The following is a 140,785-nucleotide window of genomic DNA, read 5'->3' on the forward strand; positions in this document are numbered from 1 at the left end:
ATGTTGAACTTGCAGCACAAATACGGCAGGGTGAATTGCTGATCTCCGAATGTGATGTCTAGTCTACATTTGAGTTCTCCCAAGTATGTATGTGATGTCCTTAAATATATATATATATATGTACCTTGCTGTGCATGCATATGGCTCCCAGCCGAAGAAAGAAGCAGCTAAGAAATCGAGCAGAAAATAATATTTTTTTTCACGGAATAGAAATATTACCCAAGATCTTTAGCGTTTTTGTTAAAAGATTTTTATTACGTATTCTATTTGAGAAATTCCAACTCCCATGGCCCATTTTTGAGGCTAGGTTCCTTCGTGAAATAAGAGGATTTAAAACAAGATATTTATGTGCATTGGCTCAGTGTATCTGGCTGTTAACCAGAAGGTTGGTGGTTTGAGCCCACCCAGGGAAGGCTTGGGGCAGAATTTCTGAATTGCAGAGGGTTCGATTAGATGACCCTTAGGGTCCCTTCTGTTCCACTGGAAAGCATTATCCCCGCCCCCCTTAATCAAGAAGTACCATGCCTGAGATGAGTCATCTCGAGCCTTAACAACCTGTTGGCAACCTCTTGGTTGTTAGGAGGCAATTGTCTATGCTGATAGCATCACAGTGACACTGATTGTGTGGTCAGGAAGTAGTGAAAGTTGCTGGGGAGGCGACAGGGAAAGTGGTACAGCTGGGAATAGCGACCAGTGGCTTTTTCTCTTGCCTCGGACAAAACATGACTTGCGTCACACGGAGATGCCTACAAAGGCAAAAGGAGTTCATTCTCGATGGTGTGGCCGTAGACACTATAGCAAGCAGCTACACCAACCTCCTGCCCAGGCTGTGGTCTGCCTTGCCTCCTTATAATGCCCAGTTGGACATCCACGCGGCCAGCTACTTCTCATCCCCAGTGGTCAAATCTGTGCTGAAAAGGACAGAACAGGTGAGTGCATCTAAAGGATAATAAAACCAACTTGGCTGACAATCACACAGGTACTGCAGGATCTACTGACTCCTGATCCTGCCGGACAGTTTCCCGTAGAAACTTGCTCCTAGTTTGTGGTCCGCAAACTGCCCACTTGGAGCTTTCCGGCCAGGCCAGCTCCTCCATCCCATAATAGTTTGCTGCCATTGATTTCCTTGGCTGTGCAATGTGTCTGCATCTGCAGTGCTAGGGTGAGACGCCACGTGCTGCAATTTAATTCACATAATTGCTTAGCACAGCTCAGTAATACCTCTTACTGGTATGTTAGAGCTTTGCCCGAGAACGGAAAGCATTGTGCATCTTTTTGAAAGTGTATAGTAATCGAATCCATTGCTCTTGGAGTGGTGTGTGGGTTTGCCTGCCTTGGAGGTTGTTAATAAAAGGCTGGATCAGCATTTGACGTGCTTAGCCATACAGAGGTTACTTTTTTGCCCATTAGGCTAGTAAAATCCATTGTTGCTTTTTCAATTATTTTAAATCTAGGTTGCTTCTGGAGGCAGAAGAATTATGTCCCTGTCAACCTCTCTTAGTGTCCAGCCACGTTCCAATCCATTCAACACATTGAAAGTAAATGGGGAAAATATAATGAAGACCCAATCACCACCAGACTCCTGAATTGTGCCCTAAATAAAAAAAATAAATTGTGTCCTACTTAAAAGACCTTGGAATGTTTCCAAAAGATAGATAGGCTGTGCATCGTCTATAGGTGTTCAGAAGGAGCCTATAGCATGGCCTATGGGTATTCAGGAGGGGTGTGTGAAATCTTTAATATCTTCTATATTTGGACTTCCCTTTCTTGGAATGTTTCGGCTTTTGCTGCTTGATGTCACAGCTGCCTCTATGACCTCACTGTACGCACCACATGCCCCTATGACATCAGCCCCAATTACATTAGGAAAAAGGGAAGGAATGTGATGGGCAATGTGAAAAGTTGAAACCTTCCCCGCCCTGAAAATTTTATTGCTTCATCGTGCCCAAAAAATATCTTAACTAGAAGGAATTTTTTAAAAAATGAGTTCTGTACAGCCCCTAGCACATTGCTGGTACTAAATTGCTAAGCAGCATTAGTAATATATTTTTTAATTGCTTTTGCTTGTTACAGACCCGCGGAGGTACCTCGAGGGATGGCTGGATAGTAGATTATTTTCATATCTATGGGCCAGGACAGAGGTACCTGAACAGGAGAAATTGGGCAGGGGGAGGTGAGAGAAATACTATGACTTTTCTATGCCTGTGTTTTGTCGTTCCTCTCTCTCTCTCTCTCTCTCTCTCTCTCTCTCTCTCTCTCTCTCTCTTTTCTTGAAGCTGTTCCCCCCTATTTCATTGTGGGAATCAAAGGCTTTTGAAGCTGTTTGATGCTGCAGAAATGACTTAATTCAGGACACATCCATGTGATACATTTAAAGCAATATATACAGTGGTACCTCGGGTTACATACGCTTCAGGTTACAGACTCCGCTAACCCAGAAATAGTGCTTCAGGTTAAGAACTTTGCTTGAGGATGAGAACAGAAATTGTGCTCCGGCGGCGCGGCAGCAGCAGGAGGCCCCATTAGCTAAAGTGGTGCTTCAGGTTAAGAACAGTGTCAGGTTAAGAACGGACCTTCGGAACGAATTAAATACTTAACCTGAGGTACAGTGGTGCCCCGCAAGACGAATGCCTCGCAAGACGGAAAACCCGCAAGACGAAAGGGTTTTCCGTTTTCAGAGGTGCTTCGCAGGACGAATTTCTCTATGGGCTTGCTTCGCAAGACGAAAATGTCTTGCGATTTTTGAGTTTTTTTTCCGCTCCCCAACCCCTTTTTCTAAAGCGCTAAGCTGCTAATAGCCTTTTAGCAGCTAATCCGCTAATCCGTTAAGCCTTTAATAGCCATTAATAGCCCTTAAACTGCTAATAGCACTAATCCGCTAATGGGCTTGCTTCGCAAGACTAAAAAACCGCAAGACGAAAAGACTCGCGGAACGGATTCTTTTCGTCTTGCGAGGCACCACTGTACCACTGTACTGCCATAAACAAGCATGGCTTCCCCCATGGAATCATGGGAACTGTAGTTTGTTAAAACGTGCTTAACCCGCTCTATTTCCTTCATAGAACGACAATTCTCACAGTTCCCTGGCAATGTGGGAAAACCCCACCTAGGGTCCCTCACACAGACAAATCCTTTACTCACTAGCAACGACAAGAGACATCCAAGAAGTCTGCAAAAGCAAAGTTCTGTTTCTTGCTCTAGCAGGAAAGATTTGTACAGTGGTATCTCGGGTTATATACGCTTCAGGTTACATAGGCTTCAGGTTACACACTCCGCTAACCCAGAAATAGTGCTTCAGGTTAAGAACTTTGCTTCAGGATAAGTACAGAAATCGGGCTCTGGCGGCACGGCGGCAGCAGGAGGCCCCATTAGTTAAAGTGGTGCTTCAGGTTAAGAACAGTTTCAGGTTGAGAACGGACCTCCGGAATGAATTAAGTACTTAACCCGAGGTACCACTGTACTGAGGATGCTAGACAGATGGTAACTTAGACATTTTATTAATGACCTGGGTGGATGCAAGAAGGAGTGTTATAAGAATTCTAAGGTCTCAAATATAGAATAAATGTTCATAAATGTACAAGGCAAACACATACATAAGTATATAAACCACATGTCTGAAATAGGTCAGGAGAGCAATCCTGAAGCCATTTTGACCCTCCCAAATTGACCTCAAATATTTCTCTGAGAGGAGGGGGGAAATGGGAAAAGCTTTCCAATTGTCTTTGGACTGTAGGGGCTTACACCCTCCTGCAAACACAGTCTGGCAAGTACAGTGGAACCTCGGTTTTCGAACGTAATCCGTTCCAGAAGACCGTCCGACTTCTGAAATGTTTGAAAACCGAGGAGCAATGGGCAGTCTGCAAAATCCACTGAGAAAAAAGAAAAACGCAGCGGAAGCCGTTCAACTTCCGATGCGCGTTCGAAAACGGAAGCAATTACTTCCTGGTTTTCGGCATTTGGCTTCTGAGATGCTCAAAAACCGAGGTTTCACTGTATCTGTTAAGCTGAGCAAACTCAATTATGTGCAAGAGATTCAGGAACTAAAGTATTTACCATCGCCTGGGTAGCCAGGCTACCCAGAAAATGCAAGAGTTGTTTGCGACTGGCTTTAACTGTCAGGGGTCCTTTAACTTTACCAACAGGACGCGGGTGGCGCTGTGGTCTAAACCACAGAGCCTAGGGCTTGCTGATCGGAAGGTTGGCGGTTCGAATCCCTGCAACGGGATGAGCTCCCGTTGTTCGGTCCCAGCTCCTGCCAACCTAGCAGTTCGAAAGCACGTCAAAGTGCAAGTAGATAAATAGGTACCGCTCTGGCGGGAAGGTAAACGGCGTTTCTGTGCGCTGCTCTGGTTTCGCCAGAAGCGGCTTAGTCATGCTGGCCACATGACCTGGAAAAACTGTCTGCGGGCAAATGCCAGCTCCCTCGGCCAGTAAAGCGAGATGAGCGCCACAACCCCAGAGTCGTTCCCTACTGGACTTAACTGTCAGGGGTCCTTCACCTTTACCATAAGGCATTATCAGGTATCCTGGCAGACAGGAGAGAAACAATACTCTCAAATTTCTGCTAGAGGTGGCCTCTTCCTGTGATGTATGTATGATGTTTTGGGGGTGGTCTTGGGGTACAGGGTGGGCAACTTCAAAAGCCATTATGGGGTCTTGCGCACCATTGTTCAGGGTTCTCCTCTGTCCTGCGTGTGGTGACCCTGTTGCAACAGTTTATTTCCTTTTAAATGAAGAGCAGGCTTATTAGCCGCTTTGCTTTCAATATACAGTGGTAGCTTAGGTTAAGAACTTAATTTGTTCCAGAAGTCCGTTCTTAACCTGAAACTATTCTTAACCTGAGGTACCACTTTAACTAATGGGGCCTCCTGCTGCTGTGCCGCTGCCACACAATTTCTGTTCTCATCCTGAAGCAAAGTTCTTAGCCCGAGGTAATATTTCTGGGTTAGCAGAGTCTGTAACCTGAAGCGTCTGTAACCTGAAGCATCTGTAGGCCAAGGTACCACTGTACAATGGTACCTCCGGTTGTGAATGGGATCTGTTCCGGAGCTCCGGTCAGATGCTGAGGAATTCGCTACCGGAGGTGTCGCTTCTGCGCATGTACGCGGCGTGATTTAGTGCTTCTACACGTGGCGCAATTTAGTGCTTTTGCGCATGCAGCGAAACCTGGAAAAATAGTTCCGGGTTTGCCGCATTCGCATCCTGAAAGTACCTCAGGTTAAGGAACTTAATTCGTTCTGGAGGTCTGTTCTTAACCTGAAACTGTTCTTAACCTGAAGTGCCACTTTAGCTAATGGGGCCTCCTGCTGCCGCTGCGCGATTTCTGTTCTCATCCTGAAGCAAAGTTCTTAACCTGAGGTAATATTTCTGGGTTAGCAGAGTCTAACCTGAAGCGTATGTAACCTGAAGCGTATGTAACCTGAGGTGCCACTGTACTCTGGTTGGCCTCTGCTTTCTTCACGACCAGGGAGGGCTCTATACAGGCTCTGGAAACCCCATAAGGGAATTAAGAGGAATTATCTTACAGCAGGGGTAATAAATAAATAGTTTCTCCCCCTCTCCTCACCCCAGAGTGGCTGGGGAATCTCAGCCAGATGGGCGGGGTATAAAGAATAAATTATTATTATTATTATTACAGGTCATTCTCCGCAGCAAGTGGCTGGCCACTATTGGCACTTGATGGACGTAAAACCGGTGAAAGGGTACAATGGACGTTACGGCTACCGCCGCAACACCCCTGATCTCCGCACTCGTTCCTCTTGCTTTGGCGAAGTCACATGTTTCCCCATCCATTGAAGACTAGAATATGATTTCTTCACTGCCTTCCTCTTATCACACTCTCCATTTGTTGTCAATTATATTGATTTCTCCACAATAATAATAAAAATACTTTTAATTTATTTACATGAACTTTGTGTGTGTGCTTCTGTGTTGTGGGGTGAAAGAAAAATAATGTTACTGTGATAGGAATTTTGAGGTCTTAGATATATGGAAATGTTCATAAGCGTACCAACCAAGCACGTACATAGATCAGCACAGGAAGACCAACCTGGAACCATTTTGATTCCTAAACTGACCAAATGTTTTCTCTGCAAGGTCAAAGTGGGAAACCTCCCCATTGTCTCTTTCCTCACAAATCCTGTCTTAAGGGCACATTTAAGATATGAATAGGGTGTGAGCCTGTGACATGACCCAGGAACTAAGTATTTATCACTACAAAAGACTGGCCAGGCTCCCCAGGCAACCCAATCAAGTAACCTGCCAGACAGGAGATAAACAACGACAGGAGAAAAACAACATTCAAATTTCTGTTTTAGATCGCCTTTTCTGTGATTTAGGTATGATGTATCTGAGGGGTGGTCTTAGGTTACACCCCTTCTATGATGTATGTATGATGTTTCTGGGGGTGGTCTTGATATACAGGTGGCAATTTCAAAAGTCTTTATAAGGCCTTGCGTGCAATTTTTCTGGGTTCCTCCTCTCTCCTGCGGGTGAGGGGAGCACCCTGTTGCAACAGATCAATAAAGATCAAGCTTACTAGCTGCTTTGCTTCTCAATATTCTCTGGTTGGCCTCTGTTATTCTCTCCTACCAATAGGGATCCTATGTAAGGACTCTGTATGGGCTCTTGGATACCCCATAAGGGAAAAGGGCAATTTTTGTTTACAACATTACAAAGGTTGGTGCCTCCCCCTCTCTCTGCCTAGCGGTGGCAAGAACCTAGGGGGGTCCCAGGCACTCACCCAGGGCCTGTGTTCCTTTCGTTATGGAAATTACGGGGGGGGGGGGACATCTTTAAAGTTAAATGTTACAAATATTATGCCTGAATGTATCCTTTCAACTTGACAGCTCAGGGAAGTTAACTAGCTTTAAAAATAATATAAAATCAACTCCTTTGCCGGTTTCCTCCATTCCAAAGCTATTTCCCCCTTGAAAGGGACTCCAGGAAGTTCCCAGAGGTGACAATTGCTGAGCTGATCGTTGGCCAAGGAAAGCCTAATCACATCACTAAATTTGCCAAGGGGCCAGACATGCAAAGGAAGTTCAATTGTACTTTGGGTGGTGGGACTTCAGAGGTGTTTGCCTATGCTAATCTTATACAGTGGTGCCCCGCAAGACGAATGCCTCGCAAGACGGAAAACCCGCTAGACGAAAGGGTTTTCCGTTTTGGAGGTGCTTCGCAGGACGAATTTCTCTATGGGCTTGCTTCGCAAGACGAAAATGTCTTGCGATTCCTGGGGGGTTTTTTCCGCTCCCCACCCCCTTTTTCTAAGGCACTAAGCTGCTAATAGCCTTTTAGCAGCTAATCCGCTAATCCCTTAAACCTTTAATAGCCGCTAAACCGCTAATAGCGCTAATCCGCTAATGGGCTTGCTTCGCAAGACGAAAAAACCGCTAGACGAAGAGACTCACGGAACGGATTCTTTTCGTCTTGCGAGGCACCACTGTACCTGAGTCTTGCCCTGCCATGTCTGCTTATGCTAATCTTGTACCAAGGACTTGTCTGGACATGTTTGCCAAGGTTAAAAAGGTAAAGGGACCCCTGACCACTAGGTCCAGTAGTGGCCGACTCTGGGGTTGTGGCACTCATCTCGCTTTACTGGCCGAGGGAGCTGGGGTATACCTTCCGGGTCATGTGGCCAGCATGACTAAGCCACTTCTGGCGAACCAGAGCAGCGCACAGAAATGACGTTTACCTTCCCGCCGGAGCGGTACCTATTTATCTACTTGCACTCTGATGTGCTTTCGAACTGCTAGGTTGGCAGGAGCAGGGACCGAGCAACAGGAGCTCATCCCATTACGGGGATTTGAACCACCAACCTTCAACCTAGTGTAACCCCTGTCTACCCCTCCCCGTTTGTGACATGTCAGTGATGTAGCAATGATGCTGTACGAACTGTATTCTGGGATATGGTGGGAAAGTTTTAAAAGTCTTTGTCACCCCATCCTCGGGGTTCAAAATTCCAGTTGTGCAGTAAACTTTGGTCTACAGCTATTTGCTCCGGTTGGTGGCTGGACTCCTTCCTTTATTCTGCAGGGACCCGTGGGCTCTGCCCGACGAGCTGGGTGACTGAGCAGCCTCACACCTAGAGTTTTCCATAACACTTTGGAGAATTGAGATGCGGCAGAGACTGTTGTAGCTTTAAGAATTAGGGTTTATTCTCCTGTTTGCACCTTCAGTCTGCATGGAGGGAGTCCAGATCTTGCAGCATGGTCATTTCAAGAGGGTAGCAGTATGCCCTGCTTGTGTGGTTCCCCGCCACTGTTGGAAACTGGATGCTGGGACAGAAAAGCCTTCTTTCCTTATCAGGCCTGAGCTGACGCAAAGACTGGGGAAGGGGCTCAAAGCAGGACCCCCTCTAGCACACGCTTTTGGTACACACAGTGAGAAAGGCAACATAACAATAAAAGTAAAATTCCAATAAAAGTCCACGGACCAGAAATAATATGGGCAGATATTTATATTTATATTATATTTACTTTTTTCTTTAAAAAAAGTTTAGGGGTACTCTCATTTTGACTCAAGAAAACCACCATCTTATACTTCAAATGGGGGAAAATAAATACAGTAAATGAATAAAAGGGGGTAGCAACGGAACTGACGATTCACTGTGCTAGAGAAGAAACTAATTTTTATTTTTGTAGTTTCTGCTCTTGCTAGATTCACAAAATGTTTAGCGGTATGCGTCCCCCTGTGTCCCCCCCAGAAAAAAGCACCAATTATATCATATTATAATAATATCTACCCATATAATTTGACTTCGATTGTTATTATATTGTACTTTGGCATTTATTTATTTCATAAAGTTTATACACCACTTACTGCTTAAAAAAAGAGAAAAACCCTCCTTTTTGCTGCTGGCAATTTCAACTGCACAACCAGAAACGACAGTGAGGAAGAAAGCAAGAGAGAGGGAAACAGAAAGAGTTATGCGCCTAGAATTGATAGAATCAGAACGGTAGGGATCCCCGGGGTCATCTAGCCCAACCCTCAGAAATGCCTCTGTATAGGCGCGTGTGTCCTTTAGAGCCACCTTGCGGCCGAAAGCGCAGGTTCGATTTCCTGCAGGCGGGGTGGGCTGGGGGAAAGAGTTGTGCGACGTCATCACGCCGCGACGGCCGAAGAAGAGAACTGGAGGCGGGGTGGGCGGGGGGAAAGAGTTGTGCGACGTCATCACGCCGCGACGGCTGAAGAAGAGAACGGAAGGGGAAAGCGGCGAAGAAGCAATCGGACGGCGCGGCCTCCTCCGCAGTCGACATGGGGGGAGGCGACCTGGTAAGGACGGGGGTGGGGGGGAGAAGAGGGTGGGGGGAGGACACTGGGGGTAGTTCTTCCCCCCCAAAAAGCTGAGAGCTGTTGACAAGGGTGGTGTGGGAAGTTCGAGCCCCAGTGGAAGCACTGAAGTGTTGTGGGGTTTTGTGTTGGTTTTTCAGGGGCCAGACAGGATGACCCCCGGGTGTCCCTTCCGACTCTACAGTTCTGAGTCTATGATGCAAAGCACCTGCGAAGGTCCTGGCGGCCAACGCTCAGATACGGGGGGGACGGACGGGGGGGACGGGACGGACCCAGCTTTGAAAGGGAAGGAGGGTGTTATTGTAAGGCGCTAGGCGTTCACACTGGGTCACAGATCACCTGCTTTTGTCTTGTGTGTAATTATCTAAATCTTTTCATGTTGTAAGTTGCCTTTATTATTACAGTGGCACCTCGGGTTACAGACGCTTCAGGTTACAGACACTTCAGGTTACAGACTCCGCTAACCCAGAAATAGTACCTCGCGTTAAGAACTTTGCTTCAGGATGAGAACAGAAAACGTGCTCTGGCAGCGCGGCGGCAGCGGGAGGCCGCATTAGCTAAAGTGGTGCTTCAGGTTAAGAACAGTTTCAGGTTAAGAACGGACCTCCAGAACGAATTAAGTTCTTAACCCGAGGTACCACTGTACTTTAATGTATTTTATTTATGATTTTCAATTTTATACATTTCAATAATTTTATATGCATTTTAACATATCATAACTTGACTTGATGCCAGAGTGGTGCATGCTCTAGTTATCTCCCGCTTGGACTACTGCAATGCGCTCTACGTGGGGCTACCTTTGAAGGTGACCCAGAAACTGCAACTAATCCAGAACGCAGCAGCTGGACTGGTGGCTGGGAGTGGCCGCCGAGACATTATAACACTGGTCCTAAAAGACCTACATTGGCTCCCAGTACATTTCCGGGCACAATTCAAAGTGTTGGTGCTGACCTTTAAAGCCTTTAAAGGCCTTGGCCCAGCATACCTGAAGGAGCGTCTCCACCCCCATTGTTCAGCCCGGACACTGAGGTCTAGCTCCGAGGGCCTTCTGACAGTTCCCTCATTGCAAGAAGTGAGGTTACAGGGAACCAGGCAAAGGGCCTTCTCGGTAGTGGTGCCCACCCTGTGGAATGTCCTCCCATCAGATGTCAAGGAAATAAACAACTACTGTATCTGACTTTTAGAAGACATCTGAAGGCAGCCCTGTTTAGGGAAATGTTTAATGGTTGATGTTTTATCGTGTTTTTAATATTCTGTTGGGAGCCGCCCAGAGTGGCCGGGGAAACCCAGCTAGATGGGCGGCTTATAAATAATAAATTATTATTATTATTACATCCCCCTTTTTCTGCGGTTCCTTAAATTTATTTTTAATATCTTCTGCATATCCAAATTAACTCATTTACTCAAAAACTATATTTGCTCATTTATCCAAATTTACTCATCTGCTTTAAATATATACACATAAAACTGCAGGTTATTTGAATAATCCTGCCAATGTTCTTATCTGTTTACAGTTTATTTGTAAATATTCAACAAACCATTTCCATTCTTTTATAAAAAGTTTGTTATCTTGATTTCTTATTTTCCCGATAAGTTCTGCCATTTCTGCATATTCCTTAAGTTTTTGTTTCCATTCTTCTTTTGCTGGTACTTTTTCTTCTTTCCATTTTTGGGCAAGTAACGTTCTTGCTATTGTTTCTAACTATGGAAGGGTGGCATAAAAACAAAACGATGGTGGTGGTCTGCCTTGCTTTTAGAATTCCCCAGGTTAGAATAATAGGATCTTAGAATTGTAGAGTTGGAAGGTACCACGAGGGTCATCTAGTCCAACCCCGTGCAAGGCAGGAATCTTTTGCCCAATTCTGGCAATAACCCATGACCCTGAGGTGAAGAGTCTCCTGCTGTACCAACTGAGCTATGCCAGCTTACTTGTTGTTATTATATATTTATTAATACTGCGCCCCTGCTTTTTCCCTGACAGGAGTCAAAGCAACTTACAGATAAAAATAAGAAATGCTAAAAGAGACAGCAATCATTAAAGCACAATTGAATATTGATGGAATTAAAACTCTTGTTTTAATTGTATCAATATTCAGTTGCTTAAATTTGTGTGTGTGTGTGAAAGCTCTGGCAGCTCCAGCTGGGGCTGGGAATGCGTCCTGTCGGGAACCCTAGATACCAGCTGCCAGTCAGTGTAAATATTATTATTATTATTATTATTAATAATAATATTATTATTAATAATATTGCTGCTGCTGCTGCTTCTTTTTCTTCTTCTTCTTATTATTGCTACTTATTCCTCACCCATCTGGCCAAGCCTCCCCAGCAACTTTGAGCAGCTCCCAACAGAATATTAAAAACGATAGCAAGGGTCATTCCTGCCACTCATGAATTGGGAGAAACCTGCACGTCAATGTTTTCTTTCCCCTTACTGTTCCTGGCAGTGTTTGCTGTTTTGGTACACCATTTGCAAGGGAAAGCTTATCACCTGTTGTGCCAAGTTACAGGGAACCAGGCAGAGGGCCTTCTCGGTAGTGGCACCCGCCCTGTGGAATGCCCTCCCACCAGATGTCAAAGAGAACAACAACTACCAGACTTTTAGAAGACATCTGAAGGCAGCCCTCTTTAGGGAACCTTTTAATGTTTAACAGACTACTGTATTTTAATACAGTGGTACCTCGGGTTAAGTACTTAATTTGTTCTGGAGGTCCGTTCTTAACCTGAAACTGTTCTTAACCTGAAGCACCACTTTAGCTAATGGGGCCTCCTGCTGCCGCTGCACCGCCAGAGCACGATTTTTGTTCTCATCCTGAAGCAAAGTTCTTAACCCGAAGCACTTTTTCTGGGTTAGCGGAGTCTCTAACCTGAAGCGTCTGCAATCTGAAGCGTATGTAACCTGAGGTGCCACTGTACTTTGTTGGAAGCCGTCCAGAGTGGCTGGGGAAACCCAGCCAGATGGGCAGGGTATAAATAATATATTATTATTATTATTATGTACCTCAATTCAAGGGTCTCATTCCTGTTCGCAGAACCTCAAGAAAAGCTGGCACCCACAAACCCTGCGTAATGTGGAGAAAGTTTGGAAGGCAGAACAGAAGCATGAAGCCGAACGGAAGAAAATCGAGGAGCTGCAGCGGGAGTTACATGAAGAACGAGCGCGGGAGGAAATGCAGCGCTATGCGGAGGACGTGGGGGCCGTCAAGTATGTTGGGCAGGATTTCCTTGGTCAACAGGCATATTTAGGGCTTAAAATTGAGCAGATGCTTAGCATTTCTTCTCCAAGCAGCTACACTGGTAACCAAAACGCCACAGAAATATGAATCAGTTAGTAGAAACAGCCTCATAGGATGATGGTTTCTCAGGTTCTTTGGGGAAAACTTGGAGTGAAATTATACTTGTTCAGGGTCAGAAACTCAGATATATATATATATATACTGTATTTTTCACTCTATAAGACACACTTTTCCCCTCCTAAAAAGTAAGGGGAAATGTGTGTGCGTCTTATGGAGCGAATGCAGGTGGGAGGCTCTGCTCAGCGCTCCCTTTAAAGAGCTGCGTGGAGCGTGTGTGCGGCTCTTGGGCGCTTTTCCCCGAGGAGGGAGAAGGGCAGCCCATCAGTCCCGTCCTCCCTCCTTGGGGAAAAGCCCCCAAGAGCAGCAAACACGCTCCACGCACTCTTTAAAGGGAGCGTGGCTCTTGGGGGAGCCTTCCTCCCGCTGCCAGGCGATCCCACTTGCTGTCCTGGCTTCTGACTTAGCCACACGCAGCCTCTCCCGGGCAGGGGGAGCTTTCATCTCGCTGCTCTGAAGAGGCTTTGTGTGGCTATTCCAGAAGCCAGAACAGCAAGAGGCTATCCCAGAAGCCAGATTCCTCTTGCTGTTCTGGCTTTTGGGATTCAGAATATTTTTTTTCTTGTTTTCCTCCTCCAAAAACTAGGCGCGTCTTATGGTCTAGTGCGTCTTATAGAGCGAAAAATACGGTGAGCCAGGCACCTCCCCCCCCCCAAATGAGGCTTATTATTTCTATTCATTTCATTTCTATACTGCTTTATATTTTAAAGGAAAACATCTCAGAGTGCTTTACAACACATTGAAACGTCAATGCAGAATAAAACAAATTCAAGCCTCAAGGAAAATATTTCAGATCCCTGTCTAAGTGACGTTTTGCTTTCCCTATATCTATTTACCCACTTAACGTATATAGCAGCCCCATAACAGAAGTACTCGGGGAAGCCAGTGTGGTGTAATGGTTAGAGCGTTGGACCAGTAGACGAAGAAGAGTTTGGATTTGATATCCCGCTTTATTACTACCCTAAGGAGTCTCAAAGCGGCTAATAATCTCCTTTCCCTTCCTCCCCCACAACAAACACTCTGTGAGGTGAGTGGGGCTGAGAGACTTCAGAGAAGTGTGACTAGCCCAAGGTCACCCAGCAGCTGCATGTGGAGGAGCGGGGAAGCAAACCCAGTTCACCAGATTACGAGTCTACTGTTCTTAACCAGTACACTGGAATATTGGGGTTCAAATCCCTACTCAGTCATGAAGCTGACTGGGTGACCTTGGGCCAGTCCCAGCCTCTTAACCTACCTCAAAAGGTCGTTTTAGGGATTAACTGGGGGGGGGTGAACCCTGTACTTGGAGAAAAAGGTGGGATATAAATGCATTAAACAAGCTCTTCTGCATGCCTGTTAAGAAAACTGGAGGGGCCAGCCAGATGGAAATGTCAGTTATCAGTCTGGCATCCAGAGATCTCCCATGTGGTCGCAACAGTGCTATTTTTCTAGAAAAAGGGGTGCCAGAACTCACCAAGATTGCCATCCTCGTTCTCTTGGAATGGCAATGACGCCCACCTGAGAGGTGCCGGAACCGATTTCCGGTCAATCCCTGCTGAAAAAAATAGCAGTTGGACCAGTGCCAGTAGCAAAATGCACCTGGTGCCTGGCTAATTTCTAACACTAATCCGTACACAAACCCTTGTGTTGCAATATAGACAAGCTAAACAATAGAACACAACACGATGGCCAAGAACAATGGCACTAAACACTACTTATAGACTAATACAAATGATCAGAAATTACAACCAAAGTCTCTAAATCTTCCTCACCAGTCGCGGTAGAATAATTCAAAAGTTCGATATATACATAATCTGTCACCAAATATCACCGGAATGGAGTTTCCGGATAACCAATCTGTTTTGTTCAATGCTTCATCAGCCAATCTTGATCAATGCTTCATCAGCCAGACTTGTAAGAGTTAATATGAGAAGGATGCAGTTAAATTTCTTAACAAGCCAATCTTACATGTAAGCAAATTTAAACACTGTAAAAAATATGCTCTGGATCAGTGCTCATATGATACTGTAGTCACTGAATTTTTGAATTCCGGCGATATTTGGTGACAGATTATGTATAGATTGAACTTTTGAATTATTCTACCGTGACTGTTGAGGAAGATTTAGAGACTTTGGTTGTAATTTCTGATCATTTCTATTAGTTTATAAATAGTGTTTAGTGCCATTGTTATTTGCCATCGTGTTGTGTTATATTGTTCAGTAATATCTAACACTGACTTGTGTATATATGTTTGCCTGTGTCTTTATTTCTGTTTCTAACTTGCGCTATTTCTAAACAAAGCATAGGCACATAAACGTATTTTAGAAAGTTTAAAATTACCCCCAGATCTGTTTCACCTTCCGTCGGCTACTCAGTATAACAGTTTGAGAAATGCTTCTGTTGTAGAGGAGACATCTTTTGCTTTCTCTCAGCTCCCACCCACTTGGTCTGAAAAATATGTTTAATGTCCTTTTCTGCCAATGAATTAGGAAAAAAGATGAGAAGCTGGAGTGGATGTACCAAGGACCAGGAGGCATGGTGAACAGAGATGAATACCTTATGGGCCGCCCAGTTGACAAATACGTCTTTGAGACCATGGAGGACAAGGAAACAGGCTGCTCCTCTGAGACCGGCCTTCTGCCAGGCTCCATCTTTGCCCCTGCAGGTGCCAACTCTGCCTTGGATATGGCCAGCAAGATCCGAGAAGACCCGCTGTTCATGATAAGGTAGCAAAGATATTTAGCTTTATATGGAACCAGTTGGTGCTCTTAAGTTTTGTAAAGTACAGGGGAATCAAGGCCTTTTTAGTGTGACCATGCAGTGGGAGAACGACGACGTATTGTTTTCATTAGTGTCACCAGTTCCCCACTTTAATATGTACAGTGGTGCCTTGCAAGACGAAAAGAATCCGTTCCGCGAGTCTCTTCGTCTAGCGGTTTTTTCGTCTTGTGAAGCAACCCTATTAGCGCTATTAGCGGTTTAGCGGCTATTAGCGGCTATTAAAGGCTTAAGGGATTAGCCGATTAGATGCTAAAGGGCTATTAGCAGCTTAGCGCCTTAGAAAAAGGGGGTGGGGAGCGAAAAAACCCCTCAAGAATCGCAAGACATTTTCGTCTTGCGAAGCAAGCCCATAGAGAAATTCGTCCTGCGAAGCACCTCTGAAAACGGAAAACCCTTTCATCTAGCGGGTTTTCCGTCTTGCGAGGCATTCGTCTTGTGGGGCACCACTGTATTTATTTAAAGTGGGATTTTTTTTACCTTGCTAAAAATTCCCAAAAGTGGCTTTAAAAGGCCAGTAGTAGCTGTGGTCTAAACCACAGAGCCTAGGGCTTGCCGATCAGAAGGTCGGTGGTTCAAATCCCCGCAACGGGGTGAGCTCCCGTTGCTCTGTCCCTGCTCCTGCCAACCTATCAGTTCGAAAGCATGTCAAAGTGCAAGTAGATAAATGGGTACCATTCCTGCGGGAAGGTAAATGGCATTTCCAGGCGCTGCTCTGGTTCGCCAGAAGCGGCTTAGTCATGCTGGCCACGTGACCCGGAAAAACTGTACCCCGGCTCCCTTGGCCAGTAAAGTGAGATGAGTGCCGCAACCCCAGAGTCATCCACAACTGAACCCCAACGGTCAGGGGTCCCTTTACTTTTCTAGTAAGACAAAGGTGTAAGAAAAATGTAAAGCTGAGACATTACGTTACATCGCAGAAACTTGCAGTGACGCGAACCTTGCAGTTAGGTTTCATTGCAATGCTGGGATAACAGTGCTGTGCATGGGGAAATCTCATCATAACCTTGAAATCTCTCCCCACCCCCGGTTTTTAATGTTATTTAGGAAGAGGGAGGAAGAGAAGAAGCGTGAAGTTCTGAACAACCCTGTAAAAATGAAGAAGATCAAAGAACTGGTATGTTAAGGCTGCGATCCTATGTACCCTTAGCTAATATTCTATGGGACGTGCATAGAATTGTGCTATTGTCTGTAACAAATCCTTATAGCAAGGATTAACATGTACAATGTCCTCTTGCCTTTGGGGTGGGGGGAAATAGCATTTTAATTCCAAGGCTTGAAATGTTTAGGTGTGAAGGCCTGGAGTCTGGCATTACATTGGTGCTGATTTAATCGGCAATATATTGGTGCTGATATAAATGTATTGAGGATAAATGTAACCTTCATCTTTTAATTGTGTGCTCACAACCAAGGTGGTTTAACAGACATGGACAGGGAAGGGTGGCTTTCCACCCCGCCCCCTTTCCAATGCCTGATTACGGTTGGAGCAGCAATTCTCACCCGTATATTATCGGGAGGTAATTATTCCAACTTTATCTAATGCAGAATAGGACAAAGAGAGGTGGTGGGAAAAAGTCTTTGGGAAAAAGCCTTCACGGGGTAGAACTGCATTATAAATCACTACGTTCGTTTGATACGGAGCTGGCACCTTTCTCCTTCCCCCACCCCCAGTTGCAAAGCAGTTTGGAGAAGAAGAAGAAAAAGAAGAAGAAAGATAAGAAGAAGAAGCACAAGAAGCACAAGCACCACAGCCCCAGCAGCAGCGAAGACGAACAGGCAAAAGCCAAGTACGTTTAGCCAGTGTGGTGTAGTGGTTAAGAGCGGTAGACTCGTAATCTGGTGAACCTGGTTCGCTTCCCCGCTCCTCCACATGCAGCTGCTGGGTGACCTTGGGCCAGTCACACTTCTCTGAAGTCTCTCAGCCCCACTCACCTCACAGAGTGTTTGTTGTGGGGGAGGAAGGGAAAGGAGAATGTTAGCCGCTTTGAGACTCCTTCGGGTAGTGATAAAGCGGGATATCAAATCCAAACTCTTCTTCTTATACGCAGTGCGACCTTGTTCAACACTCATTTCCTGTTCTTAATTAGCAACGTATTTTCCACTCTTGGTTGAGTTGGTCTTGTGAGGTAGGGCTGTGTCACTCCTTTCAATGTCGATAAAGGAGGAAAGGAGAGAGTGATTTGCCCACAACTGCAGAGACAGGACTTGAACCTACTTTGCCCGTGAAGCAGCAGTGGATATTCAGTATCTGCTAAAGTGATGACAGGCAGAACAGTTTCCTTTCTCCCTTCAGAAATGTCCTTGTCGGGGGCAGAGGCGCCTCCTTTTCAAGCCTACGCACTTGTACATCTTTCTCCTGCCTCAGGCAATTTGTTGGATCCCCAGGGAGATTCCTGCTGCCAGGCTTGCCTTGTTTTCCTTCCCCTTGTCTATCTGTTAGCCTGGATTTCTTGACAAGGCTTGGTGTCTACAGGTTAGGCATTCAGAATTACCGTATTTTTCGCCCTATAGGATGCACCTTTTCCCCTCCAAAAATGAAGGGGAAATGTGTGTGTGTCCTATGGGGCGAATGCAGGCTTTTGCTGAAGCCTGGAGAGCGAGAGGGGTCGGTGCGCACCTGCAGCCTGAAACCTGGGGAGCGAGCAGGGGCACACCCCAGGCTTCGAGCAGCTCTCTGCAAGCCTTGGGAGCCCTTGCAGATAGCAGCCTGCATCCCGAAGCCTGGGGCGCATTGAGCAGCGGACTTCGGGCAGATATCCGCAAGCCTGGGGAGCCCGGCGGGAGTTCCCGCCAGGCTCCCAAGGCTTGCGGATAGCAGCCTGTTCTGGGGGCTGGGGTCGGGGGAAGTTCGGGCTTCCCCCGCACCAGCCCCGTGCCTGGGGGGGAAATATTTTTTCCCCCTTTATTTCCCCCCCCCAAAAAAAAACTAGGTGCGCCCTATGGGCCAGTGCACCCTATAGGGCGAAAAATGCGGTAGGTGCCATGTAAACCACAGAGCTCTGGGATGCGGGTGGCGCTGTGGGTTAAACCACAGAACCTAGGACTTGCCTATCAGAAGGTTGGTAGTTCGCATCCCCGCAACGAGGTTAGCTCCTGTTCCTCGGTTCCTTCTCCTGCCAAACTAGCAGTTCAAAAGCACGTCAAAGTGCAAGTAGATAAATAGGTACCGCTCCAGCGGGAAGGTAAACGCTGTTTCCGTGCGTTGCTCTGGTTCGCCAAAAGTGGCTTTGTCATGCTGGCCACGTGACCTGGAAGCTATATGCTGGCTCCCTTGGCCAATAAAGCGAGATGAGCACTGCAACCCTAGAGTTAGCCACAGCTAGACCTAATAGTCAGGGATCCCTTTACCTTAGCTCCCTAGGCTCCGTAGCTATCAGACCACCTGGAGAGGTTCAGTAATAACCAGGCTGACAAAGAGGCTGGCATAAATGTTGCTTTTGTCTTTTGCTTTAGGTCACGGGAGAAAACGGATCGCTTTTCCTCGGAGCCCCTTCACCCCAAAATACCCGGGTATGGCTTGCAGGTACGCCCAAGCTGTCTACCCTTAAGACTTCCCCCCTGGGGTAGCATTTACAGTGAGCAGAATGGAAGGGGTGAAGACCACGGCGGGCAAGCATGGTTACCTCCATCACCAGTCGCACCTTTCTCCCATTTCAGATCCAAAACGCCGGCCGCGAAAGCACATCTGGCCACAAGGTCCAACAGAGTTCTGGGTCGAAGAGCCATGGCCTGTCGCCAGAGAGGACGTCTGGCAAGAAGAACGCTTACGAGGCGGAGCTGAGCAGCCGCAGGAGGTCAAGGTCACCTAGGCACAATAAACAGTAAGCAAGGAGATGGGGGCAGCTGTTGCTGGGTGCCTATTGATAGTGCTATGGAAGCCAGGCTATTTCTTGCTTAAAATCATTTGCTTGTGGTGGAGTGTCATGAGAAAGCAGAATGGGCTCTGAGTGTACTTGAAGGGAGATAATCCCATCTCCAGCATATGTCTCACCCACACTGTGTTCATCACCTGAGACCCTTCTTTGTGTGTCTCCTCCGCGAGAGGTCCAGAGAGTGGCAGCAGAAGAAGGGGCCATTTTTGCCATGGCTCCCTGCTTGTGAAATGTTCTCCCCAGGGAGGCTTGCCAGGCGCCTTCACTACCGTATTTTTCGCTCCATAAGATGCACCTGGCAATAAGACACATCTAGTTTTTAGAGGAGGAAAACAAGAAAAAAGATATTCTGAACGAAACACTGGATGTATGATTTTTGTGGTTCATGCTGTGGCCACAGACATGATATGTGATTCGACGGTGAGTTTGGGGTAGCCCAATGCAAAAATCCTGAGGATCCTTGTGGATCCGTGCTTTGTAACCATGTGTTTGCACCATTGCAGCCCCACGAAACAGTGGATGCGTGTTTTTTTGGGTGCAGGCTGTAGCCATGGACATGCTGTGTGGTCTGATGGTGAATTTGCGGTGACCCAACACAAAAATCCTGAGGATCCATGGGCTTTTACCTCCCCCCTCCTAGGCAGCCTCCTTTATCGCTAGAGTCCCTTATCTCCCTCCTGATTGCTTGCTGATCAGCTGCTTCCTTTCAATACCCCCTTCCCTCTTGTTTGCCTTAATGTATTTTCCTTAGCTGGAGCAGTTTTTTGCTCCTCCTTTTCTTCTAATTTCTCTCCTCATTGCTTGTTTTTAGTATTCCTGTCTCCTCTCCTTGCAAGTTCCTTTCTTTACCTGGCAGGCTCCTTTACCAGCAGCCTTATCTCCCTCCCAATCGCTTGCCGATCAGCAGCTTTGTTTCAACACCCACTTCCCTCTTTCAAAAAAAGAAAAAAGCATGATCTGCTTTTCGCCCCTGGGCAGTTTTGCTCCAGGGACCACACATTCACTCCATAAGACGTACAGACATTTCCCCTTACTTTTTAGGAGGAAAAAAGTGTGTCTTATGGAGCGAAAAATATGGTATATATCTTTAGGTGCCAGGCAGAAAAAGTTTATTACCACGTCTCTGGCTGATTAACATTCTGTGGCCTTTTTGTGGGAGGAGGGTGTCAGGGAACTGACATCAGGTCAGAGGCGAGAGGGGGAAGGGCAGTTGTGTTATAGGGAACTTCCGAAGATCTTGTGAAGCAGCTCCTCCTCTGGCGAGGAGTAAAGCCCCACCTCCAGTGGGGAGGAGGTGGTGGGACCAGGGGATGCTAGGGAGAGCCTCAACGCCGAGACTGAGAAAGCCAGACAGGAGGGAAGTACCCCTTTGCCAGCGCCCAGTCTGCACAGTAGGTTTCGGCGCAAGGAGGGGAGGAGAAGGCTGGGGGTCACGCGACTGTTATGCTGGAGGAGGTACAAGGACCAACCCCTCCCAGATTCTGCTAGCGACTGAGCCAGACATGACCTTAACGACGCTCTTCACTGTAAATAGTTTGCACTAATAATAAAGCCTGGAAAAGACAGGTCAGAGTCTTGCCTGTTTGCTCTCGAGCAACCACACCACCACCTGACAGAGGGATATTGGTTTGTTCATTTTTTTATTATGTATTTTGTGTTCTCATTTTGTCTTTTTATCTTGTGACCTGCCCTGTAATCTTCGGATGAAGGGTGCTGTACAAATTCAATCAATAATAGTAATAGCACAAGATTGGGAAGGGGCAGGAGAACGGAATAGGTCCAAGACTCATTGGGACCAAATCATTATTTTCGTGGCGGATATAAAAAAAGGATTTTCCTGAATTGCAGCCACAACATCAAGGAACAGAAGGCAAAAACGGGAGGCAGGAGTCCTTCGCCGAAGCAAGAAGTCTATAGAAGACCACAGACCTCAAGGTATGTTTAAGTGGGTACAGCGCCAGGGGGTGCATTGTGAAGAAAGGGAAAGAGCTCTAGAAGGCTGCATCCTTCATGCAGGAGGTCTCAAAATGGATTGGCAAAGCAAGGCGATGATATTCAAAGTCCCGCACTTTGTGTTTAATTGAAGTCCGCCTTCCTGGATGCTGAAGACCAGAAAGCTGCTCTTATGTTCTTTTTTTAGGTTTTAGACTTCAGTTCTGTGCCCTGGGTGGTCCAATGTACTCAGTAGACCTGGTTAAAACCAGAAGAATCCTGATGTGGTTGTGAAATCTAGATCCCTTAATGCCCACGTGCCATGCTCTGCCCTGGCTTCCTTTTCATTTCCGGACACATTCAAGATTGCCTATGTGCTCTAAATGAGCTTGACACACTACAAGTAGCCAGAGGCAGTTTGCTGTAGCTAAGAGAAATCCATTTGCTTGGAGTTCCCCAGTTAAGCATGGATTTGATTTGAATTTGAATGGATTTGATTTCATTTACCCTATTTGTATGACCACCCATCAACCCATGTTCTCCTTGGCTCACCAAAAAAAAAGACCAAACCGTGTTCAGATCTGATAGCACGGATCAAAGTTACAACATTCTGCTGTAGCTCCAGTGCTGGAGGCTATTGGGACTGAAACTGCATTTGACCTGCTTTAGGAGAAAACTCTCTGCAGAAGAGCTGGAGAGAAAACGTCGAGAAATGATGGACAATGCCAAGTGGAGGGAAGAGGAGAGAGCGAAGAACGTGAACAGACACAGAAAAGAAGAGGAGCGAGAGCTCAAACGGGATAAACTTGATAACGGCAATGGGAAGTTCATACAGTGAGTTTCCTCCCTTCCTCTGAAACTTGGGGGGGGGTGAGCTATAGCTGCGCATGTGCTTTGGGTTCAGTCCCTGGCACCTCAAGTTAAAAGGATTGAGTGATGGGAGACCTTGGAGAACTACTGCCCAAAAGATTAGACGTCACTGGGCTACATGGATGCGGGTGGCGCTGTGGTCTAAACCACTGAGCCTCTTGGGCTTTCCGATCAGAAGGTCAGCGGTTCAAATCACCATGATGGGCTGAGCTCCTGTTGCTCTTTCCCAGCTCCTGCCAACCTAGCAGTTCGAAAGCACGCCAGTGCAAGTAGATACATAGGTATCGCTGTGGCGGGAAGGTAGATGGCGTTTCCGTGCGCTCTGGTTTCCGTCATGGTGTTCTGTTGTGCCAGAAACGGTTTAGTCGTGCTGGCCACATGACCTGGAAAGTTAAGGTAAAGGGACCCCTGACCATTAGGTCCAGTCGTGACCGACTCTGGGGTTGCGGCGCTCATCTCGCTTTATTGCCCGAGGGAGCCGGTGTACAGCTTCTGGATCATGTGGCCAGCATGACTAAGCCGCTTCTGGCGTACCAGAGCAGCGCACGGAAACGCCGTTTACCTTCCCGCTGGAGCGGTACCTATTTATCTACTTGCACTTTGACGTGCTTTCGAACTGTTAGGTTGGCAGGAGCAGGGACCGAGCAACAGAAGCTCACCCCATCACGGGGATTCAAACCGCTGACCTTCTGATCAGCAAGTCCTAGACTCTGTGGTTTAACCCACAGCGCCACCTGCGTCCCTTACCTGGAAAGTTAGCTATAGACAAACCCCGGCTCCTTTGGTCTGAAAGCAAGATGAGTGCTGAAACTCTATCATCACCTTTGACTTAACTGTCCAGGGGTCCTTTACCTTACCTTTTTTTCGTTTTTTCTTTTTTTACATGGACCAGTGGTCTGATTTAAACACCTTCACGCGTTCCTATAAAATTTCAGTTCCGAAACTAAAGTAAGGGTTGCACGTGGCTCAGGAAGTATACCATATGCAGTTGGTATGTGGTTTAAGAAGAGGCCTTGCCTCTTCTGAGCCCATTTCCACCTCTTTCCTTCCTGCCTAAAATTCCTTTTGGTGGAAAACACCCTTGGGGTACAAGGCAGGAGGCTGCTTCTTCCAACTCATCACGTTTCTTTCTCTCTCAATTTTCCCACAGCCACATAAAGCTTGAGAGTGCGTCAACCTCTTCCCTTGAAGACAGGGTCAAGAGGAACATTCACTCCATCCAAAGGACAGCGGCAGCCCTGGAAAAAAACTTCATGCAGAGATGAGACTTGCTTCTGTCTTCCTCCACCGGACCACTGGACCAGATAGGGAAACCTTCGTAAAAACTCCACAGCTCAGGCCAGCTGCCCTCTCACTGTGTGAGAGGGCTTATACCTGGGTATCATGAGGAAGACGTTATCTTTGATGCTTTGCTATAAGGGTCGTTTTTTCCAAACTAGGATGTCGTAAAGGCCTGGGGGGTGTCAACTTTTGGAAGAGTTTGATGTACTCCTGGCAAGGCTTTTGGATGGTAGGCCCTGCCTTGAAGCTCCATAGAGCTATAACATTTAGGCTAGAGGGTATCAGCTAGAGGAGATTTGAATCCACAGTGAATGGAACAGAAAGAAAGAAGAGGTGGTCCTTTCGCTTCTGATTATGCCATCGCTTCTTATAAGGAGCACAGCTGCCAAAACCACGTGTATTTTATTGGCTGATCATAATTCCTTTTCGGTTTCTTAAATAACTTGATATTATTGAGCATTGGACCCATCCAAAATGTAGTAACGCAAGTGGAGATTGCTGGGGATTATAGTTTCCCTTTGGCTTATGTTTCTGTTTTGTTGAGTTATTCTCCTCCACCCCCAAGACTGGTGTTCTATCCAGTCCATTTTTTAAACAACTTTTAAATAGGATTTTGTTGCCAGGTACCTAAAACCGTAGAGACAGGAGTGCCTTTCATGAAACGAGGCTTTATTTTACTTAAAGCGTTTTAGTGGAGAGAGATGCACTTTCCTAAGTGGTGAAGCTTAGCTTTCTGAAGAATAGACAAAAAGTAACACCTGACCAAATGGGGCAGCCGTCTTTGTGTAGTCTGTTATGTGTAAATGCTGATCTTTGTATAAAATCCAGCTGGAATAATAGATACAGTTTCTCTTAAGCAGCTGTTTTAACGTTTTTGTGGTGATTTATCTTGATAAGCCGTTCGCATTCGCAGGTCATTTGAAATTTTGTTGTGTTTCATGTGGAACGGCAGAAGAATGTGCGGTGATTGCAGGGCTGGGGAAGCACACAAATCCCCGTTTTGTAGCAACTGGCTTTGGAAACAGGCCCTTTTAGAGTGAAAAGAGGGTTGTCAAGTACTGTGGTGCCTCGCAAGACGAAAAGAATCCGTTCCGCCAGTCTCTTCGTCTTGTGGTTTTTTTCGTCTTGCGAAGCAAGGCCATTAGCGGATTAGCGGCTATTAGCGGCTATTAAAGGCTTAAGGGATTAGCGAATTAGCTGCTAAAAGGCTATTAGCGGCTATTAAAGGCTTATGGGATTAGCGGATTAGCTGCTAAAAGGCTATTAGCGGCTTAGATCAGCTGATAAGCGGCTTAGATCAGCTGTTAGGCGGCTTAGCCATCAGCTGTCAAGTGGCTTAGCTAACAGCTGTTAAGCGGCTTAGGGGCTTGGGGAAAAGGGGGGGAGGGGAAAAAAACCCGAGGAATCGCAAGACATTTTCGTCTTGCGAAGCAAGCCCATAGCAAATTCGTTTTGCGAAGCACCTCCAAAACGGAAAACCCTTTCGTCTAGCGGGTTTTCCGTCTTGCAAGGCATTCGTCTTGCGGGGCACCACTGTATGTTCCCAAAACACTCTGCTTACAAGGACAGTGACTATCCTCACCCACAAGGCATTTAAAACAATCCTGGGACAGGTACAAAGAGCTATATGAGGGGATGAAGGAGCAGCCTCTCTGTACCCTGCAGCCAGCACCTCAACTCAAGGCACAGTTTAGAAGAAAAACTACTCACTCTTCCTGGTTTTTTACCCTTTCACATTATTCTATATTTGTAAAGATGTGTGAACTGTTGTGCCAGGAAATTTCTACTAAATATGAGATTTATTTATTTTTTACTATCTACTTATCATTGCTTATGGCACAAAATTTTCCCTTCTAATTGAAGAGAGAGGGCAGAAACTAAAAAGGTAAAGGGACCCCTGACCATTAGGTCCAGTCGTGGCCGACTCTGGGGTGGCGGCACTCATCTCGCTTTATTGGCTGAGGGAGCTTCCAGGTCACGTGGCCAGCATGACTAAGCTGCTTCTGGCGAACCAGAGCAGCACACGGAAACGCCGTTTACCTTCCCGCAGGAGAGGTACCTATTTATCTACTTGCACTTTGATGTGCTTTTGAATTGCTAGGTTGGCAGGAGCAGGGACCAAGCAATGGGAGCTCACCCCGTCACGGGGATTCGAACCACCAACCTTCTGATCGGCAAGTCCTAGGCTCTGTGGTTTAACCCACAGCGCCACCTGCGTCCCTTGGAAGAAACTACTTGGCTGCTTTTGGCTGTGTACTTACATTTTTAATGTTGAAAAGGGGCCCCTTAAGAAAATCAACAGTACAATGATTGTATAATTCACAGGAGTGAAAGTTAGTGTTTTGGCAACTGTCTCTAAAGTTAACATGGCCACTTTATACCTGCCAGGAATCCCTCCTGGCCCATAGCCCTTTATGAGATTTCTCTGTTTCCTCTTCTTTCCTTAGCTTCTTGTTTCTGATCTTCAGACTCTCTCCTTCTCCTTTCCCTCAGGATCATGATTCTCAAGCATCTACATGTTTGCTTCCTTCTTCTTGGCTACCGCACCCTCTTTGAATAATTATTACCACTGTCCACTTCCACCTCAGCCCAAATATTTTTAGGCCTTTGTCCCATCCGAGCTGCTCTTTACTTTGTGAAACTAGAAATAAAAGTCGACTAGCTTATGAATATGATATGATAGTCATCTTCGGATATCTCAAGCACTGTCCCATGGAAGAGGGAACAAGCTTGTTTTTTCCTGCTCTGGAGGGTAGGACTCGAACCAGTGGCTTCAAGTTACAAGAAAGGAGATTCCGACTAAGCATCAGAAAGAACTTCCTGACAGTGAGAGCTGTTCGACAGTGGAACGGTTGTAGACTCTCCTTCATTGGAAGTTTTTAAGCAGAGGTTGGGTGGCCATCTGCCATGGATGCTTTAGCTAAGATTCCTGCATTGCATGGGGTTGGACTAGATTGATTGATTTCAGTTTTGTGTGTGGGCATGAGGTTTACCTGGGAGGAGTCACCCTTTTTCTTTAGGCTTCTTTAAGTGTTGATGCTGACCTTGAAAGCTCTAAATGGCCTCGGCCCAGTATACCTGAAAGTATGTCTCCGCCCTCATCGTTTAGCCCGGGACACTAAGGTCCAGCTCCAAGGGCTTCTGGCAGTTCCCTCATTGTGAGAAGTGAGATTACAGGGAACTAAGCAAAGGGCCTTCTCGGTAGTGGTGCCTGCCCTGTGGAACGCCCTCCCTTGAGATGTCAAGGAAATAAACAACTATCTGACTTTCAGAAGACATCTGAAGGTAGCCCTGTATTGGGAAATTTTTAATGTGAAATGTTTTACAGTTCTTTATGTGCTGTCAGCCACCCAGAATGGCTGGGGAAAACCAGCCAGATGGGTGGGATATAAATAATAAAATTGCTATTTTTATTATTATTTATGAATGATTCCCCACCAGCCCAAAATGGGTTGGAAGTTGGATAGTTGCGGCGGAGACCACGCTTGATGGAGGAGAAAAGAAACTAGGGCTCAAATTTACCTATACACTGGGCACTTTTTTCTCTTTGGGTTGGCAAATGGGTGGATGGGCTAACTGAAGGCATGACAGCTATGAGTGAAAAGGGAGACATGGCTCTACAATAACTGCGTGAGGTTCACTCCAGCCACAGGCGGCGCTGTCTGCAAAAACACCACGTCCCTGACGTACCATCGCAATTCCCCCATTCATAATTCCAGGCGCCTCTCCGCTGATTGGTCGTAAAACGGAGAGGCGTGGTCCCTCCCATCTGTACGTCACTTTCTCTTTACCGGAGCGTACTAATACTAAAAGAAAGGGATGTGGAGGAAATATTTCTGGTTCCGCTGCACGAATCTCCCTTTAACCTGCCTCACATTGATATTTTTTCTCCCCTCCACAAGGGGAACCCCCGCGTGCCTTGACTTTAACGATCCTCACAGCACTTTTCTCCCCCCAACTGAAGCGCAAATGGTACATCCCGCCCCGCCGCCCGCCCCCCTCCCTCCGGCCGACGCCATCTTGACGCCTCTGCGCAGGAGCCGAGCGCGCGGGGTGCTCGTTCCGCGGTGGAGCAAACCACCGAGGAGGAAGCGCGGGGGGGAGGGAGGGGTGGAAGGGAGGTGGGCAGGCGGGGCGGGGCGACGCGTTGTCCGCGGACGAAACTATTTTTGACGGCCGCGAAGGGGTGTCTCTGTGTGTGAGGCGGGGGGGGGGCAAGCGCCCGTATTCGGTTCGCTAGGGAGGCGGGCGGCGCTATTCGGCAGCTGACAGCGGGTGGGTGGGGCGCAGGCGCGACCATTATGCGGACGGCGGGGGTGGCAGCGCGGCGCCCGATTCTCTGAGCGGAACCATTCGGTGGCACGCAGCGGGGGGGGGAGAGGGTCTGCTGCGAGCCAGCGGCTCAGGTGATACAGGTGCGGCGGCGGGCGGTACCACTCTGAATTCTCTCGCGGGGGGGGGAGAGGGCAAGAGAGCGAGCGAGGGCGTGCTACTGACGGGCTTGGAATGGTAACAGCTCTGAGGAGGCGTGGCCGGGCGGTACCATTCGGGGGAGGCGGGCGGGGAGGCATGCCACAGACTTGACGTGTGCGTGTCTGCGAGGGGGGGAATGTTCCATTGCGCGTGGGTGAGGAAGGCTCCATGTGGTGCTTCTGGAGGGCCCCGTCGAGGGTGATACCACTGCATTCAGCAAGGGGGGGAGAAGGAGGCAGGAGGTACCACTTAGGGGACTGAGGGGGGCAACTTTTGGTTTTGGGGGTGCCTCTCTGGGGAATGCCAGGCAGTGCCAGCGCATGGGGCAAGTGGTGCCATTTTGAGCTGTGGTAGCGGAAGGGGTGTGCCTTTCACCCAAAGAGCATCAATAAGCGGGTATTGAAAGGGACCATGCCCAGGCCCCGCTGCTCTTAGGGGGCTGTGAGGGGTGCGCGGTGGTGGTGTTTTTTGGCAAGCCAGGAGCCCAGAGGACCCCCTTGCCGCCATGGCCTCCAACTGCACCGGAGGCACGGCCTCGGCGAACGTCGGCGCGGCCATCGGAGCGGCGCTGAGCGCTTCCAAGACCAAGACGAAGAAGAAGCATTTTGTGTGCCAGAAGGTGAAGCTCTTCCGAGCCTCGGAGCCGCTCCTCAGCGTCCTGATGTGGGGAGTCAACCACACGGTGAGCAAGAGAGGCATGCAAACGTAGGTAGATCCCTACTCCCACTTCCTTGAGTCACGCACAGGCGAGAGACGAAATGTGGCATTCATCCATCTCCATTAGGAGAGGTACACCTTCCCATGCCATGAGTCTTAGTGGCAGATCTTTCGCATCACCTGTTTGTTTGTTTTCAGTGACTAAGCTCGGAAGAACCAGTTCTTACAGGTCCTGTTGCCAGCATGGATTAGGATCCATATTCTGCAGGAGAACATGCTTTACGGAAAGAGAATTTAAAAGTTCCCATCTTTTGAAACGGGAGGCCTGTCAGGTTTCGTTGGACTGCAGTTTCCATCAGCCCAATGGTCAGGGTTGATGGGAGATATAGTCTAGCAAGATCTGAAGGGTCACCATTCCCCAACCTCTATTTTAAAATACCGTATTTTTTGCTCTATAGGACGCACCGACAATAGGATGCACCTTGTTTTAGAGGGGGGAGAACAAGAAAAAAAACTCTCCTCCTCTCTGCCCAGCGCCCCTTCAGCGAAGCGGCAGGAGGCGCTGCACAGAGAGGGGGAGAATTTCCCCCCTCTTGTTTTCCCCCTCTAAAACAAGGTGCCATTTAAGGTGCATTCAGTCGCCTTCAGGTGGCTACCTTGGAAGTCTGGAGAGCAAGAGGGGTCGATGCGCACCGACCCCTCTCACTCTCCAGGCTTCAGGTTCCTTTCGACCTGCTCTTTGGGGCTGGCGGGGGGAAGCCCACCACCAGCCCCAAAGAGCAGGTCGGGGAGCAGCGGAAAGGCACGCAGCGGAGAGGCTCCTGCCATAGCCGCGCGTTGCCTCTCCAGCAGGGAGAGGGTCACGGGGCTATGGCTTCTTCGCTCCATAGGACGCGCACACATTTCTCCTTCATTTTTGAAGGGGAAAAAGTGTGTCCTATAGAGCGAAAATACGGTAATCTAGTCGTTCGCGGAGCATGTTGTAATATTCGTAATACAACAGCTTGGGGTCATCCACTGCAGCTGACTATCGGAACATCCAAAAGGATGGACTTCACACAGCACATAGTTTAATTCTGGAAGAGGCCACCACAAAATGTGGTGGTGGCCACCATCTTGGATGATTTCAAAAGAAGATTAGGCAAATTCATGGAGGATAAGGCTATCAGTACCTACTAGTTATGATTATTATATACTACCTTAGTATTGGAGGCAGTAAGTCCCCAGTTGCTGGGGATCACAAGTGCGAGAAGGCTATTGTGCTCATGTTGTGCTTATGGGCTTCCCATTGGTCAGCCACTGTGAGAGCAGAGTGCTGGACTTGGTGGGCCTTTGGTCTGATCCAGCAGGGCTTCTACGTTCTTGTTAAATGCTGTGTGAAGGGGTAACAGCACTGTGTTTAATGAACTTGAAGGAGGGCCCTTCTACGTGGATGTCTTTCACATTGATTTCACACAGTGAGATAGGCAGGTACAAGTCCACCTCCCAGTTTACCTTATCTAGGGTGGCTTTCTCTGTTGACCCTTCTCTTCAGCTGTTATGGGAAGAAGAGACAAAAGGTTTTTCAGCCACTTCAGCAATTAACTCCACAAGTCCTACATGTTTCTGCTCAGAAGTAAGCCCAATTTCCTGCAGTAGGACTTACTCCCAGATAAGTGCAAGTAGGATTGCACCCTAAATCAGATCTAAGCAAGCAAGTTTCCACTTTTATATTGGCTTGGATGTGTCTGTTTGGAGTAAGCTGAACACTACAAACTTGCTTCTATAAATACATTATTTTGCTGTGATGAATTCTGATTTCTTGGGTTTAATAATTCACAGTTTAAAACATGCATGCATAGTTTTGGATGGTGGTTTGGCGCTTGATGAGGCTTGTAAAATATTCCAAATATTTCCCCAACTATTATTGGTGCTACGGTGACCAGGCGAATGCGATTCTGTCAGCCTTATTCAAAACCCCTCCTTTTACACCAGGTAACAGAAATGAGTGGTCACTTCCTCTCCTGAGGACAGAAGTGTTTTGCTGAATCTGGGTTCCAATCCCCATTCATCTTGAGCTTGCTCTGTTGCAATTTATTGCTACTCTATTGATCACCTGTGTCAAATGGGAAGAGTACCTTCCCGAGTTTCTGGGTGGAGAACGAGAGAAGATGGCAACATTTTCAATATGCAACAGTGTGCCAGATAAATGCTACACAAACATCTTATCAACTGTTGCAATTTAATAGGCATTTTGGTTGCAATCATTTGTACACCAGACACCCACGTGTTGTGGAACTCCAGTCCCCATGAGCCAAGGGGCATGGCCAGAGGGTTGATGGGCATTGTCCAACATCTGGAGGACTGCAAATTCCACGTTTCCCACCTGTGCCCTAAAGGTGTTTGCTAGCTGTGGTTGATAAAATGGCCCCAGATAACTGGTGGGGCATTTATTGAGTAGCACAGGCATAGGCAAATTTGGCCCTCCAGACGTTTTGGGACTACAACTCCCATCATCCCTAGCTAACAGGACCAATGGTCAGGGATGATGGGGAATGTAGTCTCAAAACATCTGGAGGGCCGAGTTTGCCTATGCCTGGCAGAGCCCACCTCCTGTGGACTGGGAACAATGCTGGCTGTTCAGGAATCTTAAAACAGAATTGTCTACAGTATATATGCATGTACTGGTCTGTGAGAGGGGGCTGGATTATTCAGTGGTGTGAATATTAGCGCCATGCATAACTTACATGAGCAAAGTGCCCCCTTCGCCAGGACTTTCACATTCCCTGTGATAAATATGGCAGTGTTGTCCTATGTGTCATCCATACACTCTGTGAAACCACACCTCACTCTCGGATTATTGGATATTCCTCTGCCTCTGCTAAGCATGAGACAAAATGCAGTAGCAAGTAGAGAGAATGTCAACTTTGGCAACGTGTCTTGCTCAGCAGGAAACTGGAGGGCACAGGAGACCTGGATTATTTTTGTGTGTGTGTGTAGGGCTTGATGAATTGAGTAAAGAAACTGGACGGCTTGAATTTACAAGCAGTGCTTTTACTTGCTGCAGCTGACCTGTAATTTTGTAATATTGATTTAATGGCGTATGTTGTTGCAACTGCATTATTCAATTTGTTTTAAGTTGCCTCAAGTAAAAGGAAAGTCGCCAGGCAAATGCAGTGAATAAAAAGGAATAGCTTTGACCAATCCTGCCAAATCGGTTGGGTAGGTTTGTGTTGAACAGAGGGGTCACATAGTTGTTAATCTGTGGGATTTCTTGTTGCCAGAGGTGATGCTGGCCACCAGCATAAAAGGCTTAAAGATAATTAGATGCATTTATGGGTGGCGCTGTGGGTTAAACCACAGAGCCTAGGACTTGCCGATCAGAAGGTCGGCGGTTCGAATCCCCGCGACGGGGTGAGCTCCCGTTGCTCGGTCCCTGCTCCTGCCAACCTAGCAGTTCGAAAGCACATCAAAGTGCAAGTAGATAAATAGGTACCGCTCCAGCGGGAAGGTAAACGGCATTTCCGTGCGCTGCTCTGGTTCGCCAGAAGCGGCTTAGTCATGCTGGCCACATGATCCGCAAGCTGTACGCCGGCTCCCTCGGCCAATAAAGCGAGATGAGCGCCGCAACCCCAGAGTCGGTCACGCCTGGACCTAATGGTCAGGGGTCCCTTTACCTTTACCTCTTTATGGGTATGCAACTATTAGTCCCAACAGCTCAATAGAGCCTCCACGTGGCAGGGGTAGGATACCTCAGATTGCTGGGGGGAAACCACAGTTCTTGCCACTCTGCCCTTCATGGAGGTTCCTGGCTATCCCCTGTCAGACATGGAAGAGCCTTGCTATTTGCCCCTTTAGTGTGGCTCAGAGTTGGCAGTTCACAGAAACGGTTTGACTTCTTAGTCATTTGGCTCTTCTCAGGAAACAAATTGTGTGGATTTCTTTATTGTGGTTATTATTATTGTTGTTGTTGCTATCATTATCATTATTATTACAGTGGTACCTCAGGTTAAGTACTTAATTCGTTCCGGAGGTCCGTACTTAACCTGAAACTGTTCTTAACCTGAAGCACGACTTTAGTTAATGGGGCCTCCTGCTGCCGCCGCGCCGCCGGAGCACGATTTCTGTTCTCATCCTGAAGCAAAGTTCTTAACCTGAAGCACTATTTCTGGGTTAGCGGAGTCTGTAACCTGAAGCGTATGTAACCTGAAGCGTATGTAACCTGAGGTACCACTGTAATTTGATTTATATACCACCTTTTTTCAAAAGATCCCAGGGCGGTGCACAACATGAAGAACATATTTTACGGTGCATAAAAATAAGAAGCATAATAGTAGACAGCAGACGAGAATGGTCTGCAGGACAAACTAGCAGCTGCTCTCCAGGGTCTCAGGCAAAGGGGTCTTTTCCAACTTTGGTAGCTGACCTGGTAATGCTGGGAAGTGAAAGTCTGCCTTTTCTGCATTCAAAGTCATTTTTATGTCACTGAGCGACATAATCTTCTCTTAATTTCGCAAGAATAAGCATGAAGTGTGCTGCCAATTTAATTTGTCTGAATTAATTTTAAGATGTATTTTAATTAATTGATGCCTGTTTTTATGTATACTGTGTTATTAAATGATGTTAGCTGCTCTGAGCCCAGCTCCGGCCAGAGAGGGCTGGGTACAAATAAAACTTATTATTATTATTATTATTATTATTTATTATTATACTGAGGGGCAGTTATGAAGCATGGGTAGGTCTTCAAAGGGCCTGTTGCCAATACAGTGGTACTTCGGGTTACAGACACTTCAGGTTACATACGCTTGAGGTTACAGACTCCGCTAATCCAGAAATATTACCTCAGGTTAAGAACTTTGCTTCAGGATGAGAACAGAAATCGTGCTCCGGCAGCGCGGCAGCAGCAGGAGGCCCCATTAGCTATAGTGGTGCTTCAGGTTAAGAACAGTTTCAGGTTAAGAATGGACCTCCGGAACGAATTAAGTACTTAATCTGAGAGCTGAAGGGCACTGCTGTCATTTGATGGTATACACAATGTTAGAAGATGAGCGATAAGTAGGCCTGAGATGGTGAATGAATGAATAAGTTTATTACGGTCATAGACCAGAAGAAAAGAAAAAAGCATAAAAACAACAGTAGTTTACGAGGGAATGATGGTGTCAATTAAAAGTTGTAAAATTATACATAAAAACAATACACATATGCACACACACCCACACACACGCACATATATACTCATATATGCGCTACAATATATGTGTAGACTTTAAAAAAGGGGGGGGGCTTGTCCAAGGGTCAGATCTTTTACTTTTTTACAACTAATGCCCTCCGCTTGATCGCGGCCGCAGAAAACTTGGCCACTTTCAGTGTTACTTCTGGGTTTTTATCTCCTAGTAGGATTTTCAGCCGCTGAGATTCAGATCGACCTGGGAATTTCTGAACGATAGGGGAGATAAACAGTGACCTGATATCCCCGTAGAGGTCGCAGTGTAACAACACATGTGAAGCCGTTTCCGCCTCCTTCAGACCACATGGGCAAACTCGTTCGGCATAGGGTGTGCCCTCGTATCTGCCCTTTAGTAAGGCAGATGGCAGTACATCAAATCTGGTAAGGGTAAACGCCCGCCTATATTTTGCGATTTGTAGATCCAGCAGATATGGGGTTAGATTAAACCCTTTTCCATAATCTTGGATAGCTGGATATTTATCTATCTTGCTCATATGGTCCTGAAGCTCTATATCTCCTATTCGCTGGCTCACCATCATTTTAGCCTTTTCAAAACCTGCGGCTATAAGTTCCTGTGGGGAAAGCCCCAGGCCCTTCAATTTTTCATAAAGCGACAATCTCCATTTAGACTGGAACGGGTCTAGTAAAGTCAATGGAGCCACTCCCACTGGGAAAAATATGAGTTTTAGCCAGAAGTGAATCTTCAGGATCCATATCCTGGCATTAATAGGGAGTTGACCTACCTCCAGCCTAATGGCAGTGTTGGAGACACAGGTAGGTAACCCTAGTAGGGAGCGGTAAAATTTAGTTTGTACAGATTCCAGGGACTTGAGTTTTTGGCAATTAAATATCTGGGTGCCATACATCAGTTGTGGAAGTATTTTTGCAACAAAGACCTGGGAGGCGGCAGGAACATATTGACCTCCTTTTCTGTAAAAGAATCTTATGATAGCTCTAAAAGATCTTTGCGCATTTACAATGGAATTCTTAATCTGATGGCACCAAGATCCCTTCTCATCAAAAATTATTCCAAGATATCTAAAAGATGTTACTTGCTCAATAGGTTGGTTATTAATTTTCCATTTATGTCGGAGTTTTCTCTTGGGGAACACCATAATTTTTGATTTAGTGTAATTTATTATTAGGTGTTCAGCTTCGCAGTACTCTGTAAGAACTCGTAAAAGTTTTCTTAGACCCACACAAGAGAAGGAAATAAGTGCCGCATCATCTGCGTACAAAAGGACTGGGATTGGTATATTGTTTAGGTTTGGGGAATGAGTACTTGCTTCCTCCATCTTTCCGACTAAGGAGTTTATATAGAAGTTGAATAGAATAGGGGCAAGAACACAGCCTTGCTTGACACCATGGAAACTTTGGATTTCCTTTGATAGGTTCCCATAACGGTCGCATCTAACACGGATCCGAGTATTTTCATGTAGTCTACGGATAAGAAGCAAAAGACGTCTATCGATGTTTGTGGCATTTAATTTTTCCCAAAGTCTGTGCCGGGGTATCGAATCGAAAGCTGATTTGAAATCTATAAAGGCTACATAGAGAGAGCCTCCTTTCTTTGAGGTGTATTTCTCCACTAGATGTTGCAATACCAGTCCTTGGTCTAGAGTTGATCTATGTGCCCTGAAACCAGCCTGGGCTTCCTTTAAGACGTGCTCCTGTTCCAGCCAGTCCGCAAACTTTTCACGTAAGTGAGTTGCATAAAGTTTGCTGATGATGCTTAAGAGACTGATTGGTCTGTAATTGGCTGGATCAAGTTTACAGCCTTTCTTAAATATGGGAACAATGATTGCCAATCCCCAGTCCTCTGGTATTATTGCTGTTTGATCTATGCTGGTGAAAAGGGTGGCAAGGACTGGGGCCCACCAGTCAATATTGGCTTTGAGAAGCTCAGGAGAGATATTATCTGCTCCCGGGGCTTTTCTATGTTTGAGTGCCTGAATAAGCCTCCTAATCTCCGCAACCGACACCGGGGGCCACTCATCACCTGCCGCACACTGTATTAGTGGCTGTGTCAAAGGCAGAGCTGGATATAAAGATTGGAAAAATGCCTCCCAAGTCCCTGCAGGTATAGTATACTCCACTTCTGAGGAAGTAGATCGCACTCCATTTGCTACCAGTCTCCAGAAGGTGGCCGAATCTCTCTCTCTGGATGCATCTATTAGGCATTTCCATTCTCTTTTCTGTGTCAGGAGTTTTTTGTTTTTAATCAGAATTTTATAGTTTCGTTTATCTTCAAACCAGCCCGTGGGGAGTTGGGGTAAATTGGCAGATCTATAATTCTTGTATTTTTTCAGTAAGTTTAGCTTCATGTCCTGACATTCTTGATCAAACCAGGGTTTGGAGTTTTTATATACTGAAGATTGCCTACTTGGCCTGTTCCTTTTTTCCTTCAGGGAATCTTGAAGGAGTGAAATTAACTCCTGAAATAAATTTATCTTTAGTTCATGGCTAGAGGAAGTTATGAGGTTTTCTCTCTTAGTGAGGAATTCCTTTGAGCATAGCCTACTTGAAATTTCCTTATGCAGTTCATCTGTCCATCTGATACGCGAATATCTGAGCTCCAAAGCTGTAGGGCTCGAATGCTCGATTTTCTCAGCGCAGGATAAATCCTTTCCCGCAGCTACGAGTGCACTTAATGGCAGATGGTCACTGTCTAAGCGCTCCTCCACTTTGCATTCCAGAACTTTGTTTTGAAGATCATACGACACGATTATATAGTCAATTGTGGAGGCGCCATTGTTAGATATAAATGTGAATTCTCCGACCTTCTCCCCCTCTGTACGGCCATTTAGTATAACCAAGTCCAACTTGTTGACCAAGTGTAGTAGGCATAAGCCGGCATAATTGCAGCCTTTATCCTTTGAGACTCTAGCTGGTATTGGGTGGGTTTCCTCTATAATGGGGACTGTTTCGTGGAAATGGGCATACAAAGCCTCATCAGATTGTCCAGTTCTGGCATTTAGGTCGCCTGCCACCACTACAGAGGCATCAGGAAATTGATTTGATAGTTTGTCAAGATACTGTTCTAACTGAGCCCAATTGTTTCTTATCAATCTTTTCTCTCTTTGTGGGGGTAGGTATACGTTAATCAGCAGCAAGCTGTGGGTTCTCCACTGTACTTGCACAGCTGTGGCCAGATGGTCTAGTGGGTCTAGTTTTTTAAATATGGCCCTTAGCCTTGTTGAGATTAGGGTAACTAACCCACCTTTAACTCGCCCCCCTCTAGTACTTAATAGACCTGGGAGGGAGAACGCAGAAAAACCATTTAGCTCCACTTCACTTGTGCTCCAGGTCTCCTGGAGAAACACAATGTCATGTCTCTGGATGTATTTAGCAAAGGATTGGTCAGAAACCCTCTTTTGCCAACCTGCAATATTCCAAGTTAGCAAGGCAAGGTTGCACGTTGTCTTGCCAAACATTGATCTTAGTCAATTTGCCTTTAAAAGATTTTTTGGGCCTATCTTTTTATCTGTTAGTTGGATTTCATTCATTTTGGCAATGTCCATAGATGTATTGTCGCCCAGGTACTCAATGGAGTCAATTGAAGGGTGCAGCGTGCTAACATTAGTGATCAGAACTCCTTTTTTTGGCGAATCTACCTTGAGGTGTTCTATTTGACTGATACCAAGTTCATCCTCATCCAGGTATCTCATGCTGGTCCAAGAGCGCGTTGTGGTTGTCATAGGGATGGTTTCCTTCTTAGATGGTAGATTGTTGCTGTCCCTTACGCACTGTGTTAGATCTGTTGCTGTCAGGTTTATCTCTGCAGCTGCAGAGGTATTATAAAGGTAGTCTTTCATGGTTGCCATAAGGATGGTTTCCTTCTTAGATGGTAGTTTGTCCCTTGCGCACTGTGTTAGATCTGTTGTTAACAGGTTTATCTCTGCAATTGCAGAGGTATTATAAGAGTAATCTTTCATGGGGTCTGTCTTGGCTTTTTCAGAGAGGTTCTCTTTCTTTAATTGGTCCGTTGCCGGTTCTTCCTCTCTTACTTTTTCCTGAGCATTCATCTCTGTTAGCTTATTTCTAAGGGTCTCCAATCTTCTCAAGATCTCAGATTGGGCAAGGGAAGGCAACAATCCAAACTGATTTATTAATGCCTTTTCTTCTGGATAGAAGTTATCCGTCCCCTCATTAGGCAGTCTCATCTCCTGTCTTAGTTTCAAGGACCCTTGCTCAGTATGTTCCAGTTTGTCTTTTGAGTGTCCTCTCTCCTCCTTTGGTTTACAAGAAAATCTTATCTCAGCTGTCGTAAACTCATCAGGGAACAATTTCAAACATGTGCTGTTTTCAAAGAATCTTGTTACCGTTATCCTTTTCTTTAACAGCAAATGTCTTGATCTATATATATATTTAGCCAAGATTTGATCTTTGAAGGAGGCAATCACTCGCAGGGAGTATCCATTGTAGAATATGAAATCTACTGAGGTAATGTCCTTTAATTTTATTTTCCCTGGCAGCATATCATCTAAAGTATTCACAAAATGCACCGAGCGTTCTTCCTGTGTAAGGAAGCCCTTTGGCTTCGGGTAGTTAAGAAATGCTAACTTCCTATCTGCCAACATCAGTTTCCATCCTTTATCCTGGGGCAAGTCTTGCCCTGCTACTGGCTCATCTTGAGATCTGCCATAATCAATGGTATGGGGTGAGTCTTCTTTAATATTTATGGATCCTTGGGGTTTCAGCATAGAGCACCCGGGTAGTGATTCCGTTTCCTCACTTGTTTTGTTAGGCAGCGATGATGTTTCTTTCAAAGACTTCAGCTGGATCTTTTTTCCTGGATCCACACTGTTGTTCTCTCTGCTGCCATGTATAGCAGGTTTGTTAGAGTTTGTTTTTGATTTTGTTGGGATCAGCTTATATAGTCTTTTCCAGCATACTTTACATGCACGCCGGTTTATAACAGATTTCCTTGCAATTTTTATGTTCTTACTTTTCTTTTTAATTTCAGCTTTCTTCTTATGGGATCTCTTACTGATGCCTCGCTTCTTTTGATTTACTTCAATAGGAAATTCAGTTTTAGGGACAGATACATACAACCCTATGTCCTTTCCTTGTTGTAAATGATTTTCCGCTGCTGATCCTTGTGTGCACTTGCTGGTCGCTGGTTGCTTTGTATATTCTGGCTCTTGAGGGGTGGTTGGTGGATTGACACCATGAAATTCTGAGCCTTTAGCTTGGAGGGGATAATTTTCCACTAATGTCAGAAGCAGCCCATTTGTTATTGTTAAGTATTTTTTCATAGCTGCCAGATCCAGATTTATAGAGAGCAGCCAGTCCTGAGGATAGCAGTCATTGTTTTCCGTCTGGGAGCCCATAGATGAAGTCTGGGATTTCTGGGAGTTTCGGGTTTCTTCCTGTAGCTCTGAAGATAATATCTCAGCCAAGACTATTTCATGGGCCAGGCTCATTGTATTTCTATTTTGGTTGTTATTCTCCGTGTCCTGTATTCCTCTAGAGAAGGTTGAGTGATCTTGAGCAGCAGAGGGAAAAGGAAGAGCCTCATCCTGCTTCAACTCAACCATCTCAGCCATCTTTTGCCCGTTTCCATTTCCATTCTCGTTGTCCCTTGTATGTAAAAGGTATTGCGTGATTTTACTCTGTTTCTCATAACACTCCTGGAACAATGGGCTTGTCGCTATCCCCAGGTCCCTACGTTTCTTTCTAGTAAGTACCATTTGTAAATCTTTGTTACCAATCAGGGTTATTCTTCCTATTTCAAAAACTATGCCTCTTAGGAAGTCGAAAGCTCCACCCAGCTATAGACTGAGGTCCAGATTGAGGCAAGATTTGGGATAGCTGTTTGTAGTTTGTAATTTGATAGCTTGTAGTTCGGAGCGTAACACGAACTCTGCAGCTAGTTCGGCGGCCATCCACTATGTGGTGATACTTCCGGACGGTGTTGGAAAACTGGGAATAAATCTCTTGAACACAGGGCGAACTCCCCTCTCCGGCAGCCTCCTTCGACTAGCTCTCCTTGTGGTTTCAGTAGAGGCCCCGTTGCTGGAGCTCAGGTTATGAGAGGAGAGCTGTGAGGGCGTGTATGAATCGTAGCTTCGCACTGACGAGCCGCCGGGGAGCATGCAGGAGTAAGACGACGTCTGGCTGGCCACGGGGGGCACGGCCTGCTGCCGCCAGGTGGGAGTCGCGCCTCCGTCCCCCGGGGAAGTTGGCCAAAGTTTGCCCGCGGCTGCTGGCTGGAGCGCCGGCCGGAGGTAGGTGGTGGTGGAGGAGGAGGAGTGGGGCGGGCGCCGGCCTGAGATGGTGTTCTCTGGGTGTATGTGGCAGCAAAGTTGGCATCTGGGTTTAATGGTTAGTCAGACTAGAACCTAGGAGATGAAGGTTCAAATCCCCACTCAGTCATGAAGCTGACTGGGTGACCTTAGGCCAGTCCCAGCCTCTTAACCTACTTCACAAGGTTGTTGTAGGGATTAACTGAGAATGTGGGGTGAACCATGTACTCCTTGGAGAAAAAGGTGGGATATAAACACATTCAATACGCCCTTCTTAAGCTTACCTGCTTAAGGAAGTCGGAGAGGTCGGCGAGATGGAGATGTCAGCTGCCAACCTGGCCACCAGGGATCTCCATGTGGTTGCAATTGGACCCACGACAGTCACAATTATTATTATTATTTATACCCCGCCCATCTGGCTGGGTTTCCCCAGCCACTCTGGGAGGCTGCCAACAGAATATTAAAATACAGTAACCTATTAAACATTAAAAGCTTCCCTAAACAGGGCTGCCTTCAGATGTCTTCTAAAAGTCTGGTACAGTGGTGCCTCGCAAGACGAAATTAATTCGTTCTGCGAGTCTTTTCGTCTTGCGAAGCACGGATATGCATTGACGGTTTCCCATAGGAATGCATTGACGGTTTTAAGAAAAAGGCGCAAGACGTTATCGTCTTGCGAAGCAAGCCCATAGGGAAATTCGTCTTGCGAAGCAACTCAAAAAACTAAAAACTCTTTCGTCTTGTGAGTTTTTCGTCTTGCGAGGCATTCGTCTTGCGAGGTACCACTGTAGTTGTTTATTTCCTTGACATCTGGTGGGAGGGCATTCCACAGGGCTGGTGCCGCTACTGAGAAGGCCCTCTGCCTGGTTCCCTGTGACCTCACTTCTCGCAGTGAGGGAACCACCAGAAGGCCCTCAGAGCTGGACCTCAGTGTCCTGGCAGAATGATGGGGGTGGAGACGCTCCTTCAGGTATACTGGACCGAGGCCATTTAGGGCTTTAAAAGTCAACACCAACACTTTGAATTGTGCCTGGCGCCTGGGGAGTTTCAAACACTGCTAAATGACTGGGCTACTCCTGCTTGAGGGGTCTTGTCATGGCTCTTGAAGTCTCCCAGGATTAACTTCTTGGGAATTCTCAACGCCAAGTAAGGTAAGGTGTTGGGTTGAAATAAAGCAATAAATTGCATCCCCGCCTGTCACGCGGGAGACCGGGGTCCATTGGATGAAGCAGCATAGCAAAATTAATATATATATTATGACAATAGCAGTAAGGAGACTATTCGGTAGTGGTGCGGATAGGGTGCTAAAAGAATCCCTAGTGTGCCCTGCGCCTCCAACACCAGGTGTGAACTCTCAAAAATGGGAAACCCTGTTGTACTAGAAAACTGGCATGGGAGATGGTATTCTGAGAGGGCAAAGTGACATTGCCTCCCTGACCATCGAGCTGGTCTGGTACTGCAATGAAAAATAATTATTCCCAGTTACCTCAGCGAGTCTTTTCTGTTCTATTTGTGTTTCCAGTTGAATCTCTCCTGGGTGTTTTGCAAATTCTCAAATGCCTGAAACTCCTTAACCTGCAGTATAGAGCTGGCAGTGGAATGTATTTTAGCATACTCTGCACTCAGTTCCTATACTATAAAAGGTGATATATATATATATATATATATATATGAGCAAGTTTTTCCACCCTTGTGGTTGAAAGTGGGTGGGTGATGCCTCCTATAATGTAAGGAACTGAAAAAGCTTTCCAGTAGTCAGGGCACGCCCTCAGTCCCTTCCTGTTATAGTCCCTTGAATATTAAATGAGAATAAATCCTACACAAAAGAGAGAGAAATAATTGCATTATAGTGGTACCTCAGGTTAAGTACTTTCTATGAAGGAAATAGGGCGGGTTAAGCACATTTAACAAACTACAGTTCCCATGATTCCATGGGGGAAGCCATGCTTGTTTATGGCGGTACAGTGGTACCTCAGGTTAAGTACTTAATTCGTTCCGGAGGTCCGTTCTTAACCTGAAACTGTTCTTAACCTGAAGCACCACTTTAGCTAAAGGGGCCTCCTGCTGCTGCCGTGCCTCTGGAGCACAATTTCTGTTCTCAACCTGAAGTAAAGTTCTTAACCTGAAGCACTATTTCTTGGTTAGCGGAGTCTGTAACCTGAAGCATATGTAGCCTGAAGCATATGTAACCCAAGGTACCACTGTACTTAGGTTATAGTATTCTGCTTTTCATGACACAGAATTTTGATTGACTGGCTACAGATAAGTTTATTTTTTCTAATGTGGACTGTTTATGTCCATGGAAGAGTGTCATGCAAATCCACAGTGAATGGGTTTTGCCTGTAAAACGGGACTGTCCCAAATTATCTTACAATGTGAGCCTATTCAAACTGGTTTAATATGTGCTGTGGCTAACCATAGTTTCCTGGTTTAGATGAAATGGGAAACTGTGGTTAATCAGAGGCTTCCTAGCTGAATCATGGGTTTAAAAAAGAATTAAAAGTTTATTGGCATAAACGCATACAGAATACAATAAAAATGATAGATACGGTGGGTAAAAATATATGTAAAAGTACAAAAATAAAACACAGATACATGGGTGGGGTAAAAAAACCAATAAACTGCTGAAAGTGCAATGTCATTTTCACTTGTTGCACGAACATAAAAAGATGGGTCAATTCAGTTCTCAAGAAAACCTCTCCACATATTTGTCTGTAAAGCAAGGGGTTTAGTGGGCTGCTCAGTTGAGTTAGCACAGGAGAAAAACGTATGCCATATTGAGTAGAAAGGATCCATTTTTGATGAACCGCTGAGGACTCTCTGGTTTTATGTCAGTTGTTCTGACATTGCAATGTTCCATTCTTTCACTAGCAACTCTTCCTGAGAAGGAAGTGATTTGGACTTCCAATGGGCAGCCACTGGCTGCTGCAAGAAGCATGGGCACAAGAGATTTATGCGTGATAGATGAGTTGGTCCCAAACTCCAAGGGTAGCAGTGCCCGGACACTGAGGTCCAGCGCCGAGGGCCTTCTGGTGGTTCCTTCACTGCAAGAAGCCAAGTTACAGGGAACCGGGCAGAGAGCCTTTTTGGTAGTGGCACCCGCCCTGTGGAATGCCCTCCCACCAGATGTCAAAGAGAAAAATAACTACCAAACTTTTAGAAGACATTCCTAAAAGTTTAAGGAAGCTTTTAATGTTTAATAGGTTATTGTATTTTAGTGTTTTGTTGGAAGCCGCCCAGAGTGGCTGGGGGGACCCAGCCAGATGGGCGGGGTATAAATTATTATTATTATTATTATTATTATTGGGTCTGAGAAAAGTACCTGTGAAGTAATTATGGAGATACAGTGGTACCTTGGTTCTCAAACGCCTTGGTACTCAAACAACTTGGAACCCAAACACTGCAAACCCGGAAGTCAGTGTTCTGGTTTGCGAACTTTTATCGGAAGCTGAACGTGCTCCGTTTTGAGTGTTATGCTGACAATTTGAGTGTTACGCTGACGATTTGAGTGCCAACACTTCCGTCTTGAGTGTTATGCTGAGGTCTGTCTGTTTTTGCTATTTATTTTGCGTTTTTGTTTTTGCGGCTCTTTTTTGTTTTGTTTTTGTGACTGTGTGGAACCCAGTTCAGCTACTGATTGATTGATTGATTGTGTGACTGCAGTACATGGTTCATTGCTTTGATTTTATGGAGCAATGGTCTCATTAGATAGTAAAATTCATGTTAAATGGCTGTTTTAGGGGTTGTTTTTAAAAGTCTGGAACGGATTAATCATTTTGCATTACTTTCTATGGGAAAGCGCGCCTTGGTTTTGGAACGCTTTGGTTTTGGAACGGACTTCCGGAACGGATCAAATTTGAGACCCAAGGTACCACTGTAGTGTCAAAAGTTTGGATCCAGAATCTCTGAACTATGCAGCAATCCTACCACATGTGAAGCAATGGTTCAGCGTGTCCACAACCCTGCCAGCATAAACTGAAGTAGCCTTTGCCAATTCTAACTGGGCGGAGTGGAGTCTGATGCCATCTTAGCAATGTTTTCAATGTGGCTTCCTGTATTCTTACAGAGATGGTTTTAAGTGAGGATCTAGACCGTATTGCTTCCCATACTTGATCCTTTCTCCGAAGGCCCAGATTACTCTCCCACACTGATCGTAGCCCCTGGGAAGAGCCCGATACTTTACTGAGTAGAATTTTGTAGCTATTGGAAGCCCTACCCTTATTATTTAAAGGTAAAGGGACCCCTGACCATTAGATCCAGTTGTGGCCGACTCTTGGGTTGCAGTGCTCATCTCGCTTTATTGGCCGAGGGAGCCAGTGTACAGCTTCCGGATCATGTGGCCAGCATCACTAAGCCACTTCTGGCGAACCAGAGCAGCGCACAGAAATGCCGTTTACCTTCCCGCCGGAGTGGTACCTATTTATCTACTTGCACTTTGACGTGCTTTCGAACTGCTAGGTTGGCAGGAGCAACGGGAGCTCACCCCGTCATGGGGATTCGAACTGCCGACCTTCTGATTGGCAAGTCCTAGGCTCTGTGGTTTAACCCACAGCGCCACCCGTGTCCCTCTCCCTTATTATTTAGGGTCTCATTAATATGAAGTAGTTCAAAGGGAGGAACCATGGCTTGCTGCAAAGGAGGAACAAAGAGGTTGTGTATGTGGACAACATGTTTGTTCACATCCCAGCTGTATATCCATCCAAGCTTGGCCAATGAGTTCATAAGACTGGATTCCAGTTCCCACAAATGCATGGCACGGGCAGCTGTAGCCTCAGGATTGTACCTGCTCAGTAAACGCAGCAGGGAATTCAGTGTAGCAATGCATTAAGCGTGTGGTTGAATATAAATCTGGTTTCTGTTCTGTACAATTCTGCAGGTCCTCACATAGCGCTGACTCTCCCAGTGAAAGTTTAATGGGGTTTATTGGCTCTGCGCTCACAAGTGCCAGCAGTAGAGATGGTTTTCTTTCCCCTCTCCCTTCACTGCCTATTTAGATTTTGTGTTTCTTTTTCAGATTAACGAATTGAGTAATGTCCCTGTCCCAGTTATGTTAATGCCTGATGACTTTAAGGCCTACAGCAAGATTAAGGTGGACAATCATCTTTTCAACAAGTGAGTAATGAACGTAACTTTTGATCTGATTCTTCCCTAGATAGGAACTTCAGTATATAAATAGCTGGTTTCTTTTTACTTGATGTACAATGATGTATCACCCATAATTTCACAGGAGTCACTTTGCAATGGAGGTGAGAGAAACGAGAAGCATAGACCGTAGAGGATCATGGTTTTATATACAATTTCCCACGTGTCTGTCTGTGTACTCTAAACCCTGTTGGTGTGTGGATATGGCTTGGAAGCTGCAGCTCATCTTTTGAAAAAGACAGACCATGGGAAACATTACAACTCCTATTCAGGCCCAGCTGCATATGGCTACTTATAAGTTTTTATGCTTTCAAGCCCAGGTTGATGTTCTGATAACATTTTCAGCCTATCATGGTTTGGGACTTGCATACCTTAAAAGGAGCACCTCCTTCCATAAGTTTATTTTCACTTAACAAAATTTATATATATCAGTTCTTTTTATAAGAAAAGCTCTCAAGTGGTTTGCAAAGATGTAAAATGTCACTTCTACAGGTCTGGATAGGCTCGCCCGCACAAAAGTGTTTTAAGCAGAAGCCGAAAAGAATATGACGAAACTGCCACAGGAAGCAATTGGCAAAACCCTAAAACTAATGATTTTTAATTTGTGGGGGAATGAATGGATTTTAACTGAACAGCACCCGAGGTGTATATGTGTGTTCTTGGGGTGTTTGTGAAGTTCATTGCATATAAATAAACACCCCATATGCTAATGCTATGGTTTTGTGTGTTTCAAATTCATTCCATCATTCAGCCGTTTAAACCTGTGTTAACAAGAGACACAGATGCATCTTGTATTGCATATGGAAAGAGCTCTTACCGCTTTAGCTCAAGATTAGCTTGCCCACAGTTTCCCCTCCCTGCCTCTGGACAGCTGTTATGAAACCAAGGAACACTTAGATTGTGCATTTTGTGGCTACACTGTTCATTAACCTTGCAATTTTTAGCGCTTAGTGCTTTTCAACCGCTTCTGTATATTTTGACCATGACGTTTTGGAATCTGATTTGAGGCCACCTCATTTTGCTTCAGGAGACTGATATATTCAGGGTAGCATCTACTGTACCTTGCAGAAGAAACCAAGAACAGAATAACTTCCCATAGAAGAAAGGACAATATTTGTTTCTGTCTAAATATAGGATTCGGGGTGCAGGAAATTCATTTGCCCAGCATAGGAGTGGGGAACAAACTAGCTGGGGTTAGTATCCTGGGAACACTTAGTTGGGAATTTGACCTGTTGAACACAGTGGGGATTCCAAGTAAAGAGGCGTAATACTGTGCTGCAAATTGGTACCTTGCCATAATATTTGTTCTAGGTGACCACTCCTTGTTGTGCTTATCTTGCAAAAATGTTTCATAGATGTTGATGAAAGGGAAGGAGAATTTCCACTGCCCCTTTTGAGAACTCTTCAAGGGGTTATGCCTTGGTCTTCTGCAGCAGCACACTAGCACTATATTAATTGTACAGTCGTATATTGGAAGTCAAATAGAATCCGTTCTGGAAGTCCGTTTGACTTCCAGAATGTTCGAAAACCAAAGTACGGCTTCTGATAGGCTGCAGGAAACAGGCATGTATGGATTTGCAACGTTTGGGAGCCAAAACGTTCAGGAACTAAGCTGTTCAACTTCCAAGGTATGACTGTACTCTTGTACTATTCCAGAGCAATGGAGCAACTATCTTCAGAAGTACTTTCAACATTTGTGCAAGGGGAGCATGTTGTTAGGATATAGTTCCGTTCCACCTTAAAAGGGAACAGGCATGACTGTTACGTGTCACATGCCTGTTTACTTCCAGCAAGTCTGCTGGGAACTTCCATTTGTATATTGCTTTTGCTTTTAGCTGTTTTGCTGGAGACGAAGGGAGGCAGACATGTTTTCCTTTGTTCCTGAACTATGCTGAATAAATGCCTGTAATTAATGCTTACATCTGCCTCTGTCCGCCACTTCTGCTGTGAGAAGATTTATTCACTCTGCTGATAGAGCTTGCACAAGTCTCTAAACGTATCTGAGGCTTGTGTCGCTGATTGATGCTGTTCCAAGGGAGACCGGTGATCGTCCGGCTGCTGGCTAGTGGCTGGAGCCAGCTAGGAGCCAGCCTGCTGCCCCCGTATCCCTGGCAGTATCCCAACACATGTAATGCACCCCAGTTCAGGTTTATGGGATGGGATCTGGTCAGACATGTGCTGGTATAGGTGCCATAACTTCTGCAGCACATTAAGATATCTGGCTGGCACATACCCACCAATGTGACTCTGCAGAGACACAAGGGGGAAAGGCCTTTACTTGGTACAGATGTAAATGGATCTGGTTGCTATATAAGATTAAGCCAGTGTCTTCTGAAAAGCTGAGGGTTATGTCTGCACAAACACTGCCAACTCCTCTAAGTTGCTGGGCAGAGTGAAAATGCAAGTCCTAACAAGAGTGTCACAGCACACATCAAGAGGAATCACCCGCTTGTCTTCCATTGGATTCGATTGGCAGGATTAAAAATCAGGGAGAGGCTGAACTTTTATCTATTGGTCACATCAGTTCTAGAGAGTATTGCTGTGGTGCAATAGTAAACATTGTCTGAGAAACTCTGCCAAGAAAGGAGGTGAACAGGAATGATGCAATGGCAATCGGGTAGTGATAAATGCAAGGTTATGGAAGGCTTTGACAAACTGCTATCTAGCCAAAGGCACAGTAATGGAAACCACATTAAAAGCTGGAGTTGCTATGTGGTTTCACACCGATCCAATTTAGTCCAGGGTTCTGGGCTCTCACGCTGGCCTGTGACTATTGCTCCATTATGAGCTGGCACCAATACTAACATAATTGGGTCACAAGTACAGTGGTGCCTCGCAAGACGAAAAGAATCCGTTCCGCGAGTCTCTTCGTCTTGCGGTTTTTTCCGTCTTGCAAAGCAAGCCAATTAGCGGCTTAGCGGATTAGCGCTATTAGCGGCTTAGCGGGTTTAGCGGATCAGCTGATAAGCGGCTTAGCGGATCAGCTGTTAAGCGGCTTAGCGGCTTGGGAAAAAGGGGGGGGAAGGAAAAAAAACCCGCAGGAACTCGCAAGACATTTTCATCTTGCGAAGCAAGCCCATAGCAAATTTGTTTTGCGAAGCACCTCCAAAACGGAAAAGCCTTTCGTCTAGCGGGTTTTCCGTCTTGCAAGGCATTCGTCTTGCGGGGCACCACTGTACTACAGTGACAATGTCAGCATTTAAAATGCAGCTCTGATTGAACCAGCTCTCTCTTTGATCCAGAAGAGATCTCCATCAACAGAATGGAGGGGAGGGCTCTTTTTGCAATCTTGAACATTGCCAAATGCACCAGTTACTGCCATGAATGGTTGTTCCGTTCTTTGGGTGATCCCTCAAGTGTCACAAGGTGTGATACAAGATGACATTGACTGATTTGTGGCATGCGTTATTAGGATAAAAGCTAAACGTGAACTAGTATGTCAAGCCACTAAGTGATAGAGCCTAATTATGCAGATCACACTTCCTCCTTGGAAGCCTGCACATGCCCAGGTCATAGAACTCGTTTGCTACCAGCTTTGGGTCGAGTTATGGCAAAAGAACAGTGACTGTCCACTACACAAAATTATATGAATTAAGAGGATTCCGTCCCATCCTGAAAGAGGTTGACATGAGTTTTTGCCATCTTGCGAAGGGGAGATCTCAGCACTGCTCATGAGGAGGCAGACGTAATGATTCCATTTTTTAAAAAAGGTTTAATATTAGAGAACAGTTTTCACTTGTGCTCCATAAAGCATGGAGACGGTGAATTGGTGTGTATATAAAACCAAACTACATCTTAATGCTGAAAGATTGGAAGACTCGTTTTGTCAGAAGTCTTTCTTATTTAAGTGTTTAATTAAGTATTAATTAGGAAGATTAAGGTTTTTTTATGTAGCTAAATTTGCTTTTTCTTCTTTCCTCTTTGTTTTTTCTATATTTTCTTTCCCCCCCCTTAATTGTTTTTTTCTTTAATTTTCTTTTTGTAGTATGAGATTGTAAATACTTTGTAAATTCTTTGTATAAGAGTGTAATTTAAATCAATAAAGATTATTTCTATAAACGGAAAAGAAAGACAGCTTCTCTGCATCTGCTTCCAGGGAGAACCTCCCAAGTCGCTTCAAATTCAAGGAGTACTGCCCACTGGTGTTCCGAAATCTCCGCGAAAGGTTTGCGATTGACGATCAAGATTATCAGGTACGGAGCATTCAAGCAAGCGGATGAGTCGAAACAAAAGGTTGCAATATGTTGGGAGTGGTTTCTGCAGAGGGTTTTGTTCAGGGGATTGGGGCTTGTTTGCAGGGTGAGGCCAGTGGGGAAGTCCTTGCAGGAGGAAGCTTGCTTCACTGGAAGCAAGACAGATCCAGCGCGAAGGATGCAGGATGAGCCAAGGGCCAAAGATACTAGTCCCTGGGGCCAAGGTGGGAAGTGGCAGGGTTACTTTTCATGGGGATGAGATCGGGAAGTGGGGAAGTTCAATGAGGAGGAGGAGGAAGATAGCAATAGCTGATCGTGCAAGCAATGGAAAGGAAAGCCTGCAACGCTGTGGCAAATTCAGAAGTGCTGAGCCCCTTTATCATAACCACAGCCACGCCTCTTCTGAGATTATACAACTTTCTAATATTGTACAATAATCATAAAGGGACCCCTGGCCATTAGGTCCAGTCGTGGCCGACTCTGGGGTTGCGGCGCTCATCTCGCTTTACTGGCCGAGGGAGCCGGCGTACAGCTTCCGGGTCATGTGGCCAGCATGACTAAGCCGCTTCTGGCGAACCAGAGCAGCACACAGAAATGCCGTTTACCTTCCCGCCAGAGCGGTACCTATTTATCTACTTGCACGTTGACATGCTTTCAAACTGCTAGGTTGGCAGGAGCAGGGACCGAGCAACGGGAGCTCACCCCGTCGCGGGGATTCAAACCGCCGACCTTCTGATCGGCAAGTCCTAGGCTCAGTGGTTTAGACCACAGCGCCATTGTGTCCCTTCACAATAATCTTACAATTATAGAATAATAGTAATTAAGGATGCTGTGCAATGATTGGTGCCCTTCTCCATGTGTTGCCTTTCAGCTAAATCTACTGTATTCTGTGCACGTACATGGGCAATTGATTTAGAGTACTTATTTTGGAGTAACTCTCTTGTCTGCAACAGAGCTCATACACCGCTCTCTTGAAATGGAAGCACCTTGTGTTTTTGGTGCCCCTAAATGCTTGGGCTTGGGGCATACAGGGGCTATAAATCACCCCTTTTGTGCTGTTCGGGTGGCTCTAAGACATTAGAGACAGGGGCCCAGCTGCAGAAATGCTAATAGGTCTTTGACCCCGGCCCCGTGACCCTGGACCACTACACCACTAGACACAGTGAAGATCTGTGGTGGATGTCAAAATGGTCAAAGGCCTGGAAACGATGCCTTATGAGGAACAGCTAAGGGAGCTGGGCATGTTTAGCCTGGAGAAGAGGAGGTTAAGGGGTGATATGATAGCCATGTTCAAATATATAAAAGGATGTCACATAGAGGAGGGAGAAAGGTTGTTTTCTGCTGCTCCAGAAAGCGGACATGGAGCAATGGATCCAAACTACAAGAAAGAAGATTCCACCTAAACATTAGGAAGAACTTCCTGACAGTAAGAGCTGTTTGACAGTGGAATTTGCTGCCAGGGAGTGTGGTGGAGTCTCCTTTGGAGGTCTTTAAGCAGAGGCTTGACAACCATATGTCAGGAGTACTCTGATGGTTGGCAGGGGGTTGGACTCGATGGCCCTTGTGGTCTCTTCCAACTCTATGATTCTATGTGCAGCACAGTCCAGAGTGCCAGCCTCTTCCCGGACAGGCTTGTGTTTGAGTGTGTTTTCAGGGGCAAAGGTCTGGTCTAGAAATCGATCGCTGCTCTGGAATGCAATCCTGGTATATAAGCTGTTATGCCAGCTTTGATCGGAAAACAGAAGAGGTTTCTACACCTACAGCTGTTTAAAGCAGCTTTGGAAATATACTGAATACCCAGAAGGGTGTGTGTGGGTGTGTGTGTGTGTTTATGCATGGTGAGTGAGCTTTCAGTGAACAAAGGGACATGGCGTTTGCAGTCTATGTGCTTCCCTCTGTTCCCCTTTGCACACTCCTCACCCCCAAACCTTAGCTCTGTCAGTCATCAGGGAATGGCTTCAAATGTGGAAAGAAAATAGGACTGCTAAAACTGAATCGAGGTAAAATTAGAGAACTGATTCCAATGAGTTAGCTACTTCGATATTTTATTGCTAGCCTTTCCCCTTGGCTGAGCAGTTAGAATATTCATAAACATTCCAGCCAGTGGTTAGTGGGGTTTCCTAAGGGTCAGCCATTTTTGGATGTTCAAATTGTGTTCCTCTGATTGGTTACATTTTATGGTCAGCAGCAACAAACAGACAGCAACTCTTGGTTTCAATTGCAAAAAAACAAGTTTAAAAATGGGGTGATTGCAATGTCAAGGATCTGAAAGATGAGGGACGTAGTGTTTTGTTCACAGTGCTCTATATTAAAGGGAGCGGGTGGCACTGAAGGTCAGCGGTTCGAATCCCCGCAATGGGGTGAGCTCCCGTTGCTCTTTCCCAGCTCCTGCCAACCTAGCAGTTCGAAAGCATGCCGGTGCAAGTAGATAAATAGGTACTGCTGCAGTGGGAAGGTAAACGGTGTTTTTGTGTGCTCTGGTTTCCATCATGGTGTTCCGTTGCGCCAGAAGCGGTTTAGTCCTGCTGGCCACATGACCTGGAAAGCTGTCTGTGGACAAACGCCAGCTTTCTTGGCCTGAAAGCAAGATGAGCTCCGCAACCCCATCGGCGCCTTTGATTGGACTTAACCATCCAGGGGTCCTTTGCGTTTACCTTTTACCTATATTAAAGTGCAGGCATGCCAACATAATGGAGTTCTGTTCACAAGGCCTGGCACCCTACTGGCATGGCACAATGTCCTTCCGATGCAGCGTTTAATGTCCTTCTTACTCCTGCATCAAGTGAAGTTGGTCCAACTTTCACAGGGCTGGTCTGAAGAGGCGGCCGGTGCATCTCCTCCTTGTTCTTTTGTTTTCCTCTTTGTAGAATTCCGTGACACGGAGCGCCCCAGTGTACAGTGACAGCCACGGCCGTTGCGGAGTCCGTTTCCTCACCACCTACGACCGGCGGTTTGTCATCAAGGCGGTGTCGAGTGAAGACGTCGCAGAGATGCACAACATCCTGAAGAAGTATCACCAAGTAAGAGAGGTGGAGAGAAAAAGGGCGTCTTAAGCCCTAACCTAGCATGACTGGGAAGTGCTATTTCTGGTGATGCCTGTATTCTGGGTCATTTCTCTGTGGGAGCTTCCTGCCCTCCCAGCACTGGACAAGAAAGCAGTTCTGATTATCTGCTTTGCTAGGTTCCCACAGTAGAGCCAGGTTGTCCTCCTCAGTCCCACTGCAGTCTAAATTGACATTTCTGGTACTGAATTGAACTAGTTCCTACTCTGGTTTTCCAATGCAGGGTATGCAAGGCTTTCACCATGGAGCCCCATAGGGTAAGGTTACCAGATTTTTTCCAAAGAATCCAGGGACACTTTAAAATAATAAAAAAGATACAGTATTTTAAAAAGTTATTAAAAAAAATTAAGAATATCTTCTCTCCTGTGGTCTCCTCTGTCACACGGCCTTCCTCTGGGCCCTGGCCTGCTCTCTTGGAGCACTAGCCGCCATGGAGTAGACTCAGGTCGGGCCTGGGCTCAGCTGCATGTCCTTGCCCTCCCGGTGCTCTCCTACCTCTCCTTCTGAGCTGCGGCAGTGGCGCAGCAAGGTCGGGGCTCCACTCTTTTTTCTCCTTCCTCTTTCTCTCTCTTCCTTCTCCTTCTCCTCTCCTCCTCCTCCCTGTGTTGGCTCCAGGGTTTTCATGGCCCCGGAGCACCGCTGGGCAGTTGGCCACTCACACCCGGCTCAATTTGGGTCGCAGGGGGAATGTCAGCGGTTACCCCAGTTGATGGGCCGGGCATCTCTGGTTCCCCCTTGGCGGCGGCGGCAGTCTCAGCAGCCCAGAGCCAGCCTGGTATTATTATTACATGTATTATTATTATTATTATTATTATTATTATTATTATTAGTTGAGTTTATATACTGCCCTATACCCAGGGGTCTCAGGACGGTTCACAGAATAAATTCAAGATATAAGACCACAAAATACATAATAAAAATAAAACAACTGCCCAATAGCCCCCCCAAACCCCACATTTTAAAAGGGCATAGGATGTCCTTTTTAGGTAAAGGTAAAGGGACCCCTGACCATTAGGTCCAGTTGTGGCCGACTCTGGGGTTGCGATGCTCATCTCGCTTTATTGGCCGAGGGAGCCGGCGTACAGCTTCCGGGTCATGTGGCCAGCATGACTAAGCCGCTTCTGGTGAACCAAAGCAGCGCACGGAAACGCCATTTACCTTCCCACTGGAGTGGTACCTATTTATCTACTTGCAATTTGACGTGCTTTCGAACTGCTAGGTTGGCAGGAGCAGGGACCAAGCAACAGGAGCTCACCCCGTCACGGGGATTCGAACCGCCGACCTTCTGATTGGCAAGTCCTAGGCTCTGTGGTTTAACCCACAGCGCCACCCGCATCCCCTTTTTTTTTTTAACCAAAGGCCTGGTTAAAAAGGAATTTTTTTGTCTGGCGCCTACAGGTGTATAATGACGGTGCCAGGTGTCCTTCCCTGGGCATTCCACATTGAACAGCAACTGGAGGGCCACAGTCTAGCCATCTCTGCCACAGGAAATCACAGCCAATAAAATACTACAGGTCTCACTCTCCCATAACTCCTTGCAAGCCTTTGCTCACTGCTCTCTAAACATATATTGGGAGCAGCCGCCACAGAAACCCAAATCTGTACTGGAGGATGTATACCTGAGTGTATGACAGTTCCAGGAGGAGAAATCATTAATAATAATAATAATCACTTATCTATAACAACAACAACTCCTCTGGGCAGCTTCCAACAAAACACTAAAATACAATAACCTATTAAACATTAAAAACTTCCCTAAACAGGGCTGCCTTCAGATGTCTTCTAAAAGTCAGATAGTTGTTTATTTCCTTGACATCTGATGGGAGGGCGTTCCACAGGGCGAGTGCCACTACCAAGAAGGCCCTCTGCTTAGTTCCCTGTAACCTCACTTCTCGCAGGGAGGGAACCGCCAGAAGGCCCTATGAGCTGGACCTCAGTGTCCGGGCTGCACAATGGGGGTAGAGATGCTCCTTCAGGTATACTGGGCCGAGGCCGTTTATGGCCTTAAATGTCAGCACCAACACTTTGAATTGTGCTCGGAAACGTCCTGGGAACCAATGTAGGTCTTTCAGGACCGGTGTTATATGGTCTCAGCGGCCACTCCCAGTCTGGCTGCCACATTCTGGATAATTGCAGTTTCCGGGTCACCTTCAAAGGTTTCTTTTATCTAAAAAGAAAGAATCCTTTTGGGTTCCAAACTCTTGTTGTGAAATGTTTACCTTTTTTGTATGTTTAAGTGTCTCAAATATACTTGCAAGATTTGAAGCCGTCCTGTCCCTTTTGATCAAGCTGTGCTGAAGATCTGTGGCCTGATTCTGACGAACTTCTTCTTCTTGTTTTCTCCTCGCCTCCTCTTTAGTTCATTGTGGAATGTCATGGGAATACACTTCTCCCCCAGTTCCTTGGCATGTACAGGCTCACTGTAGACGGCGTGGAAACATACATGGTGGTCACCAGGAACGTGTTCAGCCACCGGCTGACAGTGCATCGGAAATACGATCTCAAGGTGAGGGACGTTATAACATTCTTGCATGGAGCCACGTTCTGCGCATCTGACTGGCCATCGTGAAAACAGGATGTTTGGCCAAATGAGCCGCTGGCCTGATCCAGTATACTGTTACTACATTTTATTACATTCCAGCTTCTTTATTACAGTGGACAATCTGACAGTTTTCTTCCCGAGGAGATGGACATTGGTGATGTTATTTTACTGCATACCACGTGAAAGAGAGCATAGTTAGAAATGCTCAAATAAACAAACTGGATGGGGAAGAGGGGCAAAGATGCTTTCAGATATTTCACAGGTTACCCGCTTGCATGTGGATCCCGTCTCTCGTCATGGGAGTGTGGTATCCTGAGAATCTCAGCTTTCGAGGGTTTGGCTGTAGGGTAGAGGTAAAGGGACCCCTGACCAGTAGGTCCAGTCATGGCCGACTCTGGGATTGCAGTGCTCATCCGCTTTACTGGCCAAGGGAGCCGGCGTACAGCTTCCAGGTCATGTGGCCAGCATGACTAAGCCGCTTCTGGAGAACCAGAGCAGTGCACGGAAACACCGTTTACCTTCCCACCGGAGTGGTACCTATTTATCTACTTGCACTTTGACATGCTTTCAAACTGCTAGGTTGGCAGGAGCAGGGACTGAGCAGCGGGAGCTCACTCCGTAGCAGGGATTCGAACTGCCAGCCTTCTGATCGGCAAGCCCTAGGCTCTGTGGTTTAACCCACAGCGCCACCCGCGTCCTTTTTAGCTGTAGGGTGGTTTTGTACAATTGCATCTAGTGTGCCAGAAGTCCTTTTCAGACACCGCATGGTAGAGTTTAGGCTTGTGAGAGGTTATTGGAGACTGCTTGAGGGAACCGAACATTAACACTGCGGTGTTATTGTGCTCTGGCTTTCTTAGGGATTTCTACATTAGCCTTCTGCGGCCCCTCTGGGCCATGTGAGAGAGTCTGCTGACCGATGCATAGAATATCTGCCTGCATAGAATTGCTACATGCATTATGCACGTGGTAGCCAGAAGTTAAATATTTGTGTACTAAGTTCCTGCACTTGTGTGTCACGTGTGCAACCGTATTTCACATAGCCCCCCCCCCCCCAACTTTTAAGCAATCTTAAAATCTGAATTTTCATCCCACTGGTTGCATAAAATGAGTTTGCTTTTTTGTTGTTAATGCTGTGAATTTGGTTTTAAGTCTCTCTGTCTCTCACTGCTGGAAATCTTCAGAAAGGCTCTTAGGTATCTAAGGTTCAGCACTGGGGGCTATTTTTTCTTTAAATACTAAGTTTATTGGCTCTAAAATATGTCTCCGCCCCTTTTCTTTCCAGGGTTCAACGGTAGCAAGGGAAGCCAGCGACAAGGAAAAGGTAAGAGCAACTGTCGGAAAAGGCATTCTGAATAAATCTACAAATGTCGCTGCTGTGGCTATAATTCTGGTAGGCTTAGAGGAAAGGGGGTGCAGTTCCCTCTTAGCTTTAGAAGTATGTGCTGGGCGTTGGAGAGGTGGCTGAATAGCTATATAGCTGCATCTCCCCATTTAACTCATAACTTTTGATTGCCAATGTTAGAGAGAGCAGGGAGCAACAGCCTCTCTTGAAGTTTCATTCTCTTGATTTTAAATAAAAGAGTGAATCGGAGGGAGAGACAGAAATGGGTATAGCAGAGAGAGAAAGAAGGAGAAAAGGGGAAAGGGGTATAGCAGAGAGAAATGGATGAGAGGGAGGGACAGGATGCTCCCATCTTTGGCTGTGGTCCTACCCACTGCTAGCATGTGGTCCTTGCTGGATTGCTCCTAAGGGCATGCAGCCCTCAACTGGAAAAAAAAAGGTTGCTTACCCTTGCATTAATCACCAGACTAGCCAACTACAGTGGTACCTCGGGTTAAGTACTTAATTCGTTCCCGAGGTCCGTACTTAACCTGAAACTGTTCTTAACCTGAAGCACCACTTTAGCTAATGGGGCCTCCTGCTGCTGCCGCGCCGCCAGAGCCCGATTTCTGTTCTTATCCTGAAGCAAAGTTCTTAACCCGAAGCACTATTTCTGGCTTAGTGGAGTGTGTAACCTGAAGCGTATGTAACCTGAAGCGTATGTAACCCGAGGTACCACTGTAATATTTCAACTCGTTTAATAAGCGAGGACCCCTTTTGATGGGTGACAGAGAAAAGGGCACCCTAGTTTGGTTATTGAGGCTGTTCAGCATGGGTTTCCTGGTAATTGTGGTTGCTGGATATATGTGGGCTGTGCAGCTGGTACACTCCTAGAAAGTTGCTCCTCCCCAAACCAGAGGATCTGATCCAGTTTGGCTCGACTTGAGAAATTTGTTTGAGCCATAAGATTTGGGGTGGAGGATAATTGAGCAGTGGGTCAGGTGGAGGTCTCCAGGGGCTGGATAGTTCAGTGGGCAGCTGGTTGCCTACCCCGCCTGTCCAGGCCTTTCAAACTCTGTGTGTGTGTGTCTATCTCATCCAGGATTATTCTTCTTTGTAATTATAAGCAAACATAATTCCTATGGCTTCCCTTCCACCTCCCAAATTATGCTAGATATATGTTTGCCTCCAGTGAGCGGGTGTGTATGTGTCTTAAACAGTTTCCTTCATGTTAGAAACCAGAATCTTATCAAATGCCTGAAATGATTTCTTTTTTTAATGCAATGTTTTATTTTTCCATTTGGTTATTTTAAAAGTATTTTAATTTTCCTCCCTCATTCTGTCCTGTTTTTCGTACTAATCCGGAAAAGCCAGATGGCTTTTCTCCTATTTTAGGGATTGCCAGTTGATTAGATACTCAGATTACCGAATATTTTTAACCTGACGGGAGTATAAACCTTTCAGACTGTGCATCAGAGCCCTAAACAGTCGTACCAAAAATGTCTTTTGGGACCGGCCTTTTCTGCTGTAGGGGAATACTCACATCCGTCATATTGGTGGTACGTCCGAAAGAATGCTTAAGAATCGACAAGTTTTTTGGGGATTTCGATTCTCAGTTGGCTTTTGAAAATCAAACTTTTGTGATTGCAGGTTATTGAAAATGGCATTTAACCTTGCCCAATAAGCAGTTGCCCCAGAAGATCACGAGCAGCGCAGTGCAGAGAAGTCTTTTCACTCACACATAAGGAAGTTGCGGAAGGAATAAAATTGCCCATTTGGCTATAGTTGTTAGCATACATGCTGACTTTTGAAAAATGCAGAAGAGGAAGATCTAGGCTTCCACCCATGATCTTGAGGCCCTCGTCACCGCTAGTACTTGAGCCCACGGTAGATACAATATTCATGTTTGATGAATATTGGTGATGAAGATTGAGATGAAGAGATATATGTGAGTAAGAGAGTCAAATGGGTCATATTCCTAAATCTGTACTAAGAGCAGGTAAAGGTAAAGGGACCCCTGACCATTAGGTCCAGTCGTGAACGACTCTGGGATTGCGGCGCTCATCTCGCTTTATTGGCCGAGGGAGCCGGTGTACAGCTTCCGGGTCATGTGGCTAGCATGACTAAGCAGCTTCTGGCGAACCAGAGCAGCACACGGAAACGCCGTTTACCTTCCCACCGGAGTGGTACCTATTTATCTACTTGCACTTTGACGTGCTTTTGAACTGCTAGGTTGGCAGGAGCAGGGACCGAGCAATGGGAGCTCACCCCATAGCGGGGATTCGAACTGACGACCTTCTGATTGGCAAGTCCTAGGTTCTGTGGTTTAACCCACAGCGCCACCCGCGTTAAGAGCAGTTAAAATGCTACATATAAGGCTGTAGGATTTTGATATTCTGCTTTGTGCAGATTTTGACGTAAGAATTCTGAACACCTGAACCCTTTTAGGTGTTCCTAATATCTGATTGCCAGGCGTCTAGACAGATAACTCTGGGAAACTCCTAACCAGAATATCTTCCCTTTCTCCTTGTCTCCAGAATCGGCTGATCCAAGAACTTGTCCCTAAACAGGAAAGATTTATTTCTGGCTAGTGTTGTTGACAGCCAGCAATAAGAGTTTTGTAGACAGGCCGCTTTGACCCGTCCGCAAGGCTACACTGTCATTCTTGAGATGGGGAAGAGAGAACTTGCACCCAGGACTCGTGTACTAAGTGTGGCAGCACTGTGGCTTTTTATAGTCCCAACAAACCAGAGGAAACCAAAATTTCCCCAGGGTTGGAAAAGTCACCCTGCAGCCTCAGAAGACATTACAGCCCTTGGTGCCTTTCAGTCTGCTGCCAGAAGAGTTGTGCCATGTGTGTCAGAGAGAGTATTGTTCTGGGTGTTTGAGCTTTCGCCCCCAGTAGCTCCCGGGCCGATAATTCCCGTTGTATATTTCATCCCCTCCTTAAATGCTTCCAGCGTCGAATTTGCCTTTCCTATAACCTCAGAGAGCTGACATTTTTCGGTGAGCATCCTGTTATGACCAAGGCCTCTTTCCTGGATAGATGTGACCTCTTTGGATCTCATCCAGCCTCGACGTGAAATTGAGGGATTTATATATATTTTTTGCACTTATTCCAGTTCCATCTTCTCTCTAGGCCAAGGACCTGCCGACCTTCAAGGACAACGACTTTCTGAATGAAGGCCAAAAGCTCCACGTTGGAGAGGAAAGCAAAAAGAACTTTTTGGAGAAGTTGAAGCGAGACGTCGAGGTAGGATTTGCTGAGTGAAAATGCGAATGAGCGGAAAGCTTGTCCACAAACCTGGATAGGATAGATGGGGGACCTTTGCAGACTCATTTCACCCCTGTAAGTTAGAATGCTTATGGGCATGAATTGAAGTACTGTATATACTCGAGTGACACAGGTGGCGCTGTGGGTTAAACCACAGAGCCTAGGACTTGCCGATCAGAAGGTCGGCGGTTCGAATCCCCGCGATGGGGTGAGCTCCTGTTGTTCGGTCCCTGCTCCTGCCAACCTAGCAGTTCGAAAGCACGTCAAAAGTGCAAGTAGATAAATAGGTACCGCTTCAGCGGGAAGGTAAACGGCGTTTCCGTGCGCTGCTCTGGTTCGCCAGAAGCGGCTTAGTCATGCTGGCCACATGACTCGGAAGCTATACTCTGGCTCCCTCAGCCAATAAAGCGAGATGAGCGCCGCAACCCCAGAGTCGGCCACGACTGGACCCTTTACCTTTTTATATACTCAAGTATAAGCCGACTTTTTCAGCACATTTTTTATGCTGAAAAAGCCCCCCTCGGCTTATACTCAAGTGAGTCGGCGGCGGAGGGACGAGCGGCCAGAAAGGAGCCCCTTCAGGCTGCCCCTTCCTCCTCCGCCGCCTTTGCCGCTGTTGGAGGAGGAGGAGGAATGAGCAGCCCGAAAGCAGCCCTTTTGGGCTGTGTGTTCTTCCTCCGCCACTGCCGCCACCAGGTTTGTGGTGTGGTGAACCAGCTTCTACTCGATTCAATCAGTTTTCCCGCTTTTTGTGCTAAAATTAGGTGCCTCGGCTTATATTCGGGTCAGCTTATACTCGAGTATATACGGTATGTTTGAATTCGAGCTTTGAGTGAGGCCAGAGTGCCCACTCACCCAGGTTTTCATTCGCCCTGTCTTCCCAAGTGTTTGGTGCTCAGGCTCAGAGGTGGACAAGTGCCTTCGGCTGGTGATTAATTGTCTGACAGCAGGATGACGTGAAAGCCAATAGTCAGGAGCGCAGAAGGTAGATGCAGTGGTCTCCCTCAAGGACAAATTGCCTGGGCTGGACAAAGGCAGGAGTTTTGCATCAGCCAGTCAGTGGCACTGGATTGGTTATCTGGAGTCACCTGACTTCCCAGACATAAGAGGATTGTGGGCTGTTGTGCGACTGTTGCAGCCGGAACCGTGTGTGCAGTCCTGACCAAGTGGCAACAAGAACTCTGTTTTTGGTGCACCGGTTTGATCCTGGCAGCTCCCGAGGGCATGATTCTCTGCCTCTTTCCTGTCAGCCTCCTCTGGGTTCAAATAACTGCCCTTCCTCTGCGCTCCCGGTAGGATTGGGCCAACACAAAAATGCAGCACAATCGCCTGACTTCAAAGAGGTGAAGCCCAGCTTCTTCTCTGAGTTTGCCTCCTTCCAGTTTCCACCCTGGAAGTGTGTGTGTGTGTGTGTGTGTGTGGTGTGTGTATATACACCCACCCACCCACACCCAGGGTGGAAATTGCCTCCACACACCGCTTTTCTGTGTGAGTCACTGGCATGGGAATACTTAGGCCTGGGATATATATATATTCATATATATATATATATATATTCATTCATATATATTCTCATATATATGTGTGTGTATATGTATGTGTGTGTGTGTGTGTGTGTGTGTGTGTATATATATATATATATATATATGCTTTCGTAGATTTTCACGGGTACAGGAATGCAGGTTTTGGTGTCCTCGGGTGTCTTCCCGTGTAAAAGTTGGGGTGTCTAGGCGACGTTTCGACGAGGTCTCACTCGTCATCTTCAGGCTGGTGCTTTCGGCTTCTTGTTACTGGAACAGAGCAGGATCTCAGTGTTTGAGTTCCTATAAATACTGTTGAGGAGGTGTGGTGTATAGCCTCCAATGTTCTGGGCAGAGAGGAGGTTCCCAGGCTAGTGTGCCTTTTCTTCTTTTGTTCCTTAATTACTTGAGGGATATCTTGAGTGATTTCTTGAGTGATTTCCTGAATCACACTTAGGTGGGTCATTAGGTGTGGATTAGTTGCTAAAGCCTTCGTGTCTTGAACTCTTGAACTTTGTGAAGAGTTTTTCTGAGAAGATGGCTGTACTGCACTTGGTTGTGCTCTGGCTTGGCTTCGTGTATAGGGGCGAGCTGTGGTTTTGTGGCCTGTGCCAGCCAGATCTGTGTAGGGATTGCAGGGGGGTGCAGCATCCGGAGGTGCCACCCTGGTTTGGCTACTGGATGGTGTCTGTAATTTATCTGTGGAGAGGGTCTGGGTTTGGGTCTGGTGTGGTTGATTGGTGATGGCGTTCTGTGTGCCTCTGGATCTGGTGTCAGATTTTGTGGGGAGGGCTAATTTCCAGATGTCTGGCAAGCGGGATGTGTCGTCACGCTTGTTCATGTTGTGAGGGTGTTTCTCTATCTCGATGGCTTCCATGATTATTCTCTTGTGGTGATGTTCCATGTTAAAGAGCAATTTGGAATCTGCAAAATTAATTTCGTGTCCTGTTTCTTTCATGTGTTGGAAAAGAGAGGAAGTTTTTTCTTCTTTTTTGACGGCATTCTTGTGTTCTGCGATCCGTGCATTTATTCGTCTGTTTGTTTGTCCAATGTACGTGGCTGGGCAGACTTTGCAGGGTATTTCATAGACCCCTTGGTTTTCCAACTGAATTTTATCCTTGGGGTTTCTGAGGATATTGGCTATTTTTTGGTTGGTGCAAAAGGCTGTTTTGATATTGTGTTTATGGAGGATTTTGCTAATTTTATCTGTAGTGCCCTTGATATAAGGAAGGAGGGCTATGCCATTGTTTTCTTCTGTGTCTTGGTTTTTGGGGGGTGTTTCTTTTTGGATTAGCTTCGTAACCCTGTTTTGCTGGTATCCATTGGCAATTAACACATTTGAGAGATTCTGTAACTCAGTTGTCAAGTGGTCTTCGTCAGCCAGGCGTTTGGTTCTGGAGATGAGAGTCTTGGCTACGGAGTTTATTTGTGCAGGGTGGTGGTGTGATTGTGCATGTAAGTAGCGGTTGGTGTGTGTTTTTTTCCGGTAGATAGTGTGTCCTAGGGAGCCATCAGGTTTTTTGTAGATTAGGACGTCAAGGAAGGGAAGTTGGTTGTTGGCTTCTATTTCCATAGTGAATTGTATTTTGGGGTGTAGGCTGTTGAGATGTGTGAGGAAGCTATCCAGTTTTTCCTTCCCGTGTGGCCAAATTACAAAGGTGTCGTCAACATATCTGAGCCAAAGTTTGGGTTTGTGTTCTGACTTGTCTAAAGCATTGGTTTCAAAGTGTTCCATGTACAGGTTAGCGATGACCGGTGAGAGGGGTGATCCCATAGGTGCTCCTTCTATCTGTTTGTATCTTTGTCCATTGTGGATGAAGTACGTGTTGGTTAGGCAGTGGTTGGTCAGGTCCAAGATGTATTCGGGGGGATTGTATTTGTTTTGAATGGCTGTCAAGGCTTCATTAATGGGCACTTGTGTGAAGAGAGATACAACATCGAAGCTCACAAGTAGGTCATTGGGTTGTAGGTTTTGCTTCTTTATTGTTTCTATGAACTGGAAGGAGTTTGGAACGTGTGAAGAGATGGATTCTGCATAGGGCTGAAGTTGCTTGGCGAGAAATTTAGCGAGATTTTGTAGAGGTGAGCCTATGGAGCTGACTATTGGTCTGAGTGGTGTTCCTTCTTTGTGTATCTTGGGGAGGCCGTAGAGTTTGGGGCATCTGGATGATTTTTCTCTGGGGATGATTCTTAGCTGGATTTCTTCACTGATAGGAGAGGCTTTTATTTTGGATTTGGTGGTTTTTTCCAGATAGGTGGTGGGATCTGTTTTTATAGGTTGGTAGGTAGGGTCTTGGAGTAGATTTGATAGTTTTGTTTGGTAGTCTGATGTGTTCATCACAACAGTGGCATTACCTTTGTCTGCTGGGAGAATGATTATGTTGTTGTCTTTCCTCAGGTTGGTGAGTGCTTTCTGTTCTTCTTTGTGTAAATTGCTTCTGGGTGGTTTGCTGGAGCAGAGGATGTTGGTGACTTCAAGTCTGATTTTATTGGCTTCATCTGGATTGATTTTGGTTAGGCTAGCTTCGACTCCGCATATGATGTTTTCCGTGGGGATGCGTCTCGGGGCGACTGCAAAGTTGAAACCTTTGGAGAGTACTTTGGTTTCAGTTGAGGTGAGGATCCTGTCTGATATGTTATGTACTGTTTGTTTCATGGGTTGTTGTGGAGGGTGGCTGGGCTTCTGGCGTTTCTCTAGTTTGTGGAGTTTGTTGGTGTGTGTGTCTGTCTTGTGTGAGGTCTCCGTTTCAGCTCTCCAGACGGCTAGTTGTTTGCATTTGTCCCAGAGTGCAGGGTGGATTTTGTTACAGAGTTTGAGGTGAAGAGTGAGTAGATCTTTGTTGGTTTGGTTTAGTAGGTATCTTTTCTTGTGTAGTTCGTTTCTGATTAGAGATAGTTCAGTTCGTTTCAGGATCCTTTCGGTAGCTGGGGTTTTAGAGTGGAATTTAAGTTGGAAGCATGTGGGAATTAAGTTGTTGTCTCGGCAGTTGCGTAGGAACAAGAGATCACATAAGATGGTGGCTCTTCGGATTTCTAGTTTCTCGTAGGTTCTTGTCAGCTGGAAGGTTTCCTCCCCGTAGAGGTGAGATATTTGCTTTCGTAGATTTTCACGGGTACAGGAATGCAGGTTTTGGTGTCCTCGGGTGTCTTCCCGTGTAAAAGTTGGGGTGTCTAGGCGACGTTTCGACGAGGTCTCACTCGTCATCTTCAGGCTGGTGCTTTCGGCTTCTTGTTACTGGAACAGAGCAGGATCTCAGTGTTTGAGTTCCTATAAATATATATATATATAGGGAGCGCAGAGGAAGGGCAGTTATTTGAACCCAGAGGAGGCTAACAGAAAAGAGGCAGAGAATCATGCCCTCAGGAGCTGCCAGGATCAAACCGGTGCATCAAAAACAGAGTTCTTGTTGCCACCTGGTCAGGACTGCACACGGTTCTGGCTGGAACAGTCGCACAACAGCCCACAATCCATATATATATATATGGTGAATGAAGTGTTCCTCCAGTCTTAATTCCAGAATAAATTTTGCCTTTGTCATTTGCTGGTATGGAGAATGGGGGCTTTTGGAGCAAAAGGGTGAATTTGGTAGATAGGTTCTGAATTGATTCTAGAGAGCGAAAACAGGACAGAAGGAAGGATTAGGAAGAACGGAAATGTACAGGAGTATGCAGGAGTCCAGGGTGAGAGGACTAGAGTCTTGAAGCTGATGCGGGGAGTTTGAAAAGGATCAGAGCTTGAGATCAGAGCAGCTGGAGACAGAGAGAGAGAGAATTGTCTTTCTGTTGGCTTCCAGTTTCTCGCTCAGCTGAAGATCATGGATTACAGCTTGCTGGTGGGGATTCACGACGTGGACCGTGCTGAGCAAGAAGAGATGGAAGTTGAGGACCGGGCAGAAGACGAAGAATGCGAGAACGACGGCATTGGTGGGAACCCCATTGGCTCTTACGGGACCCCGCCTGACAGTCCCGGCAACCTTCTCAACTTCCCCCGGTTTTTTGGGCCTGGGGAGTTTGATCCCTCCGTGGATGTCTACGCTATGAAAAGCCATGAAAGTGAGTATTTGGGTTCAGTGTGGGTGAATAGGGTGGAAAGGAGGAGATGGGAAACCCAGTCTAAAGTCCTCTGGATGGAAGCCAGAGTGTTGTGTTGATAGGTTCTCGGACCACAGGCATTTTGCAACAAAATTATATCTGAAGTATATCTGAAGCAGCGTCTCCACCCCCATCGTTCTGCCCGGACACTGAGGTCCAGCACCGAGGGCCTTCTGGCGGTTCCCTCACTGCGAGAAGCCAAGTTACAGGGAACCAGGCAGAGGGCCTTCTTGGTGGTGGCGCCCTCCCTGTGGAACGCCCTCCCACCATATGTCAAAGAGAACAACAACTACCAGACTTTTAGAAGACATCTGAAGGCAGCCCTCTTTAGGGAAGCTTTTAATGTTTGATGTATTACAGTATTTTAATATTTTATTTTAATATGCATCAGAATATAGTATTTCTCAGAAATCTACAGGATAGATATGGATTGTGGCTAACACCATCATCATCATCTTCTTCATCATCGTTTATTATTTATACCCCTCCCACCTGGCTGGGTTTCCCCAGCCACTCTGGGCAGCTCCCAACAGAATATTAAAAACATGACAAAACATCGAACATTAAACACTTCCCTAAACAGGGCTGCCTTCAGATGCCTTCTAAAAGTCAGATTGTTGTTTATTTCCTTGACATCTGACGGGAAGGCGTTCCACAAGGCGGGAACCACTACCGAGGAAGCCCTGTGCCTGGTTCCCTGCAACCTCACTTCTTGCAATGAGGGAACTGTCATAAGGCCCTCGGAGCTGGACCTCAGTGTCCGGGCTGAACAATGGGGGTGGAGACGCTCCTTCAGGTATACTGGGCCGAGGCCGTTTATGGCTTTAAAGGTCAGCACCAGCACTTTGAATTGTTCTCGGAAACGTACTGAGAGCCAATGTAGGTCTTTTAGGACCAGTGTTATGTGGTCTTGGTGGCTGCTCCCAGTCACCAGTCTAGCTGCCGCATTCTGGATTAGTTGTAGTTTCAGAGTCACCTTCAAAGGTAGCCCCACGTAGAGCATGTTGCAGAAGTTCAAGCAGGAGATAACCAGAGCATGCACCACTCTGGCGAGACAGTGCGCAGACAGGTAAGGTCTCAGCCTGCGTATCATACTGTGTACATGTCTTCACAAAGCAGTGATGGGAATGCACTGGATAGGAAGCAAATTTTATGTGTGTGTATGTGTACACAGCCCTGACTTTCCCCAGCAATGTGCAACCACAGCGGGGATCATTGGGTCTGTTTTTGGGCACACTTGCTGTGCCCATGGATCAATCGTAAGGCCCAGCAGGTCTGGTCAGTATACCTGCATAAACCAGACTGTGGCCTAGACTGTATCCCAGAATCCTTTGAAATGCACACAGGTTTCTGTTTGTTACGGGTTCCCTAAAAATTGGAAAATCACTAATCTTAATAACATGATAATTCCATGGAGAGAACTCCTGTCTCTTAACAGCTGTTGGTCTCTGCTAGGTGTGTCTGAGCAGTACTTGCTTTTCATTTCCTTATTATTGTGGTCCTTTCTCTTGCTCCACCCCTCCAGTCAAAAGCCAGGGGGGCTGGTGCATTGGCAGTGGGAAGGCAGTGGGGGGCGGTGGGAATCAAATCAACTGCCAATCAAGCATCATGAAGCCAATTGGAGAGGCGCTCTGCAGATGCTCAGAGCAGCGGCTGACTTCTGGTCATGCTCCGCCACATTGAGATTGTCAGCAAGATACTACAGTCACCCCCCCCCATTTGCATCTGTTGGGCTGGAAAGGTGGCCTCAACTCACAGATCTAACCACAAAAACATTTGGTCATACTTGAACTGCGCTTGCTAGCCAAAGAGTAGGCAGCCTGCCCTAAATATGACTCTTTGCCTGGATTAACCAGTTTTTTTTCCTCTCTCTCTTCCTCTCTCATTGTAATCAGGTGCCCCTAAAAAGGAGGTCTATTTCATGGCGATTATAGATATCCTCACACCGTATGACACAAAGAAAAAAGCAGCGCACGCTGCCAAAACTGTGAAACACGGGGTAAGACAAATCCATTCCTTTTGCTCGTTCAGAACCTATTGCTGGAAAATTTCATGGATTGCAATTCTAGTGTTAAGGGGGGGGGGGGCATTTTTCGCTCGTCTTTATCAATTAAAGAAGTTGTGTCTGTCATTTACCGTATTTTTCGCTCTATAGGATGCACTTTTTCCCCTCCAAGAATGAAGGGGAAATGTGTGTGCGTCCTATGGAGCGAATGCAGGCTCCTTGGCTTCAGCGATAGCAATGCGAAGCCTCCGAAGTGCAGAGGGAGCGCTCCCTCCGCGCTCCGGAGGCTTTGCGTTGCTTTCGCTGAAGCCTGGAGAGCGAGAGGGGTCGGTGCGCACCAACCCCTCTCGCTCTCCAGGCTTCAGGGATAGCTGCCTGAAGCCTTCAGAGTGCAGCGAGAGTTCCTGCTGCGCTCCACAGGCTTCAGGTTCCTTTTGCTGAAGCCGGGAGAGCAAGACTTTCCTGGCTTCAGCAAAAGGAACCTGAAGCCTGCGGGAACTTGCGCTGCGCTCCAAAGGCTTCAGGGATCTTCCCCCCACCGCCAGCCCCACAAGCTCAGGGGGCAGCGGGAAGGCTGCGCGCAGCCTTTGCGCTGTTCCCCGACCTGCTCTTTGGGGCTGGTGATGGGGGAAAGCAACGCTTTCCCCCGCCAGCCCCAAAGAGCAGGTCTAAAGGAACCTGAAGCCTCCGGAGCCCAGCGGGAACTCCCGCCGTGCTCCAGAGGCTTTGGGTTGCCTTCATTGAAGCCTGGAGAGTGAGAGGGATCAGTGCGCACCGACCCCTCTTGCTCTCCAGGCTTCCAAGGTAGCTGCCTGAAACCTCTGGAGGCTTTGGGCGAATGCACCTTGAATGCACCTTGCTTTAGAGGGGGAGAACAAGAAAAAAAAATCTCCCCTTCTTTGTGCAGTGCCCCTTCAGCGAAGCAGCAGGAGAGATGGAAGGGGCTCCGTTTCTCCTGCCGCTTCGCTGAAGGGGCGCTGAGCAGAGAGGGGGAGATTATTTTTTTTCTTGTTCTCTCCCTCTAAAACAAGGTGCGTCCTATGGTCGTGTGCGTCCTATAGAGCGAAAAATACAGTGAATTCTATTCAATATTGATCTGGAGTAGATTCCAATGTATAGCTAGCAGAGTAACAACTTAAACACGTTGCAGGATTCCCAAAGAGACCAGAGGCATTTCATGCAGCAGAGCTTTACTGCTACTGAAGGCAAAGGAGCAGAATGGCCACAAATCCAATACATTCAGGATTGGCACTGTCCATAAGAAATCCAGTTGCAGCAGTCTTAACTTAAACTTAACAATAACTTGTAATAAGTCTAAACCAGGTGCTGGCAGCCCAAGGCCCATGGGCCAAAAACGGCCCACGGAGGCCATTTAACCAGCCTACGAGCTGCCCCCGAACTGACTGCTCAGTGAGTCCCCACGTGCTGTGCTAAACCGGTGCGGCACGGGGCCTTTCTTCCGCGGCTCTGGAAATCACTTTTGCGCATGCCCAGATGCCAGAAATTGCTTCTGCACAGGCGCAATTTTTGGCGTCTGGGCATGCATGCACAGAAGCAATTCCCAGTGTCATGCTGCACTGTCCGGCCCATGCCGGCCCCTGGTCTAAACCTGAACGCTGCATACAGAACACCACACCAAAAAGAAAGAGAAACAGAAAGAGAGAAACCCGGGCCTCAAAAATAAAAATGCAAAATAAATAGCAAAAAACCCAAAGCGCCAAATACTGTGGTACCTTGGTTCTCGAACTTAATCCATTCCGGAAGTCTGTTTGACTTCTGAATTGTTCAAAAACCAAGGCGCGGCTTCTGATTGGTGCAGGCGCCCCAGAAACAATAGCCGACAGCCACATCAGTTGTTCGGCTTCCGAAAAATGTTTGAAAACTGGAACACTTACTTCCAGGTTTTCAGTGTTTGGGAACCAAGGCGTTTCAGAACCAAGGTACCACTGTACCTAATTGCGACCTGCTTGCCTAGTCAGTCCTACTACTAGAGTTTGCCCTTTTCATGTTCAGTGAAGAAATCCCAAGAGTGCTTCCTTCCTTGCCTGGAATTGGCCCTTTTAATCAGGGTATGTGTGGCATTTGGATTTTTCAAACCACAGGGGTTGCAGAAACATAAGACTAAACGAGTGACACATTCAAGAAATGTTTGCTAGCTCTACCACTAACCTTCCTCATACTGTGGGAGCTGTTGTTCTGTCTTCTGAGCCCCACCCATATGTCAAGGCTAATCTCTGTAGAGCAGCGGTTCTCAACCTGTGGGTTCCTACATGTTGTTGAACTACAACTCCCATCACCCCTAGCTAGCAAGGCCAGAGCTCAGGGATGATGGGAGTTGTAGTCCAACAACATCTGGGGACCCACAGGTTGAGAAAGGCTGCCGTAGAGGAAGGGGTTGGCATACCAGGACCTTGTGGGCGGCGGCGGAGTAAGCCAATCGGGTGCCTGGGGCAGTGCGCATGCCCTGTGCCCAGGGGCGGGGCCAGCCGCCCTGGGGGGCGGGGCCAGCCAGGGCAGGACGCTCCGCAGGGCCTCCGAGGAGTCTGCCTGCCTCCTCCCATTCAGGCACCCTACAGCTGAGGGGGAGGGGGCGGGCGGGCTGTTTAGGGCAGAGCAGTGCCTGCGGGCACCTGAGCCACCACCCAAGAGAGACGTGTTGCTCAGGCGCACTGCAGGCCCCGTGGTGGGTGCCGCCCAGCAGTTTGTCACCCCCCTCTCAGTGGTGACACCCGGGGCGACCAGCCCCCACCGCCCCCCTCTTCCTCCACACCCTGCTTGTGGGCCTTTGTAGGTGTGCCTGTGAGACCATCTTGGTGACCCGCGGCCTGGGCCCCATCTTCCAGCTGAGCATTCATTCTTGCTGGTCTCCCATGGGTATTCCTGCCCAGAGCTCACAGAGGAGGTGATTAGATAGCTTGTCTGTAAGCGAACATGTTTGAGGAAGCAAAACTCCAGCTTCTTTCAGTGGGTGATTGATGTGGGTCAGTGGGGGGGATATTAGGGGTCAGGCGAAAACATTCCTCTTATATTGCTAATTATACAATTTACGGCCTTTAAATTGTGTATGTGCGGCAGGAGTTACTGTTTTCTTACTATGTTGTATATTTTTGTGTTTTTGTATTACAAGTCACCCTGCGATCCTCTGATAAAGGGCAGTATAGAAATTAGACAGACAAGCAAGCAAATTAATTGCTAGTCTTCCAGACTCTTTTAAAAATAATAATAATATTTTATCCCTTTTTTTCCAGATAGAAAGTTACATTTGTAGTAACAGTTACCGTATTTTTTGCTCTATAAGACTCACTTTTTCTTATGGAGCGAATGCAGGCTGCGCAGCTATCCCAGAAGCCAGAACAGCAAGAGGGACCGCTGCTTTTGCTGTGCAGCGGATGATCCCTCTTGCTGTTCTGGCTTCTGGGATTCAGAATATTTTTTTTTTCTTGTTTTCCTTCTCCAAAAACTAGGTGCGTCTTATGATCTGGTGCGTCTTATAGAGCGGAAAATGCGGTATATTCCAGTTCCACAAAACTGGTGACTTCCAGCTTCCAAACTCTCAAAGCGATGCACGTTTGGTGGCAATGTAGAATTTGCTTTAGCGCCAACCCTTGGTTTCATTGCTTTAATCTGTTTTGTTTTCCAGGCCGGAGCAGAGATTTCCACAGTCAATCCAGAGCAGTATTCAAAACGCTTCAACGAATTTATGTCCAATATCCTGACATAGTTGCCTTCCCATCCTTGGCAAAAAAAAAGCAGAGGGAGAAGACAAAGTGGGGGTGGGTGCAGGATGTGACTTCCAGAGCAACAGGAGCGCACCTCACTCTGCTGGGGTGTGATGTTCAGTGAATGTGCGATAACCGTGTGACCTAGCAGAAAACTAACTCATAGCTGTAGACCTCCAAATACTCTGCTTGACCTGGTGGAAAAGTGGAGGTTTCTCTCTCTCTTTCTCCCTCTCTCTCTTTTTCTCTCTCTCTTTCTTTGGTTGCGAAAAAATCCAAACATAAACCTGAGGAATTATCTTTGAAGAGTATCACTGTCTCCTGAAGGTCAGGCGCAAATGTGAACAAATAGCAGAAACTCCACAGACATTTGTCCCTTCGATTGGATCTGCTTTTCTTCACTACGAGCGAGAAAAAACAAACCGCTTGTTGCTTCTTTCTCTAAGAACTGGATGGGAATAACCGTTTGCCGTTTGGAGGGGAAACTGTTACAGCGATGTGCAAAAGCCATTTTAAGTGAATTGAAACAGAGAACTTTCCCCTTTGGGTTACATTTCCCCATTATTATTATTATTATTATTATTATTTTGCACCAACGTTCATTTCAAAAGAGATGGGGTGGAATACGATGGCAAGTTGGCTGCTTAAAAAACCACGCAAGTCAATGGGAGGAAAGGAGTTACAGAAGAATTCTTACACCTGTCATTCTGGAGCACGACGAAGGCCCTTGGCAAAGAGACTGACTCTGAAGGGGGTGTGGCAACATTAAATCATTCTCTGGACGAGTTGCAAAGACATTTCTTTTGGAGCACCTGGACTCCGTTGCCTCTGTAACATAACTGATGTTCTGGCAGTGTTAAGCTAATCATGGTTCAGCCAACTTTTTAACCCTGGATCTGGTTGCAAATCCCATAAGACGGTGCTTGCCACGAGAAGGCCGCCACTTTTTAAAGCAGCGTATTGTGTTGTGAATCAGTGTGTTGGAAATCTGTCTCCCTGGAGTTTTGGGAAGAACATGATCCTAGAACGTAGGGGGAAGAAACATTATAAATCGATGCATCTGACTGTTCCGTAACCACTAAGATAGACTGTCTGTGAGCTAGGACAGAACGTTGGAATAATTTGTGCTCAGTCGGTTTTCTTCAAGAAAGCAAACCGTTCTTACCCCATTTGAATTGCAACTTCTTTTCTCTTACGTCTGCAGACAGTAACGTTGGATTGAACAGCCACGCTTGTTGAAACTGCCGAAGATTTGGAATGCAACGCATTGATTCCATGTTTTAAATCTTATGTGGGGTGGGGAGGGGGGGTTGTTTGTGGGTTGGTTTCTTTTTTAAGATGGATATAACAGTTTTTGAGCCGTCACCTTGCAATCAAGACACTTTGCTTACTCTGCCTTGAAACTGTTTCTCACATAGGCCTTTCTTACCCTGAATGTGGTTGTTGGGGAGTTTGTGTCTTGTGCTGTGTAGTATAGTTCTTGATTTGTGGATTCTGTCTTGTTGAGAATGTGGTGAATGTTTTCTTTCCTTCTTTTCCCGTTCCCTTGTAGTATATGCCCCCTCTTCTCTGATGGGATCCCCCCGCCTCACCCGATTAAAAAGAAAATTGATTCCACAATTGTAAAGACATAGAAAGCTTTGCAAAACTTGAAAATCGTGGAGTATGCTGTAAATAGATTGAGGTTTCTTAAAAGCCTAAATGAAACCTTGCATTAGGAATAGGATAAGAAGGTCCCTCCTCTTCTCACTTGTGACTTTAATTTATCAGATCAGCTGCAACCGTCTGCTATGTTTTAAGCATCGTGGGGCAGATCTACACTTGTCATTTATAATGTTAAAAATGTGTTATTGAAATGTGACACCAGAGGGCACTGCAGAGCAGAACTCCACCGGCAATGGGAAACTGCCATTAAGAATTATAGATTGTTTTATTTATAGAAGATCAGTGTAGATCCAGCCCAGCTGACTACAACTGGTTGTGAATATGTGAGCGTACTTTTCAGAGTGGGAATGGGGATGTCGGCAGGTTGTAAATGCTTTGAAAGCTTTGAAAGGGCCCCTTTCTTCTCTAGAAGCATGCGCTCGAAACCCATTGTGAAATAAGAGCATACAGCCTGGGAAGATTCTCTACTCTTGGATCCATTTCTTGGGCGCTTGCATCTCGACTGTTAAAAGCCATTTCACCCTACTTTCCGCTAGGTTGTCATTAGAAATACGTAAGCATCCGCGCCAAACACTGGTGAAGATATTCCTACCAACGTCTGTCCTTTTCAGAGCTTGGCAGTACAGTTAGCCCTGTGGGGGGCGGTATGGGATACATTTCCTGGTCATGCTGGGACCCGATCCAAAGGCCCATCTAGCCCAGCTTCCTGTTTCTCACAGTTGCCAACCAAATGCTCCTGGGAAGCCTGGCAGGAGGACATGAGTCCTCTCTTGCTTGTGTGCCCCAGGAACAGGCACCTGGAGGCGTCCTGCCTCTGATAACCAGAGGCCATATCTAGGCCATCATGGCCTAAATATTCAGTCTATCAAACTCAATCGGTATATGGACAGGCTCCCACACGCATGGAATGACCGTCCTGGGAGCTCAAGGCACACTTCTTTTTTTTAAGTATCTGTGGCCCAACCTGTCTTTCTGCCCTTGTCTCTTCCCATTGCATTCCCATTGACCTCTCTTCTGCATCCCCCGAAAATCCCTTGATCTGACATCTTTGTCAGTTCTGTTCTCATCTAATTTGCTTGAAGCTCCCTCCTTCAACACAACCTTGCTAATAATAATAATAGTAATAATTTATTATTTATACCCCGTCCATCTGGCTGGGTTTCCCCAGCCACTCTGGGCGGCTTCCAACAGAACATTAAAATACAATAACCTATTAAACATTAAAAGCTTCCCTAAACAAGGCTGCCTTCAGATGTCTTCAAAAAGTCTGGTAGTTGTTTTTCTCTTTGACATCTGGTGGGAGGGTGTTCCACAGGGCGGGTGCCACTACCGAGAAGGCCCTCTGCCTGGTTCCCTGTAACAGTACCACCTCCCCCTTTGTCTTTCTCTTTCTCCCAGTCTCCCTTCAGAATTCTTCCCTGGTGCTTTTTGGCTTGATAAACCCCTTCGTTCTCTTGTAAGGGGAGGAATGTGATCCATGGATATGGGTTGTGTCTGCCCACCTCTCCACTGACAAAAAGCAAAAATCTTTCAGAGAATACACCCTCGGGGGCTGAGACAATCCCCTCCGGTTCATCCCTAGCCCATCTAAAGCCTGAGTAACATAGTCATTTCCATATCTTGCTAGCCTTACTTTCTCTCTACAGTCATCCTTTTGATTGTATGCCCTGGGGGGGGGGGCAAGCACTGACATTTCTTTTTCCTGTCAAAGCCCATGAGCATTTAAAATAAGCATGTTGCTCCCGTTAGGAGTGAGTTCAGGGAGCCAGTTACCCCTCTAACCATTCAACCAACCCCACTAGTATCTGGGGGCTCCTAAATGTCGCTCACCTGTAGGCAAAACTGCAAGCCGTTTATTGGATGCTATTTGGAGACCTAAATATGAGAAGTCTTAAGCCCGAAGAGCTCTCCAGGGGGAGGTATGAGCAGGTGCAAGGTGACTTATCCAAGTTTATCCACTCTGAACCTCTCACTAACGCCCTTTGTCCATCCTGCGCCAACCTCTTTGTTTAGACCATTTACCTTCGCTTCTCCTAAATGCATTTTCTGCTCCCTGGCTACGAGGCCCCTGTCCGTTTTTGGCTTCCTGCCAACCCCCAACGCTCTGCCTCTTCTCCCTAATGGCCCCCCACCAGCAAACTTTTCCTCCCGCTCTCGTAGCTGTAGCCTTCTGCTGTGTCCCTCACCCGGTCCCCTTTAATCTCCCCTTTTTGTCTCTTCTGCAAGTCCCATTTCAGCAAAGCTGCTCCCCATTCATTCTCGCCCCCCAACTACCAAACCCTACCCTAAGTATGGCGCCTCTCAGCTCTGCTCCCAACCACTGCATGTAGATGAGGATGCGGTCAGGTCTGCAAGACTTCTGCATATTGCACCAGATTAACTGTTGGCTGTTAATGTGGAGCCTTTGGGGATAATTCCTGGGCTCAACAGGACGGTTGTGTGGCTGGCTTTGTCTTCTCTCCTGCTAATGTTGGGTTTGGTTGACAGGTCCCTTAGATTTGCCTCCCCACAGATCTTCCCTCCAACTTAAGAGATAGAAATCTTGCAAACAGGTGAAACCAGGGCAGGAGACTTGAGAGCTCCATCGTGCTGGTCTGATTCTGGCCCACTGCCCATTGCCAATCTTCATCTTCTTCCGTGCCGGATTAGTATCAATCATTTCCAAATTCTTCTTCTGATGAATTTTGGAAGTATATGTTGTGAAATAAGCAGAAAAGTGCACAGTTAGTTCTAGAATGGCAGGGTATTTATTGTTCACGGCAGAATTTGAGTCACCATAGTACAGAACTAGATTCCCTCCCCACCTCCTATGGAACGTCAGACGAACCTGGCAATCCAGTAAACATGAATTATGTGTAAAGGATATTCTAATCAAGGGAGTTGCTTCTTCTGGTGCTGTGGAAGTGCCCCCTGCCATCGTGGCTATGATGTGCTGCTGAATTGCAGCTGAACAGTCTTAATTCCACCCCCTCAAGCTTCTCCCCCACCCCATCAAGAACCTTTTGCTTTCCCTCGGATTTTGGTGACCTCTGGGTTTCCTTTCCCTCCTGAGCACCGACATTAAAACTGTCTGCATCCATAACCATAAGGAGGCAGTGCCGTGGTGTATTTAAGTTTTGTTGTGTGGGCCAAGGTGACGGCACTGACGATACAACTTTGCATCCGCATCAAGGGTGCTTAACATTTTCTCTGGAGTCTATTCTGAAACTTTTGCACTTGCCCTGATGTCCTTTTCTAAGTGTGAGCTGTTTCCACGAAGGGCACAGCTTGTCTGCACAACCAGTGGGCTGCTGGCTTAACTCTTGAGCCTAACGGCCACCGGACACTTCCGTTGTCACTGAGCATTTGAACACCACCGGCAGATTTAGTAGTAGTGATTTATATGGTCATTCCCCCCCCCCAGATCCTTAAGACAGAGAGAAGTGTGGATAAGTGCAAGGTGGAGTGAAACAACATCTGCTTGCCTGGACAGAACGCCCTTTTCAAAAGCCAGCATCGGCCGTAATCGGTCCAGGCTAGGAATTGTAAACAGCCAGCACTTTCCCCCTGAGCAAGAGAGGTCAGCTGAGAGCCATCTTTTTAATCTCACACAAACATGCGCCACAGAAGCAAAGTATTTTCTGGCTCTTGGAGAACACCTTGGTGGTGCTTTCTCTAAAAAGAGAGCAAAAGGCAGCCTAATTGCAATTTCAGTTGGAAGGATCTGTGTGTGTGTCTGTTAGTTCTGCTCCTGTGAACAGTCTTGCTCTCAAGATGCACATTCTCAGCTGGATTGTGCCCAGCCAGAGTACATGCTGTTTCTGTCTGCTCTCTTGCCTTGGGTATATGCTCTCTGGTGATGCCAAAGCCTGAATCCTAAGGGGTTAGACATATTTGTTAAGGAATCTATCAGTGGCTACTAGCTACATGGTCCTCATAGTTTAAACCTGCATGCTTTGGTCATCACAAAGGAGAAGTACTCAGGAGAAGAAAATATTGATGAGAGTTGGTTTCTGTGCAGAGTGAGGGCTTATCCACGCTTAACTTCCTTCCTCTCTTTCCAGGCACAGTCCGCACCTTAAAGCTTTGTGTCCAAGCGTTTGTTTTTCTTCCAGAGCTTTCTCCATGAAAACCTGCTCTTTAAAGTTCAATCGGAGCAAACAGCAATCCACAGAAAACCAGAATTAACGTTTGCTCTGATTGAGCACTAAAGAGTGAGTTTTTGCGGTGAAGACTCCAGGGCAAAATTAAAAAAAGCAAAACGCTCAGACAAGGAACTTTAAACCATCTGGAAAGAGCGGGGACAAAAGGTAAATTGGATAAGCCTGGTGTTTGACAGCCATTATACACATCCATCCCATGCTAACTTTTAGTGATTTGATGGGAGGTGGGTTATATTCAGGCACTTAGCACTTGAAAAAGATACTGTTGTGGGATTTTTAAGGGGTGGTGGTGGCAACCAAGTTTGTTTAATCATGTCTGCCTCTTTCAAATGTAAAACGGGTTGGGGCAGATCTTAATTGATTATTGCAAAGGTCATGGGTACCACTTTGTGCTCAGTTGTTTCAGCCAGTTGTTTCCAGCACATCTGAGCCAGCCTGGGAACGGTTTATGTTCGTACCCCTTGTTCTTAGGCGCCTGTTGTTAAAAACGCACATTCACACATACACACACACACTTTGTATGCGAGCGAGACAACCAACAAGCTGCTATGCAGTCTCACTTGGCCCCGAGAATGAAAATCGTAGCGCAAGTCTGCACAGTGTCACCACAGGTAGTTTGTTTTTTTTTAATTGTACGAATTGTAAATGCAGCTCCTGTGTTCCTAGTCAGGGTGAAGGAATCATGAGCCAGTTCTGCTGAGCGACATTTTTTTAAAAAGCCTGTTTTTTTGTGCTGCATATGCAGTGGACTCAAAGGTGTTTTTAAAGATGTATCACAAAAGGTTCAAGTAGCTGGTGACAAAAAAGTAAACAAAAAACTATGAAAAAACGCACCCGTTTCAATTTTCACAACATTTTTTTTAAAATGGAGATTAAAAGTTCAATGTGCTTATCTGTTTGCTAGAAGAAGTATGAGACACTTAGTGTTTTGAAATGCATGCATGTTAACAAGGTGAAGTCTCCCAGGTGGGACAAACAAAATAAAATTAAAACTTTGTGTACAGTTCTTTTTTTAAAATGTATTTCTAAGGCAGGGGAAAACTGGGGAGGTGGGTCTCAAAAGGGAGGCACGGTGGGAAGAACTCACTTTCACGTTCATTCAGCATCACAGGCCGACAAATATTTGGCTGCAAGCTAGCAGTGGAGAACCTCCATCCTGTTTTCCCCAAGCTACACCCAGGAAAAGCCACAGTTTGATGTCACCCAGTGACTGACAGGTGCCCAGTCACACTCGCTGTCAAAATAGTTAGCAGGGGCTGGGAAGGGTCTCAGCCCAGTATACCTGAAGGAGCATCTCCACCCCCATCGTTCAGCCCGAACACAGGTCCAGCTCCAAGGGCCTTCTGGCAGCTCCCTCACTGCGAGAAGTGAGGTTATAGTAGAACCTCATGTTACGTACTGTCCTCCTTGCAAACGCTGCGGGTTAAGAGCTCCGCTAACCCGGACCCGGGTGGCGCTGTGGTCTTAAAAACCACTGAGCTTTGGGCTTGCCAATCAGAAGTTCAGCGGTTCAAATCCATGTGACAGGGTGAGCTCCCGTTGCTCTGTCCTAGTTCCTGCCAACCTAGCAGTTGGAACGCACGCCCAAACTGCAAGTAGATAAATAGGTACCGCTCCGGCGGGAAGGTAAACGGTGTTTCCGTGCGCTGCTCTGGTGTTGGTGTTCCGTTGCACCAGAAGCGGCTTAGTCATGCTGGCCACATGACCCTGAAAAACTCTGCAGAGCAGACAAACGCCGGCTCCCTTGGCCAATAAAGCGAGATGAGCACCGCAACCCCAGAGTCGTTCGCGACTGGACTTAACAGTCAGGGGTCCCTTTATCTAACCCGGAAGTAGATGCTCCTGTCTTAAGAGTATGTCTGTGTGTGAATAGAGTGAGCCTGTGACCTGGCTCAGGAACTAAGTATTTATCTTTACAAAAGACTGGCCAGGCTCCCCAGGTAATCCAATCAAGTGACCATTAAAAGGTAACCTGCCAGACAGGAGATAAACAACGCACTCAGATTTCTGGTGTAGACCACCTTTTCTGTGATGTATGTATGATGTTTCTGAGGGTGGTCTTGGACTCCAGGGCGGGCAATTTAAAATGTCTACATAAGGGCGGGCACACCTTGGTTCGGGGTCCTCCTCCTTTCCTGTGTGTGAGGGGAGCACCCTGTTGCAACAGTTCAAAAAAGATCAGGCTTACTTGCTGCTTTGCTTCTCAATATTCTCTGGTTGGCCTCTGTTATTTTCTCCGACCGATGGAGAACCTGCAAAGGACTCTAATAGGGCTCTGGTGTCCCCCATAAGGGCAGATTTTCGTTTATTACATCATCATCTAACTCCAGTCCTTCTGTAGTACTGGTGGGACTTGCAACATAATAAATAAGGAATATTCTGTATTTCCACTTGACAAAAAAGAGCCGTAATAAAAACTACCCTTATGTTTAAAAATGAAGACTATCTTACAAGAGACTTTGGGGGATTTTCAAAATTACCTCTTTCAGTGGTCTTGAAATATGTAAATATGATGAAATATAACCTATGAAAAGGTTGACAGCTGGGCTAGTGGAGGATCCAAGTTTCTTTAATGTTATCAACCCAATAATTTACCCAGAATACTGCTTTGTGCTGGAACTTGATAAACACAACAGTGGTACCTTGGTTCTCAAACGTAATCCGTTCCAGAATTCCATTCAACTTACAAAACGTTTGAAAACCAAGGTGTGGCTTCCGATTAGGCGCAGGCGCCCTGGAAGCAATAGCTGACAGCCGAACTGGACGTTCGGCTTCCAAAAAACCTTCAAAAACCGGAACACACAATTCTGGGTTTTCAGCATTTGGGAGCCAGAATGTTTGAGGCCCAAGGATCTACTGTACAGTGGTACCTCAGGTTAAGTACTTAATTCATTCTGGAGGTCCGTACCTGAAACTGTTCTTAAACTGAAGCACCACTTTAGCTAATGAGGCCTCCCGCTGCTGCCGCGCCTACCGGAGCCTGATTTCTGTTCTCATCCTGAAGCAAAGTTCTTAACTATTTCTGGGTTAGCGGAGTCTGTAACCTGAAGCGTATGTAACCTGAGGTACCACTGTAATCATCTTTGAATGGATTTTTCTTAACGACCATCTACCCTATTGCTTACTGTTTTCAGAAGTGATAAAGTTTGTGTATTATAAATGAAAAACCTAGTAGAATTCTTAGCGAAAACATTTATTCTGCCAACAATACATCTCATTTCCATCATATCTAATTTTGAGCTCCGACAACAAAATCGTATACGGTTTTCTTAACAGAAGAGCACTCCAGCCGTTAAGATAATGTCAAGTAAAATATTGAGCATCCCAAAACAACTGTGCCTTTCGCTTAGTCCATACGAGCTTTCAGTGTTCGGGTAGTTATCTTGTCTTTTTCACTGGTGAACAGAGAAAAGAGGAGAAGAAATGGAGGTGAAATCTCACACTGATGCCCAGCAGTGTAAATCATATTTTTACTGTATTTTTCACTCTATGGGATGCACTTTTTCCCCTCCAAAAATGAAGGGGAAATGTGTGTGCGTCCTATGGAGCGAATGCAGGCTTTCGCTGAAGACTGGAGAGTGAGAGGGGTCGGTGCGCACCCCGGGCTTCGGGCAGCTATCCGCAAGCCTTGGGAGCCCAGCAGGAGTTCCCGCCGGGCTCAGAAGGCTTGCGGATAGCAGCAAGCTCCGGGAGCGAAGGCAAGGTTGCGCCCTGCTCCCAGACCCGTTGTTTTCTTTATTTCCCCCCCAAAAAACTAGGTGCGCCCTATGGTCCGGTGAGCCCTATAGAGCGAAAAATACGGTACCTCTTGGGGAATTTCCATCAAGCATCGGCCACTCACTAGAAAAACAAGGAGCTTAGCTAGGTTAGTCCAGCTCCCTTGTTGCAGATGCCGATCATTTTCTCACTGGTGCAAGCAGGAATGCCTGCTGCTCCTTAAACCTACCCCCAACCAGGAGGGGAAACTAAATTAACTTCATCACTTCCATGGACTCATCTTTCTGGGTCAGCCTTGCTGCTGGTAAGTGGAGAGCTACTCTCCCTGCAGCTAAGCCATGAAGATCAATCAACCTCTTGGACATGTTTTGCAGCGTACTAAAAAAGAGAGACCCAACCACAACAATCCAAAAGCATACTTACATGACATGAACTATCACGCCCATGCCTGACACGGCATCTCTGTCCACCGCATTGAGCATGGCTTGGCCTATGGTTTCAAAGAGGTCGTCTGGTTCCTGCATTCAAGAGAGGAAGAGAGAAACCCTTGTCTTTTACTGTGGTACCTCTGGTTACAAACTTAATTTGTTCCGGAGGTCCGTTCTTAACCTTAAACCGGTCACACTGAGAGCCAGTGTGGTGTAGTGGTTAAGAGTGGTAGATTTGTAATCTGGTGAACCAGGTTCGCTTCCCTGCTCCTCCACATGCAGCTGCTGGGTGACCTTGGGCCAGTCACACTTCTTTGAAGTCTCTCAGCCCCACTCACCTCACAGAGTGTTTGTTGTGGGGGAGGAAGGGAAAAGGAGAATGTTAGCCGCTTTGAGACTCCTTTGGGTAGTGATAAAGCGGGATATCAAATCCAAACTCTTCTTCTTCTTCTTAACCTGACGTACCACTTTAGCTAATGGGGCCTCCTGCTGCTGCCACACAATTTCTGTTCTCATCCTGAGGTAAAGTTCTTAACCCAAGGTACTACTTCCGGGTTAGCGGAGTCTGTAACCCGAAGTGTTTGTAACCTGATGTGTTTGTAACCCGAGGTACCACTGTAATTCGTTCCGGAGGTCCGTTCTTAAACTGAAAGCTTTCTTATCTTGAGGCGCACTTTCCCTAATGGGGCCTCCTGCTGCATGCCTGCCTCTGGCGCACAATTTCCGTTCGCATCCTGGGGCAAAGTTCGCAACCAGGAGCAGCTACTTCCAGGTTAGTGGAGTTCGTAACCCGAAGCATTCGTAACCAGGAGCATTCGTAACCAGAGGTACCACTGTACTAGGAATTCCTTTAGGTGTGTTGTATCTAGAACGAGCTTTGCACAAGGAGGAATTAGATCACGTGGGATCTTTTAAAGGCCCTTAAGTTTGTAATCTGACAACACGTGAGGTGGGGTGGATTACAACATCATCATCATCATCATTATTATTATTATTATTAAAATTTGTATGCTGGCCTTCATCCAAAGATCACAGGGTGGTTCACAACATAAAAATACTAAATGACAGCACAAAATACACAACGAAACAAAAACAAACCAATCACACCCCCCCCCCACAAACACACCCCTAAGGCCATAAAATGTTTAATCAGCCAAAGGCCCGGTAACATAATAATAATAATAATAATAATAATAATAATAATAATAATAATAATAATAATTTTATTTGTACCCCGCCCACTCTGGGCGGCTTCCAACAAGGATTAAAAATACATCAAAATGTCACACATTAAAAACTTCCCTGAACAGGGCTGCCTTCAGATGTCTTCTAAATGTCAGGTAGTTTTTATCTCTTTGACATCTGGTGGGAGGGTGTTCCACAGGGCAGGTGCCACTACCGAGAAGGCCCTCTGCCTGGTTCCCTGCAGCTTTGCTTCTTGCAGTGAGGGAACCGCCAGAAGGCCCTCGGCACCGTTAAGAGGCAGTGTGCATTAGCGAGAGGAGCCGTTTTTAGAGGCAGCCCCACAAAATCTTTCCCTTGCCAAGGTAATGAAAGCAGAAACACTCATGCCCATACTTATTGTGTGCTCCTGGCTAAGACTGCATCCCTCTTACCATGTCTGGCTCCCACAGGGACTCGCACATGCCGTACATCTGCTCTGCGCAAGTCCCGCTGACCACAAAGTCCTCCGTTGTCATTGGGCAGCCGATCAGGTCTAAGGAGCAGATAAAGGGCTCATACGTGACTGGGTCCAAGCCAGCTATCACAGGCTCCGTGTAGTAAGGTCCAAACCTGAAAAGAGCAGCGAAAGGCGTGTTAGCTATCCATTCAGTATACTCGTCCCAAACACCATCTAAACATGACAAAGCTATGCTAAAAAAAAGCTATTACAAACAACAACTTCGAGAAAAGGGGAAGCAGCAGGAAAATACATCCAATCACATTTCCGTTGGGATGCCTAAGCAGAGAAGTTTAGGTTATGCTTAGAATTGGCTAGATCTTCAAATATCTGGAGAGAAGGGCAGAACTCCCCAGCCCCAACAGTTCAGATGTAGCTTGCTAGAGCTACCCAGGGCACTTTTTGCGGTACACCAGCTTTTGGCCTGACATATGTATTGATTTGTGCCAGGTTTGCAGAGTCCTCCCCTCCCTTCGGTAACTTCACAGACAATAATTAATGGGAAGTTTATATTTTATGTTGCTGTTGTTGTTTAGTCATTTAGTTGTGTCCAACTCTTCGTGACCCCATGGACCAGATCACGCCAGGCACTCCTGTCTTCCACTTCCTCCCGCAGTTTGGTCAAACTCATGCTGGTAGCTCTGAGAACACTGTCCAACCATCCCGTCCTCTGTCGTCCCCTTCTCCTTGTGCCCTCCATCTTTCCCAACATCAGGGTCTTTTCCAGGGAGTCTTCTCTTCTCACGAGGTGGCCAAAGTATTGGAGCCTCAGCTTCACGATCTGTCCTTCCCGTGAGCACTCAGGGCTGACTTCCTGCAGAATGGATAGGGTTGATCTTCTTGCAGTCCATGGGACTCTCAAGAGTCTCCTTCAGCACCATAATTCAAAAGCATCAATTCTTCAGGGATCAGTCTTCTTTATGGTCCAGCTCTCACTTCCATACATCACTACTGGGAAAACCATAGCTTTTACTATACGGACCTTTGTTAGCAAGGTGATGTCTCTGCTTTTTAAGATGCTGTCTAGGTTTGTCATTGCTTTTCTCCCAAGAAGCAGGCGTCTTTTAATTTCGTGGCTGCTGTCACCATCTGCAGTGATCATAGAGCCCAAGAAAGTAAAATCTCTCACTGCCTCCATTTCTTCCCCTTCTATTTGCCAGGAGGTGATGGGACCAGTGACCATGATCTTCGTTTTTTTGATGTTGAGCTTCAGACCATATTTTGCGCTCTCCTCTTTCACCCTCATTAAAATGTTCTCTAATTCCTCCTCACTTTCTGCCATCAAGGTTGTGTCATCTGCATATCTGAGGTTGTTGATATTTCTTACTGCAATCTTAATTCCGGCTAGGGATTCATCCAGCCCATTTTATAGTCCTTTTTATTTTATAGTTCTTTTTAATTCAGTCATCTGAATTGGCTGCATGCAAAAATCCACATCTCTCCACGTGGAGAGCAGTTGGCTACTCTAAATTTCTCCCGCTTCCATCCCCAGAAACATCCTGGACGCCAGTGGAAAAGTTCCTCTTCCTCCTCTCTCCATTCTTTGTTCTCTAATACAGACGGACCTCCTAGTTCTTGGAGAGGGAGGGTCCCCCACACTCTCTAATGCCGCCTTTCTCAACCTGTGGGTCCCCAGATGTTGCTGAACTACAACTCCCATCACCCCTAGCTAGCAAGGCCAGAGCTCAAGGATGATGGGAGTTGTAGTCCAACAAAATCTAGGGACTCACTGTTGAAAACCGCTGCTCTAATGACATCTCTGCTGGCTGTTGCCTCCCTCCTGTTTCTCTTTCCATTATCTCATAACTAGACAATTCCTGTCAAAGCTGCTCCATGTCTGTGTCTCTCTCTGCTACTGAAACCGCTGAAACAAGGGAGGCGAAATTTCCCCCTCCTTTTCTTCAGAGACAAGCTGATCTGCCTGAGAATGCATTCCCCCATCCTCTGATTCAGACCATTCCCTGACAATTTGAGGGGGTTGGCAGATGGATGATCCCATCTTTGAAGAAGAAGAGAAGAGTTTGGATTTGATATCCCGCCTTTCACTCCCTTTAAGGAGTCTCAAAGCGGCTAACATTCTCCTTTCCCTTCCTCCCCCACAACAAACACTCTGTGAGGTGAGTGGGGCTGAGAGACTTCAGAGAAGTGTGACTGGCCCAAGGTCACCCAGCAGCCGCATGTGGAGGAGCAGGGAAGCAAACCTGGTTCACCAGATTACGAGTCCATCGCTCTTAACCACTACACCACACTGGCTCTGAGCAGGAGGGGTGGGCCACAGAACCTCCTTGTCTCTTCAAAATCAAACTGGTGCTTCAAGAGAACCCACCAGCCAGCAGAGATTCCAGGAGTTCAGTTGCAGCTAGGGCTTCAATCTGTTCTAGGATTGATCTTCAGTTCAATCCCATGCATTCACCCCCCCCCCCCCGTTACTGAACTTCTTAGCTGTAATGCAATTCTTTTAAATCCTTTACCGTCTCTCATACAGCAGGTTAGACACCATGCTCATCAGGGTCTGCGGTTTGATTTGCCTCCCTTCTTTCAGCTCATAAAGATTCAGCCGGAACTTGAGCCTTTGAGCGCTGTTAGGAGACAAAAACTGGTGTTTATTCCATTTCAAGGCCCTAAATCCATTTTCCACTTGGTGGCTGAGGAAGCACAATGTACATATCTCAGGACATTCTGCAACTGCTCCCCGTGGCATGGCGGATAGTTGTTTATTGGAGAATTTTGGACTAATTTGAGTAATCTCCAGTTTCCTTTATGCTTGCTTGCTTGATTTTTTTTATAAGACCAAGATCATAGGCTTAGTTGTTGCAGGATACAACACAGATCTATGCAAGTACTTTGCAAAACCTACACCAGCTGGAAGCCCAGACTTCTCTACTACTCACAATTTGATAACTTCAGCTTAAAATTTAGAACTTCGAACCTATTGTCTCTATGAATTGGGGTGGGGGAGATTATTTAATGCCAATATGTTATTGCTCTTAAACACACACCCTGTGAAAAAAATTAGGCAATGTCATTTAATAAGCCATTCCTAAAACATGTTGTGTTTGATCTGATTTGAGTTTCAATTCAAAATTGCATTGTTCTAAGACAAAGATATTGCTGGACTACAAGCCCCATTATCCTTGACCATGGGCCATGCTGGCTGGGGATAATGGGAATTGGGAGTCCAAAAACATCTAGAGTTCACAGGTTTCCCATCTCTGTTTTAAGAGGGAAAAATGTAACTCATTCTTCTAGGAAGTTGGCTTCTATGTTCTAAAAAAGCAAAACAAAAACAAACCGTCAAGGTACTGAATATTTTAACCTTCAGTTCACAGGATGCGTGTGTGTTGGTGATCTATAACATGCTCAGCTGCAGGGAATTTTTGCCTCTGAAAAAAACTGTCCCTGTGCAACAGCTCAGGTGATGAGAAAAACTACAAAACATTATCTGTATTTTCTGATATTCCAAAACATTTTCTGATATTCGCAACTTCAAAGCAACCTTGCCAAGAGAGCCACTCTTCCCATTTTGGAAGAGTTGGGGATACCAAGACCGAAAGAGCAGCAATTCACAAAAATCTAGCCACGAACCTCCCAAAAACAGTTCCCAAGGCCCCTAGCACTGGACAACACCAATTTTCTTGCTTTGAGCAAGAACAAATACTTACACTGTCTGAACATCAGTGGCGAGTCCAGCCAAACCGATGAATAATCTGTCTCCCATTGGGAAAATCTTCTGGAAATCCGTAGTCACCATCTGAGCTTGAATACCAAACCTCCGGTCAGCAGCGATGGCAACACAGTTTTTCCCTTTCATGGCCATTACGGCCCCACCGTTATAGGACATAATAGACTGGGAAAGGAGGGAGAAGGCAGGCTGGTTAGTCAACATTATTAAGAAACCAATTCGGCAACACTTTTTCACTGGGATGGAGATTTTCCAAATCAGACCACTATGTGTGAGCCTCTTCGGTGCGAAGGCCAACTACACACATGTAAGGAAAGTGTGTTGCAGATCTGACACGATTCCCACTTTCTTCCAAATGTTGTTAGCAATAGAGTGTGCCTCTGGGGGCGAAGTCAAAATGCTGTGCTAGCAACACCAAAGTGACCTCCCTGGGGAACAAGACTGTGCAGTGCCTATGGAGGTCCTGGGTTGCCCAGACGACAAGACCCCCCCCCCCCGCTGATGCAGTCCAGAGGAAAGCAGAGCAGCTTGGCTGCAGTTGTTGTTAGAAAGAAGAAGAGGAGGAGTTTGGATTTGATATCCCGCTTTATCACTACCCGAAGGAGTCTCAAAGCGGCTAACATTCTCCTTTCCCTTCCTCCCCCACAACAAACACTCTGTGAGGTGAGTGGGGCTGAGAGACTTCAGAGAAGTGTGACTAGCCCAAGGTCACCCAGCAGCTGCATGTGGAGGAGCGGGGAATCGAACCTGGTTCCCCAGATTACGAGTCCACCGCTCTTAACCACTACACCACACTGGCTTACAAAAAGCACACAAGGCACCGCCTGTGTTAGGGACCCCACTCCAGATTTGTGCACTCCTTAGCCTTTTCTTCTCTCAAAGATATCCCCGCAAGGCAGCAGACGCTCAGGATCAGAATCTTCCTTCTTTCTCAAATGTGGGCCTCCAGCTGTTTTTGGACTACAACTCCTATCATCCCTAGCTATAAGAACTCCTGGATGGTTAAGTCCAGTCAAAGGCGACTCTGGGGTTGTGGCGCTCATCTTGCTTTCAGCCCAAGGCAGCCAGCGTTTGTCCACGGACAGCTTTCTGCGTCATGTGGCTAGCATGACCAAACCACTTCTGGTGTAACGGGACATTGTGACAGAAATCAGAGCGCACAGAAACGCCGTTTACCTTCCTGCCAGGGCGGCATCTATTTATCTACTTGCACTGGTGTGCTTTCGAACTGCTACGTAGGCAGGAGCTGGGACAGAGCAACAGGAGCTCACCCCGTCACGGGGATTCAAACCTCCAACCTTCTGACTGGCAAGTCCAAGAGGCTCAGTGGTTTAGACCACAGCGCCACCAACATCCCTAGCTACAGCAGGACCAGTGGTCAGGCATGATGGGAACTGTAGTCCAAAACACACACACCAGCTGCAAGCCCAAGTTTGGGGAAAACTCTGTCCCAGATGCACTACTTTCCTAGATGGATGAGCCCCATGTGCCCCTATGTCAGCTTTTCTCAACCTGTGGGTCCCCAGATGTTGTTGAACCACAATTCCCATCACCCCTAGCTAGCAAGGCCAGAGCTCAGGGATGATGGGAGTTGTAGTCCAACAACATCTGAGGACCCACAGGTTGAGAACCACTGCCCTATGTGGACAATAAAGAAAGCCTCTATTCCCCCAACCCCGGCAGGCGCCTGAAACCACTTGATGGGGGCCAACTTTCGCTATCGCTTCTACCAGAGCCCGGGGACTCTCCCGGGCTGGATCAGGCCAGAGCCCAGCGCAGCCCACCCTCCTCTTTCCCACGGGATCTGCGGGAAGGGAGCCGCCTTTCCCCGGCCTCTCCCTCCCTCGTCCCCAGGCGATTCGCACCCAGAGCCCGGCCGAGGGCTCCCATCTTGGCAGAGGCGGGATTCAGCCAGGAGCAGCCGATCAGCGCCTCGACCACCTGGTCCAGTGGCACCCCGTTCCGCTGGTCAATTTTTGCCCCCCCCCCCCATCGCAGCTCCCCTTTAGAACCCACCATGATGGACGCTGATAAGAAAAAGAGCCCTTATCCCCGCGCTCGCTTTCGCTTCCTGTCGCTCGCTGCCGCTAAGCCCCGCCTCCGCCTCCCTGCCACTGGCTTGCGTCGCCACTCGTGCCGCTTCCCATTGGGTAGCTGGGAGCCGTCAGTCAAGGCTCGGCCTCTACCCTCGGGGCGGCCGGCAGAAGGATGTGAAGAGTCATGGTTCCTCCTCCCGCGCAGTACACTCGCACGTAGAGATAAAAAAATAGACAGAGACCCATCTTCTCTCGTGGAGAGATAGCTTCCGGGTTCGCAATGGATTTTTTTCATTTTTTTTCAATTTATATTTTACAAGTGCAGAGTGATAACAATACAAAATACATACCCATATTTAGAGATTTCTCCGAATCTCTAGACTGCCCACATTCCCTTCCCATGGGTCCTGTTATAAACCTTTTCAACTGCATATTATTTCGTCGTCCAAGTTTTATGTCTCTCTCCATTTTATCCATAATATCATCTGCATTACAAGTGTTATTGCAATCCTGGTAATGTTTTTATCTGGAATGGGTGTCGATTTTAGTCCCCAGCCCCAGGGGGAGATTCAGGATCACATTCTGCGCTTCGTCTGGAAAAATATATATATATATCAACCTCAGATATGCAGATGACACAACCCACAACCTTGATGGCAGAAAGTGAGGAGGAATTAAAGAATCTTTTAATGAGGGTGAAAGAGGAGAGCACAAAATATGGTCTGAAGCTCAACATCAAAAAAATGAAGATCATGGCCACTGGGCCCATCACCTCCTGGCAAATAGAAGGGGAAGAAATGGAGGCAGTGAGAGATTTTACTTTCTTGGGCTCCATGATCACTGCAGATAGTGACAGCAGCCACGAAATTAAGAGACGCCTGCTTCTTGGGAGAAAAGCGATGACAAACCTAGACAGCATCTTAAAAAGCAGAGACATCACCTTGCCGACAAAGGTCCGTATAGTTAAAGCCATGGTTCCATACGTAGCGATGTATGGAAGTGAGAGCTGGACCATAAAGAAGGCTGATCGCCGAAGAATGGATGCTTTTGAATTATGGTGCTGGAGGAGACTCTTGAGAGTCCCATGGACTGCAAGAAGATCAAACCTATCCATTCTGAAGGAAATCAGCCCTGAGTGCTCACTGGAAGGACAGATCCTGAAGCTGAGGCTCCAAGACTTTGGCCACCTGGTGAGAAGAGAAGACTCCCTGGAAAAGACCCTGATGTTGGGAAAGATGGAGGGCACAAGGAGAAGGGGATGACAGAGGACGAGATGGTTGGACAATGTTCTCGAAGCAACCAGCATGAGTTTGACCAAACTGCGGGAGGCAGTGGAAGACTGGAGTGCCTGGCGTGCTCTGGTCCATGGGGTCACGAAGAGTCGGACATGACTAAACAACAACAACAACAATATATATAATATTGCCTGTATTTCAGCTGCCTATGATATTATGCCCATGTTGCCTTGTATTCCATTCTCTGGCATACACCCACAATGTGTTTTTACGTCTAAAAGAACTCAGGTATAAACTGTGCTGAGCTAAGAAAGAGAAGAAACATGCGTTGCCATCTAATTGCACGCTAAAATTATGGATTTCTGCAAACAAATACCTAACAGGAAAAAACGCTTTTTTAAAAAGTGGCAGAAAGGAGGCTTAATAATATTTCAAATAAATAAGGAATCGGGATTCGGAAATGATGCACAACTCTTCTATTACCTTTGATTCCTATCTCTATGAACAGCAACCGGAAGTGGCCTAAGATCCAATTGTAAGCCTGAATGCTTCCCCCCCCCCCAACTAAGTACCCACAGAGATAATAAATGAGAGAGATGTCTCATGGTTGGTTGGCTAAATGGCAGCAGATCAGAAGGGTTTTTGACTCTCGACTGATTAAAAAAGGCTAATTTGTTGTCTTTCTTGTATTTTGACGGCCGAAAAGCCTTCCTTCTACAAGGCTTGTAAATCGAGAACAATTTGCATCTGCACTGCAATTGCTTTTTAAATATATATTAAAGACTTTTCTGTATTTTATCTCTGTGGCTTAGTACCCGGGGCTCCTTTGGGAGGAAGGGTGATATAGAATTTAATAAATTAAATAAATTAAAAAGCACCCCTCCCCCCCAAAAAAAGTTACTAAAAAAGACCAGGGAGGGGGAAAACAGAAACATACCCTCCAACATTTCTCCAATAAAAATAGGGATGTCCCATTTTATAATTATAATGTTACTATTTACACCTCACCCATCTGACTGGGTTGCCTCAGCCACTCTGGGCAGCTTCCAACATATAAAAAACATTTTAAAAAATTAAACATTTTTTTAAAAAACCTTCCCTATACAGGATTGCCTTTAGACGGCTCTGGAGGTTGGATAACTCCATACCATCCAACATTTCTCCAATGAAAATAGGGACATCCTAAGGAAAAGTGGGACATTCCGGGATCAAATCAGAAACTGAGGCTTCTCTAAATCAGGAATGTCCCTGTGTTAAAAGAATTTAAGGTCTCAAATATATAAATTTAATGTTTATAAATTTACAAGGCAAACACATACATAAATATATAAACCACATGTCTGAAACAGTACAGGAAGACACTGGAAGACAGTCCTGAAACCATTTTGGCTCTCCCAAACTGACCAAAAATTTCTCTGCAAGGAGGGAGAAAATGAAAAAAAAACACCTCCCCATTGTCTCTTTGCTTACAAATCCTGCCTTAAGGGCACATTAAAAATATGAATAGGGTGAGCCTGTGACTTGGACTCAGGAATTAAGTATTTACCATCACAAAAGGATGGCCAGGCTGACCATGTAAACCCATTAACAGCCAGGTAAACCCAGTAGTGATGTATGGAAGTGAGAGCTGGACCATAAAGAAGGCTGATCGCAGAAGAATTGATGCTTTTGAATTATGGTGCTGAAGGAGACTCTTGAGAGTCCCATGGACTGCAAGAAGATCAAACCCATCCATTCTTAAGGAAATCAGTCCTGAGTGCTCACTGGAAGGACAGATCCTGAAGCTGAGGCTCCAATACTTTGGCCACCTCATGAGAAGAGAAGACTCTCTGGAAAAGACCCTTATGCTGGGAAAGATGGAGGGCACAAGGAGAAGGGGGCAACAGAGGACGAGATGGTTGGACTGTTATGTACTGAAGTTCTCACCCTGGGCCAGCAGGGGGATACCGTAGATAGTTTTCAAGTCCACATATGCAAATAAGGGATTGAAAGTGACGTTCAGTTACAGAAAGTTGTTACAGTTGCGTTGTACTGGAACTATATATAAGCAGGCTGGCTGAACCCTTCAGTTCAGTTCTGTTCTGGCCTGTGAATAAACAAGAGCTGTTTGAAGTATCGCTGTGTCGTCTGATATGTTCACCCAGAAATTAACATGGACAGTGTTCTCGAAGCTACCAACATGAGTTTGACCAAACTGCGGGAGGCAGTGTAAGACAGGAGTGCCTGGCGTGCTCTGGTCCACGGGGTCACGAAGAGTCGGACACGACTAAACGACTAAACAACAACAAAACCCATCAACAGGTTTCCTGCCAGACAGGATTCTGCTGTAGCCCGCCCCTTCTGTGATGTACGTATGACATATTGGGGGGTGGTCTTGGGCTCCAGGGTGGGCAATTTCAGAAGTCTATACAAGGGCTTGTGCACCATTGTTCTGGGTTCCTCCTCCCTCCTGCATGTGGTGACTGAGGACCCTGCTGCAACAGTCAATAAAGATCAGGCTTACTAGCTGCTTTGCTTCTCAATATTCTCTGGTTGGCCTCTGTTATTTTCTCCTACCAATAGGGAACCTACATAAGGACTCTATACAGGGTCTTGGATACCCCATAAGGGAAAAAGGGCAGAATTTGTTTACAGCACCTGGAAAATAGGGACACTTGGAGGATCTGCAGAAGCAAATTTTAGTGTGAAAAGACTTGTGAACTTTGTTCTGGTTGTTGACATCTGTCTGTCTTGGGAGACAAAGAAGAGTCCGAAAGCTAAGAAGTGTGCATGCACATGAAAGCTCATACCAATAACAAACTTAGTTGGTCTCTAAGGTGCTACTGGAAGGAATTTTTTTATTTTGTTTTGACTATGGCAGACCAACACGGCTGCCTACCTGTAACTAGAACTATGGAAGGCATACCCCAAGTAGTTCCTGCAATCCTGAAGTCTGCCCACCATTCCTTCAAACAAAGGGTAGGAATTCAACAAGTAAAGCCTCTTATCATTACATCTCTGATGTCATGAGGCATTTTAAAACACTGGGATCCAATTGGGAAAGAAACAACAACATCTTTGTCTAGGATTGGGTTTATTTGTTGTGTTTTGGCAGGTTATTTTATTATTGCAAATCAGTTAAATGAAAGGAAGCATTTAAACCTCCCTGGCGAATTATACTTTTCAGATTATTTCTGCAGCTTCCATCCTCTTGTGCAGTAAAGGGAAGAAAATTCTACCTGCTCCATTCAGGAAAGTAGGGATTGCTAAAAGGAATGCCAGAAAAGGCCAATTGGGGCAGGATGAAACCTTGCAAGGCTTCGAATAAAAGGAAATGAAAACTCATTTTCATTAAATAAGAGATGATGCAGCTAAGGGAAGAAACAATCTGTCATATGGTTGCAACAGAAGCGGGAAACCTGATTTTAAGAAATTGTATTCAATTAAAGCAATTTGGTTTGATTTGTAATAATTTGGGAAATTAATAAAAATGATTTGGACCCCCACCTACAGTGTCTGAATACCTGCATCTGGTTTGGAAGAATGGCAGATGAAGATGATGGATTTTTCGGAGCTAGCCGACCTAACCGGAAGAGTCCACAACCAGAAGGAGGAGGAGTATCAGGAATGGATAAAATTTAATGATTACTTAGTTAAATATGTTAAGTTAAATTAACTGAAAACAGCTTGCAGATACTTAATTGGCTTAGGATTTTATTTATGTTAAGTGACGAATTAATATGTTTAATTTCATCACATGAAGATCTAAGGATGTTAATGTCTAAGTTAAATTTTATAAGAACTGCGATTTGGAAAACCGTTAAAAGGATCATGCCATGAAATTCAACCAAGGGGAAGTGAGGAAGTCACTTAACAATGTTAATAAGAGTAATTTTCAATAAGGCTATGATTTATGTTTGTCTTATGTGTTTGTTTGTTTGTTTGTTTGTTTATAATGTTGTTAAAACCAATTAAAAAAAATTGGAAAAAAGAAAGAAAAAGAAAACCTGCCTCTGGAGAATGGAAAGTTGCAGGTTATTCTTTGTGGCCTCTACCACCTTTTGTGCCAAATTGAGCAGAAATAACTAAAAATGCACGAATCCTAGAGAAGCGGCAGGACTTGCCCTGGGATCAAGGGGGGAGCTGCGTTTATGGGGGCGGCCCTCGTTTTGCGGACCGATGGGAAGCCAGTTGAGAAACAAAAGACACCGTCGTCCCTGGGTGGGCTCGAACCACCAACCTTTCGGTTAACAGCCGAACGCGCTAACCGATTGCGCCACAGAGACCGGCTTGCGGCGGGGAAGCGCTTGCCCTGCATTGCTAACTCCGAAGCCTAGTTTAAAAAAAAATAGACAACGGTTCTGGATTCGACCGCTGGAGGCGGAATGAGTTTGGAAAGGTTTGGAAGAAAAGCCAGCCCGCAACACGATCTTCAGGTTGTAGCTGGTAGTGCAATGGATACAAGGCAGACTGCAGAAATAAAATGCATGCAAAAAAATTGGTATACCATGTTCTCTTCTATTCTCCTTTTTCTGAATATTTTTTTTGGGCGGGGTACATGGCTGTCTTTTTTAAAGCAATCTTCGCATGCAAGAGCTGGCATTGCTGCAGATTGCAAAATCCGCTTCCTCTTCTACCGCTGCCATTCACGCGCCACGCACTGCGCTGGCATCGCTCTTGCAGAGATAAAGGCGCTCTCTCCACGCAAGATCCTGCTCCGCGCGTGTCTTGTTGTGTCATGTGCATGGTGGGCCAGCAGAGGGCGCGCCTCCTTCCTGCTCTTTGAACAGCATCCCCAGAGCTGGCGCAATAGCAGGTCCCTATCAGGTCTTGCTTAGCAGCGAGGAAAAACTCCCCCGCGAAGCTCAGCGTGCAAAGCCTGTTTTATAAAACCCTCTTCCATTGCTCTTTGTTCCCCAACCTTTTCTTTTCAGTTTTTCCCTGTTATTTTATTTTCATTTCCCTTATTCCTCCTTCACCACCTTTATTTTCTTAATACAGAAAATAATTTAAACAAAAAACTGTTTAAATTAGCATTTGTTGGGGATTTTCTTGTGTTGCTTTATTATCCTTGGGGGATTCTCAAAGTGTGCTCGCTCTCAGAGCGACAATATTCAGAAACAAGAAAAGTTGGGGTAGCTCAGTCGGTAGAGCATGAGATGCTTAATCTGAGGTTCGTGGGTTCGAGCCCCACTCTGGGCAAAAAGTTTTCTTGCGTTACAGGTGGGTTGGACTAGATGATTCTTGTTGTTCCTTCCAACTCTACCATTCTGTGTTCCTGAGTATCTGCTGACTTAGGTTATTTTCCTGTGTGCTTGCTGTTCCTCTGGCTATTATTTATTATCATTACTATTACTATTGCATTGTGCCTTTTCGACAGCCCCCCTCCAATGTTTGTTTGTTTATCCTTTGCCAGGTGTGCTGTTGAACTTCTTGTTCCAGGTAGATAAATGTAGGTGGAGTCGGTTTTTGTTTGGTTGGGGGTATGGGAACGTGTAGCGGTGAGTTCCGGATGGTGTTAAGACTCCATCAGCCCCCAGAACGGTGGGAACCGTAGTTCCCTAACCCGGGTTGGTATGCAAGCTTTTGTGTTACACAGAATTCTTGGTCAGGCAGAAGAGCAAAGACGGTGGAGAGGCTGTCCCTAAACTGTCAGTCTCTGCACCAGTTGAGGGTGCAGAATTAGAGCCATCTCCATCAGCCCCCAGTAGCGTGGGAACTGTAGTTTCCTAACCCGGGTTGGTATGCAAGCTTTTGTGTTACACGGAATTCTTGGTCAGGCAGAAGAGCAAAGACGGTGGAGAGGCTGTCCCTAAACTGTCAGTCTCTGCACCAGTTGAGGGTGCAGAATTAGAGCCATGAAGAGTCCTTCTGAGCTGTGCCACAGACCTGGATAAAACGACTTCACTTCTCCACGCCATTATTCGAAAGCGACCTGCCTAGCCAAAGAATTTCGACAATGATCTCAATTCATAAAATGGAGCGCCCAGTCTTGGGAGGGGGATAACCAACAACCTCAACCGGTTAGAGTCCATTGCGGGGTGTGGACATCAGCTACACCCTTTGCTTTCACTTGTCAGGCGACAGGCAAAATTCAACGGGTGCAGCTTTTCCCGTTGCGGCGTGGCAAAAGGTGGCGCTTGTCCCCCAGGGAGCAGAGCTTCTGGATCGAGACAATGCTTAAAAATAAGATTGCGGATTTAGGGGATGAAAACTTCACCCTGGTGTGGCCTGCCTTGGATTAATTCAGACCCTCTCCGACTTCTACATCGATTCTCAACTGTTCTGCTCCTGTCGTTTTCTTACTGCACATAAAAGAGTATCACAATAACCACAATTCCAGCCTTTCAAGGTACCGTCGTTCCCCATAATCGCCTAGGAGTTATGCTTTTGTCACACTCCCTCATATTCAAAACGTCAAAAAATATCTCTCCCCTTGGTGGTTGCACGGAGAGTCTGCAACTTCAGAATCGTGTGCATTCTGACGTTCAAAGCCACACCGAGATTACTGTGATCTTTCATCGATCAGCTCACCCAGGAACTCTTTAAAAATGCTGGTATTCTTGCGCTTGCGCTTGCGTGTGGTTGTTATTGACAAGACCGAGGACAAGAGGAGAGAAAACTGGAGACTCATTGCTGAGCTTCAGAAAATGAAGTTATTGAAACTTTGCTAGGACTCTACCTGTTGTCTTTGTCCATGGAGTTTTCTTGGCAGGGATACTGGAGTGGCTTGCCGGTTCCTGCTCCAGGTGGATCACCTTTGGTCAAAACTCTCCATTATGACCTGTGCATCTTGGGTGGCCCTGCACGGCAGAGCTCATAGCTTCTCTGAGTTATTCAAGCCCCTTCGCCACGGCAAGGCAGTGATAAAGCAGAGACATCACCTTGCCAACAAAGGTCCGTCTAGTTAAAGCTATGGTTTCCCCAGTAGTGATGTATGGAAGTGAGAGCTGGACCATCAAGAAGGCTGATCGCCGAAGAATGGATGCTTTTGAATTATGGTGCTGGAGGAGACTCTTGAGAGTCCCATGGACTGCAAGAAGATCAAACCTCTCCATTCTGAAGGAAATCAGCCCTGAGTGCTCACTGGAAGGACAGATCCTGAAGCTGAGGCTCCAATACTTGGGCCACCTCATGAGAAGAGAAGACTCCCTGGAAAAGACCCTGATGTTGGGAAAGATGGAGGGCACAAGGAGAAGGGGATGACAGAGGACGAGATGGTTGGACAGTGTTCTCGAAGCTACCAGCATGAGTTTGACCAAACTGCGGGAGGCAGTGGAAGACAGAAGTGCCTGGCGTGCTCTGGTCCATGGGGTCACGAAGAGTCGGACACGACTAAACGACTAAACAACCTCTACCACTTCGTGCTGCCGGTGTGCAGAGAAATCGCCTGTTTTTAAGGGTCCGTCTGCCATCATAGGACACCCCCCCCCGAAAAAAAAAAAAACACTCTCAGAGTGAAAGGTCCCCTTCTCCCTGGAATGCAATATTTTTCTCTGTTCCGGGAGCTGGTTTTGCAGGCAAGCATTTTATGTTTTAAAAAATGCGATACCTCTCACCAGTAAGTGGAAGTTGTACGCGTGATTCTGCTGAACGCGTGAATCGGCCAGGTTGAGAGTTGAGATACCGCCCGTGGGTGTATATTATTTGAAATATGGGGCTGGGTCGAAGACACGGGGCAGAGACCTTTTCAAAAGTCTGGCTGGCAGCCCTGCTTCCATGCACATCTGGCCAGTCAGAAGTTTCTCCAATGCATATTTGCTCAGAAAATAAAAAAGTCTACTCAAAGTTTGATAAAATAATTGACTCATTAAGGATTATGGGGTGGATGAGATGGGTGGAATCCAGCCCTCAGAAGAGCAGAAGGCTCTCTTTTCCCATAATACCATGTAATTCACCTTAAAGTAGTCATATTTGAGGTTTTGCGCTATCGCTGATGGACTGAATCGCGCCAAAGGGTGTGCTAACTGACTTACCAATGCCAGAATGCCTGTGGTATCAACAGCTGTTTTGCGAATCCCCACTGCTCAGTAGGTAATTCTGTACTTCGCACATTTTTTACTTTTGGGTCTCTCACCTAGCTTCTTACAGACCCCACCCCGACCAACGTGCATTCTGTGCCTCGGGGGGAAAAAAACACCTTAATGCATCTGGTTATATCCTGAGGTCCACGAAAGTTCATGGTATAATAAATCGCTCCGTCTTCAAGGTGCGCCAATTCTCCTTGTCGCTTTTCCCTCCGAGAGGAAATCAGGTTTTATAGCCGTTCTCAATCAGAACGGCTTGCACGAGTCTTCCCTTCCCCGCATCTTGAGGGTCGTGGGAATGGTATCCAAAATATTACTCCTCTTCAAAGAACTGCGCGTCTTTGCCAAGAGAGAATTATCGCTAGCCAAGGATGTGATTGTCATGATCACGCATTTCCTCCCACAGTCTTAAAAAAAAACCCCGAAAGGAACGCTTTGTTAAAATGGTCCCCATCCTAAATCTGCGTCCCCATTTGCGTGTGGTCGTTATCAAACCCCCAAGGAGCGTCCAGACCAACTTTTATTGAGCGAAGCTGAATTTGTACCTAAAAGAGACGAGGGAGGAGATCAGGTGGTCTTCTGTGGGAGGCGGGTTGTTGTTGATACAAAAGCTTAAGAAATTGCATCTAGAGACATTTGTTGTTTCGTCGTTTAGTCGTGTCCGACTCTTCGTGACCCCATGGGCCAGAGCACGCCAGGCACTCCTGTCTTCCACTGCCTCCCGCAGTTTGGTCAAACTCATGCTGGTAGCTTCGAGAACACCGTCCAACCATCTCGTCCTCTGTCATCCCCTTCTCCTTGGGCCCTCCATCTTTCCCAACATCAGGGTCTTTTCCAGGGAGTCTTCTCTTCTCATGAGGTGGCCAAAGTATTGGAGCCTCAGCTTCACAATCTGTCCTTCCAGTGAGCACTCAGGGCTGATTTCCTTAAGGATGGAGAGGTTTGATCTTCTTGCAGTCCATGGGACTCCCAAGAGTCTCCTCCAGCGCCATAATTCAAAAGCATAAATTCTTCGGCGATCAGCCTTCTTTATGGTCCAGCTCTCACTTCCATACATCACTACTGGGGAAACCATAGCTTTAACTATACGGACCTTTGTCGGCAAGGTGATGTCTCTACTTTTTAAGATGCTGTCTAGGTTTGTCCCCCCAAGGAGATGCTGCTAATACAAATTGCAGCGACTTCTCTCCCGAAGGCGCGCTCCATTGTCTCTCCAATACCGTGGGGAAGGACTGGTCCCCATCTCCTCCGGATCCTGAACAGGCAGCTAGATGTGGTTCTGCAGTTTTCGGGGATGCAGACTGTACCAGAGACCCCCACCCCAACTGCAAACTAGTGTCTCACCCCTGTCTTGTTTACTGGACTCCGGTGCTTGCAGTTAATCTAGGCGCTTCGCATATTCTTCCCCTCCAAAGACTTCGCTTCTGTTGCGCCCTCCCAATCATTTCACCACCTTATTTCCCCCCACTGTTGCTGCCCCTGGCACCTGCCCGATGGGCCATCGCACCCCCTCGCAGACACCCCCCTTCCTTCAGTCGCCATCCCAAAAACGCTCTGAGGACGCGAGGTCAAGTTGACGCGGCGATTCGTTAATTCGACGCTCGATCCGGATTAGGCGCGCGCTGGTGTCACTCTGGACTGCCACGAGTTTAGGCTCTCCAAAGGATCCGGCGACGTTGGCGACGACCTTGTGGCTTCGGATCCTCACCTCTGTGGATGGGAAGCTGGAACGCGCCACTTAATCCGTGGTTCACCGCTTGCTAAAAATCTGGATCGATAAATTTATCGCGTGTCATCTTCCTCCACTGCCGGTTCCTGTGCCCTGTACCGATTTACAAGCCTGCCTGAATCAGGATTAACTCATTCCGCAGTAACCACCCCCTCCTGCTGGTTCTGGTGGCAGCATAGACGCGAGAGCGACCCAGAGCGTTCACACGTGACGCCACCACGCCATCGCGATTCCTAGGGATTCTCATCGTCTGTCCGCACAGAAATGTGCTTGCAAAAAAAGATGGGAGATATGCGATCGGGCTTTTTAGTTACTTGCGCTTAAGAGCTGCGCTCTGGCCGCGAGGAAGTGGCTTTTGTAGGCAATCTGGAGCGGCCACTTTTTATGCCCCTGTCCCCAGCCAGAGAGCTTAAGCTTTCGTGAACACGGGTGCCACAAAAAAATCGCTTGGTCTATAACTGGTGGGAGAAAACTCGTGGATGACAATGCTGCAGATTATGCCCACTGCTACCTCTCCGGAATGGACCTTGTAGGTCATGGATATATTAGCTGAGATCCCTGCATTGCGGGGGGGGGGGTGGACTAGATGACTCGAGGGTTCCCTTCCCATTCTACGATTCTGTGACTTTAAACCGGTGGCGCCACTGAAGAACACGCCCTTCTCCAGCAAAGTCCCACTCCCCGGGGGGGGGGGGGACCACCTAAGAGGTAAAGTACATGTGAAAAAGGAAAAGTGTCATCTCAGAAAGATCTAACATTGCGAAGCAAATCAGGGCTTCGAATCTCCCTCCATAGAAACAGTTAAAGTATTTTAGAAACAATCGACACCCCACCGGCTCATCCCCTCCCCAAAAATATTTCCTTGGTGCAAATCCCACCTTGGGCATGGGCGACGTCTCCGAGAGAAACGTGTTCTCGTGCTTGAAAACACGCGGGGGGAGCAGGCAGCTTCTATATGGAGTCCAGTTGTCTTGTTTAGTCACGAAACGTTTGGTAGTTAAAGTTTACTAGTTGCAATGCACCCTTCTGCTTTAGGTGTTTTTGTTTTAATCTTAGTTTTGACGCCCTGCGTTTTAATTTACACGCTCTCTGTAAAAAAGTGGGTCATTCCTCGCTGTAAAACAGAAACAAAAAGCTGTAATCTTTTTTTTAAAACAACAACAAAGCTCCTTTTCCATTATCCTTTGCACGCGTCTTTAATTGGTTCTTTGAGATTCGTTATACAGATTACAAACTTTTAGAGAACTCTTTATTCTGCGGGGAAGGGAGGACGTTAGCCCCTCCTTGGTGTCCGAAATAAAGTGCCTGGTACAAGTCACGGTTATAAAGTAACACACACACACACAAATACACCTGGGAGAAGAAATATAATTCTCGTTTTCAGATTGTCCATAGTCTCTCTCTCTCTCCCCCTTTCCCAAGTTCTGAATTTTAAGGGCTGCATCGAACTGCGTCGTGGATTTGAAGCCGACTCCTGTTTAGAATTCGAATTCTTTTATACACGTGACAATTCCGCAAGCCTCCAACCAATGCATGCCTTCTTCTTGGAAGGATCACCGATTTACGCATCTCCCTGCGTAGCTCATGGAAGAGCAGAAAATCGGAGAACTGCAGTACGGTCCTTTTGTATATTCCAGAGATTAAAATACCAGGGTTGTTTTTTTTTAATTAAACTTTTTTTTTTTTGGGAGGGTGTGTGCGCGTGTCTGTCCTTTTGCCTGCACCCGGGTGCCTTTTCCACTTTCCCTCCTGCGCGTCTTTCCTCCCAGCAAAAAAAGACTCCGGGCCGCCCGTGTGTGTTTCTGGGTGTGTGTGTGTTGTGTGTGTGTTTGTGTCAAACGGTCCCCCAAGCCGTCGCTTTTGTTCCCCGCGCGATCGCAGGCTTTTCTCTTCCAAATCTTGGCTTTACAGTACTTCGATCGACGCGGTTTTTTTTGTGTGCTTTCCTTTTTCCTTTGGGCGGGTGGCAAGGTTGTTTTTGTATTGTCTGGATGCGAAGTCTGTCTGTCTGGAGACAGAGGCGGAAGGGAAACCCGCACATTTTTCTTCCCACCCCCCCTCTCTGCCCCCCCCCATCCCCAGATCCCGAGTCTCTCCACCTCCTCCTCATTTATTTATTTCCAGGGACTTCGCTCTTTTGCAAACACCCCTGAAGGAACGAAATCACGTGAGGCTCCCAAAAGGGGGCGGGGCTTTTTGTCCGGAGGAAAAGAGGTGGGGGGGAGGAGGGGGAGGAAGAGGAGGAGGGGGAAGGGCCATTTTGTAGATTTCTCCCTCCCTCCCTCTTTCTGTAGCCCGGCAGAAAGAGAGAGAGAGAGAGAGAGAGAGGAGAGAGAGAGACACGGCTGCCCAGAGAATCTCTCTGCCTCTGGAGAGAGAGATTTATCTATACTGTATATATTTATATGTATATATTTAAACATTCCAGTCTGATCAGTGTAAGTGGGGCGAAAAGGGGGGCGGCGTCGGTTCCTCCCCCCTTTGCTTCTCCTCTCTCTTTTCTCTCTCCCCATCCGGTCTTTCGCTGCCTCCGTGCGCCCCTCTAGAAAGGATCCGGGGATCAGGTAGGGCTGCTATACTTTCCCCCTCCGAAATCTATGTGTGTGTGTGTGTGTCCCTTTTTTAAAAATTAGCATTATTTGCTCCCGGGAACTCCCCCCCCCCTTGCGTTCCCCTGGCGCCTTTTCCCTCCTTTCCCTTTGTCACTCCTTCTCTCTCTTTCTCCCTCTCCTCTTTTCCTTCTCTTTCCCCCCCCTCCTCACCCTGCCTGGCTTTCAAGATGGCCGATCTTTTCTCTCTCTCTTTCTCTCTCTCTTTCTCTCTCTCTCTCTCTCGAAATTTTGCCAGCCCTCTCCGGCTCCGAGGAGCCCGCCTTTGTTGTTGTTGTTGTGGCCGCGGGTCGCTTTTCCCGTTCCCCAAATCGCGAAAGGGGGGGTACCTCGGGAGGCTCTCCAAAAAGGTCTCCTCGGGTTTCCCCCTTTGGAAAGCTCAGCTCCGCCCCCCGGGACCCCCTTTCTCTTGTGTGTGTGAGTGTGTGTTTGCGCGTCTGCGTCCCCCCCATCGCAACTCAGGAAGCCGGCGGCCAGCGTGGCTCCCTTCCCCGGCCCAGGGCTGCCTCTCCTCGGCTGCTGCAGCCACCAGCTCCGGCTTCCCCGGAGAGGCCTTTACCGCTTCGCTTGCGCGTCTGGGGCGTGTGGGTATGGTTTTTTGGTGTGTGTGTTTGTGTGTGTGTGTGCGCAAACGGCGATCGCGGTTTTGACAGCCAGCATCTTGCAGGCCGCGGTGGAAAAAAAGACTCTCCTCTGGCGTGGAGCTCGAGAGATCCACTCCTTTGGATCTGGAGAGATCCAAATGTCAGGCGATCCAGGGAGACCCAAAGAGAAAGGCGCACGCGATGGCTCCTTCGGGCGCGCAGCAGCAGCAGCAGGCCCGGGTGATTTGGAGAGGATTGGGATTTATATTGTATATATATCATTTAAAAAAAAGGGGGGGGGGCAAGAACCACAACATGGCGCGCAGGATGTTGTGGAGAGCGTTGTTGGTCTGGTGTGTGTGTGTATGTGTGGATAGGGGGAAAGGGACATATTTCTTCTGCCTTGTGTTTCAACCCGCAAGGTGAGGACGGTGATGGTGCTTCTTTTTTGCCCCAGACCGGAGGGGGTTTAAAAGTCTGATCTGGGGAACTCTAGAGCCAGAAAAGGGGTGTGTGTATTTCTGTCATTCCCCCGAATCACATGGGAATATTTTTTTTTGCGGTCTGTGTGTGTGTGTGGGGGGGGGGGGTGAGGTTCGACAACATAGTTGTTTCCAAATGCTGGGAGGGGGTGGGAAAGCTAATCGGGCTGGGGCAGTTTGAGGCTGGAGATGCCGAAGCAACATTTGCTGGTATTATTATTATTATTATTATTATTATTATTATTAGCTGTCGCGATGTTTGGCGAATGGACGAAATAAAGGAAGTAGGTGGGGATTGTGTGTGTGTGTGTTTGTGTGTGTGTGTGTAAAATATGAATGAGAGAACAGCTGTAGTGGAAAAGCCATATCACTACATATTTTTCACTGTGTGGCTACATAAATAAGAGCAGAATCCTATGGATGCCTTCTAGGAACACTGCAGGGTTTAATGGGGCGCTACGTGTGTTTAGAACAACACCCTAAACTTCCTCCATGAACCCCCCCCATTACTGCCTTAATTTTCTTTTTTAAAAGACACCTGGTGGTAATTTAATTAGCCAATTGCTCTTGACGCCCTTGCAAAAATAGGATGCAATGTCAGAACAGACATGAGGGTGGACTTTCAGAAAAGTACCTTTTACTCTCAGTTTGTGATGGTTCATTCATTTCTGCCCCACTAAGGGTGTGGGGAGGAACCTCTCCTTGGTCACCGGATCAAAATCGTATTTCCCTCCACAATTCTGATTTCTTCTTTGTAAGCCCCTTCAAAGAAACTTCTGGGCTGTAGCTCCAGAATTCGAGGAAGGAAGGCGTCTCATTGTCTTCTCTAGAGTATAATAAAAGCAGACACCGTGTCGGTATTTTCTAGAGTGCAGGGAAGGAGCCCCTTTCTGGACTTTGCATTCCGTATTAGCTTCTAGAATGCAAGGAGGAAAGGATTGCCACCACCTCTATATTTTACCGTTTTCAATGTGGGCCTTTAGACGGAAGAAGTGACCTTCCTTCCAAGTATTTGCCTCTTAAATTCTGGGAATCCGGAACGGGAATTTAAAAAACGGGAGGTTCTAGGATGCAAGGAAGGAGAGGGGGGTCATCCTACTTGCAGAAATGTCCGGGGAAAATTAAGGGTTGGATTTCCATATGTCTATTTTGCTGGAGGTTTCATGTTCCAAGCCTTTATATAGAACATTCCCCTCTAGAATTCCAAGATAAGTTTCTGGAGAACTCGAGATAGGAGTAAGATAGGGCTCAATCCAGATAAAGTTCAGCACCGCTCATTGTCTGTTAAAAATGCTTAATTTATTGCTCGGAACTTTTTTTTAAAAAAGAGATGCTTCTGCCTTCAGAGTCTTCAGAGACCCGCTTTCAACCCTCCTCGTGCCTTGTCTCATTTTTCTACCTTTAAATGTCGGAAATTATTGGCTTTAAAAAAATAATTAATAATTCCCCACCTTCAGATTGCTTTAAAGTCCTTCACGAAAGTGGTGGCAAGGGGAATAGGAGGAGAGGCTGTTTTATTCCTCCTTTATTATCTTCCTTTCTTCTGATCTGGGACAAGGTCCTTCTCTCAATGTCTCCTGACACCTGCGCGTCCTTCTTAACCCTAACCTTGCAGTGTAGGCCACACAAGCAGAGAGAGAAAGGCTGGTGTTCTTGCGTTTAGGCGGAGCAAAGCTTGTGCGTTTTTCTACGTTTTGCCGTTGTGTTAGCGCGACGAGGATGGAGCGTCCTCTCAAGTCCAGATCTTAGATTATAGACGGGGCTTTGTCGTTGAAAAGAGGATTCCTGCATTGCAGGGGGTTGGACTAGATGACCCGGGGGACCCAAAGCTGCAATTCTGTGAGAAGGATGGAGTGAACGATCAGTTCGAAACGCTGTCCTGGAAGCGGAGCTTCTTCGTCTCTCTGCCGGTGGGTTTCACCCTCCAAGCGTCCCCCACGCCTGCGCATCTCAGCTCCCAGAAGTTGCCCAGTGGTAGGGTGCCGGTAGCCCGGGGTACCCGCCTCGCTTTCTGCGCTTCCCAAGAGGTATCTGGTTCGGCTGGGCTGGATGGCGGGCCTTCTTTGGTCGGATCCAACAGAGGTCTGCTCAAGTTGCCTTCCTTATGAAGGTGCTTAAGATTGCGCACCGTCGGCTGATGGCGAAAGGGTCGCCGTTTCCCCTGCGCAGAGGCCGGGTGAATCCTAAGCGCCTTCCTGCCCTGGCCTTGGGCCGCGCAAGAGCGTTTCCCGCAGGATCGCGCGCTCTTATTCCATGTGGTGCAGGCTGGAGCGCCCGTGGCAGCGCAATCCTATGCACAGCCTTACGCGGAAGTAAGTACAAATGGGCTTACTCCCAGGCCAGGGTGACATAAAGGATTCCAGCCCAGGGCTCCGCTCCTTCCTCCACCCATTGACCTGGGAGCAAGTCGCGCTGCGCACAGGGAGATTTACTCATGAGGAAACTGGCCAGGATCGCGCTGAAAGCAGCCACCCCCCCCCCTGCCCAGGAGAGAAGCGAGGGTCGGAGCTGATTTTGGCTTGGCTCTTTTCCTGTTCTTTGGACTGGCGTGTATTTAAATCGGCGCCGAGACCCAGTCCTGCTGGCGATGGGGGTGGGTGGGTGGTGGGGGTTTGTTGTGTCTCGCTGGCGGTTTGTTGAGTCTTGCTTGGGGGTTTTGTTGCGTCTTGCTGGCGGTTTGTTGTGTCTGCTTTGGAGAGCGAGTTGCCTTTTGAACCCACGTGGAATCGAGAGAGCTGGTGCCTGCAAGGGAATCCCCTTGGGCTCGAGGGAGATCGCTTCTGAGAGCGCGTGCAGGGGGGCTGGGGTGGCGCGCGTCCCCGCTGCAGCAAGGCTAGGATTTTAGGATCTCTTTCTCTTGCCTTCAGAAGGGAAGCATCCGACGCAGGTATTTGCCCTGCTCCCTGGAAGTCAAGGCCATGGATTCAATACAGGCTTAACTCCCAAGTAAATCTCTTTCCGGATTGCAATTTTTTATAGTCTCAAATCCCACCCCATCCTTTGAAAACATTATTCCACTTTGACTTGGTTTTTTTCGGGAGGTGTCTCCAAGATCTAGCCAAAGTTAGGCGTTTTAAAACACCCCAATGACTTCAGTGGGAGCGTATTCCTTATTTTTGTTTTGAAGATTTATATGCCGCCTTTCGATGGAGTGATGGCAGGTTGTAATGCGAAGAAACGCGAGTGGCTGGGGCTGCGCAGGCTGGTGTACATGTTCGTGGCTAAGGCATCAACAGGGAATATCCCAATAGCTCTGATTCAGGGCTAAAGGGCATGGGTTTTGCGGATAGGTATTCTGTTCTAGGTTGTCAATTGGCCTTCAGCTTGGACAACAAATCCCAGTGCTCCAGAAAACCGGGAGGGCTTGACTGGAGAGCGCAAGCTTAGCAGTGGATCTGGAGATGTAACGAACACCCGGATCTGTTTCCTTCGCCGAATTCTAGAAGCTAATAAAAGGAAGGGACTGTCCTTGAATTTCTGTGTGGTGCACAGAAAGCCCGGCCTCTTCCCAACGCAGAAATCAATAAGAAGATCTCGAGAAATAGATGGATGCACAGGGATAGGGGCTGCGTCGTGCAGAGATCCGTAGAATCTGGAATGGACGGGTTCTAGACTGGATTACTGGATGCTAAGGAAACATTTGGGGGGGGGGCGTGCAGTGTTTGCCACACTGGCCTGGTGCACTCTCCCGGGGAACCTCGGAACTTGTTTCAAAGGGCCCTTCTCGGGTCCCTGAGCATATGAAGCAATGAAGAGTGGCTCTGAGCACATGCAGAGTGCCCGTTAACTATTGAGTAACAGCTGTCCGAATACATCTCAGAGGAAAATGTCAGGCAGTCTGAAACCCTGGCCAGTTTAAAAAAAAAAACACCAGCAACAACTAGGCAATGATCAGGAGGCATTAAATAAACCATCTAAAAGATTCTTTCGCTCCACCCGTTTGTTTTCTCGTTTATTTAGGGATCTAAGTATTCTATATTTCGCAAACGGCTTGGTGTGCGAGATGGTGATCCTCAAATTTCTGGAGGCTTGCCTTGGAGTTTGGGGGCTGCGGGTGAGAGTGACAGTAGGCGTTGCCCTAAATTTACAGATATGAATCTAAGCTCGGTATAGTTCCTTAGCTTGCCCCTCCAGACTCACTTTTCCAGGAGTCCCGGCCCGGATGATGGGAACTGTAGTCCAAACCACCTGGAAGAGGCACTAGGTTGGTGCAAAAATAGTAGTAACCTTGACCCGGATTAGGGAGAAGAGTTTCCGGGCTTCGGGGAAGTCGGAGCCCCGGGGGAAAATTTAAAATAAAAGAAGGATTAACGAAATGTGAATGCTACTGGAGAAGAGGCTAATGTATTTAGGATGCAATTCGGTGCATGGGTAGGACATATTGGAGCCGCTAATGCGCAGCGCAATCCTATGCCTCTCTACTCAGAGGTAAGCCGGAATGAGTTCAGGCCCTCTTTGCATAGGATGGGAGCGCAACAACCCGGATTGCAGCCAGGGCTGGTTGCAGTCACTTGCACACTTACATGCGGGGAAGCCCCATTGCTGTGGCTTTGAAATAGACCTTCGTAGGATCTGCTCCGCCTCCAGCGCTGCGCTGCGCTGTTTTTCTGAAGATCCCTCCGTTTCCTCACTTCCTGGTTGGTTGCATCGAGCAAAACAGGCTTCCCAAAGTTTGCAGGCTTAGAGAAGGAGGCTGCCTCCCGCCCATTCACCCGGGAGAAATCCTTGCTATTTATTTTATCCGAAGGTTGCCTTTCAGAGCAAAACCCCACTTTCTTTAAACTCAGGGGCACGTGCTTCGGAGCGGGGGTGCCAACCTGAATAAAATATTGCGGGCGCCCAGGTAAGCCCCGCACCGCATAATGGATCACATGATGCAATGCACACACACCGTTTGAATGGGGATGCCCATCAACTTTGTGGGAGCTCGGCCCCCTCAGATATTTTATTGTGGGGGTTGAAGTCGGCTCCTGTGCTTCGGGATCCACAGCTGCGCGCTGTCTGCCAGCGTTTTCCGACCGATCCTGTCCTTTTTTAAGCAAATAAATAAATGCCCCAATGGAGCCCCTTTTAAGGGTCTTGCTCCTTTTAACAATTGCAGGAAGGCACGATCTGTCTGCAGCTTCTAGATTCTGCAAATGTATTCGTTGAATGTATAGCTTGGCTGTGGAGCTGACCGGACCCAGATCTGTTCAGCTTCTGCAATGTTACAAGATGACAATCTTCCTAGATGATGTTGGATTGCAAACATCATCCTTGCCCATTGGCCGCGCTTGGTTGGGGATGCTGAGAGCTTGGGATCCAATATCTGGCGGGGTGGGGGCAGACGTTTCCAGTCCCTAGCGGTGCAATGACAAAGGGAACTATCTTAAAGTAGTTCCCTTATCACATGAGTTTTCGATTCATTGGGGGGGGGGGGGGAGGCAAGGGGATGCAAGGACGCCCCCCCCCCACCACTCCAATTAGGAGACATCCAGGTTTTGAGTGACCCCAGCATTAACTGGAAATTTAAAATATGAAGCATGGTTTATTTGTATGTAAACGCCGTCATCATAAACAGGACCTCCTTCTCCCCAATGAGGTGTAGAATGGGAACATCAGTAGCTCGAAGGGGCCTAGAGAAACTCCCTCTGCCCGTCTTGGCGCACCCCCCCCCATCCCCAGCACCCACTATTTTGTCTGGCGGCGCCGCTGGATATTTTCTCGAAGCGCTGAGTTTCGTTTTCATAGGGAGTGGTTTTAGTAGAGTAGAGAGTGCGTCTGAGCACGTGCAGAAGGCCTTCCCTTCCAGGGCCCGTGTAACCAGACCTTCCTTGATCGCAGCGGATCAAGAATTAGGATTGGACCCAAAACGGACGATCCTACTTTGGGGAATCTTGAGCACTTTTGAGGGCGGAAGGGGGTGAGGAGGGAAGCCGTTTTTTAAACGAAAATTGACCACTGGTGACCCCAAAGGGAGGGTTCACCTTATTTCCACACCTCCATTCCTCCTGTCCTCTGGGGAGAATAAAATCTGCGATGGTGGCCTGTTGGCAAAAATGTATTGGTTTTCCCAGACACACGCACCGATTTCATTTTTTATTTTATTTTTTTGCCTGTGTAGGATTTTGGTCTTCTTGGTTTCTAATCCTGAGCCGTTTGCCTGTTTCAGGAGCTAAATAATGTAATGCAAAATAGGTGAACGGGGCTGCCCAGCGATATTTCACGTTGAAAAGTCCCTTTGATTTCAAAGGAGAGACCTCGATCTTCTGTAAATCGGAAGAAAACCCAAGTCTGTTGAATGGGTCGTTAAGCGGAAACCTAAGCATGCTTGCTCAGAAGTAAGCCCCACTGAGTTCAATAGGAGTTGCTTTGCAGGCTTCCTTTGGGGGTAACAAATCTGCAGCAAAAGCCCCTACCTGGAGGTGCGGGGAAGCCAGTGTGGTGTAGCGGTTAGTGCGCTAGCCTAGGAGCCAGGAGATCCGGGTTTCGATCCCCATTCGCCCATGAAGCTCGCTGCGTGACCTTGGAGCTGCCACAATCTTTCAGTTTAACCAGATTTACAAAGTTGCTGTGCGGATAAAATGGGGAGGGGCAGAACCAAGCGCCTTGCAAGAAAAGCCGCGTATAAATGTAAATAAATGTAATAATAATAATAATAATGGCAAGCATATACTTTTCGCATTGGAACACGAGGAATTCCTAGAGCAGTTGTGTGCATGTCTATTTAAAAATGAAGGCAGCGAGTTCAAGCGGTTACGTATACCCTGTTAAGCCTGTACAGTACAGGATTGCATTTCTTAAAAGTGCATAACTCTGGCTGAGCTGTCAGGGAAGTCCCGGCCCAGGCGAGGTTTGTGAGAAGGAGCGCCAGCTTTCAGGCTCTGCAGAGCTCTTCTTCAGGCAGTCTGTACCTGTTTCTCTCCCTTGCTGATGCTCCTGCGCTTTCAGCAGTACTTGCGCAGGAGACAGGAGCACATCAGGTGGAAAGAAGCTTTCTTCATTTCCTACTCGTCCTGACAAAATTCCTTCCCTCTAAACTGCATTTGGGGAGCGGAAGTAAATGAACAACACGCGCTCCCTCAAATAAGGGCGCACAACTAAGGGTTTACCACCATGCAGTGTAACTCCTAAACCAAGGAAACGCAGGGGTGCATCCACCCACCCAAACGTGTACAAGGGACCATTTAAAGGAGCCCGATTTATTAAATAAATATCCTATGCACATAATTACAGTAGAACCTCTGTACTCCGGAGCCCAGTTGTGGCCAGTAGGTCATTTTAAGCGTGCGTAAAATTGCGTTGTTAGGATCCGTTTTGCTGAGCGAGTGAGATCCTGTTGAGATCCACCCTGTTCAGGGGTAGCAGCCGAGATCTCTCTGCCCATTTTATTGGGAACCAAATCCCATTGCCTCCTCTCCGATGGGACTTTTCTCCCTGCCCGGGAAAGTGGGCGTGAGATGGTGTGCAAACTGGAGTGGGTCGCGTCCGTCTCCATCGTCCGTGAAAGGCTGGCTTGGTGACTTGAGGTCGCCTGATTCTTAGCTAGCCAAAAGTGAAAAAAGAAAAGGCCATTTTGATCACCGAAGAGAGAGAGAGAGAGAGACAGAGAAAAGTCGATTGATTTTAAGCCGCTCCACAGCCCATTCAACAAAAGAATCTTGCCAGAAAATAAGATGGGGACGCGTTCTCAGGTTTACGCGTAAAAGGATAGTTTAAGCCTGAAAAGACGCTTGTTTGTTGCTCGTCTGGCTTTCTAAATGTTAAAGCAAGTTACAAGTTTCTTAAGAGACCATTCTGCTCAGCTTCCCATCCAACTCTTTCTCTTGCTCTCCCCCCACACTCCCTCCCGAAGTCCGGGTCGTAAAACAGCCTTGTTACTTGGATTTCCTTTCTTTCCAAAGGGGAAAAAATGCTTCTGAGATCCCTTCTCAACAAATTGTCCCCAAGATACTGAAATGCGATTAGGCTGTAAATTTCAAGGTTCCTTTGGATACAGGTTCCCAGCCTGATGAGCTTGTAGTTAGAAGCAAACCCCTTTAAGTTCAACGGGGTTTGCCTCCAGGTAAGTATGCAGATAGGATTTCAGCCTTTAAGCGAAAGCACCGCTGGGAGATGTGCAAAAGCCTAAGCAATAATTTGGGAGGTTTTGGCTACACATCTGTGCAAATATTTTCCCTGGTTCCTAAGCAAGTTGGGCGAGGGGAGGGGAACCTGATGCTCTCAGTGACCTAAGAGTGAAACAGCAGGTTGGGGAGAAAAAGAGCAGCAATGGATGGATGCCTCCCAGCCCAGGCGTGTTGATTCACGGGTCATTGATATGTCTAGCCAAAGGCTGTTTGATCTATCCATCTCCATGCTGGAAGGTCCTGTGGGCTGAAGCACATCTGAAAACTATACAAAACGGGAAGGCTGAGGAAATGGAGAAGGTGGTTCATTTTATTTTATTTTATTTTATAATTTGCGCACGCAGAATGGGTGGGGAGGACGCTCTGGGCTTTTCACCTGCACTTTTGTAAAATATATTCCTATCTCAAATTGTCTGTGCAATCAGTTCTCTGGAATTATCCACTCATCCCTCAATCTGATAAATTTATTTTTTTATGTCTGTCTCTTTTCCACAGTCCCATTTTCCACAGATTTTTTTCTGTGTGCAAAGGATCTGTTTGATTAAAATGGGAGGATCACTTGTAGTTTATAACCGTGTGTGTGTGTCTGAAGAAACAAATTAACTTCACATCCCAATAATAGACTGGGTGGGAAATCAGCCAAGCTCCTTCTTTTTCCTCTTTTGTCTGGAATGAGATTAGCCCTTCCTTAAATATTGCCTATATAGTCTCATCCTTGGTCCAGGATATGCAGTCTTCAGCCCTGCAGATGTTGCTGGACTCCAATTCCCATCAGCTCCAGCCAGCATGGGATGATGGGAGTTGTAGTCCAGCAACATCTGTGTGGAATAACAGCGGAGACATGTCTTAAATGCATTACAGTAAGCCTGCAATTTATGCAGGGGGTTACGTTCCAGGGATTGCCCCTAAAGCAAACATTGCGTATAGTCAAAACACATTGGGTTCAGAGGCGGGTGGGATTGCCCAAGTCACTTTTTCAGGAATCCCACTCCTTTTAAAAAAAATTATTTTGCCACACGTGTGAGTTAAATGCACATAAATTGTGGGCTTACTGTAATTGCCTGAATGCAGGAGGAAGGTATCCCTCTGTAGAGAGGAATGGGGAGGTTGAGAAATGCTCAGGTTTTTTTTGTGTCAGGTAGGATCAGGTTGGTTCCATGGTTGCGTTCCGTTAATAAAGCTATTTCCACTTAGCCTAGAATTGGCTGGTGCAATGCAGGCAGCGGTGGCGGCCAACTAGGGTGAGGATATCAGCCATTCCTCTTTCTTCTGTTCCAGGGGTAGGCAACCTAAGGCCCGTGGGCCGGATGCGGCCTATTTGCCTTCTCAATGTGGCCCACAGACGGTCCGGGAATCAGCGTGTTTTTACATGAGTAGAAAGTGTCCTTTTATTTAAAAGGCATCTCTGGGTTATTTGTGGGGCCTGCCTGGTGTTTTTACATGAGTATAATGTGTGCTTTTATTTAAAATGCATCTCTGAGTTCTTTGTGGGGCATAGGAATTCGTTCATTCCCCCCCCAAAAAAAATATAGTCCAGCCCACCACATAGTTTGAGGGACGGTGGACCGGCCCACAGCTGAAAAAGTTTGCTGACCCCTGCTGTATTCCCTTGGCCCATCTTCCTTAACTCAGTTAGTTGCACTGTTAGGTAATGCTAGACTTCTGGATTTAAAGGTCTTGTGGGCCACAGCTCGTCTTTACTAATTTCACTTCCTGCAAAATGTGATAAGCCAGCCCTGCTGCGTTGTTTGGTTTTCTTTGGTGGGGAGGTCCTGCTTCTCTTTCCTCTGAGTGGGGCCTTGCACCTCTGTCACAAAGTCTTATCTTGATTGGCACAGTTGAGCCTAACTTCTCCAGCTCAGGAGATAGTTAAATGTAAAGGTAAAGGGACCCCTGACCATTAGGTCCAGTCGTGACCGACTCTGGGGTTGCGGCGCTCATTTTGCTTTATTGGCCGAGGGAGCCGGCGTACAGCTTCCGGGTCATGTGGCCAGCATGACTAAGCCGCATCTGGCGAACCAGAGCAGCGCACAGAAACACAGTTTACCTTCCCGCTGGAGTGGTACCTATTGATCTACTTGCACTGGTGTGCTTTCAAACTGCTAGGTTGGCAGGAGCAGGGACCGAGCAACAGGAGCTCACCCCGTCGTGGGGATTCGAACTGCTGACCTTCTGATTGGCAAGTCCTAGGCTATGTGGTTTAACCCACAGCGCCACCCACCTCCCCAGGAGATAGTAAGTAGCTCAAATTAAAATATTCAACTGAAGCAGGCCAGGTTGGTGAAGTATGCAAGTCTCCTGGTTTCTCAGTGCTCCTTAAGTGGTTCTTTATGGTACAGTTTTGAAGGGGAGAGTCTTGGATTAGGGGTTGTGAGACCACTTCCATGCTCAATCGTGAAGGTCACAGGGTGACCTTGGCTCCCCCTCTATCTCATCTAATCTATTGTGAGGATAATATGCGTGGAGGGAGACACCATGTCCATTGGCCCTTAGCTCATTAGTTTTATATAGTTTTTATTTTATTTTACAGATATAAACTTATAGCAAAATCAATTAAAGGTAAAAGGACCCCTGACCATTAGGTCCAGTCGTGGCCGACTCTGGGGTTGTGGCGCTCATCTCGCTTTATTGGCCGAGGAAGCCGGCGTACAGCTTCCGGGTCATGTGGCAAGCTAAGCTGCTTCTGGTGAACCAGAGCAGCGAACGGAAATGCCGTTTACCTTCCCGCCAGAGCGGTACCTATTTATCTACTTGCATTTTGATGTGCTTTCGAACTGCTACAAATCTATATAAAGAGATTACTCCTGAATCTCACAACTTCCCCCCATGGGTCCTAATGTCAACATTTACAATTGCATATCAATTCATTATCCACATTTTCTTAACCATCTGAAGTATCCATAGTCGTCGTTACCTTACAAGTGAGGTTAAAATCCTGCCAATGTTTTCATCTGCTTACAATGGTCTCCTAAATAAATTATAATTTTTCCCATTCTTTTTTTAAAGTTCTTGTCCTTTTGGTTCCTGAGCCTTCCAGTTAATTTTGCCATTTCGGCATAGTCCGTCAACTTGGTTTTCCATTGGTTGGAAGGGTTCCTTCTTTCCATCTCTGGGCTAGTAACATCCGTGCGACTGTTGTCAAATGCATAAATATTCTTTTCTGAACCTTTGGAATCTCGGTACCTATAATTAAAAAAAAAAAGCTTCTGGTTTTTTAACAAACATTATTTTAAACTCCCCCCCCCCATATTTCATTATATATCATCTTCCATAAAGTTTTTATTATCTTATACGACCACCACATATGATAAAAGGTACCTTCTTTTTCTTTACATTTTCAGCAGGTATTTGCGCTCGTTCTATACATTTTTGCTGACTTACTAGGTGTCAAATACCACCGGTACATCATTTTCATATAATTTTCTTTCACCGTACAACGTGCTATAAATTTCTGTAACTTCTCCCAATCTGCCAAAAAATTAATAAATAAATTAAACCGATACATTAACTGAAAGATATATAATGCTAGCTGGATTGTAAAAGACTGGGGTGAGGAGATCCCATTGGTGGAAACGGGCTATTTTGCAGAGCTGCCATCAAATGGGAGATAGCTAATAGAAGGGCCATACAAAGAGAAAACGTTTGTGAAAAGAAAAGACCAGATGGGTGTCACTGGAGTAGAGTTGAAAGACTTCTCTTCCAAAACCCACTAGTATCTGCTAATTAATTATCTTTCAAAGAGGCTTTCACAGAAATTAATTTCTTTTACAGGATTAATCTGTAAAAAGGGCTGTTGGTTGATTAAAAGATTTTCAGTTGACTTATCTCCTGGCTTCCCATTAATTCATTTAAAGGAAGAAGCATATTGCAAAAGTCTTGATAGGTTTCTTCCTGAGGAGACCTGTGGTGTTTCTCTGAAGTGCGAGAGGGATTGATAATGCTGTAAATAAGCTACTATTTATTGCTAGATGGAAAGACCGTATTTAATATTTTCAAAAGAAGCTAAAGGGTTTGAACAATTTCCCTCCCCTTCAGAATATTTTTACTGATTTTTCTCATTTATCTAAAATCTGAACGATTTGAATCTCCGCAAATAAACTTGTAATTGCTTTGTTCTGCCAGTTAAAGTTTGCAGCGCTACAGAGAGAGGTACTGGGACACTAGACTTTGTGGAAATCCAATTCCTCTTGCTAAAGAAGTTGTGTTCTTTAATTCCAGATATGTGAGCTGTCACACCAGTGATGAATAGTGTACGGAATTCATTCTGCTTATGTTAAAAGTTTGTCTATCAAATTGTATTTGAAATGTTGGCACGGGGAACAAATTCTAGGAGAAACCTCAGCTCAAACTGATTCTGATTCAACATATGGGGGCAATGCTATGGCAAGATCCGGACTTAGCCAGGCTCAACCAGGGTTACCGTAAGTCTCCAACCTTTGAACACCCAAAGATACAGTGCCATTGCTGGCTGATTTAAATCTCAAAAAGGGTGGTGGTGGAGACAGGGACTAGAGAGGGAGAATTTAGGCTGGATCCTAAACCCATTCATCTTGGTTGCATGATCTGGCCACACAAACCCGTTTTAAAGTCTTGTTTTCCCTCTGCCAGGGTTTAGCAGAACAGCAGCCTGACTGCTGAAGTTTGGATCTGGCTTAACTTTAGACTGGCTTAACTTCCACGGTCTTTCTTTACACTAGCTTCTTGTACATAGGATTGTACTGTAGATGTACCTAACAAAAAAGGCGTTGGGGCTTCAAACCGAAAGGAAACATTATTTGAAGAGTTTTGTTTTGATTTGATTTTTCTGCGGGGAGCAGAAACTGATGTAATTTTTACTAGGGTGAAAAAGCTGATTGAGGGAGTTAATTAGTGTAGGGACTAGACTAGAAGTTACGCCATGTATGTATCATGCAGGTTTGTAGCATATATGTATGTATATGTGACGCGTAATTAACGTTACTTGTTGGGTGTCCTTAGAGAGAGAAACCGAGCTTTCCATGTAGCCCGAATGAGGTCTTGATTTCTAGCATGAGGATTTTATTAAAACTAGCTTGCACTGGCAGGCTGGCTGGCTGGCTTCTTTCCAGCGTTTAATTTCCATTTAAGAAATAAAAGAGCGGTGCTCAGGCAACATGCTCTTAAGCCCCGACCCCTAAATCCAGATGTGTGAGGGCTGAGAAAAAACAGTCTTCACACGCAAACCTCCTTCTCCCATGTATTGGGAGAAAGAGCCCCCCCCAACAATAAAAGGACTCGAGAGACAATGGAGTGTGCCTCAGGGGGTGAAGTCAAACCACTGCAAAGTGACCTCCACAGGGCACAAGCCTGGGCAGTGTGTATGGAGGTCCTGGGTTGCCCAGACGACAAGACCCCCCCCCTTCTCGTCTTCGCATGCAGGGCAAGTCTAACTCACCAAGGGTTTTTGGACCCATTGGCTACCCTCACCTGGTTTAGCCGGCCAGTCGAAGCCATTCCCTGGGTGCGGCTGCTGTTGCATGCTAAACAACAACAACAACAACAACAACAACAACAATAAATAATAATAATTTATTATTTATACCCCGCCCATCTGGCTGGGTTTCCCCAGCTGCTCTGGGTGGCTTCCAACAAAATATTAAAATACAATTGTCTATTAAACATTAAAAGCTTCCCTAAACAGGGCTGCCTTCAGATGTCTTCTAAAAGTCTGATAGAGTGGTACCTCGGGTTACAGATGCTTTAGGTTACAGACGCTTCAGGTTACAGACTCCACTAACCCAGAAGTAGTACCTCGGGTTAAGAACTTTGCTTCAGGATGAGAACAGAAATGGTGCTCCAGCGGCGCGGCGGCAGCAGGATGCCCCATTAGCTAAAGTGGTGCTTCAGGTTAAGAACAGTTTCAGGTTAGGAACGGACCTCCAGAATGAATTCTGAATGAATGAGTTCTTAACCTGAGGTATCACTGTAGTTGTTTTTCTCTTTGACATCTGATGGGAGGGCGTTGCACAGGGCGGGTGCCACTACCGAGAAGGCCCTCTGCCTGGTTCCCTGTAACTTGGCTTCTCGCAACGAGGGAACCACCAGAAGGCCCTTGGAGCTGGACCTCAGTGTCCGGGCAGAACGATGGGGATGGAGAAGCTCCTTCAGGTATACTGGACCGAGGCCGTGTAGGGTTTTAAAGGTCAGCACCAACACTTTGAATTGTGCTCGGAAATGTACTGACGGCTCCCAGGAGCCAGAGGTGAGAGAGGGTGGGGACCAAAGGTGGACAAACTACCCCCAGAGGAGCACAACGTGTCCTCCACTATACTATCCCTCACGTAACACTTCATATATCCCCATAGAAGTTCTGAGCCTAGTAAGCGGGATAGCTCAGTTGGTTAGAGCAGGGGTCAGCAAACTTTTTCAGCAGGGGGCCGGTCCACTGTCCCTCAGAGCTCGTGGGGGGGTGGGCAATATTTTTTTTTTGGGGGGAAATGAACAAATTCCTATGCCCCACAAATAACTCAGAGGTGCATTTTAAATAAAAGCGCACATTCTACTCATGTACAAACATGCTGATTTCCAGACTGTCCGCGGGCCGGATTTAGAAGGCAATTGGGCCTGATCTGGCCCCAGGCCTTAGTTTCCCTACTCGTTAGAGCATGGTGCTGATAATGCCAAGGTTGCAGGTTTGATCCCCATAAGGGACAGCTGCATTTTCCTTCATTGCAGGGGGTGATTCTCAGGGTCCCTTACAACAATGGAATTCTATGTTCAGGGCTCACTTTAAAGCCCATTTCCCCTGAATTTGAGATAATGGGGAGCTAGTTATGATAGTCAAGAGTGGCATTCTGCACATGTTCAGGTACATTTTTTCTTTTAAGTGCATCGGTTGCAATTGCATGTTCTTTGTTGCAATTCCAGCGTGTCAACTGTTCCGAGAACTGATGGGCTTTTACTAAAACTCTTTGCAGTAAACCGGACCGCCCCTTCTCAGTTTTCCTTGCCTGCTACCTTTGACAGCTTTTGCAGATGGAAGGAGCGGATTTCTTGCCGTGAAGGAGGAGAGGAGGGGGGGCAGCCAGGAAGAGAATAGATTGCAAAAGCAGACCTCTCCCAGAAAATAAAAATGAAGGGGAAAGACACACAATCTGGAGAATAGGGGAGCTCCCAAGGGTACCAGATAGGGGAATTGCGTTTCAGGACCACAAAGATGCAATGTAATCGGCTGGATTTTTCTCCGGTGCTGGCATCCTGCCATCTGGAGCAGCCATGTAACTATAGAAACTGGCTCGCTGCCTTACACCAATCAGGAAATGTAACATCACCTGAGAATGCAATGGAGAGAGCCACTTTGTTGATGCTGTGAAGGGAGGGAGCCAGCCCGCCATTCCTTCTTTGCTGTTCCTATTAAGTGAAATTAGGGGAAAGCTGGGGGGGGGGGTGGTAGGGAGAAAATTGTGAAGCGGGGAGGGGAAGAGCTCACGGGCGAGGTGGGGTGTCTATGTCCCCCAAGGAAATTGCGGAATGGAAAATGTGTGTGTGGCAAATAACATTTAGGGGGGTTAGAAGCAGGAGAAGCAGTAGAGTTGGAAGGGAACCCGAGGGTCATCTAGTCCAACCCTCTGCAATGCAGAAATCTTCTGCCCCATGTGGGGCTCGAACCCATGACCTTGAGATTAGGAGTCTGCCCACTGAGCTATTGCAGCTTCCGGTCTTCGGGACCTGTATGTTCATGGCTGATAGGTTCCCATGAAACGATGGGTGGTATTCAACTATGTTTCCATCAGAGTAAAGGTAAAGGTAAAGGTAAAGGGACCCCTGACCATTAGGTCCAGTCGTGGCCAACTCTGGGGTCGCGGTGCTCATCTCGCTTTATTGGCCGAGGGAGCCGGCCTACAGCTTCCGGGTAATGTGGCCAGCATGACTAAGCCACTTCTGGTGAACCAGAGCAGCGCACGGAAATGCTGTTTACCTTCCCGCCAGAGCGGTACCTATTTATCTACTTGCACTTCGATGTGCTTTCAAACTGCTAGGTTGGAAGGAGCAGGGATCGAGCAACGGGAGCTCACCCCATCGTGGGGATTCGAACCGCCGACCTTCTGATTGGCAAGTCCTAGGCTCAGTGGTTTAACCCACAGCGCCACCCGTGTCCCATTCCATCAGAGTAGACCCATTGAAATTAATGGACAAAATGAATTCGTGTGGAACTACTCTGAGTAAAACTTAAGTCTGAATACCACCCTCTGAAAGGAAGATGGGTTTGTGATTTATTATTATTATTATTTAAAATCATTGGCTGTGTGTCTCTCGTTCTTTGTTTCCCCTCCAACCCTTCAAGTTAAGCTATTTTTTTGTGCTTGTTAATTTTTTTTAAAAAATAATAATTTTAAAGCTATACATTGGAGGGAAAAGAGGGATGAAAGCATGTGTGCTTGTAGCATAGGGCAGAGGGCCTTCTTGGTAGTGGCGCCCACCTTGTTTAATGCCCTCCCATCAAATGTCAAGGAGATAAACAACTATATGACTTTTAGAATATATCTGAAGGCAGCCCTGTTTAGGGAAGTTTTTAATGCTTGATGTTTTATCGTGTTTTTTAATATTCTGTGGGGAGCCGCCCAGAGTGGCTGGGGAAATCCAGCCAGATAGGCATGGTAAAATAATAAATTATTATTATTATTACTCCTTTTAAACCAGTGGCAGTGGTGGAAATAAGTGTGCCTATATTGTGTTTTGCAGACTTGTCACAAAACCCCTCACTCCCTGCTTTTGGGCAGTTCTTATATTATAGGGAGGGTACGGAGGGGGACTCTCTGCCCTTTATGGCCCCTTAATTTCTTTTTTTTTAAAGTTACATGGGAACTGTAGTTTAGATAAACTATGGGGTAGGAGTCAGAAAGTGGGGTCTGTGGGTTTCTGTAAGGGACCCCTACCTCTCCCTTTACAATTCAAGCACCAGGTTTACTTTCGCCCATGGTTTGCTGCTTGTTTTTGGTAATCGTTTTTATGTTTTTGACCATTCATGAGAGCCCAGTATGGGGATTTAACTTCAGTTGATCTGAAATTTGTTACCAAGAACACTTTTTTTAAAGAAAAACAACACACACACAAACACACACACACACACACAGAGAGAGAGAGCTCCTTTGCCCTCTCTTTGTCATGAAAGTTAAAGTCTCTTTATAAACTCTATTTCCAATGGTTGTGGGATTTTGCTAATTCCTGTCCACCCCCCAACCTATGGTTTACTCTGAAGAAGACAACAGCAGCTTTCTTAACATGGCTCTTATTTTCCCAAGGCAGGCAAAGTTCATTTTGGGGGCCCAATCCGGCCCGCCGGTTGGTTGGTTTATTTCTTGGGGTAAAATCCTAAAAAAACCTCAACAACTTCGATTCTAAAAGAAGGTTAACAACTCTTTGGTTGGCCCTTAGGTCGGCCCTCACGGCCCTTCACTTCATCAAATCTGGCCCTCTTTGTAAAAAGTTTTGTAGCCTTTTTAATCCATGGGTAGGAATAATTGTTGCACCCGAGCAGAGACAAAAGGAGCCAAACGACACCAAGGGGTTAATCCAGAGAAAGAGCGTTTTATTCTGCCATCCGGAGGGGCAGAGGCACCTGTGTGATTCAGTTCACAAAAGACAGGCCGCACCGAAAACATTTTACAAGCAGGTTTTATCCTTTTTTTCAAACCCCTTTTCCCTCTCCCCCTTCACACATTCTTACATAGAATGTTGCTTCTTTCGTTCCCTGGTTCTGTTCCCGGAAGTATGTTGCAAATCAATGTACCAGGACAAGGTTGCTTAGATCTGGGAACCGAAAGGTTTTCTGTTCTCAGCTCTAGGTTTGTTACAGCGTTTTTGTTACAAAGAGGACTGCTTAGCTTGTGCTTTTTGTCTTAGAGGAAATTGCAGTTTTTAAAATGCGTACGCCGAGGCCTGGCTGGGGGGGGGAATTCACAAACAGTTTTTAGGGCTTTCTGGGGTAACCCTAACTGTACCCCTTCATTCCATACCTCTCAATTTTGGACAGCCTTTTTCTCAAAAAGGCTCGTCCCAGGAAGGCACAGGCTGATATTCTCGGGTCAGAGCTATAATCTGGGGGCGAAGCATGCGAGAAATCATATTGCGTGTCATTGTATGCAAGCATTGCAGCAAGCAAGGTACAGAAAAGCAAAAAAATTAGCAAAATGAAAAGTGGGTCAAGCAGCAGCAAAAACAGGCCTTTTACCCATCCTAGTTTTGGCAACCAGTCAAGCCATGACATGTCCCATCCCTCCCAAGTTTGGGTAGGAATATGGGCCACTGTTTCAAGTCCTGCTGCCAAATTGCGAATGGCCTCACCATGATCAGAGATGTTAAAGCAACAGGCCCCACCTGTGAGATTTAAGGCTGCACAAAAGCCGCCATGTTGCGCCAGGAGAAAGTCCAACGCTAATCGGACTGAGAGAAACGCATTGCGTGTCTCATCCAATTGCGTGGCAATTAGCCTAAGGGCCGTGGCTGTTGTGTTAGCAACAATCTCTACCACTGCCTGGAGTCTGATTATGCGGTTCAAGTTATAGATTGGCCCCCTTGCCCCAGAGATTTTCTCTCCCCGATTCCAAGAGGCTGGAGCATAATGGGCCAGTATCCTTTCCGGAGGCCACTGATTTTGGCCCCAATTCTGGGAGCTGCCACCTGCAAGTGTTGCCAGGTCAGCTGAACGTCTCCTTCTAGGGGTTGCAGTGGATATCTGGTCAGGAATCCACATGGGGGGTATTAAGTAGGCTGGAAAACAGACCCCATACCATCCTCTTGGGAGGGCATGATAGGCCTTTCTGCCACACACCCAGTAAACGTCCTGACCATGGGCAGATATGGTGCCTGTCAGCAAGCGGGCCAGGCATGCAGTCAATTTGGAACCAGAAAAAGTTCCTGTCTTGGATTCAGGCATGTCAGTTGGGGCTGGGAAGGTACGATCACAGTGGGAAGTGCCCACATAGGTCTGAGCGTCACTGGCGTCATTTGATTTGTTGACACAAAGGCAGCCAGTGATCCTGTGAACCTGGAAAGGGACGGAATGATTCCATAAAGAAGAATGGTTGCCCAGAGGCTGGAAGGCAACCAGTGGAGTTGTAACCAAGGATTCATTCCAAGGCACAGGGAGGAGTGGCATTCCTCCCAGAGCATCTACAGGGGCCAGAGTGCAAACGGCACAATTGGTCCGATTCGCAGAGAACGCAACCATCTCAGCAACCTGAATCCATTTATTATATGTGTGGTGGGCCCCCCATGATTGCAGCAGTTGTCTGGTCACTGTGAGTGGTATTGACATATCAAAGGTCAAAGGCAGCAGAAATACCAGCACGGGGACCCACAGTTGTATTTGAGCCATTGTATGCATGTGGAGGGGCTTAGGTAAGTGCTAGAGAGTGGGCTGGGGTGTAATTATGCTGAAAGAAAAAGACTCACTAGACACTTTCTTCTGCAGGGGTGGCGTAAAGCAAACCAGGCCCAGGTACCTTCAATAAAATTCAGTTATGCAAAAGGAAAGAAAAGAAAATGTCCCCTTTCAATCCACGCTGGTTTCTTGAGCCGTGCAAAACGTCAGCTTCCAGAGTGACGTGAGCAGGGCTGTAGTGTGGTGGGCGTTCAGTCGTCTGGTGGGCGTTGGACGTCTTGGGTCTCTTCCAACAAGGCTGGAGCGATGTCTGGACGTCTGGGGTGAGTCGAAGGGGCCAGTGCAGATCAGGTGTCACAGATGCTGGTGACTTTAACAGCTGTAGAGAAACAGGACAGCCTCTGGCCGGTTTACCTGTCAAGAGAAGAGAAAAAGAAACACACGGCAGAACGACTGTACATTGACAGATAGCATTTGCACCTAAGGTATAGGCCTAGCAAACATTAATTCAAAAGGGTATGCTTGGCAGGAAACTTCGCAAGGGGTTAACAGTTCTGTTCCTTGGGTTTAGTTTTTGCCAGCTGAGATTTTTTTTTTAAAGTCTCATTCGTGTGCTCTAAGTTTCAGAGCTCTCGTGGCCTGTAAGCCATGTTGCAAATTTCAGTTTTCATCTGCCTAGTTTGCTAGTGTCCAATGTGTTCCCTTGCTTCTGGCAAAGTATCAAAGTTTCAAAATTCCTATGTTATGCTGCAGCTCCTTTTTCAGAGTAAAATTGCACCTTAAAAAGAAAAACTTGACAAAGTTTCACAGAAAGCATTCACTTGCTTTTAAGAAAGTCACTTTCCTCAAGTTAGTGCTTGAGGCAAGGGGGGTGGGTAACCCTTGGCCTTCTGGGTTTTTTGTGGCTGAACCGTAAATCCAGACAGTGTGGGGTTCAGGGTAGCTGGTTGGTGAGAATGCAGCATTTTCCTCTTGGGATAGCAGCCAAGAGATAACGCTCTGAAGCTACCTCCAAGCGCCTGGCACAAGGGCAAAAAAAAAAAAGCTGATGTCCTGTTACTTGCAGGAATGAGAAACAGTTAGTTCACTCGCTTCTAGCTGCAACAGTCTTTTAGCAAGAATAGAGATGAGAAGAAATCATTTTTGAGAAATCTTATTGTTCCCAGCCTGTGGGGGTGGGGTGTGTCGGGCGTGGGGCCTATGGGCATTCCATCTTCCAATGACCCTCTTGCCTGCAGATGGTGCACTGGTTTCTTCCCTAGGCGTCTTCTTTCCCTCCCGTGGACACCCTCTTGCATTTTTGGCTTTCTGGCTGCTTGAAGACAAACCCCTAATTATTTTGGCTGGGTCCTCTTCGAAAGAAGGATTCTGATTTAGGGTGCTTGAAGGTCTGTGGTCCTGTACATTGGATGACTCCAGGGGGTCGTACAGTCAGTGGGTGGGCCATCAAAGTGGAGTTTTAGCTGCCTCAATTGCAACATCAGTATTGTCCGCTGCCCTGAGGGCATGTATCTTGCGGATTTCCTCAATGGTCAGTATTGTAATCCTGGGGCTTTTTCAATCCCTTGGGTTTAATTGTCTCTCTTTTTTAACAGTTCTGTCCTATGCGGCTCTCAAAGCCTTCTGCTCTGTTTCTTTCTGTCTGCCAATTCACATCCTTGCATTGTGCTGCTTCTAGAACCAAGAAGCCACATCCAGTTCTGTTTTAAACGGTTCTACATACTGGAACACTCTGTCAGACTGCTTACTAGTCCATCTTATCTCTTTATCTAGAGTTTTTCTGAAGTCATCATTATCACAATCATCATCACCTTCCTCTTCACTTTCCTTGCTTGCATCAAAAGGGGGTTGGGTAAGGGGAACCTCATTTAGCCCTGGTGCAGTTGCTGCATATGGTGGTGGTGGGGTAATTATCTCCTCTTCCAGGACTGGCAAAACTGGTGGCTTTTTAACTTGTAATTGTACTGAACACAGTTTGACTTGGGCAGTCACAATTCTATTTTTCCGAAGCCATGAGGGATTTTGATCCACATTGGCTTTCCAGATAGAAATATAGGGAATCTGATCTGTGTGGGCCTTGAAAATGTTACTCCATAAAATGTTGACCAAGTTTGGATCAAAGGATCCTCCAGGAGGCCATTATGGTAAATACGAAGGCCAGTCAACTTCACATAAATGTTGGAGTCTGTTTTGTTTGAGTTTACATCCCCACTCTTCTGCTTTCATGGCACTTTTCCAGTTTTCCAGAAAGCTCTGTAGTGGTGTCTCAAGAATTGTTTTACTGCTTTTATTTCCCATGACTCTGGGATCCTGGGGACACTGGGACACTCAGCCCTCCTAACGTTATTTTCTCTCACTCAGTCACAGGCCGGACGTTGCTTTCAACGTCTCACACACTCAAAACATTCACTGGAGTGTCCCCACACGCACATTCAGAAAAAAACAAAAACCCATGCACCTCCCCCAATCCCTTTCCCCCCAAAAAATAACCACAACCGGCAGCGTTTAGACTTCGACCGGGGCCCAAGAGCACTCTACTGCTTCTTTTGGACACAAAAAGAACCATAACCGGCAGCGCTTAGACTTCGACCGGGGCCCAAGAGCACTCTACTGCTTCTTCTGGGCACAAAACCAACCATAACCGGCAGCGCTTAGACTTCGACCGGGGCCCAAGAGCACTCTACTGCTTCTTCTGGGCACAAAACCAACCATAACCGGCAGCGCTTAGACTTCGACCGGCGCCCTGCAGCACCCTTTTTGCTGCTTTTCTGGGCAATACCAAACCCAGTGGCACTTCTTCTACCCTGCTGGCGGAGTTGATCAGACTCTCTTATTGCTCCCACCTATCCCTGTGGAGCTTACCTTGTTCCTCAAGGTACCTTCTTTCTGCACGGCCGTTGCTCTTTCTCTCCGTCACTTGTTGCGTGTCCACTCAGGAATGGGTGGCCAGTCCCTCCCACGAAGATGGCAGGATGCGCGCTGGAACTGTTGACCCAGGATCCTGAGCTGCTCGCCTTGCAGTGACGCCCTGGACCTCTTTGTCCCTCGATCTCGGGGAACGTGCTTATTCCCGGCCAACGCACCAGAAATATGTAGCCTTTTTAATCCATGGGTAGGAATAATTGTTGCACCCGAGCAGAGACAAAAGGAGCCAAACGACACCAAGGGGTTAATCCAGAGAAAGAGCGTTTTATTCTGCCATCCGGAGGGGCAGAGGCACCTGTGTGATTCAGTTCACAAAAGACAGGCCGCACCGAAAACATTTTACAAGCAGGTTTTATCCTTTTTTTCAAACCCCTTTTCCCTCTCCCCCTTCACACATTCTTACATAGAATGTTGCTTCTTTCGTTCCCTGGTTCTGTTCCCGGAAGTATGTTGCAAATCAATGTACCAGGACAAGGTTGCTTAGATCTGGGAACCGAAAGGTTTTCTGTTCTCAGCTCTAGGTTTGTTACAGCGTTTTTGTTACAAAGAGGACTGCTTAGCTTGTGCTTTTTGTCTTAGAGGAAATTGCAGTTTTTAAAATGCGTACGCCGAGGCCTGGCTGGGGGGGGGAATTCACAAACAGTTTTTAGGGCTTTCTGGGGTAACCCTAACTGTACCCCTTCAGTTTAGGGAAAAGGATAAATAAGGGTGCAGGAAACCCTTATTGTACTTGTAATGTTTTAATGTGCTTTTAATTTTTTTGCTGGAAGCCGCCCAGAGTGCCTGGGGAAACCTAGCCAGATAGGCAGGGTATAAATAATAAATAATAATAATAATAATAATTTAGAATTATAATAATTATAATAATTATAATAATAATTATAATAATTATAATAATTATAATAATAATTATTTAGAATTATTTAGAAATTTACAATTTCTTCCTCCATTTTGTGGCGGACTTTGAGCACAGGCCCATGCAGGACCGGCCTCAACAGGCAACACCCTGGGCACATGCCATGCATGGAATGTGTGGGTGCCATCTTGTTCCTCATCTCAGGTAGCAAAATGTCTCAGGCTGACTTTGGGCCCATGGCGCAAATGTACATTAAATGTACATATACTAATTTATGTGTACGGAAACAAATTTAGACCAGGTTTTGGAAGGAAAGCTGTCCTGTGAGAAAAGGTTTTTTTTTTTTTTTTTAATGTAAAGGGGAAAAAACCCCAAAAAGGTGGAAGGGCAAGAGATCCAGTTGGAAAAGACCCTTTGAGGAACTTCTTTAAGAAGCGGAAGGGACTGCCATGGAACCAGTGACGATATCTCCTAGATTTAGGCTCCGGGAGGGGGAAAGGATGGCAAATTCTCTTGCGCTTTTTCTTAGGTTCTCCACACAAAGTGAAAATGTGGCAAATACTGTTTCCCCACCCTCTGGAAGCTGCAAGGGGCAATTTAATAGCTAAGTGAATGACAATAGCAAGTGAATGGCAAGTAAAAGGCACATAAAGAGATTCTCCCAGTGGTGTCCTCTGTGTGCCCCTAGAAAATTGCAGGGGGCAGATGAGGTTGGGGGCGATGAGTAAATAAAAATGGAAGCTATATCATAATGAATCAAAGCAAAATGCGTGTATGAGACAGAGACTCAAAACATCCTTTCCTCACCTCTCTCCCCTAAATTAGCATGTGCGCCTATGTTTGTGGCAATGCTGGCTTGTTGGCGGTTTAAAGAATCCCAAAACTTGGCCTAGCAGGAGTGGTGTGGAGAGGAAGCTTTTTTAAAACAAGCTGGTTTCCTTGATGAAACCTGAGACGGTCGCCTCCATCAAATTTCATATCCAGACCTTTTGCTGTTGAAACCGACAGAGCGAGCAAAATAATTGCTCCCCCATCTGTTAGGGCTGCTTATCCCTTATTCAGCTTTCCTTTCTCTTATGCCTCTCAGGTATAGGGAGAAAAGGTTGACTTCTGTCCTGAGCAGTTTTTGCTTTTCATCAGCAGACCTGAAAAGATTTTTTAAAGCAATACGAGAATGGTGCGCCCCTTTTGCAAAGAGCTGGGCTCTGAGGAATCTGTGACCCTCCAGATATTTCTGGATTATGCCTGGGCCTGACGGTTTTTAGAGACCAGCAAACATCTGGAAGCCCAAAAGCCTTGAAATGAAATAGGGCTTCACTTTTGCAGTTCTGCCACCATTGCTGATGTAAAATTCAGCTAGTTATCTGGATGATTTCGATAACATGGATGTGAGGGGGCATTTTTGCTTTGGGTTGTGGTAGGAATTGCCCAGGCCCAGAAACGACGTGGGTCTCAAACCACTTTGCAAACGCCACGCCGGTATGGCATTTCTTTCTTTTTCTTTTTCTCCCTTGCCTGCTTTCCCCATCTTCTTCCTCCTCCTTCCTTCCCCTCTTTTTTTCCCACCTCCACCTTGGGTAGTTGCAATAATAATCTGGCTTCTTGCCAAGTATAGGCGTTACTATGGAAACAGAAAAGCTGCCTCGGTGAGCCAGGAGGGGTTGTGGCTTCTAATGTCTCCTATTGTATATATTCAGCCGTATATAGTAGAGAGGAAAAGAGGGAGAACTATAATCACAGGATTCCCCCCCTTCCTTTAAACCCTTCCTACATTTCATTGTATAAAACGAGGCTGCATTTCCTAGAAGAAACAGAGAAGGGGGGGGGAGAGAGAAAAGGCCTATTTCCCTTTTCCCCATCCTTGAAAACACCCAACATGCCGCTAAATTTCTTCATCAGCCACAAAGGAGAAAACAACTTATTTTCTTCTTTGCATTTTAATATCGAGAGGGAGGATGCTTTCAAAAATGTTTCGACACCCCTGTTATTTCCCCCTTCCCCATTTTAAACTGGAGGCCTTGATCCACAGAAGCTGTGGCTCCCCCTTGATGTGTTGTTGTTGTTGTTTTGCAGGAATAGTGCCTATTTGTGGTGCATGAAGGGGTCCCCAATACGAGCGGGGGGGGGGTCACACGTGAAGTTGTTATTAAGGTGCCTGCCATGGCAAGGTGCCATAGAAAGGTTATGGCAGAAGGGGAGGCAGACCCTACCCAGAGGCTTAAATGTTAATCTGGTAAGGCTACATAAGCCTTATGGGGCCCTTCCCTCTCTGCCCCCCCCCCCCAAGCAGACTGTGTTCAGGGGATCTGCAAGCCTTATTTGTTTCTGTACAATTATTTCGTTATGTCATGTTGACTGGGCCCAGGGATGGCCCAAAACAGTTGGCTGCCTGAGGCAAAGGACAATATGATGCCCTCCCCTCCCCATTTCATGTAGAGAAGCCAGTTGAATATTTCCTCACACGGATGAGGGGGTAGGAGGCTTGTTTAGGATGGGCAATATAGCCTGGGGGGCACAAACAGCCCTGTTCTCCAGCAGAGGGGAACAGCTTTGGGTAGGGGCTGAGAAGAACAGCCGCAGTGCTGCTGCCGCCCCCCAGGACCTGACGCCCGAGGCAGTTGCCTTACTCTGACTAATGAGAGGACTGGCTCTAGGGTTCTGTATAATTACTTTCAGGCTTGCCATAGGGCTTTGTTTTAGTCAGTATGGGGGGGGGGGAAACCAACTCTCTTTTTCTAATACATATTTTAAAAAGATAGGAAGAATATGAAGAGAAGTACGGCAGAAGAACGAACAAAATGGCAGACTTTGGGCAGGATATAAACCGTGTTTATGGAAGACAATCTTACTTGGCTATGGGTGATCACCAAAGAAGAAGAATGTATCAGTCTGAATCTGGGGAGCAATGGAAGGCTATGTGATTGTTACTGTGCCCGACAGCCAAATTTACCGAATGGCCCAATGTTAAGCCATCCTCTGTTCGCTATGTGGGAATGGGACGTGTGTGGCGTTATGGTCTAAACCATTGAGCCTCTTGGGCTTGCCGATTGGAAGGTCGGTGGTTCGAATCCCCGTGACGGGGTGAGCTCCCATTGCTCTGTCCCAACTCCTGCCAACCTAGCCGTTCGAAAGCACACCAGTGCAAGTAGATAAATAGGTACCGCTGCGATGGGAAGGTAAACAGTGTTTCCTTGCGCTCTGGTTTCCGTCATGGTGTTCTGTTGCGCCAGAAGCGGTTTAGTCATGCTGGACACTTGACCCGGAAAGCTGTCTGTGGACAAATGCCAGCTCTCTCGGCCTAAAAGCAAGATGAGCGCCACAACCCCATAGTCACCTTTGACTGGACTTAACCGTCCAGGGGTCTTTTACCTTTACCATATGCGGATGTGGGAAAGAAACGTGGCACACAATCCAAAGTTGCAGCCACAGCGTCTGGCAACGTTGCAGGGTCTTCTGGGGATTGGGTGCACTTTTTGCCCTTACGGATGCAGAGGTGGTCTTTGAAAAGGTGTGGCACAAGAGCTGGTTGCATATCAGCAGTGAGCTAGTGCCCTTGGGTTAATGTTAATGGAGCACCAAAAATCCATCAAGGATGGATTTTTCATCCCTATTCAGTTTAGCTAGTGATCAACGCTCTAGAAAAAGCATCTCCTTGTTTTCAAAATTGTGCCAGATCAGCTTTAGAATAAGTATTTTATGATACTCTTCATCTGGCACCTCAATGACGCATTTGAGTCAGGAAGAGAGGCTCCCCTAGTCTCGCAAATGCTTACAAAAGTTAATTTAACTTGGTGTCACCTAGACTACCCCTTCCCCATGCCAGTGGATCTGGCAAACTACTTTCCTAGCAGGAGATATTACTTAGCCTGAACACGTGTGGGGCTTGCAATTGGTGTATGTTTGCAGTCTGCTACAGAATAATGTCCAAAAAGTCAAAATTCTGTCAGATTATATACTCTGTGCATTGCATTTTTTATTTTATGGATTTATTTAGATTCCTTGGGCTTCCTTTTTTGGAAGAAAAGGTAGGGTTTTAAAAATAATTTTCTATGACACCATTATACACACCGACTTTTTGTATTGGTCCTCTGGGAATTGAAAAACCTCAGTGAGTAATGTGGTTTGCATGCCCCCCAGCTCTGGGGACTGCAAGGACTACTATATCCCACCCCTATTGTATCTGATGGCGCTACTCAGGATACAATATGGAAAGAGCTTGTTCGTTCCCCAGATGGTTTGCAGTCTGCATTTGATAGGCAAGTATACCAAGATTCATGTACAGACTGTGACAGCACTATGCATACAGGTGTACAGAAGATAGCACCCCAAGTCAAGATTGAAAAAAACACCCTCTTTTCACTTCAGGGCGTGGTATTGCTCTGAAAGTGTATGAGCAATATCGGGTGAGGTCTCCAAAAACCAGAGAGCGAGGAAGTGAGCAAGCTTTTTCTGTGGTCGGGGTTTCAGTGACTCTATCTTTTATGTGCAGAATTCTTTATTATTCTTCAGAGGCAGCTTAATAAATGATGCAACCTGAATAACCTGTATAGAGCACACACACACACACACACACACACACACACATGCATTAAAAAAAGCACAGTTGATACCCATAACTGCCCCTAGGAGAACTTCAAAGCACACAGTTTCTGGCAGCCTGCTCTGATACCCTGGTTTGAAATATTTGGCTATTGCCACAAATTTTCAGCATGACTGAGGTTGTCTTACTTACCCTGGGTCTTTCCCCCCCTTCTTCTTCTTCCAGAGAGGATCTGCTGAGCTTCTCAGGATCCAAAATGCACAGGACCACCAGGATAAAAATCACAGAGCTGAACCCTCACTTGATGTGCGCTTTGTGCGGAGGCTACTTCATCGATGCCACAACCATTGTGGAATGCTTACACTCTTGTAAGTTTAAAAACCATATCTGGAAACTCCTGAGGATTAATGGGATACGTGCCTCATCCCTGGGCTCTCTTTTCAGCTGTTGAAATATGCAGAACAATAATCACCCCCCTTTGAGCATATGAAAAGGGCATTTTCCTCACTATCGACTGGGTGGCATCCCATGCTTCCCCCCTTGGCTGCCTCTGCCACCAGGGCCTTTCCCCGGCAGTAGCAAGACACGGGCATTACCTGAGACCATCAAGCCTTGGAATTTTGGCACTCCATGTGGCTTCCTAAGTTCAGTTCTGTTAGTCTTGTGAGGCTTTGCCTCATGGTAGGGCCGGCCATGGCTGTTGTCCGCTGTGTCGTAGATCTTCCCCTGTGGTGGCTTTGTCCTCCCACCCCTGTTGTCTTCTTTCCTTTACAGTCTGCAAAACCTGCATCGTCCGTTACCTGGAGACGAACAAATACTGCCCAATGTGCGATGTCCAAGTGCATAAAACAAGGCCACTGCTCAGCATCAGGTATGTCACATTCATTTATATGTCAGCTGCGGCGGTTATCTGTGTCAGGCAAGTAGCTGTGCGACGTGCTCATGTCACCTTGAAAATTTCAGAGTGGGGGGGGCAAGGTCCCTCGGCTCGCCCTAGGTGGCACCCCTGCAGCCAAGGATGGGTTCATATGGATGGCAGCAGCATGTAGCGGCTAGAGCAGGGGTCAGCAACCTTTTTCAGCCCTGGGCCGGTCCACCGCCCCTCAGACCGTGTGGTGGGCTGGACTATATTTTGAGGAAAATTCATGAACGAATTCCTGTGCCCCACAAATAACCCAGATGCATTTTAAAAAAAAGCACACATTCTAGTCATGTAAAAACACCAGGCAGGCCCCACAAATAACCCAGCGATGCATTTTAAATAAAAGGGCACATTCTACTCATGTAAAAATACGCTGATTCCTGGACTGTCCGCGGGCTGGATTGAGAAGGCGATTGGGCCGCATCTGGCCCCCGGGCCGTAGGTTGCCTACCCCTGGGCTAGAGCTTGCCCTGTAATGTCTGTAACTGTGGAGAGGTTGTCACTTAGACCCAAAGAGACTTGCACAGAGCTAGGCAAAACCTGACGGTTGGCTTGAATCACAGGTGAGGACAAAAGCAGGTCACCTGCTGTTATTGGGACATGTGATTGACAGGGGGGCAGCCCAACCTACCTATCAAATTTGGCATGCAGGAAGCTGTTGGACTGTGCTGAAATGGCAAAACTGACCGGAAAGCCCAGGAACCAAGTAGATCAAAACTTTAATAAGAAATGGGAAAAATTTATAACTTATCTAGGAGACCACTGTAAGCAGATGAAAACATTAGCCGGATTCTAATAACACTTGTAATGTAGCAAATACTATGGACAATATGGAGAGATATAAAATATGGATTATGAAATAATATGCAGTTGAGAAGGTGTACAATAGGACCCGTGGAGGGGAAGGTGGGAAGTCCAGAGATTCGGAGAAATCTCTAGATATGTTTCTGCAGTTTGGATTGTTATAATTCTACATTTGTAAAATCAAATAAAAAATATTATTATTATTATTTAAATTGGCATGCAGGATGTGAGGGAGTTAAGAGTCCAGCCTGCTGGCAAGATCCAGTTCCTCCCCAGCGAACCCACAGCACACCTTGTCTTATTAGGATTCAGCCTCAGTTTTTTGGCCCCCACCCAGCCTGTCACTGCTTTCAGGCACTGATCCAATACATGCACAGCCTAACGTGGCTGTGTTTCTCTATCGGGGGACGAATGGCTGCATTTCTGTATGGCAAAGCTGCACTGCTAATTAATGGGCTCTGATAATGTCTTTGGACCACAGTCTTTGGACCACAGATGAGCAAGCTATTGAAGAAGCTCTAAGAACTATTAAATCCGAGTATGATTGTGGTTTATGATGTATCGATCCATTTGTCTTGGAGCTCTTGCATTAACCTCCTGCCCGAGGCATGCACGCGTTGCGCTTTTCCCAATTCTGCGTCAATTTAAACCTGCTGTGCGCCACGAAGAGCCTGCCTCTAATGCAAGATTAAAATGCAGAATATTTGCACACGTTCATGGATTTTGCACAATTTATTTAGCTTTTGCAAGTCGGAAAGAGAGTCAATGGGCTATGCAGAACGTTGAGACCCACCCCCATCGCCAACTCTCCTGCCTTTGTGGCTTTGCATTTTTTTTTTGATGAAACGTTTCTTTTCCAAAAGTAAGCCCGCCCAGCAATGCTTGGCTTTGAAGTGGTTATCCGGCTGCTTCCTTGTTAGTCTGGATTTTGGGGGAAGCCAGACGCACCTTACTGAACTCTGCAGATGGTTGGCATAGAAACCAAGAAGGCGACTTCTCACAGATGCATCTCTCCGGTTGTATTTTTAGCTCCTGCGCTGTGCAGATTAATTTCTCTAGTAACACTTCAGGCGTTCTGCAAAATATTTACAAGCCGAGCTCCCACCAGCCTCTCCTCAGAGGCCCATAAACATCCGCGCTCCCAGACGCATGCATGCGCCCACCCATCCACCCGGCAGGTGCGAGCTGCCAGTGCAAAGAGGCATGCGAGAGGGGAGAAAACGCACCAGGTTAAAAGTGCAGCGAAATGTCACTGGGGTTTAGCGACCCCATGGCGAGAGCGCAGTCTCTGATTGATTTCAAATGTGCCACTGAGAGCAGGTGTACTGGGTATATTAGTTGTGATTTCCTCTCCAGCTTCTCTGAATGTCCCCAATCTCTAAGCAGTTTTATGATTTTTAGGGAGAATGCTTAAAAAGCCATGCGTATGCCTCAGTGTTGGAGTACACAACAGTATTTTACTTTATTTCACAAGGAAACTGATAAGGCACTGATCTGTGAAGCAGGTATGTTTCACTGCTATATGCAAGTGGGTGGCTTTGATGTTCTGCTAGGGGCAGAACGGCCTTGGCCCAGCATACCTGAAGGAGTGTCTTCACCCCCATCATTTTGCCAGGACACTGAGATCCAGCTCCGAGGGCCTTCTGGCGGTTCCCTCCCTGCGAGAAGTGAGGTTACAGGGAACCAAGCAGAGGGCCTTCTCGGTAGTGGCACCCACCTTGTGGAACGCCCTCCCATCAGATGTCAAGGAAATAAACAACTATATGACTTTTAGAAGGCATCTGAAGGCAGCCCTGTTTAGGGAAGCTTTTAATATTTGATGAATTATTGTATTTTAATATTTTGCTGGAGGCCACCCAGAGTGGCTGGGGAAACCCAGCCAGATGGGCAGGGTATAAATAATAATAATAACAACATTATTATTATTATTATTATTATTAATTGGAAGAATGGGGTGGGTTTGCAGGAGCTGTATAGGCAGCAGTATGGCAAAGTGCATTGGCTCAGTGGTTCAGGGTTGATCTTGCCTTCCCACCAATGATTTCTTAGAATGTTTGCATTGGGGGGGGGGGGGGGAAGCCTTTTTATATTTTATTTTACCAGGCCCCTTGGTTGCAGCAAGTGGCTTCAGGACTCTCTTGCGGAGACATGACTCGTCACACTTTATAGCAGCTCAGGAATAATAGGGTGTCCTGGATGTCTTAAGTGTCTTATTGACTCTAGCAAATATAATGGCTTTCCTTGTAACCTAGCTGCCAGTCACGCAGCCCTTGGACAAAGCTTGTTTTCATTAGCTTGCCATAAATCACAAAACAAAGTCAATGTGCATGTGTAATAAATAACATTACCAAATTGGATTGGGGGGGTGGCAGAGCTCAGGACGGCCCAGCGGTGTGAAGATTGTGACGCTGTAAATTAAAACAAACACTGCCTGGTGTGTGTGTGTGTGTGTGTGTGTGTATATATATATATATATATATATATATATATGCAGGTTTTGGTGTCCTCGGGTGTCTTCCCGTGTAAAAGTTGGGGTGTCTAGGCGACGTTTCGACGAGGTCTCACTCGTCATCTTCAGGCTGGTGCTTTCGGCTTCTTGTTACTGGAACAGAGCAGGATCTCAGTGTTTGAGTTCCTATAAATACTGTTGAGGAGGTGTGGTGTATAGCCTCCAATGTTCTGGGCAGAGAGGAGGTTCCCAGGCTAGTGTGCCTTTTCTTCTTTTGTTCCTTAATTACTTGAGGGATATCTTGAGTGATTTCTTGAGTGATTTCCTGAATCCCACTTAGGTGGGTCATTAGGTGTGGATTAGTTGCTAAAGCCTTCGTGTCTTGAACTCTTGAACTTTGTGAAGAGTTTTTCTGAGAAGATGGCTGTACTGCACTTGGTTGTGCTCTGGCTTGGCTTCGTGTATAGGGGCGAGCTGTGGTTTTGTGGCCTGTGCCAGCCAGATCTGTGTAGGGATTGCAGGGGGGTGCAGCATCCGGAGGTGCCACCCTGGTTTGGCTACTGGATGGTGTCTGTAATTTATCTGTGGAGAGGGTCTGGGTTTGGGTCTGGTGTGGTTGATTGGTGATGGCGTTCTGTGTGCCTCTGGATCTGGTGTCAGATTTTGTGGGGAGGGCTAATTTCCAGATGTCTGGCAAGCGGGATGTGTCGTCACGCTTGTTCATGTTGTGAGGGTGTTTCTCTATCTCGATGGCTTCCATGATTATTCTCTTGTGGTGATGTTCCATGTTAAAGAGCAATTTGGAATCTGCAAAATTAATTTCGTGTCAAGTAATTAAGGAACAAAAGAAGAAAAGGCACACTAGCCTGGGAACCTCCTCTCTGCCCAGAACATTGGAGGCTATACACCACACCTCCTCAACAGTATTTATAGGAACTCAAACACTGAGATCCTGCTCTGTTCCAGTAACAAGAAGCCGAAAGCACCAGCCTGAAGATGACGAGTGAGACCTCGTCGAAACGTCGCCTAGACACCCCAACTTTTACACGGGAAGACACCCGAGGACACCAAAACCTGCATTCCTGTACCCGTGAAAATCTACGAAAGCATATATATATATATATATACTTAAACAGAGCCTTTTAAATCAAACTCTGCATGCTGTTCAACACAGAAATACTTGTGTGTTGCCTCCCTTGCCCCCAGTAAATCCAAATTCAGAGGGGTTTTGACACATTTATATGTTTCATCAATAGATCAAAGCAGCAGTTAATAGTATTGCAACACTGGAACTGTGCATAAAATGAAATCAAAACTTGGTGCCAAGAACACCTGAACTCCGGCACCCCTGCCCATTATGTGACTTATAACAAGTTTTCATTATGTGCTTATTTTGCATAATTGTTTTCCCACGGCAGGGAAGGGTGAACTATGAATCTTCCTAACTGGATGGTATGGGGTGTGGGCTGGGCTGTACAGTGGCGTAGCGTGGGTTGTTAGCACCCGGGGCGAGGCAAGTAATTTGCCCCCCCTAACCCGGGGCAAGGCAAGTAATTTGCGCCCCCCGCTGCACTGTCCCTCCCCCAGATAGTCCCTCGCTCTCTCTCTGCACCGCACCGCACGCCTGGCACCCTCCCCTCCACAGTGGGTGGCGACCCAGCGGCTTGGATCGGATTTGCACAGCCAGCACTGCAGTGAGAGAGAGTGAGTGAGCCAGGTAGGGGCAGAGAGCTGTGAGTGCGAGCGCCCCCCCCCGATGTTGCGCCCGGTGCGGCCGGCCCCCCCTGCACCCCCCACGCTACGCCACTGCCCAGGTGCCCAGCCCCGGTCTTGCTCTGCTGCTGCTGCCATTGCCTTGGGCTCTGTTGCAGCTGAGGCGGCCCTAAAAAAAAGGTCAATAATTTTGGGGTCCCCCCCTAAAAAAAGGTCGATAACTCTGGGCAACTGGGGAGTGCGCGCCGGGCGGATCTTTGCACCCCAGTGCTGCATATGCTTAAGATGGCCCTGCCTGTAATTTCTGCTCCCTTCCTGCCCATGAGCTCATGCGCCTTGCTTAAGGCATGAGACGCTACGCCACTGGGGCTGTAAGATCCATTACCATGAAGAAAAAACTTTGACTAAAGTGTAGGTCAGGACTGGGAAACCTGTAGCTTAAAATAGCTTTTATTGATAGCCACTCTCTTAACCAACTGAACTGATCCGCTGAAATATTCAGTTCTGAATTTGGTCCTTAATTGGCTGCATGAGAGATGCTGGGGCTAAAGGCTTATCTTCTAAAGTTAGGCACACTTCTGTTCTCTTGGCACTAAAAAAAAAAAAAAAAGTTTTTGTAGCAAGCGTTGGAACACCCCAAGTCCGATTAAGCAACAGAGATAGTGAGCGCTTTCCCCCTTGCAATTGACCTTTGCTAACCCATCTTTTTCTCCTCATGTTTCAGATCAGATAAAACCCTACAGGACATAGTCTACAAGCTGGTACCAGGACTTTTCAAAGGTGTGAACATGTTCAGGTTTTGTGGCTGCTTTTCTGTTTTCTTTTTAAGAAGTTGCTTCTGTTGACTTTGATGCAGTTAGAAAAAGAAGCCATCTGATTATTATATAGGGCTGATGAACAGTATATAAATAACTGAGCGGAGTAGGGCCAAATATTCAACTATAGTATTACCTCATTAAGTAATACAAATAGTCTTCGAAACTATGGCTGTTGTGCTTTTGGTCCTAATGCAAATTTAATTCCAGTTCTTTTATTTGTTTTCCGTTTAGTCAGTGATTTAAAATGTACGAAAAATTATATGGTAGCGTGTTGCTAAACATGAATGCATTTATTTATTCACTGTGATGTGTAGCCCCACCTGCAGAATAAGTGAAAGATAGAAATGCTAATAAATGAATTAACTGTTTACTTTTGCCTGCAGATGAAATGAAGAGGCGACGTGATTTCTATGCAGCATACCCTCTGGCAGATGGTATGGCGTCTCTCATGAATTTCCCTTCTATATGTCAACAGTGATGCATTAAAAAAAACCCCCACAAAAAAAGGTGTGATCTTTATTTTTTCTCTGTTTCCTCCTTTCCTCTCAATTGCTTGTCTAGTTCCTAATGGATCCAATGAAGACCGGGGAGAAGTTTCGGAACAGGAGAAAGGGAACCTGACAGACGATGAAATTGTCAGCTTATCCATAGAGTTCTATGAAGGAATCAGGTAATACAGAAAAAAAATATGAGGGGAATAATTTCACTTAATTTTCTTAATTTGCCCTGGGTTGTTTTTTTTACTACACATATATTTTAACAAATTTTATATATTTATGCTTGGTAAATATTTTGAAAGAATGTATGTATTACACTCACACACTTTTGTACAGTCGTATCTTGGTTGTCGAACGAATTCCGTTCGACTTCTGAAAACATTCGAAAACCAAGGCACGGCTTCTGATTGGCTACAGGAGCCTCCTGTACTCAACTGGAAGCCGCGGAAGCCGCGTTGAATGTTCGGCTTCCAAAAAAAGTTCGCAAACCGGAACACTCACTTCTGGGTTAGCGGCGTTCAGGAGCCAAAATGTTCAAGTTGCAAGGCGTTCGACAACCAAGGTACGACTGTATATTAATTGTATTTGTGGTGTAACATTATGTTTTGGCATTGTATATGTCAGCATGAGCATTCTTACTGAAAATGCGATGGATACATATGATTTAATAATAAACAAGTCTAGGCCTGTGCAGGGAACAATCAAAGTTTTCATAATGTGATATTGCTTTTCATTTGCCTGCTTGTTTGTTTGTTACATCATACAATAAGAAGGATGTGGCCAGGACAAAGAGGAGGAAACTTTGTTATTGAAAGACAGTATAGGAATCATATGTGTGTGCATGTATGTACAGTGGTACCTTGGGTTAAGTACTTAATTCGTTCCGGAGGTCCGTACTTAACCTGAAACTGTTCTTAACCTGAAGCACCACTAATGGGACCTCCTGCTGCTGCCACGCTGCCACCGCGCAATTTCTGTTCTCATCCTGACGCAAAGTTCTTAACCTGAGGTACTATTTCTGGGTTAGCGGCGTCTGTAACCTGAAGCGTATGTAACCTGAAGCGTATGTAACCCGAGGTACCACTGTATTATAATCTCCCAGGGTAGATGCAGTCTATCTGCATTATACTATTGTTGAACGATATTGCTGATGAAAACATGATTTTAATATGCTGCGCAACAGAGATCAAGTGCAAACGCACATCGCAATAGAGGTGTGCATCTGATTTGCCCCGCACCCACCAGGAGACGGAATCGCCCTTGTGGCTTAAAGGTCTTGTTGGGTGAGGTTAGGCTTAGGGAACATGTGCTGCAAATTAATTATTTTATTCCCTTACATCCTACACTTCTGTATTGCTTAGTCAGCATTGTTCTTTGGACAGTTTACAATGAAGGCTAAAACCACAATACAGTGGTACCTTGGTTTTTGAACAGAATGCGTTCCAGGAGTCCCTTTCACTCCCGGAACCATTTGAAAACCAAAGTGTGGCTTCCAATTGGCTGCAGGAGACGTTTGGGTTCTAAAAATTGTTCGAAAACCTGACAACTCACTTCTGGGTTTCGATAGCTTGGTAGCTGATTTGTTCGGGAGCCAAGGTGTTCAGCTTCCAAGGTACGTCTGTACAGAACAATACCTATCACAGAATAATAATAAAAAGAGCACTATGAAAACAAAAGAAAAACAGCAACAGAGAATAAACAGTGCAGAAGACCTAAGGAGCTCAAACACTTTCTAAAGTCTCAGTGGTACAGAATGTTGGTGGGGACTGACAGCAGAGCAGAAAAGGGGACAGAGGGAGGAAGAGAGACACAGAGATAAAACAGAAGGAACCATCTTGTTGTCTGGAGAGGTCCTTTTCTGTTTCGCTCTGAGAAGTTATTGTAAAATATTCCTGGAGAAAGAAGTCAAACGTAGCCCTAGAAATCACTGGAGAACTCCAATATTTTTTTAAATGTGGCTGGTACTAGCGTGTCCATCCCATTTCCCCACAACCTGCCCTCTTCAAATATTAGCAGAAAGAGAAGAAGTCTTGCTCTTTCTGAGTTCTAGTTTGGTGTGAAGCAACATTTTAAAATGAACACCCTACCAATACAAATTCCAAAGCAGGCTGGAAGTGATTGTTGCTGGGAAAGTATCCTAATCCAACCGTATCTGGAGCGGTGCCACACAGGTGTGCTCAAGTTGCGCTGCCAAGCTGTTTACCTGACCACAGCACTGCAGAAGCAGTGGGTGAGGTTGGGGCTGTGTGGGTGCAACAGTAAAGCCAGTCTGGAGCCCAGGTAAGTTGCAGCAAGACTGCTGACAGGAGGAGGGCTCCTGCGACCTTGCTTTTGATTGTGATCTTCCACATATGGCTGAAGGGTGCAGAAATAACCAAAGTTCTGGACCCACAGAGGCCTGGATAATCTGTTCTGTCCTCTTGTGTGTGTGTGTTTCATTAATTCCCCCTATTTCTCTCTTTCAGAGAAGAAAACAAAGGGACCGTTGAGAATGGGAACACAGAGAAAGACAAGGTGAGCTATGTAGCTTCTGCCCTTGAATAATGCTTTAGAAATGTGGGAGAATCCCATGTCCCCTGCATGCCCTCAAATTATTGAATTCATAAAATAAGAGGTTCAGGGGCTGCCTGGAAGCCGTGTCCTCTGAGCTGGGATCCCAGAGTTGTGCCATAGGTGGTGATCTCAAAAGTGAGAGGTGCAGGGGCTCAAGGTGGTCGTCCTCCAACTGGGAGGCCCTTTCCATTAATCTTTCATATTTAGCAACCAATCGCAAGGCACCCCAATCTTAAATGGGATTTTTATGTGCTCTGGGTGTAAATCATGATGAATCAAGTTAGCGCTCAAGGCCTCAAAAGCCCCCTACACTGCCTCGTCTTGCTTCCCACCTCCAACCTTTCCCCTCAATTTGGCTTTCAATTTTTCTTTTCTATTTAGTCCATTTTTCTTTCCTTCCTGCATTCACCTTTGCTGTGTCCCTTTCCCTGTTTCTGTGGCTGTGCTAGGGTATAC

General features: G+C 46.6%; 5 protein-coding genes and 1 long non-coding RNA gene across 13 annotated transcripts in view; 4 read left to right on the forward strand and 2 right to left on the reverse strand.

Moving 5' to 3' along the window:
* The first annotated feature begins 586 nt into the window (after positions 1–586).
* SPMAP1 (sperm microtubule associated protein 1) lies at positions 587–5,906 on the forward strand. Its single transcript, XM_083408058.1, has 3 exons — positions 587–929; positions 2,074–2,173; positions 5,639–5,906. The coding sequence occupies exons 1-3, from the start codon at positions 723–725 to the stop codon at positions 5,794–5,796; spliced, it is 465 nt and encodes a 154-aa protein (XP_083264184.1). The 5' UTR covers positions 587–722; the 3' UTR covers positions 5,797–5,906.
* Positions 5,907–9,165: 3,259 nt separating this feature from the next.
* Positions 9,166–24,212, forward strand: CWC25 (CWC25 spliceosome associated protein homolog). The gene is made up of 10 exons (XM_083407892.1): positions 9,166–9,276; positions 12,324–12,496; positions 15,113–15,349; positions 16,449–16,518; positions 17,073–17,188; positions 18,855–18,924; positions 19,059–19,222; positions 21,122–21,208; positions 21,875–22,039; positions 23,226–24,212. The coding sequence occupies exons 1-10, from the start codon at positions 9,259–9,261 to the stop codon at positions 23,338–23,340; spliced, it is 1,215 nt and encodes a 404-aa protein (XP_083264018.1). The 5' UTR covers positions 9,166–9,258; the 3' UTR covers positions 23,341–24,212.
* A 3,169-nt stretch (positions 24,213–27,381) lies between these two features.
* On the forward strand, positions 27,382–77,617 carry PIP4K2B (phosphatidylinositol-5-phosphate 4-kinase type 2 beta). Of its 2 annotated transcripts, none has more exons than XM_083407882.1 (10): positions 27,382–28,511; positions 44,952–45,049; positions 49,176–49,272; positions 52,140–52,292; positions 54,694–54,840; positions 56,159–56,197; positions 59,337–59,450; positions 64,786–65,044; positions 66,979–67,082; positions 70,729–77,617. In XM_083407882.1, the coding sequence occupies exons 1-10, from the start codon at positions 28,335–28,337 to the stop codon at positions 70,807–70,809; spliced, it is 1,269 nt and encodes a 422-aa protein (XP_083264008.1). In that variant the 5' UTR covers positions 27,382–28,334; the 3' UTR covers positions 70,810–77,617. The 2 variants fall into 2 exon arrangements, with proteins under 2 accessions (XP_083264008.1, XP_083264009.1); XM_083407883.1 differs by having other exon boundaries at positions 28,268–28,534.
* A 2,174-nt stretch (positions 77,618–79,791) lies between these two features.
* PSMB3 (proteasome 20S subunit beta 3) lies at positions 79,792–88,288 on the reverse strand. Of its 2 annotated transcripts, none has more exons than XR_014504003.1 (6): positions 88,139–88,203; positions 86,103–86,287; positions 84,912–85,019; positions 82,376–82,553; positions 80,420–80,849; positions 79,792–80,087 (listed from the first exon to the last, which is right to left on the reverse strand). XR_014504003.1 is itself a non-coding variant. In XM_083408044.1 (6 exons), the coding sequence occupies exons 1-6, from the start codon at positions 88,139–88,141 to the stop codon at positions 79,961–79,963; spliced, it is 618 nt and encodes a 205-aa protein (XP_083264170.1). In that variant the 5' UTR covers positions 88,142–88,288; the 3' UTR covers positions 79,792–79,960. The 2 variants fall into 2 exon arrangements, 1 of the variants encoding a protein (XP_083264170.1); XM_083408044.1 differs by having other exon boundaries at positions 79,792–80,009; positions 80,755–80,849; positions 88,139–88,288.
* A 13,109-nt stretch (positions 88,289–101,397) lies between these two features.
* Positions 101,398–140,785, forward strand: part of PCGF2 (polycomb group ring finger 2) — a 48,821-nt gene continuing 9,433 nt past the window's right edge. For 2 of the 6 annotated variants that reach the window (XM_083407930.1, XM_083407934.1), the window contains exons 1-7: positions 101,400–101,692; positions 130,799–130,941; positions 131,348–131,444; positions 137,186–137,241; positions 137,663–137,713; positions 137,841–137,949; positions 140,242–140,290. In XM_083407930.1, coding sequence (XP_083264056.1) covers positions 130,830–130,941; positions 131,348–131,444; positions 137,186–137,241; positions 137,663–137,713; positions 137,841–137,949; positions 140,242–140,290 — 474 coding nt within the window. In that variant the 5' untranslated portion in view covers positions 101,400–101,692; positions 130,799–130,829. Of the gene's footprint in view, positions 101,693–126,269; positions 126,357–127,707; positions 128,267–128,291; positions 128,689–130,798; positions 130,942–131,347; positions 131,445–137,185; positions 137,242–137,662; positions 137,714–137,840; positions 137,950–140,241; positions 140,291–140,785 lie in introns of those variants that run through there. The other 4 variants (XM_083407931.1, XM_083407933.1, XM_083407932.1 and 1 more) reach the window with 4 other exon arrangements.
* Positions 124,448–125,098, reverse strand: LOC310662429. The gene is made up of 2 exons (XR_014504286.1): positions 124,864–125,098; positions 124,448–124,792 (listed from the first exon to the last, which is right to left on the reverse strand). It is a non-coding gene; the product is annotated as an uncharacterized lncRNA (long non-coding RNA).

The sequence above is a fragment of the Podarcis tiliguerta genome, assembly GCF_965153285.1.
Source record: "Podarcis tiliguerta genome assembly, chromosome: 13".
Lineage (NCBI taxonomy): Eukaryota > Metazoa > Chordata > Lepidosauria > Squamata > Lacertidae > Podarcis > Podarcis tiliguerta.

Bases quoted from the DNA above. Each gene is read 5' to 3' on its own strand.
- SPMAP1 (XM_083408058.1), top strand. From the start codon at position 723: ATGACTTGCGTCACACGGAGATGCCTACAAAGGCAAAAGGAGTTCATT. The intron at 930-2,073 runs GTGAGTGCATCT...TGCTTGTTACAG, and splicing joins TGCTGAAAAGGACAGAACAG to ACCCGCGGAGGTACCTCGAG. The intron at 2,174-5,638 runs GTGAGAGAAATA...TTATTATTACAG, and splicing joins GAGAAATTGGGCAGGGGGAG to GTCATTCTCCGCAGCAAGTG.
- CWC25 (XM_083407892.1), top strand. The intron at 16,519-17,072 runs GTATGTTAAGGC...CCCCACCCCCAG, and splicing joins TGAAGAAGATCAAAGAACTG to TTGCAAAGCAGTTTGGAGAA. The intron at 17,189-18,854 runs GTACGTTTAGCC...CTTTTGCTTTAG, and splicing joins GACGAACAGGCAAAAGCCAA to GTCACGGGAGAAAACGGATC.
- PIP4K2B (XM_083407882.1), top strand. From the start codon at position 28,335: ATGGCCTCCAACTGCACCGGAGGCACGGCCTCGGCGAACGTCGGCGCG. The intron at 49,273-52,139 runs GTACGGAGCATT...TCCTCTTTGTAG, and splicing joins TTGACGATCAAGATTATCAG to AATTCCGTGACACGGAGCGC. The intron at 54,841-56,158 runs GTGAGGGACGTT...TTTTCTTTCCAG, and splicing joins ATCGGAAATACGATCTCAAG to GGTTCAACGGTAGCAAGGGA.
- PSMB3 (XM_083408044.1), bottom strand. The intron at 85,020-86,102 runs GTAAGTATTTGT...GTCTCCTAACAG, and splicing joins GCCACTGATGTTCAGACAGT to CGCTCAAAGGCTCAAGTTCC. The intron at 82,554-84,911 runs GTAAAGGATTTA...TGCTCTTTTCAG, and splicing joins AACCTGCTGTATGAGAGACG to GTTTGGACCTTACTACACGG.